At 43.7% G+C, this 118299-nt stretch overlaps 5 protein-coding genes across 5 annotated transcripts in view; 2 read left to right on the forward strand and 3 right to left on the reverse strand.

The window, feature by feature from the left end:
* The window catches only part of LOC134445389 (lysyl oxidase homolog 4-like), a 34501-nt gene extending 3509 nt beyond the window's left edge, over positions 1 to 30992 (reverse strand). Inside the window, exons 1-13 of the mRNA XM_063194476.1 lie at positions 30902 to 30992; positions 29419 to 29732; positions 23964 to 24655; positions 22702 to 22916; positions 15721 to 15759; positions 15033 to 15243; positions 14085 to 14265; positions 10374 to 10528; positions 9521 to 9691; positions 7697 to 7850; positions 5233 to 5476; positions 2792 to 2907; positions 1955 to 2091 (exon numbers count right to left, since the gene is read on the reverse strand). Of these exons, the coding sequence (XP_063050546.1) occupies positions 1955 to 2091; positions 2792 to 2907; positions 5233 to 5476; positions 7697 to 7850; positions 9521 to 9691; positions 10374 to 10528; positions 14085 to 14265; positions 15033 to 15243; positions 15721 to 15759; positions 22702 to 22916; positions 23964 to 24655; positions 29419 to 29695 (2592 nt within the window). The 5' untranslated portion in view covers positions 29696 to 29732; positions 30902 to 30992. The remainder of the gene's footprint in view (positions 1 to 1954; positions 2092 to 2791; positions 2908 to 5232; positions 5477 to 7696; positions 7851 to 9520; positions 9692 to 10373; positions 10529 to 14084; positions 14266 to 15032; positions 15244 to 15720; positions 15760 to 22701; positions 22917 to 23963; positions 24656 to 29418; positions 29733 to 30901) is intronic.
* Positions 30993 to 39021: 8029 nt separating this feature from the next.
* Positions 39022 to 54173, reverse strand: LOC134446039 (uromodulin-like). Its single transcript, XM_063195271.1, has 12 exons — positions 54097 to 54173; positions 52190 to 52276; positions 47510 to 48292; positions 47145 to 47231; positions 43691 to 43999; positions 42623 to 42828; positions 41496 to 41650; positions 40730 to 40978; positions 40327 to 40486; positions 39695 to 39764; positions 39426 to 39471; positions 39022 to 39263 (listed from the first exon to the last, which is right to left on the reverse strand). Exons 2-11 carry the CDS (start codon positions 52248 to 52250, stop codon positions 39464 to 39466), a joined length of 2088 nt encoding a protein of 695 aa, XP_063051341.1. The 5' UTR covers positions 52251 to 52276; positions 54097 to 54173; the 3' UTR covers positions 39022 to 39263; positions 39426 to 39463.
* A 4774-nt stretch (positions 54174 to 58947) lies between these two features.
* Positions 58948 to 85503, reverse strand: slc26a11 (solute carrier family 26 member 11). The gene is made up of 17 exons (XM_063198609.1): positions 84822 to 85503; positions 82665 to 82782; positions 82208 to 82282; positions 81471 to 81556; positions 81238 to 81317; positions 80193 to 80335; positions 76471 to 76649; positions 74039 to 74111; positions 73738 to 73788; positions 73558 to 73618; positions 72571 to 72626; positions 72064 to 72204; positions 66023 to 66101; positions 64921 to 64969; positions 63534 to 63633; positions 61517 to 61650; positions 58948 to 59470 (listed from the first exon to the last, which is right to left on the reverse strand). Exons 1-17 carry the CDS (start codon positions 85056 to 85058, stop codon positions 59366 to 59368), a joined length of 1767 nt encoding a protein of 588 aa, XP_063054679.1. The 5' UTR covers positions 85059 to 85503; the 3' UTR covers positions 58948 to 59365.
* A 3523-nt stretch (positions 85504 to 89026) lies between these two features.
* sgsh (N-sulfoglucosamine sulfohydrolase (sulfamidase)) lies at positions 89027 to 100831 on the forward strand. Its single transcript, XM_063194488.1, has 8 exons — positions 89027 to 89117; positions 89236 to 89396; positions 91832 to 91937; positions 92653 to 92984; positions 93463 to 93544; positions 96300 to 96503; positions 97745 to 97931; positions 99421 to 100831. Exons 1-8 carry the CDS (start codon positions 89027 to 89029, stop codon positions 99797 to 99799), a joined length of 1542 nt encoding a protein of 513 aa, XP_063050558.1. The 3' UTR covers positions 99800 to 100831.
* Positions 100832 to 101637: 806 nt separating this feature from the next.
* On the forward strand, positions 101638 to 102495 carry LOC134449439 (neuropeptide B-like). The gene is made up of 2 exons (XM_063199774.1): positions 101638 to 102029; positions 102200 to 102495. Exons 1-2 carry the CDS (start codon positions 101769 to 101771, stop codon positions 102323 to 102325), a joined length of 387 nt encoding a protein of 128 aa, XP_063055844.1. The 5' UTR covers positions 101638 to 101768; the 3' UTR covers positions 102326 to 102495.
* Positions 102496 to 118299: the final 15804 nt, after the last annotated feature.

The raw sequence follows: 118299 nt of genomic DNA on the forward strand, positions 1-118299 counted from the left end.
TCTACCATGTGTCATGACACAGTTATAAACATTATGTCAATGTTAGGGTTGTCTCTACCATGTGTCATGACACAGTTATAAACATTATGTCAATGTTAGGGTTGTCTCTACCATGACACAGTTATAAACATTATGTCAATGTTAGGGTTGTGTCTACCATGTGTCATGACACAGTTATAAACATTATGTCAATGTTAGGGTTGTATCTACCATGTGTCATGACACAGTTATAAACATCATGTCAATGTTAGGGTTGTCTCTACCATGTGTCATGACACAGTTATAAACATTATGTCAATGTTAGGGTTGTCTCTACCATGACACAGTTATAAACATTATGTCAATGTTAGGGTTGTATCTACCATGTGTCATGACACAGTTATAACCATTATGTCAATGTTAGGGTTGTCTCTACCATGTGTCATGACACAGTTATAACCATTATGTCAATGTTAGGGTTGTCTCTACCATGTGTCATGACACAGTTATAAACATTATGTCAATGTTAGGGTTGTCTCTACCATGTGTCATGACACAGTTATAAACATTATGTCAATGTTAGGGTTGTCTTTACCTTGTGTCATGACACAGTCATAAACATTATGTCAATGTTAGGGTTGTCTTTACCTTGTGTCATGACACAGTCATAAACATTATGTCANTGTTAGGGTTATCTCTACCATGTGTCATGACACAGTTATAAACATCATGTCAATGTTATGGTTGTCTCTACCATGACGGAATGTCACTCAATGGCAAGTCATAAATTGTTTATGATATTGACATAATGTTTTATGGTCATGAAAAGTTGACAGTGATAGGGTTGTCTTTACCATGACCTGAATGTTTATGACATTGACATAATGTTTTATGACATGTCTATGACTGTGTTACGACACTGTAATGACACTATTATGACACTATTATAATTATGTGTTGCCTATGACACCAGCGTCACATGAAGTGTTACCAAGTATATGGTATTTGGTTATTACTGGAAGGGTTAGGGTTACCAAGTATCTGGTATTTGGTTATTACTGGAAGGGTTAGGGTTACCAAGTATATTGTATTTGGTTATTACTGGAAGGGTTAGTGTTACCAAGTATATGGTATTTGGTTATTACTGGAAGGGTTAGTGTTACCAAGTATATGGTATTTGGTTATTACTGGAAGGGTTAGTGTTACCAAGTATATTGTATTTGGTTTTTACTGGAAGGGTTAGGGTTACCAAGTATATGGTATTTGGTTATTACTGGAAGGGTTAGTGTTACCAAGTATATGGTATTTGGTTATTACTGGAAGGGTTAGGGTTACCAAGTATATGGTATTTGGTTATTACTGGAAGGGTTAGGGTTACCAAGTATATGGTATTTGGTTATTACTGGAAGGGTTAGTGTTACCAAGTATCTGGTATTTGGTTATTACTGGAAGGGTTAGTGTTACCAAGTATATTGTATTTGGTTTTTACTGGAAGGGTTAGGGTTACCAAGTATATGGTATTTGGTTATTACTGGAAGGGTTAGTGTTACCAAGTATATGGTATTTGGTTATTACTGGAAGGGTTAGTGTTACCAAGTATATTGTATTTGGTTATTACTGGAAGGGTTAGTGTTACCAAGTATATTGTATTTGGTTATTACTGGAAGGGTTAGTGTTACCAAGTATATTGTATTTGGTTATTACTGGAAGGGTTAGTGTTACCAAGTATATGGTATTTGGTTATTACTGGAAGGGTTAGGGTTACCAAGTATATTGTATTTGGTTATTACTGGAAGGGTTAGGGTTACCAAGTATATGGTATTTGGTTATTACTGGAAGGGTTAGGGTTACCAAGTATATTGTATTTGGTTATTACTGGAAGGGTTAGGGTTACCAAGTATATTGTATTTGGTTATTACTGGAAGGGTTAGGGTTACCAAGTATCTGGTATTTGGTTATTACTGGAAGTCCAAACCTGCAGCACGTAGTCCCCAGGCCGGATGTCGGTGATGTCGACCCACTGGCAGTCGATGTCGTGGCGATACGTATCCCAGCAACCCACAGAGATGCCCTGCTCGCCCATGTTCCAGCAGGAGAAACGCTTGTGGAGACCTGCAGGCCAACAGGAGAGTAGAGTAGAGTATCATATATCTACCATAATACCAGAGCGTTAAGATAACATAACAACACAGAGATGCCCTGCTCATTAAGATAACACTGCAGGCCAACAGGAGAGTAGAGTAGAGTATCATATATCTACCATAATACCAGAGCGTTAAGATAACATAACAACACAGAGATGCCCTGCTCATTAAGATAACACGCAGTCCCCCCCATGTTCCAGCAGGAGAAGCGCTTGTGGAGACCTGGAGGCATGACAACATGACATGATATATACCATAATACCAGAATATTAAGATGACATAACAACATGGCATCGTACTAGATCATTAAAACAACATGTAGACTTGTGTACGCCTAGAGATGATTAACATAACAGAGCAGTAAGATAACACGCAGACTATATTTGAAAAACATCTTAGTCTATATGGGCGATTATGCAAATTGCAGTTCAAAAATATTATTCAAATGAAAGCCGGAAGCGTTGATGACGGGCCCTCACACCTACAGTGCAATGCAGCGGTATGCTGCCCATGCCCCATTTAAATTTAAATGTCTTATCTTAGTTAAAATTGCACATTGGGACAGGTCAAATTAAATTTCAATCTTCTGTGTTAATCCTGTTACATACATTGTTGACAATAAAGTACTTCAAACTTGAACTTTCAACTAATGTCTTTAAGAGGCAAACCTTCAGGGCAGTACGTGTCCTCCAAGCAGAAGCTGGCCTTGTGACCTTCAGCGACCTTCGTACCGTTCAAGGTCATCAGGTCATAGTGTGTAAACACCTCAATGCTGTGGTAATGCCTGGAAGACAAGATGATGCACATTGAGATTATTGTTGTTATTATTTTGTTACTCAAAATGGACCCAAAAGTGATTTGTAATTAGATTGTGTAGGCCAGAGGTGGGTAAGTGTCGATGCCAAATGATGTATAAGCATTTTGGAACATTTTAAGAAATGAATAATCTTTGCATCTCTGAACATTAATACTATCACCAAGTTCTGATTTTATATATCCCAGAGGGGCACTGACTAACAGACCTAGGCTGTGGTTGTGAAAGGGGACGTACAGAACAATTGTGTGGTAGGGCTGCACAATTATGAAAAAAATAATAATCACGATTATTTTGGTCAAAATCATAATCACGATTATTGATTTTTGCAGATTTTTTAAAAATTATAACAAGATGAAATATAACCAAGAATGAATTACATACGGGATGAGCAAAATAAAATGAATTGTAATAATTATGTAAAAGGCAATAGCATGAAACTTAGGTGGACAGATTTCTGGCCAGAAACACCAGCCTGTCAGTATGTTCTGGCTTCAAGGACGCTCTCAAAAGTAGGTCACTATTGCCACGATTAAATCACGATTAAAATCATGAGTTCGATTTCACTATTTTATCACGATTTTGATTATTTTTCGATTAATTGTGCAGCCCTATTGTGTGGCATGCACAACCCATGTAAGAGGGCCTTGGCTGGAATCTACCGATATACTTCCGATGGTAAAGTTTGGGGACGCCTGCTCTAAGCCACCACTCAATCCCATCCCAGAAGTCTCTAAGGTGCTGTTTCCACGTAGCAGGATATTTTTTTAGCAGGGTATTTTTTTCTCCTGTTGAGGTGTAAACGCAACATGTGGATAAAAAGAAATCCTCCATTGTAACAAATGCGTTTCAGTCCCCTAAACAGGATATTTTTTTCTCCTGCTTTTTATACCTGGATTTTAAATATCTGCTACGTGGAAACGGAAGGCCAAATCCAATGCAACACCAATGCAACCAGGAGAAAAATATCCACATATAACAATATCCATCTACGTGGAAACGGCACCTAAAAGCACAGAACATTCTCTTCACTGTCAGCCCTAAAATAGCACATTCCTTAACTGCAGGCCAGGAGGCCAAGAAACTCACCCAGGGGCGGAGCTATAGAGGGGGCAAGCAGGGCATTTGCCACTGGGCCCAGGGCCCTCCTGTATTGGTGGTGGGGGCCCCATTGTGAGCTTGGCAGGCCGCATGGGGGCCCTATAAGTGTTTTGCTCTGGGGCCCTGTGTGCAATTGTTCCATGACTGAATTCACCATATACTATAGCCTAAGTAGACAATGAACGGTTGCACAGGGTCAGAGAGCACCATATACTCAAGTCTAACACAGTTTACTGTTAAGGGGAACGGAAGTGGCTTTTCCGAGTCATACAGCATCATATTCACACATTTTCCACTGATGTCACTCTGTGGAACATTGCCAACTACCATCATCACCTGCAACTCACAGTAACGTCCTGGTACGGCTTCGTCACAAATACAAGCAAAAACATACTGAAAAGGCTGGGCAAGCAAGGACGCTAATAGGCATTGATCAGAGAGAGCTAAAGGATCTGTATATCCAGGCAGTGGAAAGGAAGACCAACTCCACCCCCACCCACTCCGTCTTGTTTTGAGCTGCTCCCCTCTGGCAGAGGGTAGAGAGTGCCTTTGGCCCCGGAAAGCAATATAACGGTACAATTCTCCATCCCCCCTTAATTTCTCAAATTACTCATTGGGCACCCAAATCTTTGCTTACCACTGTATTTGAATATGATGAAGGTACGATGCTTTATATCACACATTTAAATAATAGTTATCAAGAGGGTGACTGATCACTGTGATGACCTATAAAAAACAGCAAGGCGGGTCGGGAGTTGAACTGGCAACCTTTGGGATGCAAGTCTGACGCCCTAACCGCTTACCCAAGACTAGCAGAAAGACTACACGTCTAGGGGTGACTCTCTAAAACCACTAGCCACAGTGGTTGGTGAACGTCAAGTTTGGTCAAATATTTGGAGTAGGTCTATGCTAACCCATTGTGTCCTGGAGAGACATATACGCTGAATTCAGTTTCTTGAGATTTGAGCTGTTTTATTACAAATGTGGGTATGTTAGAGCTGAATGAACACACTCTAGTACAAAATTAAGGTTGTAGCTTTCAAATGCAACTTATCTCACGTTTATATGTGCTTTGGAGGCTGAGATATTTAGGTTTTAAAAGGAAGAGGGCATCTTCTCTCAAAAAGGGCTTAGGCTAAAATGGGTTAAGAAAGTTTTGAATGTAAACAAAATAAAGCGAGTCCTGTGTCTTACCTGTGGCACTGGTGCCATACCCAGGACTCCCGCGGGGCTCGAGGCCTGAAATCTGCGACTCCGAGATTCATGATGCGCGAGGAGAAACGTAGGAGGCGTCGGTGTCCGTAGGGCCAGTGCATGCGGGCGGCGGAGGAGGAGAGGCAGTTCTCCTCGTGGGCGCAGGTGAGGAGGTGAAGGGGGCGGTCCTCCAGGTACGCTGACTCCTGAACCAGCTGGGCGTCGATCACCAGGTCAGGAGCCGCTAGTGGAGGACAAACAAACAAACACACACACAAACAAACAAACAAACAAACACACACACTTGGCATCACCAGCTGAGGTCAGCTCTGATTTGCCATCACCAGCTGAGGTCAGCTCTGATTTGGCATCACCTGCTGAGTTCAGCACTGATTTGGCATCACCTGCTGAGGTCAGCACTGATTTGGCATCACCTGCTGAGGTCAGCACTGATTTGCCATCACCAGCTGAGGTCAGCTCTGATTTGGCATCACCTGCTGAGTTCAGCACTGATTTGCCATCACCAGCTGAGGTCAGCTCTGATTTGCCATCACCAGCTGAGGTCAGCTCTGATTTGGCATCACCTGCTGAGTTCAGCTCTTTTGGTAACAACTTGTAAGTGACGAGGGCGCCCTCTAGAGGTTCCAAAATATCATGAACATCTTCAGGAAATATGGTCTCTGGTTCTTCAGCCATTGCCTAGTACAGTGTTCCTCAAACTTTTTCAGGCCAAGGACCACTTTGCCTCCCCAGAAATGTTCAGGGACCACCTGTCAACTTAATCGACAGTTGACGGGTGCTAATTCGACACTGCTGATTTCGATGCAGATCACTTACTTTTAATTCACATTTACAAGCCTGTGTTGTTGTGGTGGAAATATGACAGCTATGCATGGCTTTGAAATAATGTCACAAATATAGCCTACTGCTAGCTTGTCTTAGAAAAGGGAAAAATCCCCTCGCGGACCACCTGAGCTCTGTTGCGGACCACCAGTGGTCCCCGGACCACACTTTGAGAATCACTGGCCTAGTATAATAGGTCTGACAACGCTTCTGCTCTGTAGGATACTGCAATGATGAAGACAGACTTTTATTGTGTAATATCTTTAAAGTCTTTTGTTATAGAGGGATTCAACAGTCTATTCTAGCTATTGACCAGTTAATTAAAAAAAAAATGTTTTGCCACAGTCAGTTTAAAATGGACTATTATGAATACATGTATACTTTCTACTTTCTCGTATCATGGACAATGTCTCAGAGTTGTTATTGAATGATACCTAGTTTTTACCAATATTTCTTTGTTGGGGAATGGTGTCTGTCAAGTTGACTTCTGTATTGCCAAACAAAGTCAGAACTATGCCAGGCAAGCTCAACATGTGTTTTATTGGGAATTTCACCTCTTTTGTACGATACATATTCAAATAATATGCTTTTATTCTGATACGACGTTGACATTTTCACCATCACACTCTCAGCATTCTCTCAAAATTGTTGAAATACTAAAGAAAACCATAGGAATGGCGTCATGTCATTTAGCCTCAAGTCACGAGCCCACATCAAACATTCCTCAAAATAGACAACACAATTCAACACAATCCACATTCTTTCAACAACGGAGGATACGCATTGTAACATATAAAGGGAGTGGTGGCAACAACATTTTAGTCGTCTTCTTCAAAACACACCTTTTGATGTAATGCACCTGGTTTTGTGATTAATAATGTAGCCTATTTAATGTTGTACGTGTGTGTATTGTGTGTTTTCTCTTGTGTTATTTTAAGGTGCACTGTGTACTATTTTTTTAGCAGCCTTTCTAGAATTCATGCTGCCCATTCACAAATGTTATCTTTTTAAATGAAAATGTCCCACCACCATCAAATTATTCAAGTATTCATTGTGATTGGTAAAATTGCACTTTTCATACATGAAAAGGTGGATCTCTTCCATGTCCGCCATTTTGAATTTCCAGAAATACAGTAGGCCTACCAACTCTGACCACCATCCTAGTGCAACTTCAAAGACTGTATGAGACCATGGTCGTAAATACCATTGAGGACACAGAGGTCATGTCCTCTGTATTTTTTTTTCAGTAATGTCAAATTGAAAATCGATATATGATAAACAATGATAAATTCAGTCTGTATATGCCACCCCCATTTATCCTCAAGGCAGTGATTAATGAAAACTAACATAAGAGTTTGACTGAAGTGTTTGAAGCATTCTAAATGTACAGCATGCAATACAGCACCCAATATTTGACCTCGGTATTTGAAAATGTCTGGTTACGGCTCTATGTGAAACTGCACTTACTGTCTGCGAAGGTGACTCTGGCAGCCTTGCCACTATTTTATGTTCATGTATTATGTTGTGTGTCTGTCTATTGGGCCCAGAGTCTGTAATAAAGTTGATATCCTTACTGTCTGCGCACTGTAATACTGTAATAAAGTTCATATAGACTGCTTACTGTCTGCGCAGGTGACTCCGGCTGCCTTGCCGCTGGGACAGTAGACGTTGCCGTTGCTGCGACAGTGTTGTAGAGAGAGCTCCGTGCCGATGCAGAGGGACCCGCTCAGGACGACCGCCTCAGCACCTGGGGTGCCCGACCAGTACCAGATCTCCTGCAAATACACACACACACATATAACACACACAGGCACAGGCACACGCACGCACGCACACACACACACACACACACACACACACACAAACAGGTACACACACGCACGCACGCCCACACACACAGGTACACGCACACACACGCGCACACACACACACACACACACACACACACACACACACACACACACACACACACACACACACACACACACACACACACACACACACACACACACACACACATACACACACACACACACATACACACACACGATCGGTGACTGAAACTGAAATATGGAGATTAAAAGACAAAATCAAGAAAAAAAACATAACTGCAGTAGTGCCCACAAGCTCTGACTCTCCCCATTGTGTGTTTTCCATTCTAATTCTTCATGGGCTATTTAGTGCCCTGAACTCCTGTGAAAATTAGCCCTTTTACGTGCAAAACGGAGAGCAGAGCAGACTGCTATTTAACATCCAACAGCCCAAACGCTGTGAGATTTATTTTTAAGTTTGTTTTCTCTCTCTCTCCAAATTCCTCCTCTTTTCTCTTTGGACCTCTTTAGCTTTTTCCTCAGCAGCAGCATGGTAATTATCCCTCTGCATGGGAAGAGACTCTGAGAAGAAAAACAAACTCAAACTCCGTTAGTCAGGACACGACACAAACACACACCAGAAGGACTGACTGAAAAAATACACAGCTCGAAAAAGACTAAAGAGAGGAAAAGCTAAATTATCCGCGATAACATCATGTGTATTTTTTTTTCCAGCTCCTGTTTCATTTTTGTTGTTGTAAGTTTCATGTCTCAGAGTCATCAATATCAATTCTATTTGACCGGTGTCCTTCACACTGGAATAAAAGCCCATGAGGAATCAAAACCCATTGGCAAGGCCAATCAGAGTTCTGACATTAAATGACAGGGAGGGGCAGCCAGTGTTACTGAGGTGTGACTGAGGTGTGAGTCGGCCTTTCTGGGGCTCGAACTCGCCCCCTACGACTCAAGTCTCCAGTTGGGGTATGGGAGGCACAGCACGAGACCGCTGAGCTAAAGGACCAGGCCGATAGCTCAGCGCCACTGATACTTGTATAACCGGGCGAATACACCGGCTGAGACAAGATTTAAGCGACAGAGAATCGGTTCTGTGCAGCAAGAGCAATACGAGTGACGAGGGTATGTCCTTTAAAAGCAGAACACAAGCATTCCAACATTCCCATTGGCTGTGGTCACTGACCTCTATACAGTCATTGGCTGTGGCGGCTTGTCGCCGAACCGCGTCATAGCTCATTTGCATAATATTCCCGGGGTTCAGCTACAAACTGTCGCTCTCCTCACGCAAATCCCCTCTAGTCTCCATAATCGCTTTTGGCGCGCGACTCAATACAAAGTCAATTATTTTCGTCGCTCGCCTCACTCTTGTTGCGCTAGGTGTATTCGTGCGGTAAGGCTTCTAAATGGAGGTTTACTGTACTAACGTTCCACGCCACACTGTGCTACAAATAGTTGGCCTCAGTTTCACCAGGCACGCACGCACACACACACACACACACACACACACACACACACACACACACACACACACACACACACACACACACACACACACACACACACACACACACACACACACACACACACACACACACACACACACACAGCAGTGTAATTACCTGATGTGCTCTGGAGGCAAATCCGAATCCCAGTTGTTTGCAGACCACCATGGCCTCCCGTATGCCCCAGTTCTCGCTGCACACGGCCCCCCACCTCTGCTGTCCTCCCCCCACATCCAGCAACACCTCCACACGACCCTCCCCAGCCTCACGGCCACCTGCCAACCTCACCTGGGGGACAAGACACAAGATTCACAAAGCTTTATTGTCTGATGTGTTGCCATATTTTTTTTTAAATGTCTGGGTGTCAGGTACAGTATAGCCCAAAGGTTTGGACACATCTTCTCATTCAATGCCTTTTCTTTATTTTCATGACTGTTTACAGTTAAACCGTCTTAAAGCATCAAGTTCTACAATTCTAGTGAGTTATTCAATGACTTTGTGTTCAATGAAGATTGACTTGAAAATAGACAAAAAAGCTTGTTAAAATGTGTCAGGCATCAGTTGTGCTGTGTTGACATCAGGTGGACTATCTGTTTTTGTTAAGCACATAATTCTACATATGGTCATGCACAGTTTTGATGCCCTCTGCGAGAATCTATACATAGGTTCACAGTGTTTGTAAACACGATGTTGTGAGGAGGGGCAAGACACTGGCAGCCAACCACGTGAGCTAATATTTTTGACCGACAGCTGTTTCCAATAATCAGAGGTTAAGTTGTGTGCAGCTAGTTTAGCGCAGTCAGGAGAAAATGAAAATTCAGAACCCATTCATAATCTGGGCTGTAAATAGCCACACAAATGAATCAAATGCATTGGATGAGAAGGTGTGTCCAAATATTTTGTCCTATACTGTAGTTTCGGATGCATGCACACTGTATGTACGTTTGCAGAGAGAAGGAATGATCCCTACTGTTGAGTCTAAGCCCATGGCGGGGACATGGCAGCGAACGGAGACGTCCTCGGTGTGCTTGCAGCTCCGTAGCGGCACCTCGCGGTATCCACACTGTTTAATGGAGGATTCCCTACCGCTGCACTGGACCATATTCATGTGAATAGGACCCGTACCTGCAACAACATTTACGTGACCTTGCATTACATTGCACATAGCTGATGCTTTCATTTATTCAAAGCGACTAACAGTTAATTTACAGGGTTACAGTCCTTGGAGCAATGTGGGGTTAGGTGCCTTGCTCAAGGGCACTTCAGCCATGACTGGAGGTGTAGGGAAAGGTAAGGGTGGGATTCTAACCTGCAACCCTCTGATTGAAAGACCAACTCTCTAACCACTAGGCCACGGCAGCCCACGTCATCATGGCATTATGGTGTTGTGTTGGCAGAGGTGGAAAGAGTACTAAAATATTGTACTCAAGTACAAGTACTGTTACTCTGTTGAAAATGTACTCAAGTACGAGTAAATTTACCAGTCAAAAAATCTACTCAAGTAAAAGTAAAAAATAAATAATTTAAAATTTACTTTGAGTAAAAGTAAAAAGTTATTTTTTAACAATCAGCATTTTCTGCCTCTAGAAGTGCAAGGGGTGCACTGGGTTAGAGGAGGAACACCTAATGTTGATCTCCTCTGAGTTAAGTGAATCTTCATAGTCAGCCTCCATGTCAGCCATCATCGTTTGAGTGAGAGACAGGTCGCACGCGCCAACTCTTTATAAACTAGGCTAGAATTCCAGAGGGTTTTTTTTTGTTTTTACTCAGTAACGCTTGTGCTGTAAAATGTACCGAAGTACATTACTCGAAAGAAAATGTACTCAAGTAAAAGTAAAATTAAAAATGTTAAAAAGTAGTTTAAAAAGTACAAGTACACAAAAAAGCTACTCAATTACAGTAACGCGAGTAAAGTAATTAGTTACTTTCCACCTCTGTGTATTGGACCATGTTCATGTGGATAGGACCCGTACCTGAAACAACACCAGGACATTACAGTGTTATACTGTATACTAAACCAACATCATGGCATTACAGTGTAATACTGTAAACAACATCGTGCCATTACAGTGTAATACTGTTTACCTGAAACAACATCATGACATTACAGTGTTATGGGTGCGCTCAGGTAAATTGGGCAGGATAAGCATTGGGTGTCTCATTTCTTTTAATTCTACAGACCAACCACCACAAATGTGCTGAGAGTGTTGCAACATCACTGCTCTATCTGTTTAGCGTCATTTGAGTAGCATAACACTTTGTTGATGGGCAGGGGGAACCCTCATATGGAGAGTGACAGAAGAAAGTACACTTTAAGTCTTGCCAAAATAAGAAATCGTCTACATAAAATAAGAATGATACTGTTTTCAGATGTGATAAAAATTGGAAAAAGGGATATGTTATTTGTTTGAATATGTGCCTTTAATCTGGAAAAACATGGTTGTGGCAACATTGTGATGTTTAAATACCTAAAAATGTAAAAAAAAAAAAAAAAAAACATCGGCCCATTTTGGCTGAACATGTTAAAACAACATCATGGCATTATGGTGTTATACATGTTAAACAACATCATGGCATTATGGTGTTACATGTTTTTAATGGGCAGAGCAAGCATGTGCAACAAATCACACACACACACACACACACACACACACACACACACACACACACACACACACACACACACACACACACACACACACACACACACACACACACACACACACACACACACACACACACACACAGCCATTTTAGTGATTCCTAATGAACAGGTGGAGCTATAAATGCTAAAATGGCTATAAATGCCACTAAGTGCCCCGTCATCAGGAGAGGAGAGAGAGAGTGAATCAGAATAATCCCAAATGATGAGGTGCGGATCTGAATAATCCCAAATGATGAGGTGCGGATCTGAATAATCCCAAATGATGAGGTGCGGATCTGAATAATCCCAAATGATGAGGTGCGGAGTGGAAGGTTTCTGTTTTAGGCTCTTTTGAGCATCACAGCTGCAGTTTAAACAGCATTGTGGATTTACCATCTGTAATTATCCTGGTAGCTACGGAAACACACCACCACCCGCTCAGCTGACAGCTAGGTCTGCGTTCCAATATGCGACCTTGCGTCCACCACAAGCAGCTCAGCTGACAGTTAGCGTAGGTGGCTTTCTAACATGCTAACTGCTAACATGCTAACTGATGGCCTCTTATATGACGTCGTTACAAATCCTGTTTGTACCTTTATTTTTCTCTTTTCGTAGTGTGTTCCATTCCACAGCACAGGTAAACAAAATTCACTTGAAAGTCTACACACAGGGAGCAATCTGTCACATCTCATTAGTCGATCACAATTAAGTTGATGATCTGGTGTTAGGTAATGACTTACATTGTTAAAAAAAAAAATTACAGCTTTTTACTAGCCTGTTAAGATCAGATATATTTCTTCAGATCTATTTCTTTCTACTGAGCTAGTAATCCACAACGTGAAACTTTCCGAGAATGTCAGCATGACTAATCTTAACAGGGCCGCTCACAGCTTTAGCCGGGCCGGGGACAATACCATCTGGGAGGCCCCCAAACTCAATACATGCAACGTAATGAGGACCCAACTCTGGGCCCCCCCCCTCTCTTCCTGGGCCCGGGACAACTGCTCCGTTTGCAGCAGCACAACACACACACACACACACACACACACCTCCCTGGTCGACTTCCCTGAATCTTGACCATTTCCTGCTGGGCAGAAGTAAAGTAGTACCTTGGCCATGTGGTGTGTGTGTGTGTGTGTGTGTGTGTGTGTGTGTGTGTGTGTGTGTGTGTGTGTGTGTGTGTGTGTGTGTGTGTGTGTGTGTGTGTGTGTGTGTGTGTGTGTGTGTGTGTGTGTGTGTAGTACCTTGGCCATGTGGTGTGTGTGTGTGTGTGCGTGTGTGTGTGTGTGTGTGTGTGTGTGTGTGTGTGTGTGTGTGTGTGTGTGTGTGTGTGTGTGTGTGTGTGTGTGTGTCTGTGTGTGTGTGTGTGTGTGTGTGTGTGTGTGTGTGTGTGTGTGTGTGTGTGTGTGTGTGTGTGTGTGTGTGTGTGTGTGTAGTATCTTGGCCATGTGGCCTCGTCTCAAGGCCTCTTTGGCGATCACACGTGACCTGAGGAAGGCAGACAGCCCGAAACTTTGTCACACTAAAACCTGTTCTGTGCAACTCGGGACTAAACCCTGTTCTCCTCAACTCGGGACTAAACCCTGTTCTCCTCAACTCGGGACTAAACCCTGTTCTCCTCAACTCGGGACTAAACCCTGTTCTCCTCAACTCAGGAGTGTGCGGCACAGTGTGTGTGTATTGTGTGTGTGTAGTAGGTTACCTTGTCCCATGTGCGCTCCTCTCATGGCTATGTACCTGTATTGTGTGTGTGTGTGTGTGTGTGTGTGTGTGTGTGTGTGTGTGTGTGTGTGTGTGTGTGTGTGTGTGTGTGTGTGTGTGTGTGTTAGTGTGTGTGTGTGTGTGTGTGTGCGTGTGTTAGTGTGTGTTAGTGTGTGTGTGTGTGTGTGTGCGTGTGTGTATGTGTGTGTGTGTGTGTGTGTGTGTGTGTGTGTGTGTGTGTGTGTGTGTGTGTGTGTGTGTGTGTGTGTGTGTGTGTGTGTGTGTTAGGGTGCTACCTTGTCCCATGTGGTGTGTGTGTATATGTGTGTGTGTTACCTTGTCCCATGTGCGCCCCCCGCAGGGCTTCCTTGGCGCTGCCGTACCCCAGCTCTCTGCACACCACGCTGGCAGCCCTGTTGTCCCACACGTGGTCACACACCGTCCCCCACTTCCCCTCCCGCAGCACCTCCACACGCCCCTCCCCCACACGAGGCCCCGCCTTCAGCCGCACCTCCGGCTGCAAACAGGAAATGGACATTTCATGAGTTTGTAGTCGTTTTGGTCTTATTTGGTGATACCATGTGGGGAATTCAGGTAAATTGGTCTTATTTGGTGATACCATATGGGGAATTCAGGTAAATTGGGCGACTTTTTAGATGCGTCCGTCCGTCGGTCGGTTGGTGTTTCCGTCCGAAACGCTTTTTCAATTGTTATTGTGCCTCCTGTCCCTCCTGCGGCAGTGCATTGTGGGACTTGTTTGCATGTAAGCGAATGGCCCAAAGTGGCCCAAAGTGGCCCAATTTACTAGCCTGGGAGTACCCATGCTGCCTTGCGCATTCTTTTCGAATTGCTGGACACTTGTGATTTTGGCTGCCGTTTGCCGGCAGACAACCAATTTACCTGAATTCAACCCGGCACATCGTAATATATTTTTGCTTGCAAAGAGTGTTAAATATACATTTACTTGTAGTAGAAATTCTTGAAAATACTTGAATTACGGATATATAATGAAGACCTTTCATTCAGCATTACACCACAGTAATGTTCACAATGGGCCTTTCCCCTTCACCTCTTCAGTGAAGTATGTGGTGTGGTGCACTGGAAACTAAAACATGTATTTGCTTTTATTCAACAATTGAGATTGTCAAATAAAATCAATCAATCAATCAATCCATCCATCCATCCATCCATCCATCCATCCATCCATCCATCCATCCATCCATCCATCCATCCATCCATCCATCCATCCATCCATCCATCCATCCATCCATCAATCAATCTCACCTTTGCAGCAGGTCTTGGTACGGTCCGTCCTGCAGCCTGGGCGAACTGGTGCCCGGGTACACAGCGTGCGACGGCGGGCATGCCCCCAGCACAGGGCACGTCGCTATGGGGCAGAGACAGCTGCGTACGACACTCGGCCACCGTCGGCTCCGTGCCCTCACACCGCACCTCCTCCACCCAGAAGCCCTTCTTGGTCACCATGGAGCTCAACCTACACAAGCAGGGACACACAGGAGCTTTACTCAACATACACAAGACCGACACAAACGTTTTAGATTCAAGATTTCACATCACATTATACAGTAGGTGTATAAGAGAGTAAAATTCTTTGTGTTTTGTCTCCTCAAAGAGAGAGAGAGAGAGAGAGAGAGAGAGAGAGAGAGAGAGAGAGAAAGAAAGAAAGAGAGAGAGAGAGAGAGAGAGAGAGAGAGAGAGAGAGAGAGAGAGAGAGAGAGAGAGAGCAGCAGGACCAAAGATGCCTTGGCTTTCCTCAGCATGTGCTGAACAATCTATAACACTGGTGTTAGAGATGTATTTGTCTACATAGAAATACTAAAAGTAAAAAACATGCCGTGAATTTAGAGTGTACACCCAGGCAGAGGTTAACGTTCTGTATTTCTCAATGGTATGTAGTAATAGACTATAAAATAATTACCAAATGACAATGAAACATGAAGCCATACTGTACCTGGTGGAGGGGTCTGCCACTTTGCTGTCCCAGTGTTTCCTGTGATGGAAAAGACCCAAAGAAGACACAAGTTTAAGAACCCTGAAATACAGCACCATACTTACACAGCCTACATCAGGTGTCACCATTCTTACACAGCCTACATGTGCCATGTAATGTAGAGTTATGTACGGTAACATAATCGCGACAAAATCAATTTATCAAAGATGATTCCTGTGTGATTTTCCACATTTCAGTGTCCACAGTGCTGTCCAGTAAAGGGTGCCAATACCAGTGGCACTACAAACTTAACTCTTTTTCCTCTCATAGTTTATTTCTTAATGTTGTTGATCATTTGCTACTTTGTATAAGCCACAAGCTATCTATAGTAAAATCTTGCTTGACCTTATTATTCATTTGTTATCATTTGTTGTCTGGAGATATTTCCCATTATGGACTTAAACTTCAAGGCTGCCAATACTGCTGGGTGGGGCTGTATATTAGAAAACACACACACGCACACACGCGCACACACGCATACACACACACGCACATACACACACACCACACACACACACACGCACACGCACACGCACACGCACACGCACACGCAAACACGCACACACATGCACACGCACAGAAGCATGCACGCACGCAGACACATACACACGCAGGCACGTGCACGCACACACACACACACACACGCAAACACACATATACATACGCACACACGCACACACGCACACGCACGCACACACACCTACTGTAGACCTACTCAAAAGCTTACGCCGTAGTGTGAAGGCTATTTCTATACAAATAAATATACACTGTCGTCTGTTGGCAGCTGGTATGTAAACATAATCAGGAAGTGTTGCCGAGGGAAAATAAACGGACGTAATGCGGTCTTAATAGAAGGATCTGTCTGCCAATTTATGTGGAAATGTGACATGCGCCATTTGGTAACATTATGACCAAATTTAAAGGACCAGTTCAGCCAATTTCAACATGCTGTTGTATTGCTCACGCTACCCTTGACTTGTCAGTACCCGGTGACGCTGCAGTTTTTGGCTCAGCCCTTTCCGAGATCTGAGCTATTCTTATGGGGGCATATTTTGTTTACATTAAAAACTTTCTTAACATAGGCATTGAGCATTACCACTGCATGTTGAAATTGGCAGAACTTCTCCTTTAAATTCAACTTTTGACTCAAACTTAAGGTGCAGCAATGGCAGCAACTGCACTGGTGGTGCAAAGGCAAACCTCACTGACACTCACTCCTGTTTCTTTCTTTATGTCTTTTTTCAAAGATTTTTGTTTTTGTCTTTTTCGTTTTCTTGTCTCTGCCCCCTGTAGAGACCACACGCTTGGTGATCAATGGTCACAAACAGACAAACAGACAGACAAACAAACAAACAAACAAACAATGCTAAATCTGCAGCACAGTTGCCAGACAAAGACTGAAAAAAAAGTTTCTTCACATAAAAGAAGCTCAAAAACTGAACAGAAGACATTGCCAAACGATAATACCATCTGCCCTGCCTCAGTCTGGTCTGGAGTCCGGACGACAGTTTAAACAAATCAAATCTATATATAACCGCCTGCCTGCCTGCCTGCCTATGCACCCCACTGCCACTTGTGAATGGAGCACAAGAGCAAGTCACCAGTGAAGTTAGCCAACCACAGACCAGAAGACTTTATAGGCTCCCCAGAGCAGGTCAGGAGCCGACCCAATAGCCTGCTGTTACAAATACAGCAGCCGACCCAATAGCTACTGTTACAAATACAGGAGCCGACCCAATAGCTACTGTTACAAATACAGCAGCCAACAGCCGACCCAATAGCTACTGTTACAAATACAGCAGCCAACAGCCGACCCAATAGCTACTGTTACACATACAGGAGCCGACCCAATAGCTACTGTTACAAATACAGGAGCCGACAGCCGACCCAATAGCTACTGTTACACATACAGGAGCCGACCCAATAGCTACTGTTACACATACAGGAGCCGACCCAATAGCTACTGTTACACATACAGGAGCCGACAGCCGACCCAATAGCTACTGTTACAAATACAGGAGCCGACCCAATAGCTACTGTTACAAATACAGGAGCCGACCCAATAGCTACTGTTACACATACAGGAGCCGACAGCCGACCCAATAGCTACTGTTACACATACAGCAGCCAACAGCCGACCCAATAGCTACTGTTACACATACAGGAGCCGACCCAATAGCTACTGTAACAAATACAGGACAAGCAGAATAGAGAGTGGCTAGATAGAGGCTGTTGGGGAAGCTGAATTGACCTAAATATTCTGTCATTGTAGCATTATAGAATAAAACACCTTACTAATGTGAAACAAGGACAGAGACTGAAGCATAAAGCACCTTACTAATGCGAAACAAGGACAGAGACTGAAGCATAAAGCACCTTACGAAACAAGGAGAGGGACTCTGGACAGGACACTGGATCCAGAGAAGATCCAGCCCTAGCCTGTAATTCATGTGATTTAATTTCCGCTTACATAAGCTCGGCCGTTACCCTCCTCTCTAACTACTGCCACTTAGGCACGGCCTAGAAGTCATCTAACTACTGCCACTTAGTAGGCACTAGAAGTCATCTACCTACTGCCACTTAGTAGGCACTAGAAGTCATCTACCTACTGCCACTTAGTAGGCACTAGAAGTCATCTACCTACTGCCACTTAGTAGGCACTAGAAGTCATCTACCTACTGCCACTTAGTAGGCACGGCCTACGTGTCGTGGTCAGCACATGAGTTGGCAACCAGAGTTTAGGAAGTCGGTTGGTGATATGATTCACGTAGATTCAAATAATTCTAGGCAGCGGCAGTCTTTTTTTGCTAGACAGAACCACTACTTGACAAGCACAGATGACAATTTACTTTCTGTGTTTGACGCTCACTACCTGGAACTTTTTTGGAACTATGTCAATGGCGTTCTGTGTGTAAAATGCTCCATCAGCCGCCATTGTTGTGTTAGTTAGTAGGTAGAAGAGCCATAGAATTGTGACTAGCCTGATTATCATCGACGTTCAAATCTCTTCAAGACTTGGTCTGACCAAGAGCATAATAATTAACATTTCCCAAACGGCATGGTTGACCTGACTCCCTTGGTTTGCCTATGGTTGTTTGCTTCCCGTATTTGCGGGAACTCAGAAAGTACTTGCATTGCTCTTGATCTGACTAGTTGCAACGCCGAAGGTGTTGCGTCACTAGGAGGGCGCGGCCTGGCTAGGTTGTGACAACCGGGGTACTCCAAAGTAGATTTGCCACTTCAACGTAGATTGAATAAGTTCCAGGGATCGACTTCCTTTCCGCAGACTAACTCAGAACTAACTACATAACAAGCCAAAATTAAGGAGAAACAAACTAGAACTACATTTCTGGGTAATTACCAACACATATGCACTAGCAATTTGATTATTAATTATGAATTATAATTATGAATTAATATTCATTACAATTCACTGACATTGTGTAAATCTGTAAAATAAGAGCCATTTCAGGATCTGGGCAGCTATAGCCTACAACACCCCGCTGTGGAGGCCAGAGCGGCAGAGCAGGAAGTGAGCACCATTGAGCAGGAAGTGAGCCCCATTGAGCAGGAAGTGAGCCCCATTGAGCAGGAAGTGAGCCCCATTGAGCAGGAAGTGAGCCCCATTGAGCACCAGGAGCCGTAAAGGAAAACTGGAACAGCGCGGTCAAGGGGATAAACTTAACTCTCCTGTTGGATGGTTCTGGAAGGTGGAACAGTTTTGATTTCACAACCAGCTGAATGTTATCTGAACCTTCTTTCCTTTGTCATTCACTTGCATACTGCGCAATCATGGCTAAAATATTAACCCATGTACTACTACTACTACGACAACCACTACTACTACTACTACTACTACTACTACTACTACTACTACTACTACTACTACTACTACTACTACTACCACTAGGACTACTACTACTACGACAACCACTAGTACTACTACTACTACCACTACTACTACTACTACTACTACTACTACTACTACTACTACCACTACTACAACCACCACTAGGCCTACTACTACTACTACTACTACTACTACTACTACTACCACTAGGACTACTACTACTACGACAACCACTAGTACTACTACTACTACCACTACTACTACTACTACTACTACTACTACTACCACTACTACTACTACTACTACTACTACTACTACTACTACTACTACTACCACTACTACAACCACCACTAGGCCTACTACTACTACTAATAATAATAATAATCAAATTAGGAAGTCACTCATAGAGTGCATAGCTCTGTCAGAGCCAATCAGATCATCAGCAAAAAAATAATTAACTTGAGTCATTGTGCATACAAACACATCATGATGAGAGCTCCTTTGATGGCATTGTTATAGGCTGTCAAGGTAAAATGATTGTGACAGAAATTGTGAGAGGAGAAGCATTGTTTCAACAAGGATTATGGGGATACCCAGGTTTTCAAAATCAGATGCGTGGTGCAAAAGTTACATGTTCATTGTTCTTTAAACAGATGAATTAGTTCAATTGTAAAGGTTGAAGCTATCTAAATCGAAAACAACAAATCTCCCAAACACATTTCACATCCTTCCTTTCAGTGAAGTGAGCTCTCACCTCGCTCTCTCCAAACACATTTCACATCCTTCCCCAGTGAAGTGAGCTCTCACCTCGCTCTCTCCAAACACATTTCACATCCTTCCCCAGTGAAGTGAGCTCTCACCTCGCTCTCTCCAAACGCTCAGATGGCACAGAGCCAACACGCAGGAGGAAAGCTAAAATTACAGCAGCAATCTTTAAAGAAAAAAAAACACAGCTGAAATTGCACTGTGTAGCTAATAGCAGTCTGACTAATCTGCTGTGATCTGCGCGAGTTTAAAGCCGTGAGCGCAGAGACACACAGCAGTGCAGTTCAGACATACTGTGTAGCGTCTATTAAAAGACGGCAGCGTGGTTAGTGCTTCAGACAGAGGAGGTCTGTCTCCGCTGGTTTCCATGAATATGTTTAGCCCGATGGTCAGACGTATGGTCTGGGCTCACCCCGACATCTTACGTCCCCGCAGCACCAAGAGAGCCAGAGCCTCTATTTGGGGCTTTACCTTTGATGGACACGACACACGACGACGCATTTCACTACAACAAACACACAACAAACAAAGCTGGTTTTGGAAAAATAAAATATTGCCAGAAGCAGGACTTCAGGACTTCAGGACGAGGGCCGTTTCAGTGGAGGGCAGAAATACCCCATACCATGAAACCACAAGACATTAAAGTTTCCACACAAACTCTGGAAATCCCACAAGACTATTCGGTCACACAGCATAGAATGTGCATAAAGAAGCAGGAAGAAGCAGGAAGAAGCGTGACACGTTTGCAGACTGAAAAATGGAGGAGCAGAAAGACAAGAGGTGTCTAGTCAGGGAGACAGATAGGAGGAGGTGTATAGTATAGTGAGGGAGACAGGAGGAGGTGATTCAGGAGGAGGAAAATGGAGGAGCAGAAAGACAGGAGGTGTATAGTCAGGGAGACAGACAGGAGGAGACAGACAGGAGGAGGAGGTGAGTCAGGAGGAGTATAGTCAGGGAGACAGACAGGAGGTGAGACAGGAGGAGGTGGAGAGACAGGAGGAGGTGAGACAGGATGAGGTGAGTCAGGAGGAGGTGGTGTATAGTCAGGGAGACAGGAAGAGGAGAGACAGGAGGAGGAGGAGAGACAGGAGGAGGTGAGACAGGATGAGGAGAGACGGGAGGAGGTGTCTAGTCAGCGAGACGGGAGGAGGTGTCTAGTCAGCGAGACAGGAGGTGCATCTCAGGTTTGCTGACTGAAAATGGAGGATCAGAAAGACAGGAGGTGTCTACTATACTCAGGAGGTGTGTACTCACTCTGGCTGGATGTAAATTACAGACAGGTAACAACACAACACTGATGCCAGTCATTCCTCTAAACTCCCATAATTATGCAGACAGGTAGAGAAAGCACTTTAGGGAGACCATAATTAAGCAGCCTGAGTGTGTGTGTGTGTGTGTGTGTGTGTGTGTGTGTGTGTGTGTGTGTGTGTGTGTGTGTGTGTGCGTGCGTGCGTGCGTGCGTGCGTGCGTGCGTGCGTGCGTGTGCGCGTGCGTGCGTGCGTGCGTGCGTGTGCGTGTGCGTGTGCGTGTGTGTGTGTGTGTGTGTGTGTGCGTGCGTGCGTGCGTGCGTGCGTGTGTGTGTGTGTGTGTGTGTGTGAGGCCTGAGGAGAACTCTTGGCTCTCCCCCTCTGGGCCTCCTTCCATAATTACCAAACCCTTCGCTGTTTGCCACGCGCTGCGCTCGCTATTATATGGCAGCACTGGCTTTTGGCTTTTGGGTCACACAGTTCACACTCTCATACGGGCATGACTGTAAGCACGTATATGAAAAATGTACACGTATCCTACCAGGAAATACACCAGGAAAAGAAACAGGAATTTCAATCTATTCCAAATAGTGCAGCTAATAATAATAATAATGATTATCATCATTATTATAATTGCAATAGTAATTATAATAACAATAATAATAATAATAATAATAATACATTGGCCACTGTGACACTGGGCTGGAATAGTCGTTAATATGCAGCCCTACAAAGGCAAAGTACAGTAACTTCATATTTTGTCGTAATTGAGTTAAGACTGAAAGTGGTCGTCCTTATCTTGTGAAAAAGCCTTATGGTCATAATGTGTCCTGTTTTAGAGATACGGCTATGTCAAACTTTCAGAAACTGCAGTATCCAACCTACTACCAAGGCTTTGAGGGCATTTTTCTCGGTTTCAATGCTGGCGTACTTACTGCACATTACAGTATAGTATAGTATAGTATAGAGTATAATAATATGGACTGCCTAGTGCCTATTCATGGTTACCCTTTCACCTGTACACCACTTCATTGGGCTGCTCTGTAGTATAGTATAGTAATATAATGGCTGCCCTCTCACCTGTACACCACTTCATCGGGCTGCTCTGCCGCTGGGAATCCCAGCATGCCGCACACCACGTTGCTGTTGTCTAGCGTCCAGCCCACGCCGCACACGTGACGCCACCTCCCATCCGCCTTCACCTCCACGATGCCCTCCGTTACCATGGAGCTCCTCCTCGTGCTGGCCAACACGGGGCGCAGACGAGCCTCCTCAATCCTCATCGAACTGGAGCCCTGACATCAGGAAATACACACAATGGAAGACATTAGAAATAGAAATAGAATAGAAAACAGAAATAGAAAGTCTTTTATTGTCATTATACTCAGTACAATGAGCCAGTATAGATTAACATATTACTTCACTAATAGAGCTACCAACAACGTCTTTGGTGAAGGCAGTCCTTGATAGATGAACGTGCTGCTTAGTGCAAGTTCAGAATTGTAACCGCTTAATCTCACTGTATACAGGACACGAAAATGGACGGCCAAAGAAGAGGTTTACTCCAAACAGAGTGAACAAGCAGGGTCTTAATATGTAGACAAACCATTTATCAGTCGACAGGTGAGAGCAGAGAGGGAGGGAGGGGGGCCTCCATCTTAGTGGGACGGTTGCCAGATGAGGCGGCTCTTCTCCTGTCAAGCTGTTCTCTTCTGTTTGATTTATGAAGATCCAAAGATTTTTTACCCAGTAAATCATTTTAACGGTTACCTTCTCATCTGTTCCTATTGTGTCATTGTTTTGAGCCAGGCTGTGACACTAGAAACTCTCCGGTTACAGTTTACTTGATGCCAGGGTCATGCGGGTGACATAACAGTGTCACAACAGTGTCATTCCACAGTCATGGACGAGTCATGAATATCACGTCAATGGCATAAACGTTTTATGGGTTACACTTTCACTTGACGCCGGCGTCAACAAATACATATGACACGACAATGTCACAACAGTGTCAAAGCATTGTCATGACAGTCATGGACATAGTCATAAACATTATGTGAAATACCTTTAACGTTTTCTGGTCATGAAAAGTTGTTTGGGTTGTCTGTACCATAACCGAATTTCACTTAATGGCAACAGTCATAACATATTTATGACATTGGCATAATGTTTGTGACATGTCAGTTGCTGCAATATGACACTATTATGACACACCCATGACACACTTGTGTTACCAAGTCTTCAAACACCAAAAATTACCAACTCTATAAGAACAGAAAATACAATACATGTGGTCAGTTCTTCAACAAACAAAATACAAAACACATTACAAAATCCATTACCTGGCTGTAGTTGTCTGTGAAATCGAAGTTCATGTTATTCTCCTCCGGCTGGTTGGCGTGCTGCGCCATCTGTCGGGGTGGTGCTGGCCTCTCATTGGTCCGCTGTGCCGGCCTGTCATTGGTTGGGGACGCTGCAGAGGGGGTTTGGCCTCCATAGGCAGGTGTGTTGGGCGTCCGCTGTGCCGTCTGGGAGGTGGGCGAGGCAGGCCTCCCTCGTAATCCTCGACTCGCTTGAGCTTGTTGCCTGTAGGCTCCGGCGTTCCGCAGGCGGTCCGGCAGCTGATGTCCGCGCGGCACTGACGCCTCTTGGTTGCGGGCGCGGTTGTTGTTGTACGGCCGCAGCTGGATCTGGTGGCCGTGCGATCGAGCGCCGGGGACCTGGCGAGGGCCGGAGCGATGGATGGCCAGCTCGTGACCTCTGAGCTCGTGACCTCGTCTCCTCGGGGGCTCGGGGATGGAGATCTGAGGGGAGGGCGGAGCTTGAGGTGAGGAGGAGGGAGGAGGGCGCGCCGGGGAGGAGCCGGAGGGAGGAGGAGGAGGAGGAGGGCGCGCCTCCTGCTGTCTCTCGGGACTACACACCACCCCCAGGTCCTCCGCATGGCTGCAGTCGTTAACGCCCCAACCGTTAGACTGGCAGTCTGCTAGAGAGGCCTCCGTACCCGTACACAGCACATTATCCAGCCAGATGGGACCTGTGGAGGGACACACACACACACACACACACACACACACACACACACACACACACACACACACACACACACACACACACACACACACACACACACACACACACACACACACACACACACACACACACACACAGCCGTTAGACTGGCAGTCTGCTAGAGAGGCCTCAGCACCGCTACACAGCACATACAGGTAACAATAAAATAAGATAATATTATAATATATATAAATAATAACAATATTAGCTTGGACATTATCCAGCCAGATGGGGCCTGTGGAGGGGGGGGACACAACCAGATGATTACTCCAAACAGATAACAATAAAAATATTATAATATAATATAATATATATATATATAATATAACAATACAAATATTATAATATAATATTATTGGGGGCAGGAGCACAGCAGATGATTACTCCAAACAGATACATAAACAACAATATTGGCTTGGACTACATTAGAAAGTGGTTACCTTCTAGTCAGGGTGGCTAAGACTGCTACGTATTCTTGGCTATTTGTTTGGCCAAGAACAAGGGAGCCAGTTGTAGCGAAGGGGAGTAGAGTTGCCCAGCCGGGACTCGAACCCAGACCTTCTGGGGTAGTAAACTGGGGCTCTGACCGCTACACCAAAGAGCCAGGCTCTTGGCATGACAGTCAGAACACACGCACAGCCCTAGTGATGGTCACTCCACTCCACACCCACAGCCCTAGTGATGGTCACTCCACTCCACACCCACAGCCCTAGTGATGGTCACTCCACACCCACAGCCCTAGTGATGGTCACTCCACACCCACAGCCCTAGTGATGGTCACTCCACTCCACACCCACAGCCCTAGTGATGGTCACTCCACTCCACACCCACAGCCCTAGTGATGGTCACTCCACTCCACACCCACAGCCCTAGTGATGGTCACTCCACTCCACACCCACAACCCTAGTGATGGTCACTCCACTCCACACCCACAGCCCTAGTGATGGTCACTCCACTCCACACCCACAGCCCTAGTGATGGTCACTCCACACCCACAGCCCTAGTGATGGTCACTCCACTCCACACCCACAGCCCTAGTGATGGTCACTCCACTCCACACCCACAACCCTAGTGATGGTCACTCCACACCCACAGCCCTAGTGATGGTCACTCCACACCCACAGCCCTAGTGATGGTCACTCCACACCCACAGCCCTAGTGATGGTCACTCCACTCCACACCCACAGCCCTAGTGATGGTCACTCCACACCCACAGCCCTAGTGATGGTCACTCCACTCCACACCCACAGCCCTAGTGATGGTCACTCCACTCCACACCCACCACAGCCCTAGTGATGGTCACTCCACACCCACAGCCCTAGTGATGGTCACTCCACACCCACAGCCCTAGTGATGGTCACTCCACTCCACACCCACAGCCCTAGTGATGGTCACTCCACTCCACACCCACAACTCTAGTGATGGTCACTCCACTCCACACCCACAACCCTAGTGATGGTCACTCCACTCCACACCCACAGCCCTAGTGATGGTCACTCCACTCCACACCCACAGCCCTAGTGATGGTCACTCCACTCCACACCCACAGCCCTAGTGATGGTCACTCCACACCCACAGCCCTAGTGATGGTCACTCCATCACACTAGTATAACATGAATCCTACATGTAATCTTTGGAATCAATGGGCATGATCACTTGCAGCCTCAGTAGCATAAAGAGCTATCATATCTGTATTTGATGCATTTGACGGATGGCAGTTCATCCGGTTTTAAATGAACTCTGTTAATGACTATTCTGTTTACCAGACAAAACAATGTCTACCAGCTTGGTGCAACAGCCAGGTTAGTTCCTCATTCATTTCTTGGTTGAATCAGATGGAAAGCAGAGAAAAAAAGTTCAAAAAGTGATGGGGGTGTTGGGTTGCTTTGTACTGTTTCAGGAATTCATTGGTTTAATGCTGTAACATTATGCATCAGCCACTCAGGGGTGAGTTTCTCAGAAGAGAAGTTGTTAGCCTGTTAGCAACTTCGGTAGTTGCCAATGGGAAAATGCATTGAAAACAACAAAGTAGCTAATGTAGTAAGCAACTTTGGTTTTGAGAAATTCACCCCAGCATTTGGTTAAAATCAATCAATTTCTTCACATACACAGTAAAAACTGCAGTGTTAATGCAACCCTAACAGAGTCGATTTAACACCTTCTAGAGTTCATTTGTTCCCAAAGAACTCTCTGTAAGTGTTGAATTAACACTGCATTTTTTACTGTGTAGATGGATGCTTTGTCATGTTAATGTGAGTAGGCTGGCTGGAAAACTAAGCAAAAATGGTCTCTCAGTGACCTTCAAGAGACTCAACTTTCAAGTATAGTAACTTAAATTCAGTTGAACACATACATATCCCTATACTGCACACATTATTATCCCATCATGGAAAAAAATCTTACTGTGGTTTTTGTCATATAAAATGAACTTCTTAAGACATTTTTGAAATTTTTTTCAAAAAAAAAGTTTTTTGGGGGGGTACTTTTAGGTTTGTTGCCATATGGCAACATTGTGCAGTTACGGAAAGGATCCAGTGTACATTTTCCCACCAAGACCAAACAAGGGTCATACAACATTATGGATTATTTTATAGAAATATAATTGTTTTTATCTCAGAAAAACATTGAAAGTTTACCCACAAGTTCAAGGGAGTTATTTAACACATTTTTGCCACTGAGAGAACAAGTGAATACTGTTTATTATATCCCCGAAAAACAGTATTTCAGTGGTATTACTTTGACCAACCACCAATGAATATATTAGGCATTAACACAATATCTGTGCAGAGATTTGCACAAAAATGTGTATGGTAACTGTCTATAATATGTACATGAACTGATTTAATTTTGGAAGCCAACACTTTCAAGATGGCCGACATTCAAGATGGCCGATTTGCGGGCCAGGCATCTTTCAACATAACCGACAGTTTATTTGTCATAACTTTTGAAAGGATGCTTGGATTTACACTAAACCTTGTGTGATAACACTCTATAATGAGTAAATAAGTCATGTAAAATTGTGAGGCCAGTGCTTTCAAGATAGCTGAATTTCAAGATGGCTGACTTTGAAGTTGGCAATCTTTCGAGACGGCCTACCTTTTGTTTACGCCACAACTTTTCAATGGGTGCTTGGATTTGCAGTAATTTTTGTGTGTTAATAATATAATTGGTTTATGAGCTGTTTGAAATTTCGAGATTATGCTTTTAAAATGGCTGACTTTCAAAATGGTTGACTTTGTACAATAATTTTTGATCGGGTTGACAGATTTGCACAAACGTTGTGTGCTAATTAGCCTAATTATAACATACACATGAAGTCAAAACATTTTGGAGTCTTCAAATGGTCAAGATGACAGTAGTTTTATGCTCTAATCTGGGGTTTGGGGATTTTTGTGGTATACCTCTGGCAGTCTGGGGAGGCTGCATAGGCCTTGTTCGCTTTTCTGCATGTACTCAGAGTGAAAGCTCATAAAACAGTTCTGTACACCTATTATAACATTTTTAATGTTCATTACAGACTGCCATTTACACTAATTATAATATTATCAGTTATCAATCATTCAATCAATAAATAAATCAATTAATCAATCAATTAGAATTGGGTATTTGTATCAATACACTTTCCCTATTGACCGTCTTGTTCCATTACCGCACAATGTTGCCGTATGGCAACATACCTATTTTTCAACATAAAAAGGAAATCATTTTAGTTGAAAACAAAACAAAATGGTGAAAACAGATCATGACTAACTATAGTTAATCCCAATATTTTTTTTAAATTTAGTAAATATTGCAAAAAGTGTGAAAAATCTTGGCCAATGCCAGAGTAATCTGTCAAGGACACACGCTCATGTACAGTGAGGGAAAGAGCGAGCCTGGGGCAGTGTGTGGTGTCATGTGATGTCAAGAAACCACATAATTGGATAAAACAAGGCCACAGTTTCAATATGAAAACCAATCAGTGTCTATTATTTATATTTAAATACCAGGAAATGCCAAAAGAATGGTATGTTGCCATATGGCAACACCGTGCAGTATAGGGATATGGCACATTGTGAGAGGCCTGTGTCAATATATTACTCTGCTATATCCGATGCTCATTACACTGCCCAAAATTAAGCACACAGTTCAGTAAAACCAATTGTAATCCAATATCTATAAATTATAGTGTGGTGTCACCATGTTGTGGTCTCAGAACACTTCACAAGTTACTGCTTAGCACATAAAATATGGCTGAAAAGATATAAACATGAATTACATGAACAGAAAATAGATGTACTTCAGAGATGGGACCAAGTCATTAATTTGCAAGTCACAAGTAAGTCTCAAGTCCTTCCAATCAGGTCCGAGTCAAGTCACAAGTTGAGTCCAAGTCCAAGTCCAAGTCATGCCAAAGCCAAGTCAAGTCCAAGTCCAAGTCCTCCATACCTTGTCCTTGTCCGTAGTCGGCGCTGTGTGCCCAGGGTTAGGGTTAGGGTAAACTACATAAAGAGTAAATGGTAATAGATAGTAGTCCTTCCTGCAGTACCTTGTCCTTGCCCGTAGTCGGCGCTGTGTGCCCAGGGTTAGGGTTAGGGTAAACTACATAAAGAGTAAATGGTAATAGATAGTAGTCCTTCCTGCAGTACCTTGTCCTTGTCCCTAGTCGGCGCTGTGGGCCCAGGTGGATAAAAAGACAATAGTAAACATAATAACATAAACAGATAATAGCGGGTAGTCCTGCAGTACCTTGTCCCTGCCCGTAGTCGGCGCTGTGGGCCCAGGTGACGGCGCTCCGGAAGCCCAGCTCTCTGCACACCACGTGGGCCAGCTGGATGTTGACCTCGTCGTCACACACGGTGCCCCACGTGCCGCTGTACAGCACCTCCAGACGACCCCGGCTGGCCGTCGAGGCGTTGCCGGCCAGGCGCACCCGGAACCCAGGAGGGGCGCCGTGGCAACGGTGGAAGAGGAGGAGGAGGGTTAACGACAGCAAGTAGCCCAGGCCCAGCATCCTCATCCTCATCCTCAACTCAGATCAGATGAAGAGCAACCTCAATCATCTGGAATGGCAATTCACACAGGTGTTACATTACATTACATTACATTACATTACATTACACTTAGCTGACAAGTATTATATTACATTACATTACATGACACTTAGCTGACAGGTATTACATTATATTACATTACATTTAAGCCACACCTTTATCCAAAGCAAAGTATAGTTAGTGCTCAGTAGAATCCTACAACAATAGAATTCTATGGAATCTCAACTCGCCGGCAGGTTTTGACAGTTAAGTGGTACAGGGTATTGGTTACAGTCCCTGGAGCAGTGTGGGGTTATGTGCCTTGGTACAGGGTATTGGTTACAGTCCCTGGAGCAGTGTGGGGTTATGTGCCTTGGTACAGGGTATTGGTTACAGTCCCTGGAGCAGTGTGGGGTTAGGTGCCTTGGTACAGGGTATTGGTTACAGTCCCTGGAGCAGTGTGGGGTTATGTGCCTTGGTACAGGGTATTGGTTACAGTCCCTGGAGCAGTGTGGGGTTAGGTGCCTTGCTCAGGGGCACCTCAGCCATGGAGAGACTGGAGGGGTGGGATTCGAACTGGCAACCCTCTGATCTAAAGCCCATCTCCTTAACCTCTAGACCACGGCAACGACAACATGCCAAGAACCAACAGAAAACCTTCCGCTCTGAAGGCAGGATCTAAAAAAAGCCCTTATTGTTGTTGGGACATAATTGCCACATCACAGTACTGAGGGGAAAACAAAATGATACTGTAAAGATATGTCTGGAAAATAGAAGTATGATTTTTTGCCATCTGTGGGCTTTGACTATTTCTGTTCTTTTAATATTCTGTTTTTTTTTTTGTTTTTTTTCGTGTGCTACAAAATGCCGACAGTGAGAAGAGATTCATACAGTGTGCGCCCTTTCTTCTTCAAGTATTACCAACAGCCCTACAGGAGTGAGGGAACTAATCTAAACTAAAAGAGATAAAAAAAATACTTTTATTTGAAATGGAAAGCAATTGTTACATTCAAAATGTTCAACAAGTCCATTTCACAGCCAGATATCATTTGACCAACTCTTGTCTAACGCAATCTCATTTTTAAAATACATGCTATTTATATCTTCAAAATGGATATTAACCAAGTGAAATGGAAAATGAAAAAACAAAAGAAATAATAATAATAATAAAAACCAAAGAGAGTGAAGAGTAGACTCACCAAATGCCTGGTGCTCTGGGACGGCTCTGGTAGGCTTGTTGAAATTGAGCAGAAAGAAAATCTTCCCCAGCGCTCTCTCTCTCTCTCTCTCTCTCTCTCTCTCTTCACTTAGCGCTTGCTTGCGTTTCTCTCCACCTTCCCCAACGCTTTCTCTCCACTAACCCCTTGCACTTTTCTCCCTCCTCTTTACCACCGTCATCATGCTCAGCCCCAGGCTTACAAAACGTTATCTTGGGACACTTACACAACTTTCCTCTCCATCATATGCATATGTATAGCCTGCTGCTGCATAGCATTAGAAAGTGAACTAGTCAGAAATTTGACATTTTTTTTAGGCCTACTTGAAAGGGTGATTGTTTGGCACAAAGTAAATAATGCTCTCACTTTTGGCACAAACACTTTATTTGATCCGAAACTTCTTTGGTTTGCTTTTGCCACAAAGTGAAATCCCATTTGGGTGTGATTGTCTGGCTGTTCCACGTGAGCAGGATTCACAGTAGATTGTGTGCTGTGCTGTGTGACATTCACTTCTTATGTTTGTTTTTTTTCCCAGTTCAGCCTCCTTCTTTTCTTTTTCTTTTTTTCTGTAATTGCACAGTGGCTGCCATGATGGAAACGCACACCCCACATTAGTGGTCAACTGGAATAAATACATGTGCTCTATAAAAGAAAAGCAAAGACATCCACATCCACATCCACACGGACTCGACTCTTCTCTAGAACTAGCCCTAAATCTTATGGAAGCTTTAAACCAGGCATGGATATAGCAGCAGCTTTAAACCAGGCTTGGATATAGCAGCCGATGGGCGTCTTCTATACTGTAGCAACGGAAGCCACAGCAGCCTGGGGTTAGAGAGAGAGAGAGAGAGAGAGAGAGAGAGAGAGATAGAGAGAGAGAGAGAGAGAGAGAGAGAGAGAGAGAGAGAGGTAGAGAGAGAGGTAGAGAGAGAGAGAGAGATAGGTAGAGAGAGAGAGAGAAAGAGAGAGACAGAGAGAGAGAGAGGTAGAGAGAGAGAGAGGGAGGTAGAGAGAGAGAGACAGAAAGAGAGAGAGAAAGAGAGAGAGAGAGAGAGAGAGAGAGAGAGAGAGAGAGAGAGAGAGAGAGAGAGAGAGAGAGAGAGAGAGAGAGAGAGAGAGAGAGAGAGAGAGAGAGGGAGAGAAGAGAGAGAGAAGAGAGAGAAAAGAGAGAGAAAAGAGAGAGAGAAGAGAGAGAGAGAAGAGAGAGACACAGAGAGAGAGAGAGACAGAGAGAGAGAGAGAGAGAGAGAGAGAGAGAGAGAGAGAGAGAGAGAGAGAGAGAGAGAGAAGAGAGAGAGAGAGAGAGAGAGAGGAGAAGAGAGAGAGAGAGAGAGAGAGAGAGAGAGAGACGGACAGAGAGAGAGAGAGACATAGAGAGACGGACAGAGAGAGACAGACAGAGAGAGAGAGACATAGAGAGAGAGAGAGAGAGAGATAGAGAGATAGAGAGAGAGAGAGAGAGAGAGAAAGAGAGAGACACAGAGAGAGAGACAGAGCGAGAGAGAAAGAGAGAGAAAGAGAGAGAGAGACAGAGAGAGAGAGAGAGAGAGAGAGAGAGAGAGAGACACACAGAGAGAGACAGAGCGAAAGAGAAAGAGAGAGAAAGAGAGAGAGAGAGAGAGAGAGAGACAGAGAGAGAGAGGTAGAGAGAGGTAAAGAGAGAGAGAGACAGAGAGAGAGACAGAGAGACAGCAACAAAGATGTCACCATGACAATAATATAGCATTCCGACTACTGTTCACTATACTCCCCTGCAGACATCGAATACAGCAGCAGGAAGTCAAGTCAAGTCAAGTCAAGTCAAGTCAAGTCAAGTCAAGTCAAGTCAAGTCAAGTCGAATACAGCAAGTCAAGTCAAGTCAAGTCAAGTCAATACAGCAGCAAGACAAGTCAAGTCAAGTCAAGTCAAGTCAAGGCAAGTCGAATACAGCAGCAGGAAGTCAAGTCAAGTCAAGTCAAGTCAAGTCAAGTCAAGTCAAGTCAAGTCAAGTCAAGTCAAGTCAAGTCAAGTCGAATACAGCAGCAGGAAGTCAAGTCAAGTCAAGTCAAGTCAAGTCAAGTCAAGTCAAGTCAAGTCAAGTCAAGTCAGCTTCTATCGTCAGTTTTGTCATTTGCACACACAGGCCATACAAGGAAATGAAGCTCTGGTCGTACAATTGGTGCTTTTGTTTGGAAGGAATCCTTTAAGAGGTGTTTGTGTGTGTGTGTGTTTTGAAGGTGTGCTTTAAGAGGTGTGTGTGTGTGTGTGTGTGTGTTTTGAAGGTGTGCTTTTTAGAGGTGTGTGTGTGTGTGTGTGTGTGTGTGTGTGTGTGTGTGTGTGTGTGTGTGTGTGTGTGTGTGTGTGTGTGTGTGTGTTTTGAAGGTGTGCTTTTAGAAGTGTGCGTATGGGAAGGCGTCATTTTAGGAGGTGAATGTTTGGAAAGGCCGTCCTTTAGAGGTGTGTGTGTGTGTGGAAAAGCATCCTTGAGAGGTGTGTGTGTGTTGTGTGTGTGTGTGTGTGTGTGTGTGTGTGTGTGTGTGTGTGTGTGTGTGTGTGTGTGTTGTGTGTGTGTGTGTGTGTGTGTGTGTGTGTGTGTGTGTGTTTTGAAGGTGTGCTTTTTAGAGGTGTGCGTGTGGGAAGGCGTCATTTTAGGAGGTGTATGTTTGGAAAGACCTCCCTTTAGAGGTGTGTGTCTGTGTGGAAAGGCATCATTGAGAGGTGTGTGTGTGAGTGTGTGTGTGTGTGTGTGTGTGTGTGTGTGTGTGTGTGTGTGTGTGTGTGTGTGTGGTGTGTGTGTGTGTGTGTGTGTGTGTGTGAGTGTGTGTGTGTGGAAAGGTGTGCTTTTAGAAGTGTGCGTGTGGGTAGGCGTCATTTTAGGAGGTGAATGTTTGGAAAGGCCGTCCTTTAGAGGTGTGTGTGTGTGTGTGTGGAAAAGCATCCTTGAGAGGTGTGTGTGTGTGTGTGGAAAGGCGTGCTTTTAGAAGTGTGTGTGTGGGTAGGCATCATTTAAGGAGGTGTATGTTTGGAAGGCGTCCTTTTAAGAGGTATGTGTGTGTGTGTGTGTGTGTGTGTGGGGGGGGGGGGGGGCTTTTAGAAGTGTGCGTCTGTGTGTGTGTGTGTGGAGGAAGGGGGGGGGGTCTTTTAGAAGTGTGCGTCTGTGTGGGCGGGGCGGTCATGGGCAGGTCTTTGAAGAGGTGAAGAGCTGTTGTCTTGGTCACGCTACCCTTGTCTTGTCAGTACCCGGTGATGCACCATTTTTTGGCTCAGCCCTTTGTAAAGTTGAAAGAAAAATGTCTGCACAGTTAAATCCCCTTTGTGTTCTTTTTAATGACAGGCCTATAAGAACACAAAGGGGATTTAAGTGCGCAGACATTTTTCTTTCAATTTTACACAGGTTTTGTTTATGTTTGGCACCTTTTAATCGAGAGTGCGGTGGGATCCGGTTATACACAGATTGGCTCAGCCCTTTCCCAGATATGAGCTATTCTAAAAGAAATCTTAACATAGGTCTACTCCAAATATTTTCCCAAAAGGTATCGCTGTTTGCTAGTTGTCTGCTGATGTTGCATATCCTTTTGGATGTTTTTAGATGTAAACATACTATGACCTGTATCACATTACAATGACCAGTATCTCGGAAAGCCTGAAGAAAAAAAACAAAAAACCTCAGGTACTGACAAGTCCAGGGTAGTGTGATCATTGCAACTGCATGTTGAAATTGGCTGGAGTTATCCTTTAAGAGTTCCCTTGCCACGGCAAATGTATTTGATTGTTAAAGGCTAACTTCTGCCAATTTCGACATGCAGTTGTAATGCTCACACTATCCTGGACTTGTCAGTACCTGAGAATGTTTTTTTTTCTTCAGCCTTTTCCGAGATCTTGGTCATTGTAATGGGGGTAGGTGTTTGCTTACATAAAAAAAAAAAACATCTTGATTCATTCCCAAAAACATCCAAAAGGTTATGCAACATCAGCAGACAGCTAGCAAACAGCGATACCTTCTGGGAAATATTTGGGGCAGGCCTATGTTAAGAACGTTTTAAATGTAAACAAAGTCTTCCCGCATTAGAATAGCTCATATCTCAGGAAGGGCTGAGCCGAGAAATGCAGCATCACCGGGTACTGACAAGTCAAGGGTAGCGTGAACATAGCGTGAACATATTTTGTGATTTTATTTTATTATTATTCTCACTTAATGTATCCTCAGTTGTTGATTAAATTCCCCTATTATTTTATTGCATTATTTTAAATGTGTTTTGAGACCATGGTGTATAACAAAAATGATTACTATAATAATTTCAGTGCAGGTACCGTGAGCATGGTACTGTCCTCTTTCATTAAACCTTCTGTTGTATTGTCCAGACCCATCGCAGCAGAAGAGACATAACTGTGTGGTGATGTGCTGCGTGTCAAAATCTAAAAAAATGGCACTTTCACTTAAATAGCAGCCAGATTACATTACACGGCAGCATGTGTTGTCATACATCATCCGCATCCATCAAACTATGCCACATGTAAAGTCATGATCTGTCTCCGTCTAGTGGGGACTGCAGGAATTGCAGTTTTACTCAAGTCAAGTCAAGTCAAGTCAAGTCAAGTTTATTGTCAATTTCTTTACATGCACTGGTCATACAAAGAATTTGAAATTGCGTTTCTTGCTCTCCCATGCAGACATAGACTAATCTAGGTAAGGACATAGACAGTATAGACATAGACAGTACTCATACATGGACATAGACAGTATGGACGTAGACATTGCTCATACAGACATTTAAAGTGCAAGACTGGACAACAGAAGACTTGTAGAGAACATACATTAAGAGGAGGTATTTTGTTGTTCTTTTTCCTAAAAGTCCTTTATAGCGTTCTGACATAGTAATAGTAGCATTTGAAGAAATAAATAATTAAAAAAGGTTTTTATTTAAATACACCAGCAGCAGTATGTGTGTGTGTGTGTTTGTATGTGTTTTGTGTGCGTGTGTGTGTGTGTGTGTGTGTGTGTGTGTGTGTGTGTGTGTGTGTGTGTGTGTGTGTGTGTGTGTGTGTGTGTGTGTTTAGTGCAGGTAGAAAGTGCGGTGTGCGTCTGTGTGTGTGTACCTGTGTATGTGTGTGTGTGTGTGTGTGTGTGTGTATGTGTGTGAGTATGAGTTGTGTGTCAGTGTGTGTATGTTTGGGTTTAGTGCAGAAAGTGCAGTGTGCTTGTGTGTGTGTGGTGTGTGTGTGTGTGTGTGTGTCTGTGTGTGTGTGTGTGTGTGTGTGTGTGTGTGTGTGTGTGTGTGTGTGTGTGTGTGTGTGTGTGTGTGTGTGTGTGTGTGTGTGTGTGTGCATGTGTATGTTTTGAGTTAGTGCAGGTTGAAAGTTCAGTCACAGATGTAGTAGTGCAGGTGGAGTGTTCAGTCGCAGATATGGTGGTGGGGATGAGGGGGGGGAGCGTTGTCAGTGGCCTGGCTGGCTAGAGGCTGACAGTGAAGGGAGAGTGGGTTGAGTGTTCAGTATCTTGATTGCTTGATGCATCGTGCTGCTTGTAAGCCTGGTGGTACGGGAACGGAGGCGCCTGTACCTCTTTCCAGAGGGCAGGAGGCTGAACAGTTTGTGTGCAGGGTGGCTTGTGTCTTTGATGATCATCAGTGCTTTTCGGGTGAGGCGTGCGGTGTAAATGTCCTGCAGGGAGGGGAGTGGTACTCCAATGATCTTCTTCGCTGTGTTCACAACACGCTGGAGTGTCTTCCTGTTTTTCTCCGTGCAGCTTCCTCCCCACACTGTGATGCAGCTGGACACGACGCTCTCTATGGTTCCTCTGTAGAATGTTGTCATGATGGAGGGTGTAGCACTTGCCTTCTTTAGTTTGCGCAAGAAGTAGAGACGCTGATGGGCCTTCTTCGCCAGTGATGTAGTGTTGGTGGTCCAAGAGAGGTCGTCGCTGATGTGCACTCCAAGGAACTTGGTGCTGCTCACTCTCTCCACAGCATCACCGTCGATGGTCAGTGGTGGCAGTTGTTTTTGGACCCTCTGAAAGTTGACAACAATCTCCTTGGTCTTGTCGACATTCAGCAGGAGGTTGTTGTCTTTGCACCATCTGGCCAGCAGGTCTACTTCTTCTCTGTAGTGGGTCTCATCGCCCTTAGTGATGAGGCCCACCAGTGTTGTATCATCCGCAAACTTCACTAGATGGTTAGTGCTGTGGGTCGTTGTGCAGTCATGTGTCAGCAGCGTGAACAGCAGGGGGCTGAGAACACAACCTTGCGGAGCCCCCGTGCTCAGGGTCAGGTTGCTTGAGGTGTTATTCCCTACCCGTACTGCTTGTGGTCTCTGCATCAGGAAGTCCAGCAGCCAGTTGCAGAGGGAGGTGCTGAAACCTAGTTTGTCCAGTTTTCTGATGAGTTGTTGTGGTATTATGGTATTGAATGCTGAGCTGAAGTCAATGAACAGCATTCTCACATATGAGTCTTTATTGTCCAAGTGGGTGAGGGCTGGATGGAGGGCAGAGCAGATTGCATCCTCCGTGGATCGCTTGGCTCGGTATGCGAACTGGTAGGGGTCCAGGGTGGGGGGTAGGGTGGCTTTGATGTGTGACAGGACTAGCCGTTCGAAGCACTTCATGATTATGGGCGTCAGTGCTACAGGACGGTAGTCATTGAAGCATGATGGTGATGATTTCTTCGGCACGGGTATGATGGTAGCAGCTTTGAAAAGTGATGGGATGACTGCTTGCTCCAGAGAGATGTTAAAGATGTCTGTGAAGACATCCTTCAGCTCTTCTGCACAATCCTTCAACACTCGGCCAGGTATGTTGTCTGGGCCAGCTGCTTTGCGTGGGTTGATGGTGGCCAGTGTCCTCTTCACACTGGCAGAGGACAGGTACAGGGGTTGATCATGGGGGGGAGGGGGAGTTTTCTGTGGATGAGTGTCATTTTGTGCTTCAAAACGGGCAAAGAAACTGTTCAGGTCGTTTAGCAGAGAGGTGTTGTTGTCACAGCTTCGTGGTGCGGGCTTATAGTCCGTGATGGCCTGTATGCCCTGCCACAGGCTCTGTGCATCTCTGCTGTCTTTGAAGTGTGTTGTTATTTTGTCCGAGTATTCCTTTTTTGCTTTCCTGATGCCCTGGGACAGGTTTGCTCTTGCTGCTTTTAGGCCAGCTACGTCTCCTGCTCTGAAGGCTTTGTCTCTGGCCCTCAGCAGTCTGTGAACGTCTCCTGTGAACCATGGCTTCTGGTTGGCCCTGGTGGTGATGCGTTTTATTTCTGTAACATCATCAATGCATTTTGTGATGTAGGAGTACTCATGACCCCCCCCCCTCACCAGAACCCCCTGGACATTTTTAAAAGCTTAATGAGTTAAACAATATCATATGAATTCCTATAGCTGTTATATTTAAGTTAATGTATATTATAGTAATGTAAATGCAGGAAGTTAGTATAATATAGTTGTTATATTGAATTTAAAGGTGGAAGTGCAGGTTAACTACCACTAATAATTAACAGGTACTTAAACACTCAGTATACCATTTGAAAAAACAAATGTTGTTTGAGTCCATGTTTTGACATACAATTTTAAACAGAATGAAGTGATGATGTCATCGGGGAGGCTGTCTCAGAGACGGTCTATTATGAATTTAAAAACATCTTTGGCTGTAGGATCTTGGGTCTCCAGTCCCCAACGTGATGTCATGCACTGCTTTATGGGGAAAGAGTAACGAACACTTTTTCAGATAATGTGTTTTGTGGTACCAAACCAAGTCAAATATGATGTATACTACTGTAGTTTAAATGGGTACTAGTAACAAGGAAATTGTGAAAATCTTTTTAAATCTTAACCTGCACCACCTTTAACTAATTTTAGCCTGATGACTCGTATATGTTGTTTGGAGCGACATATACACTGCATTCAGGCACTTGAGATTTTAGCTTTTTAAATAACATTCTATTGCAAGATGAGGGTCTTAGGGTTTAAATTCAATCATGTTTCATGTTTTTTATGTGCTTCAGAGGCTTTTATAGGCTGAGGGCAACTTTCCCAACAGGGGTATTTTTTGCAGGTGCTTTAGGCATCAATGGGCTAAATGAAGTGAACACAACTGTATGAAGAGTCAAAGGAGCGACACAAGCTGTACCCAACATTCCACACAAATACACACGACTTCAAAATAAGAGCAAGAAAATAGAATATTTATTTAATAATAATAAAGATCGAAGAGTCCAGATTTATTTTTATTACATCTCATTATATGGTGATAAGAGAGTAAAATGCTTTGTTTTTGTTTTTCTCGAAAGATAAATTAATGAAAAGTGTGTGTGTGTGTTTCCAGAGAGTTATTGGCAGAGAGTCATGTGAGCTTTTCCTCGAAGTCTGTATTCATGTGGAAACCTGCAAACATAAGAAACGAAAAGCGGAAAAAGTCAAAATCAAGTCATCAAAACTGCGCCTGTGACATTCAATGTCTATATCTGCAATAATTATGCAGGTCTGAAATAACAATAACAAAACATCATGAAATCAAGATGTGTGAAAATGTGGCGTTTTACTTACCTGTGAATTACAACACTATTCCAGTTTACTGTAGCTGATCAAACCCCTACAAACAACAAAATAGAGACCCTTAAATTTCGGATACTGGTACTTGGTACTTTCATCATAATTATACTACAACACAGAATGAATACTCTTTAACGTTTTTAATGTTAACTGTTTATGCAATATTAACACTCTTTAATGTTTAATGTTAACTGTTTATGCAGTATTAATACTCTTTAACGTTTTTAATATTAACTGTTGATGTAATTTCATTGTTGACTCACAGGTGACGGGTCCAACAGTGAGGGTGCCCATATTTGAAACGGAGCGTTTTCTTCTGGTCTTCATACACGCCTGGCAACAAAAAAAGACGTTTGAAGTGATTACGGGAATTTACTGTAAAACAAATAGTAACTTTACGGGAACTTACTGTAAAACAAATAGCAACTTTACGGGAACTTAAAGGTGGGGTTGCAGGTATGACATCACGTTGGGGGAACTCCCCCAGGATTCTAAGGTTCTACATAGACTCCCATGAGCCTGCGGAACCCCCAACGTGATGTCATAATAGTATATATTCTTAAAATGGTTAACCTGCAACCCCACCTTTACGTAAAACATACAGTAACTTTACCATTTCACTATTTGTCTTGTTTGGCAACATAATAACGCAATAACACAAGGTAATACACCCATATACAATATGGTGAACAGCCTGCTGAAACAGAGAAGTGTTCACCATCAAGCATAATACTGTCCTCCACTGGTCTAATTCAGAACTATGTAGCTATATTATGCTGCGAATAATTTTTTAAAATTGCGTCAATTAATTAATCGAATCGCGTGATTAATTAATCGAAATGAATGCATTAATGTCCCAGCCCTAAATATAATCATACAATACTTAAACGCTTACGGAGGAGCAGGCGGAGGTTGACTTGTCACACAGGCTGAGGCGGCAGTGTACGAACATGTCCCTGTAGTCTCCCAGGTAGAGGAAGAGGAGAGCGGTGAAGCGAGCCTTCAGGGAGGAGCCGCTCTCATGCACCGTCACGTGCAGAGGGTCAGTGGGGCACCTGAGGGTTGAAGATAACACATGGTTGACTGGAAGTGGACACATGGTTGACTGGAAGTGGACACATGGTTAATGAATCATTGCGAGCACAGAGAGCACTGATGATGGCAACAGCCTGAAAAGACTGCTCTACCCTGCTCTGACTAAAATAAAAAGATCTCCTTGTGCTTGACATTTGTGTCTTGTTTAGTGTGCGAACCTGCTCCAACCTTTCACTCTCTTGATCACAAGAACGTATACACACCTGCTCTTGATGAAGTGGTGTTTGATGGGGTCGGCGGAGCTGGAGCTGTTGGTGGCGAAGCAGTCTTCCAGAATCACCACGAAGGTTCCTTCCTCCACGCCCTCCGTGTGGATACCCACGTTGAGGGCGGAGCCTACGGGCAGGACGACGTCTCCCGCCGCGTACGGCTCCGTGAAGGTCGAGTTGGGGTACAGAGACATGACGGCCCGGGCACCGGGACCGAAGCCCACCAGGCCCATCTCCTGCATTCTATAGAGAAGGAGAACAGGGATTAGCAGATTAGGGATTAGCAGATTAAAGATTAGCAGATATTACATCTCCTGCATGGACATTAGGGATTAGCAGATTAAAGATTATATCTCCTGCATGGACATTAGGGATTAGCAGATTATTGATGCAGATTAGAGATTACATCTCCTGCATGTGCAGATTAGAGATTAGGGGTGCAGAGCAGATTAGGGATTACATCTCCTGCAGGCTACAGGGATTAGTATTAGGGTAGAAGAACAGGGATGATGCAAATTAACAATTCATTCTCATTAATTGTTAGTTGAGTGACCTTACTGATCGATTTGCGATCAATTGATAAGATGAAAACCAAAATCTCAAACCAAATCAACAAAACCTACAACAAAATCCAACATTTTCAATGAAACGTGAGATAAAATAATACATACGTACATGCAGACAATTCAGAAAAGGGGCTAAATGTTCAAAATAGTGCACTTGTCCTTTAATTGTGCAGCTTGGTGGAGTAAATACTTACGAGAGATAAGGCTTGACGACGACATCCAGCGAAGTCTCCATGCCCAGAGGGTAGGCGCAGGAGAAGGGGTATCCCACCGGCAGAGTGAAGTTATTCTCCTTATTGGTCGGGTAGATGAAGAGCGTGTTGGAGAACACCACATGGGTCTCATTGGTCTAGAAATGGAAATGACAGCGTTACGGAGGCTCATACACCACATGCGTCTCATTGGTCTAGAAATGGAAATGACAGCGTTACGGAGGCTCGTACACCACATGCGTCTCATTGGTCTAGAAGATCACAAAGACGAGGTAGAAATGACAGCGTTACGGAGGCTCGTATATTCATGTACACCTTCCAGTAGAGACGGATTCAAGGAGAACTTCTGCCAATTTCAATACGCTGCTGTGTTGGTCACGCTACCCTTGACTTGTCAGTACTTGTCAGTGCCAGGTGATGCTGCATTTAGCCCTTTCAGAGATCTGAGCTATTCTAATGGGGGCAGATTTAGTTTACATTAAAAACTTTCTTAACATCTAGCCTACTCCAAATATTATCCCAAAAGGTATCGCTGTTTGTTTGATGTTAATGGGAATAAATCAAGATGTTTATTTGAAATGTAAACAAACGTCTGCCCCCATTACAATGACCAGGATCTCGGAAAGGCTGAAGAAAAAAAAAAATCTCAGGTCCTGACAAGTCCAGGGTAGTGTGAGCATTACAAAAGCATGTTGAAATTGGCAGAAGTTCTCCTTTAAGACGGCCCATGGCCCCTAGGGTACAGGTTGCAGTGTCCCACCCCAGAAGGCAAATCTTTCCAATAAAATTACATTGGTAACCAAGAATGTGTTGCTACGGTAACCAAGACAGTGTTGCTACGCTACCTTCATGAGGTTGGTAACCAAGAGAGTGTTGCTACGGTAACCAAGACAGTGTTGCTATGGTAACCGAGAGAGTGTTGCTATGGTAACCAAGACAATGTTGCTACGGTAACCAAGAGAGTGTTGCTACGGTAACCAAGACAGTGTTGCTACGCTACCTTCATGACGTTGGTAACCAAGACAGTGTTGCTACGGTAACCAAGACAGTGTTGCTATGGTAACCAAGACAGTGTTGCTACGGTAACCAAGACAGTGTTGCTACGCTACCTTCATGACGTTTCCACAGATGCCGTCCAGTCTCTGCACTTGGTACCACAGAGTTCCGTTGACTTCCATGCGAGTCGTACACTCCGGATCAGCCATGTGACCTGACATGGTGTCCAATGGCGTGCTGGCCTGGAGGTCTTTGGGGATACCGATTTTCATCAGCTTGCCATCGCACACGAGCTTGGGGTTAGGAATAACCACAGGTTCTGGACAAAACAAGATAACGCCATTAAAGACCAAAACAAGATAACGCCATTAAAGACCAAAACAAGATAACGCCATTAAAGACCAAAACAAGATAACACCATTAAAGACCAGTGTTGGAGACATTATAACACCATTAAAGACCAGTGTTGGAGACATTATAACACCATTAAAGACCAGTGTTGGAGACATTATAACACCATTAAAGACCAGTGTTGGAGACATTATAACACCATTAAAGACCAGTGTTGGAGACATTATAACACCATTAAAGACCAGTGTTGGAGACATTATAACACCATTAAAGACCAGTGTTGGAGACATTTAGATAACGCCATTAAAGACCAGTGTTGGAGACATTATAACACCATTAAAGACCAGTGTTGGAGACATTTAGATAACGCCATTAAAGACCAGTGTTGGAGACATTTCTCAAAACAAGATAACACCATTAAAGACCAGTGTTGGAGACATTTCTCATTCCCTTCAACATACTGAGTCTTACCTTCACAAACAACAATGGCGACAGAGTCTTACAGGCAGAGTGAAAAAAAATCCTGAGCCTGAACTTTTTCCCCTGCTCTAACGACAACGACAAGATACTGCATAGTGACGTAACGTAGGCCTATTTTCACACATTATTCAAACATTTAATAGCCTGTGTATGACCATTATTCAAGCCTGATAGTAGAAGAAAACCCTGAACCTGTAACACCTTCTGAGCTAAAAACAGCCTAATGGCTAATTATTATCAATGTTTTTATTTTTGCAAACTTTGTCAAGCCTGAAATCAGGCATGGAGCTTGAATACTATCAGCCCTGGTCTTACCTTCACAAACAACACCAGCGTCAGTGTCTTCTTACCTTCACAGATAACGCTGGCGTCCTCGTTGTGGGCGCAGTTGTGGACTTCGTATCCCTGGTTTCTGCAGCGGGAGAGGTACTGCTCACTGCCGTCGCAGTTCACGTTGTCCAGCCAGATGGGCCCGCTTCCGGAGCCGAAGTGGGCGTTAGCGAGCGCCTGTTTGGCCGGGCCGCAGCCCAGCTGGCGGCACACCACCTCCGCGTTGTCCATGTCCCAGTCGTCATCGCACACGGTGCCCCAGCTGCCCTCGTGGAACAGCTCTACGCGGCCCTCGCAGCGGTGCGCGCCATTGGCCAGCCGCACAGGAGCTGAAGTGGAGAGAGAAGAAAGAAGAAGGAAGAAGGAAGAAGGAAGCACAGTGTTAGTTTGTCAATTGTATGTTGGGAGGGAAGAAAGGAGCACAATGTTAAGTCAACGGTTATCGCCATTGGCCAGCCGCACAGGAGCTGATGTAGAGAGGAAAGAAAGAAACACAATGTTAAATCAATTGTAACATAATAAAGATTGAGTTTGGCAAGCAATTTCATCAGAGATTTTGATTTTGAAGCCATTTCCTGTGAGGGCTCTTTAAACTCAGATATTGTCCTTTTCTGGTCCCTCTCCTTGCCTACCTTCCATTACATTACATTACATTGCACTTAGCTGACGCTTTCATTTATTCAAAGCGACTATTATTTTTTCAGGGTATTAGATGTGTTAGGAGCAGGCCGAAGGAGAGAGAGAGATGTTGGGAGCAGGCCGTAGGAGAGAGAGAGATGTTGGGAGCAGGCCGTAGGAGAGAGAGAGAGATGTTGGGAGCAGGCCGTAGGAGAGAGAGAGAGATGTTGGGAGCAGGCCGTAGGAGAGAGAGAGAGATGTTGGGAGCAGGCCGTAGGAGAGAGAGAGATGTTGGGAGCAGGCCGAAGGAGAGAGAGAGATGTTGGGAGCAGGCCGTAGGAGAGAGAGAGATGTTGGGAGCAGGCCGTAGGAGAGAGAGAGATGTTGGGAGCAGGCCGTAGGAGAGAGAGAGAGAGATGTTGGGAGCAGGCCGTAGGAGAGAGAGAGATGTTGGGAGCAGGCCGTAGGAGAGAGAGAGAGATGTTGGGAGCAGGCCGTAGGGCCTTCGCCTCTGAATTCCAACTGCTGAACCGGAGTTTCCCAGTTGGGTTTTCATTACATTGCATTTGGCAGACACTTTTTTTGTTAACCAAAGCGACTTAAAATCGAATACATAATCATAGCCGACATCACTAAGCCTGGTAAACCAGAGCCACCCGCTGGATACTGAACATTTTTCAGCTGCGAGTGGGTCTAGCCTCGGATCTGAGAACGTTTTGAACACTGTGCCCTGAGTCTGGCAAAACCAATCACAACACAGAGATTTAATTTTGAATCAAAAGGGTGGAGATTTGAGGGAGTGACGATGAAGCTCACAACACCGTTGAGAAAGCTCATCAACGGCAAAGATCACAGATTGGTCAGAGCACCGGCACGGTTTGAAAAAACAACAGCTTGTTCTCATCAACAATCTTCGGAGGTATCGTTCATCGGGGCCAGACTAAATGACTCCGCTCTCACATTTAGGCTGGTTTATCAGGCTACGACATCACTAGTACTTGTAGAAACAAAGTGCACAGGAAACAGAACTTTCACTTCACTTTATTATCACATTATATCATTATATAGTATTATAACAGTATCATTATCATTATAACTTTTAATGGACAAGGATTTCTAATTGATAATGTCAACAACATGGACCACAGCACATTGTGACAACAAAAAAAAAAACTTCTAAAGAAGGAACTTTCAAAAAGGCATTTATGTCCAGTAGGACAAAGGGGCACCACCTCGTCCCTATCTGTGCACGCCTATGTCAAAGGTCATACAGTACTGTATGCAAACAGCAAATCAACAGGAAATTGAACAGGAAAACTACATTTACCAGCCACCACAGGAGCGGTAACAGGAAAACTACATTAAAAAGCCACCACAGGAGCGGTAACAGGAAAACTACATTATATTAACAAGCCACCACAGGAGCGGTAACAGGAAAACTACATTTACCAGCCACCACTGGAGCAATAACAGGAAAACTACATTAAAAAGCCACCACAGGAAGTAGAACAGGAAAACTAGATTATATTAACAAGCCACCACAGGAGCGGTAACAGGAAAACTACATTTACCAGCCACCACTGGAGCGGTAACAAGAAAACTACATTTACCAGCCACCACAGGAGCGGTAACAGGAAAACTACATTATATTAACAAGCCACCACAGGAACTAGGCCTATAACAAGAAAACTAGATTAGCAAGCCAATACAGGAACGGTAACAGGAAAACTACATTTACCAGAAGCCACCGCAGGAGCTGTAGGGTCAAAGACGTTCAAAATGAAATTGTCATTCAAGGTAACGGATACCTTCTGCTGACTGTAATTGTAAAAAACATGATTTTTAAATTGTTTCAAGTGAATGGATGACAGCCGAGGCTTTCATTAATTCACTGGAAAAAAATAGAATAAAAAGAGTCATGTTTTTTACAATTACAGTCAGCCGAAGGTATCCTTTACACTGAAGGACAATTTCATTTTGAACGCCTTTGAACCTGTAACAGGAAAACTACATTTACCAGCCACCAGAGGAGCGGTAACAGGAAAACTACATTTACCAGCCACCACAGGAGCGGTAACAGGAAAACTACATTTACCAGCCACCACAGGAGCGGTAACAGGAAAACTACATTTACCAGCCACCACAGGAGCGGTAACAGGAAAACTACATTAAAAAGCCACCACAGGAGCGGTAACAGGAAAACTACATTAAAAAGCCACCACAGGAGCGGTAACAGGAAAACTAGATTAACAAGCCACCACAGGAGCGGTAACAGGAAAACTACATTTACCAGCCACCACTGGAGCGGTAACAGGAAAACTACATTATATTAACAAGCCACCACAGGAGCGGTAACAAGAAAACTACATTATATTAACAAGCCACCACAGGAGCGGTAACAGGAAAACTACATTAAAAAGCCACCACAGGAGCGGTAACAGGAAAACTACATTTACCAGCCACCAGAGGAGCGGTAACAGGAAAACTACATTAATAAGCCACCACATGGAGAAAAAGTAATGCAACACTGACATCCTTTTGTACTTAAAATATTCTGGCAATCTGTTACTAGAGCCATCTACTTTTAGAAGGAAAAAATAAATCTTAGCCAAATCAATATAATATGCAAGCCTTAACGGATTAAAAAAAAATCGGGTACCACTTTACTTGACGCCGGTGTCATAAGCATGTCATTACAGTGTCATAATAGTGTCATGGCACAGTCATAGATACGTCATAAACATCATGTCCATGTCATGAGGCCAACAGTCATAAAATGTTCATGACATGGACATGATGTTTATGCCACCTGCATGACTGTGCTATGACGCTGTTATAACGTATAGTGTTCCTTACTTCTCTCTTCACATCTCCAGTGGATCTTGTCCTCCGTGACGCAGCTCTCGCCCTCTTTACACGTGCCACACACCTTCGTATTGACATCTAAACCAAACAAAAAAAAAGACATATCATGCAAAATTGTAGCAGCTATTAGTTCTAAAATATTTCATTATAGTTTATCATTTGGTAGAGGTGAATTCAGGTAAATTGGGCCACTTTAGGCCACTCATTTGCTTATATGAAAAACAAGTGGTCCAATTTACCTGAATTCACCGTATATTAAAAAAAGCTCCTTACCAGCTCCATAAGCCAGGAAGCTATTACTTCTAAAATATGTAATTATAGTTTATCATTTGGTATAATAAAAAACCCGTCCTTACCAGCTCCATAAGCCAGGAAGCACAGTGGCGGCTTAACGAACTTGTAGACGTAATAGTTCCCGGGGCAGGCCTTGACGTGGATGGGAAATTCGAAGTTGCAGCACCCCTCCGTCCAGCTGCCGCACACGTTGCCCTGCACCACGCCGTCCGACTCCACGGGGTGGCCGCTCTTCAGCCAGAGCGGCGCGTGCGTGCCGCACGTCCACGTCTTCAGGCAGCTCTCGGACATCTGCACGCTGGCGTCGCCCAGGAACATGCGGTACCAGCCCTGCCAGTTCGTCTGCATGTCGCACCGGGCGTTCGTGGTGGTCTCGTGGTCCGAGGCGCGCCAGGCGTCGTCGAGCGCCGTGTAGTGCTGGCACGGGTCCAGGCAGCGCGCGTTGCCGTTGACGATCAGGCAGTCCTGGCCCACGTTGCAGACCATGGAGCCGCAGCTGAACTGCACGGTGCGCGCCGTGCTGAGCTGGTTGTCGTTGACGGGCGGCAGCAGGCAGCTGTAGGAGCCGGCCGTGTTCTCACACATCAGCGGCGGCAGACAGGGAGACGGCGAGTCGGCCGCACACTCGTCCACGTCCACGCAGCCGAGCGCAGAGGACCAGGTGTAGCCCTCGCTGCAGCACGGCGAGTTGGAGGCGGAGCCGGCGGCGTTGGCCACGTGGCACTGCGTGTGGTTGTAGCAGGCGAGGCCGCTGCCCACGTGACCGGCGCGGCACGAGCAGCTGACCAGCGGGCCGTTAGTTATACAGTCGGCGTGCGCATGGCAAGCCTCGCAGCTCGTGACCTCTGGAAGACGAATCGTATTCATTCATACAGGGTTTATACTTAAATAAAACAGCACCAGATGCCCTAATACCCTATGCCTCACAGCTGGGCACCTCTGGAAGACGAATTGTATTCATTCATACAGGGTTTATACTTTCATAACGGCACCAGAATAAATATGATGAAGCAAGGCACCTAAACCCACACTGCTCCAGGGACCTCTGGAATAGGAATCGCATTCATACATTCATACAGGGTTTATACTTTAATAACGGCACCAGAGTAACCCCACCTAACCCCACACTGCTCCGGGGACTATAACCAATACCCTGTACCTAAATAACTGGCAGGCATCACAGCTGGTCACCTCTGGAACAGGAATGGGATTCAGACAGTAGAGTAGAGTAGAGTAGAGTAGAGTAGAGTAGAGTAGAGTAGAGTAGAGTAGAGTAGAGTAGAGTAGAGTAGAGTAGAGTAGAGTAGAGTAAAATAGAGCAGGAGTAGAGTAGTGTAGAGTACGTACAGTAGAGTACAGTAGAGTAGTGTAGAGTAGAGTAGAGTAGAGTAGAGTAGAGTAGAGTAGAGTAGAGTAGAGTAGAGTAGTGGAGTAAATTAGAGTAGATTAGAGTAGAGTAGAGTAGAGTATTGTAGTAGTAGAGTAGAGTACAGTAGAGTAGAGTAGAGTAGTAGTAGTAGTAGAGTAGAGTAGAGTAGAGTAGAGTAGAGTACAGTAGAGTAGAGTAGAGTAGTAGAGTAGAGTAGAGTAGAGTAGAGTAGTAGAGTAGAGTAGAGTAGAGTAGAGTAGAGTAGAGTAGAGTAGAGTAGAGTAGAGGAGTAGAGTAGAGTATAGTAGAGTAGAGTGGAGTAGAGTGGAGTAGTGTAGAGTGGAGTAGTGTAGAGTAGTAGAGTAGAGTAGAGTAGAGTAGAGTAGAGTAGAGTGGAGTAGAGTAGAGTAGAGTAGAGTAGAGTAGAGTGGAGTAGAGTAGAGTGGAGTAGTGTAGAGTAGAGTGCAATAGAGTAGAGTAGAGNCGAGTGGAGTAGTGTAGAGTAGAGTAGTAGTAGAGTAGAGTAGAGTAGTGTAGAGTAGAGTAGAGTGGAGTAGAGTAGAGTAGAGTACTTGTATTAATCCTGAGGGAAATTAAGGTAATTATTAGGAAGGTAATATAGGTGATATGAAGGTAATAGTGTTTATACTTCAATAGCGTCACCAGAATAAATGTGATGAAGCACAATTGAACAATTGGCAGCCGTGGCCTAGTGGTTAAGGAGATGGACTTTAGATCAGAGGGTTGCAGGTTCAAATCCCACCCTTGCACTCCCCATCATAGTTAGGGGGCAGCCGTGGCTCATTTCATAAGGCTGCAGGTTCAAATCCCACCCTTACCAACACCTTCATCCATGGCTGAAGAGCCCTTGAGCAAGGCACCTAACCCCACACTGCTCCAGGGACTGTAACCAATACCCTGTAGCAAGGCTCCTAACCCCATGCTGCTCTGAGGCCTGTAACCAATACCCTGTACCAATGCCCCTATCCCCACACTGCTCCAGGGACTGTAACCAATACCCTGTACCAAGGCACCTAACCCCACACTGCTCCAGGGACTGTAACCAATACCCTGTACCAAGGCACCTAACCCCACACTGCTCCAGGGACTATAACCAATACCCTGTACCAAGGCACCTAACCCCACACTGCTCCAGGGACTGTAGCCAATACCCTGTACCATGGCACCTAACCTCACACTGCTCCAGGCCCTGTAACCAATACCCTGTACCAAGGCACCTAGCCCCACACTGCTCCAGGGACTGTAACCAATACCCTGTACCAAGGCACCTAACCCCACACTGCTCCAGGGACTATAACCAATACCCTGTACCAAGGCACCTACCCCACACTGCTCCTGGGGCTGTAACTAATAACCCTGTACCAAGGCCCTTAACCCCACACTGCTCCAGGGACTGTAACCAATACCCTGTACCAAGGCACCTAACCCCACACTGCTCCAGGGACTGTAACCAATACCCTGTAGCAAGGCCCCTAACCCCCAGACTGCTTCAGGGGCTGTACCCAACACCCTGTACCAAGGCACCTAACCCCACACTGCTCCAGGGACTGTAACCAATACCCTGTACCAAGGCCCTTAACCCCCAGACTGCTTCAGGGGCTGTAACCAATACCCTGTGCCTAAATAACTTTGTCAGTCGCTTTGGATAATAGCGTCAGCTAAGTGTAATGGAATGTAATGTGATCATCAGGGCTTGACATTAACTTTTTCACCCACCGGTCACTAGCCATTCAGGTATTCCACTCGCCACAAATTTTATATATATTTTTTTTCTTGGTGGTGTACGTCTAACCTCAGAAGATGATGTGCTAAAACAAGATGAGTGTATAGCATTCTACATGGAAGTATATCAAGCAAATAGAAACTTTTAGCTTTTTCTTTAACTTAAATGCAAATAGTTGATACACAAGGGGTAAACAACAGAATATAGGCTACTATGATGCGTATGTCATGCCAAGGAATAAGCTGCCAGTCAAATTGGCTAGTGACCCTGCAAGTATTACTAGCCACAGCCCAGTTTTACCAGCACTTGGCCGGTTGGCAGGTGCCAGTTGCAATATGATCATACTCTACGGCGGAGGCAGAGATTCTTTAAGTATATAGAGATATGCCAATGTAATAGGTTGCTATGGGCACCTAACATGACCAGGTTCCGGTCTGCCTAGAAGGGCGTGTCATAATACTCCTAGCATGGAATAGAACAGTCCTTAGGTCTGCCTTGCAATAATAGAATCCGGAAACAATGGGCCAATCGGACCTCTCTCTCTCTACTCTCTCTGGCGGAGGTGCCCTTGAGAAAGGCACTTAATTCCATACTGCTCCAGGATTTAAACAGGAATTATACTTCAATAGCTGCACCAGAATAGCTGGATGGTCTTAAGAATAAACATCATGGAGCACAAGCTGAAAGATTGAAACGCAATTAATGAAAAGAATTAAAGTAAAACAAAATACACATAAAGAACTAAAGAACTGCTTATCAGGCATCCGGTCAGACGTTGACTACCGGTATACTGCCAAAATTATTTCATTTCTTTGCATCACATTCTGATTAGAGTTAATCGTTGTGATAAATCCTCACTAATGCTCACACTACCTTGGACTTTTTTTTTTATTCAGCCTTTTCCGAGATCCTGGTCATTGTAATGGGGGCAGGTGTTTGTTTACATTAAAAAAAAAAAACATCATATTGATTTATTCCCAATAACGTCCAACAGGTTATGCAACATCAGCAGACAACTAGCAAACAGCGATACCTTTTGGGATAATATTTCAAGGCCTGCATTTGGAGTAGGCCTATGTTAAGAAAGCTTTTAATGTAAACAAGATCTGCACCCATTAGAATAGCTCAGATCTCGGAAAGGGATGAGTTGAAAAATGCAGCATCACTGGTTACTGACAAGTCAAGGGTAGCGTGGGCAATACAACGGCATATTGAAATTGGCAGAAGTTGTCCTTTAATGTATTCGTCTCATTGTGGTGTTCATATATAGGCATGAACGGCCATCCGGGTACTTTGCTCGTAAATGTGCGTTACGCCCCTTTATGGGTGAAAACAAACCGAATGTCTCATCAACTTACATGCTACATCGGCTTGTCTAAATGAACACAGTCCATGCTTCAGCCACGGCTGTTTGGCTCTATTATTTGAACAGCCGGCAACACAACACGTTTTCGGCATGTTGCGCGTGAACAACGCTAGTCTACAGGTCTGTATCTTTCGTTTATTAAACCCCAACATCACCAATTGACTTGCATGGGTTGTTTTCCCCCACAAATGGGCGTAACGCACATGGAAAACGTCACGCCGTTCATGATTATAGTGTAGATATTCAAAAGACTGTGGCTGTACCTGTAGCAGCGCAGAGGGCTGGTAGCAGCACGTGGAGAATCAAAAGGCTTTTTCCAAACATCTCAGCAGGTTACTGAGGGGGGAATCCTGTTGGAAACATCACACAGAGAATAACATTTAACGGCACTGTGCAATAATGTGCAGTAGGTCTACAGAGAATAACATGTAACTACCATGTGCAATAATGTGCATTAGGTCTACAGAGAATAACATTTAACGGCACTGTGCAATAATGTGCATTAGGTCTACAGAGAATAACATGTACCTGCAATGTGCAATAATGTGCATTAGGTCTACAGAGAATAACATTTAACGGCACTGTGCAATAATGTGCATTAGGTCTACAGAGAATAACATGTACCTGCAATGTGCAATAATGTGCATTAGGTCTACAGAGAATAACATTTACAGTAACTACCATGTGCCATAATGTGCATTAGGTCTACAGAGAATAACATGTAACGGCACGGTGCAATAATGTGCATTAGGTCTTTGTCTATGTCTTGTATCTACAGTATTTCTTGTATCTACAGTATGTCTTGTATCTGTGTGTAAGCTGTCAGACTACCATGTGTTGCCATAATGTTTATTAGGTCTACAGAGAATAACATTTAACGGCAATGTGCAATAATGTGTATTAGGTCTTTGTGTATGTCTTTATCTACAGTATGTCTTGTATCTGTGTGTAAGTTGTCAGACATTTCCCTCGGGATTAATAAAAGCACTCTGCTCTACTTCTCTATTTCTGGACACACCAATTTCAACAAACTATCTCACCGTAAACATTTGTTGTCAATTCACAAAATTCACAATTCAGAAAATAAAACACGACAGTAGTCATGCTTTGCTACTAAACTTGTTCTGGAATACATGTGAACAGAACACCACCTAACACTTGGTGAGTGGCACATACTTGAAAACAAGTGTTTGGGGTGAAAACAAAGGAGATACGCACTCCGCGTTTCAAAATTGTCAATCCGGTGCAACCAGAGCAGGACTAAATAATAAGTGCAAAGGGAACAAAAAAAATCTGGTGCCACATGGATGTCTATGTTCTGTTATTTATTTTTTCAGTTCAGTAAGACTAACGTTTCGACATGCGTCCTCATAAGAGTCCTCAGAGAAATGGTTTGCCAACGCCCAGATTGATTGTTGATTTAACAACATGGACATGCCCATAGACGGCCATTCCAAAGCCAGTTGAGACTAAATCCAAATGAGCCAAATAACGGAGATAGCAGCAAACATAAAACCATTGGTGAGTAGGCTACCAATCTACTTACTGTAATTGTAGACGATTCAGAAAATGGGCTAAATGTTCAAAAAAGTGCAGTTGTCCTTTAATGTTTAAGAGTCATCACGCCGGTGTTCAGGCAGTGAAATTTCTATAGAATTCTGGGCGCCATACAATACAATTTTGGAATTTTAGAATCTTGCATTGTTATAAAAACACATTCTTTTTCTAGAATGTTCAAAAACCCACACTCTCGAAGGTTAACCAGAGACGATTTAAATGCAGAATAGATAATCTTTGGGTTAACCCTTTGAGGAGTACCATCACAAATATGTGATTAGAATTTTGCCAAAATTTTGAGTTCTCATTATGATGTCATAAGGACTTTGCAAGATTGTTTAACACAGACTTCTATGGGAGCTGTAGAGTGTTCAAGTAAAATTCTAGAAGAATCTGGGGAAAGTCCTTACTCCTCAAAGGTGAAGTGCAGTTGTCCTTTAAAGTTTTTAGAGTGTATCCTCACAACGGTGTTCGGGCAGTAAAATTTCTACACAATTCTGAGCGCCAATACAATACAATTTTGGAATTTTAGAATCTTGCACTGTTATAAAACACATTCTTTTTATAGAATGTTCAAAAACCCACACTCTCAAAGGTTAAGGAGTCTACTTACCAGATATTGTGCCTGGGTCTGGGTCTTGTGACAGCTTGAGAGTGGCGTCTTGTGAATTTATACTCTCTCCACAGCAGGGTGAGGTCCCCATGACAATAGAGACTCCAACAGGAGCGGCTCTTTACCAATTATATAAACAATCATTTGAAAAGGACACATCGCACGCTCCTCCAAACCAAAGAAAAGTTAATGATGCACATTCCCTGTGTCAATATGCACAATGTGTTTCATAGTTGACAATGTGAATGAAAAGCGTCGATTGAAGCCCACACAATAACCTGCTCAGCCCTCTTGGGACCAGTGTTGCCAGATGGGTCTGACCAAATCCCGCCCAAAAGGTTCTCAAAAACCGCCAAAATGCGCTAAATTCCGCCCAAATTCAACAAATTACATTGACTTCTATGGGCCCAAAACGGCTTAAAAAACCGCCAAATGGCCATTTTTTCCCGTTTTTGCCCGCCGACGCTCATCCCAAGTAGCCCAATTGGGCGGGCACCCGCCCAATCTGGCAACACTGCTTGGGACACATTTATCTCAAATTATGTCACTAGACAAAAAAATATTTACCGGGAACACAATATCTTGACATTGGTATGAACCAAAGTTTGGCCCGACACAAACCTTAGGTCAACAATGATACTCGTATTAAACGGCATTAGATGAATCGTTGGTCTTTTGAATGAATCACAGGTTATTATATTGCTGTGATGTCAATTCTCATTCAAAGTACTTTTTAGCCGAGTCATTGACATCGAAATTAATTGCTGTTTATATTGAAAAAAAAAAGAGACATGACTAAAATACAAAATTATAGAGGAAGGTTTGCTGTAGCAACATATTTAGATGACAAGGAAAGATATCCAATGTCAATCATTACAAATCAAATATTTCACTCAACTTCATTACATCCTATATTGATAAAACAGACAGCTATTTAATTTCCCTGATTTAAAGGTAGATTGGTATGTACATTTATTGTCTATTAATGTCATTAAATGTTACGGTTGGGACTTTCTGTTTGGATCATTCAGTGGATGTACATGTTTTGAAACCTATAATGCACTATATATACAGTGCCCTCCATAATTATTGGCACCCCTGGTTGAGATGTGTTAAAAGCCTTAAAATAAATTCAGTGTTTATTGCAGAAGAATACTGTCACACTGAAAATTGTAGGAAAATGTAGCCTTCAACTCAAATGAATTGTAAGAAAATAAAAAACTCCCTGACTGAAAAATAGTTATTTTTCATTAAATCACCTGTTCCACAATTATTGGCACCCTTAACAATTCCCAGGAAATAAATATAATTGAAGCATTTCTGTCATTTCTACAGTAGTTTACAAAGTTTACCAGAGTATGTAGGAACATTTAATTAGTAATTCATCACTTCCTGTTTCCCTGGGGTATAAATATGACGTGACACCGAGGCCATTTCTCTTATCCACTCTTAAACATGGGAAAGACAAAGGACCACAGCATACAAGTGAGGCAGATGTGCGTCGACCTTCACAGGTCAGGCAGAGGCTACAAGAAGATTGCCACTCAACTGCAGCTGCCCATATCCACTGTGAGAGGAATAATTAAGAAGTTCAAAACAACTGGAACAGTGGTAAACAAGCCTGGACGAGGACCCAAGTTTATTTTGCCACCACGCACAGTGAGGAGGATGGTAAGAGAAATCAAAAGATCTCCAAAGCTCACTGTTACAGAATTACACCAAATGGTAGCATCCTGGGGTCACAAAGTCTCCAAATCAACCATCAGGCGCTGTCTACACGCCAACAAACTGTTTGGGAGGCATGCACGGAGAAAACCTTTCTTCACTCACAATCATAAATGCAAGTGTCTGGAGTTCGCCAAGCGGTATTGGGGCTTCAACTGGGACCGTGTGCTTTGGTCAGATGAGACCAAGATTGAGCTTTTTGGCAACAAACACTCTAAGTGGGTCTGGCGTACCACGAAAGATGCGCATGCTGAAAAGCACCTCATACCCACTGTGAAGTATGGGGGTGGGTCAGTGATGCTGTGGGGCTGTTTCGCTTCCAAAGGCCCTGGGAACCTTGTTAGGGTGCATGGCATCATGAATGCTTTGAAATACCAGGACATTTTAAATCAAAATCTGTTGCCCTCTGCCCGAAAGCTGAAGCTGGGTCGTCACTGGGTCTTTCAGCAAGACAATGACCCTAAACATATAGCCAAATCTACACAGAAATGGTTCACCAGACACAAAATCAAGCTCCTCCCATGGCCATCTCAGTCCCCTGACCTCAACCCCATTGAGAACCTGTGGGGTGAGCTGAAGAGGAGAGTACAGAGGAGAGGACCCAGGTCTCTGGATGATTTAGAGAGATTCTGCAAAGAGGAATGGCTGAAGATCCCTCTTTCTGTCTTTTCCCATCTTGTGAAACATTATAGGAGAAGATTAGGTGCTGTTTTGTTGGCAAAAGGGGGTTGTACAAAATATTAACACCAGGGGTGCTAATAATTGTGACACACATTATTTGATGTCAAATAATTATTTCTTTATGTGGGATTTTTTCCCCACTGAATAAATGCACTTGTATTGAAGGTTGGATTTTTCTCTTTTTTTCCATTAAGGTCCCATATTATTTAGAAAAAAAATAAAATAATTGGAAGCTAAAAAACACATCTCAACCAGGGGTGCCAATAATTATGGAGGGCACTGTATATATATATATAATTCAGGTGAATAATTTGGCTGGAAATAGCTTGGTGGAAAAAAGGGGCTCAGAGTTGTGTGGCCCCAAACATCTAGAGAACATTTCCAAGTGGGAAAAGGGATCAGAGGTGTGTGGCCCCAAACATCTAGAGAACATTTCCAAGTGGGAAAAGGTTGGGAAGCCGTGAAGTAGAGAACCAATAGAGCCCCACCCAGTGTTGCCAGATTGGGCTGTTTCCCGCCCAATTGGGCTGCTTAGGGTGGCCGTGTGTGGGTAAAAATGGCATTTTGCAGAAAAACCCGCCCAATTTTTGCCATAGAAATCAATAGAATTGGGCGGGATTTTGAGCTTCTAGGCGGGTTTTGAGCATTTTTGGGCTGGAAATCATCAGCCTCATCTGGCAACCCTGGCCCCACCCAGACTCCGCTGGTCTGCATTTAGTCTTCTTGAAAGTCTTCTTATCAACTTCATGGAAGAACTACTATCCACATGCAGCACCACTTTGGCTGAAAATATGGGGAGTTACACACACATAAACAAGTTACAAAGAGGAAAGGAGAGGTGACATAAACAACTTACAAAGAGGAAAGGAGAGGTGACATATAAACCAGTTTGAAAGAGGAAAGGAGAGATGACATAAAATAATCACTTTTTGAATTTCACAATTTCTTTCATGTTCACTTTTAGCCTTCTGCCAATAACAGATAGTGACCGTACTACGGAGAGCTTTGAAAAACGGAAGATGTCAGTTGAAAATCAATCAATCCAATTTATTAGATTTGAGAGAGAGAGAGAGAGAGAGAGAGAGAGAGAGAGAGAGAGATGGTTTGGTCTGCTTCTCTCCCTCTGCTCTTCTCATAGTGTTACATCATTCAGTGAACAAATATTTTAAAATGACTGTAAAAGTACTTACACACAGTAACTTCAATAATATGGGCTCTAAAATGCCGAAACACCTCCCCTCCCAAATCAGATATTGCCAAATACAGTATATATTACGCTCATCCCATTTCCCTGAGTAGAGTTCAACCATTCAGTACCCTTTATGCTGAGAGACAGAGAGAGAAATGGCAGATTATTAGAGTACATTACATTACATTACATTACATTTAGCGTACACTTTTATCCAAAGTGATTTAGAGTTTATTAGGTACAGTCCAGGGATGCATTTCTCAAAAGAGAAGTTGCTTACTACATTAGCTACTTTGTTGTTTTCAATGCATTTTCCCATTGGCAACTACCGAAGTTGCTAATAAGCTAACAACTTCCATTTTGAGAAATGCACCCTAGAGCCATGGCAGTGCTGTAAGAGTTAGGCTAAACCTTGCTAATCCCATTGACCTCTGTATTCCATTTCTACACAATTACGGCAGCTCCCAGATTAGCTGACTCTTGCCCTCTGGTATGGATGTGTGAGGAAAGAGAACGCCCCCGCCCAGCGTGACGTTACTTACTGAACGCAACCAGGTGATGTAAATCTAGGGTTAGCTCACAGAGCCTTTGACACACCAATTGCTATTGACATACCTTTCGCCAAGGAGGTTATGTTTTCGGTTGTTACCTCCGCCAAGGAGGCTAGGTTTTCGGTTGCGTTGGATTGTTACCCATGCCGTTACCTTGGCGGAGGTCTGTACTCTCTGAGTGCTTCTAGTTCCAAAATAGGTCCAGGACGTGAGTAGAACACAGTAAGTGCAGTAAAGGTAAATCTAATTCATCTTCATTTGCGTCATCTTTTCTTGTTATGTAGGCTAGTTGTTCTGTGTATGTCTCTAGCGAAAAGACAGCAGCTGTCTGGAACTATTTGAATCTGTACGTGAATCATGTCAGCAACTGACTTCCTGTACCCCGGTTGTCACGACTCTGAATTCCGTGGCGCTGCATTCCACTAGTTAGCTTCCATTCAGTGTCAATGGGAGGCTAGGTGTCATCATGCACCCACATGCCCCCTACTGGTACTACAGGGCATTGAATGTAAGGTAGCTAGTTGAATATCCAATTCATTTGAAATTGTAATTTCTACAATTAAGTTATATTTTCAGGGGACCTAGTGAAGGTGGGGTCTGTCGTAAAAGGTGGCCACCGTCAATATAGGCCTAAAGTGCAGGGAGAGGAAAAATCTTGGTTTGTGTTCATACTATGGCCCTTAGGGGGCTTTGTACAATTCTGGACTACGGCAACATCTTGAACTTCTCAAAGTGTACTGGATGAAAACAAACCATTTTCATAGACAGTCCTGACTGGGTGGGTGGTGGATGGTAAATCTTGTTCAGTCTTTAGAAAAAAAAAGAAGTATCGTACACCAATAAAGTCTTTCTTGAGGTGCTGGCTTCTTGTGCATACAAATTGGGGTTGATGTAAAGGCACTGTGGATGTGGATGGGCGTGTTTTGTAAGTTTGAAGAAGGCCAGACGGCCGAAACGTCACTTCACCAATGAAACATGGAGCAGCAGAGTGTGCGGCATTCCTTAAATCGTCTTCAGTCATCATCAGTGTTGTATCTGGGTGGTGGATGTTGTATCTTCTTCAGTCATCACTTAACCAATACAACATGGAGCAGTAGAGTGGGTGGCATTCTTTAAATCGTCTTCAGTCATCATGAGTGTCCAACAGGCTCTGGAGAGCAGCCTCCACGTTGTCCTCGTATTGAAGTCCAGGTAGATCTGCTGCGTTCAACACCTCCAGGAGGCCGCTCTGGAAGAGGACACTAGACTTCAATAACGACACATTTACTCAGTAGAGCACAGTACACCACTTGATTCTGTCTGTAATACCGGTATTCGTATACAATTCAACAGGATGAATAATAATTTTTAAAAAGTCTTTCGGAACTTTTATAATTTTCTTTCAACATTCTGAGCCTTAGGTCATAATGGCGAATTCAAATGGTTGCTGCCACACTGCACTGCCAGACTAAAACTCATTGTGATGGAGTGACCATCACTAGGGCTGTGGGTGTGGAGTGGAGTGACCATCACTAGGGCTGTGGTGGGTGGAGTGGAGTGACCATCACTAGGGCTGTGGGTGTGGAGTGGAGTGACCATCACTAGGGCTGTGGAGTGGAGTGACCATCACTAGGGCTGTGGAGTGGAGTGGAGTGACCATCACTAGGGCTGTGGGAGTGGAGTGACCATCACTAGGGCTGTGGGTGTGGAGTGGAGTGACCATCACTAGGGCTGTGGGTGTGGAGTGGAGTGACCATCACTAGGGCTGTGGAGTGGAGTGGAGTGACCATCACTAGGGCTGTGGGTGTGGAGTGACCATCACTAGGGCTGTGGGTGTGGAGTGGAGTGACCATCACTAGGGCTGTGGGTGTGGAGTGACCATCACTAGGGCTGTGGGTGTGGAGTGGAGTGACCATCACTAGGGCTGTGGTGGGTGTGGAGTGGAGTGACCATGACTAGGGTTGTGGTGGGTGTGGAGTGGAGTGACCATCACTAGGGTTGTGGGTGTGGAGTGACCATCACTAGGGTTGTGGGTGTGGAGTGACCATCACTAGGGCTGTGGGTGTGGAGTGGAGTGACCATCACTAGGGCTGTGGGTGTGGAGTGGAGTGACCATCACTAGGGCTGTGGTGGGTGTGGAGTGGAGTGACCATCACTAGGGCTGTGGGTGTGGAGTGGAGTGACCATCACTAGGGTGGTGGGTGTGGAGTGGAGTGGCCATCACTAGGGTGGTGGGTGTGGAGTGGAGTGACCATCACTAGGGTTGTGGGTGTGGGTGTGGAGTGACCATCACTAGGGCTGTGGGTGTGGTGTGGAGTGACCATCACTAGGGTTGTGGGTGTGGAGTGGAGTGACCATTACTAGGGTTGTGGGTGTGGAGTGGAGTGACCATCACTAGGGTGGTGGGTGTGGGTGTGGAGTGGAGTGACCATCACTAGGGTTGTGGGTGTGGGTGTGGAGTGGAGTGACCATTACTAGGGTGGTGGGTGTGGGTGTGGAGTGGAGTGACCATCACTAGGGTGGTGGCTGTGGGTGTGGAGTGGAGTGACCATCACTAGGGTTGTGGGTGTTCTGACTAGTGGAGTGACCATCACTAGGGTGGTGGGTGTGGAGTGGAGTGGCCATCACTAGGGTGGTGGGNGTGGAGTGACCATCACTAGAGTTGTGGGTGTGGAGTGGAGTGACCATCACTAGGGCTGTGGAGTGGAGTGACCATCACTAGGGCTGTGGGTGTGGAGTGACCATCACTAGGGTTGTGGGTGTGGAGTGACCATCACTAGAGTTGTGGTGGGTGGAGTGGAGTGACCATCACTAGGGCTGTGGGTGTGGAGTGACCATCACTAGGGCTGTGGGTGTGTTCTGACTGTCTCGCCAACGAGCCTGGCTCTTTGGTGTAGTGGTCAGAGACCAAGTTTACTCCCCCAGAAGGTCTGTGTTCGAGTCCCGGCTGCGCAACTCTACTCCCCTTCGCTACACTTATCAAGATGCTAGATGGCTTAATAATATGTCATATTGGCTGGGCGGGTGTAGCTGTGGCTGGTAGTTGCAGTCTCCAAAAGCTTTGGAACAGCAGCAAGGCACATTTCCTTGTTTTTGTTATTCACTGAAGACGTTTGGTTTTAAGACTAAAAGATGAATATGAGGAAAGGGTTCAGAATGTCCATCTTTGATTTCTTGCAACTGGTCAATAAGACACGTTATATACAGTAGTTTGTTTTTTGATGATCCCCGTCCCCCTTTCACCGTATACAGCACTAACTGCACCAGGTTTATGTTTTGAGGTACCGTAGCCTACCTTCAATCCAGAGAAGACCAAACGGACGTTTTGGAGTTTGAACTGCCGGAGAAGGACTCCGAGTTCGTTCACCACAGTGAAGTCAATCCTGCTGACATGATGACAGTCCAACACCACCGAACGAGGAGGTGACACTAGGACAAGACGAGACAACACGAGGGAAACATTACAAGACACATACAGTGAAATACACAGCGGTGCAACAACAAAAAAAAGGTCACACACAGTAACATGCTATTGGACAGCCTTTTGCCATAATTGCACCGTACATTTGGTATTGTATTATATTGTTTAAATACACTTCTGCTGTGTCTGGATTCATTTCGTTGAAGTGCTGCATTAAGTTTTCACCAAGATCTTGTATAGATGGTCGTCAATAAACTTGTCTGTATTTACTAACTTGTAAAACTTCCAGTGATGCATTACGTTTTCACCCATATCTACTATTGATGATGGTAGAGTATAAATGCTGTGTTAGGCTTTCTCCAGCATATCCCAAAGATTCTAACAATTCTGCTCGGTTTTATCAACTGATGTTGATGTATGCTCTTACTAGCAGATTGCATGTTGTAGAGAGAGGGTGATGAAAGGCATACGAAGAGTTAAACTGCTTGTATAAAGCACATATAGAAAAGGGACAATGTGAATATGTGACAAGGTGCCAAACAGACATAAGATTAAGGCAGGTGTAAAAGTACTGAGCATACTTTACACATTGTAGGGCTACGTGCTCGCAGACAAGAACATTTCCCCTGGCAAGCTACACCCCAGACCGCAGGTCACGTAGCTAACTGGCTAGCACACAATCAGACACACATTTGTACACGTTTTCAAACTAAGATTCTGTGAAAAACAAGACCCCTTGGTTCGCGAAGATTTGTACATCTGGCAAAGCGGCGTTAATAGACATGATAAAAAAAAAAAAAAACACATCGCAAGAAGTGGGCGCAGAGTGCCTAATGAAACCATAACGCAGCAGCTGTCTGCATTGTTAGACTCGAGGAAATGTCATGACAAAGTTTAGTTTAGATTAATGATTATTTGATAAGTAAACTCAAAGATCAATGGCTACAAGTGTCCACAGTGGTACTCGGTTTTGGCCGTCTCTAATGTAAAGGACCACTGCGTGAGATAAAGATACAATGCAGTTCTCACCAACACTGCTGCTACTAAAGTTGGTCTTTCTAAACTTGTTGCCCCTACGTACTATACAGAGGGAAAGCTGGAGAAATGAAGGCCCTACAATAATTTCTAAATAAAAAAGGGATTCAAATAAGCAAGATAATTATATTGTTTAATAATATAGACCAGAGCCATGATTGAAAAGTGTCTACGTCGTCATGAAGGACGCTAATTGGCTGACAGGGGAAAGGGAAATGATTCCTAAGTGAGAGGACTTGACACAATCATGACAAATGATACGGTAAGAGGGCACATGTACTGGGTAAGAACTGGTTTTGGGAGGTCTACTAAGACTTCCCTCAGGGCACTTTCTCGGATTGATCAATTCAGTGTGTTGCGTGACTGTTTGCTGAGACTTTGCATCAAGGCTTGTGCATTGACTGTATCACAGTATCTAGATGTACTGTCTTTTGTGCATCTTGAGCAGATACATCTTCATCAACAACAAGTAGATCTGTTTGGACACCTTGTGTTCTGGTTTGATATGACTGGAGCTGATTGACTGAGTTCACCCTCTGAGGGGACAATTCACCAAGAAAAAGTCTTCCACAATGTTTTGAGAATATGGCTTGTAATATATCCCATCTAATACATACTTCAAACTGATGCTCATAACTGCATAACCCTTATAATGATGCTGATGGAGTAGTTTTTAAGGTCTTAAAGTGCATTGAAGGTATTCTAGGGAGAGACCAGCCTAACCTGTAAAAGTGTGTACTATATGTACTGCACAGTGTGTAAGCTGATGTTATGTTTGAAGATGACATTTCCCAGTTCTTCTGAGACATCTAGTGCTATTGCCATTGTAACGTGACAGAAAATATTGAAATCTCACCTCGAAGAGCGTGGCTGTAGATCGTATCGCTCAAGTATTCTGCTGCGGGAAAGCTGAGGCCACTGTCCAGCTCCATCACCAGCGGCCCATGATCAGAAACCTTAGAAGGAGGAGGAGGAAGAGGGGGGCACGATCAGAAACCTTAGAAGGAGGAAGAGGAAGAGGGGGGCACGATCAGAAACCTTAGAAGGAGGAAGAGGAAGAGGCAGGAAGTGAGTGGATAGAGAGAGATGGGAAAGGATTGGGAAATGACCACGAGTCGATATAAAATTCATCTAATTCATTATTTTTTGCTTCATGGAGAGACACTCCTACGATAACAATATTGTCGTGCTGTGGGTTTCTTGACGTGGGTAATGACTTCACACGACAAAAGTAAATAAAGTGTCCTTCAGCAAACGTTATAGAAGACCGATGCAGCATACAAATACAGTAAACACTTTGTCTAAGGTATTGGCGGCTCAAGCTCTAGCTCAGACAGGAATTGGTCCTCTGTCCAAGCTAAGGGAGCGACGAGCCACAACAATAATAAAACCACAGACTAACTGATATCGAACGTCAACATTACTTATAACACAGGACTGCGGGATGCAGCCAATCGGAACGCTGGAATCGTCTCGTAGGGGGAGAGAGGGGGGACAAACAGAGCGATTCTACAATAAAGTACCTTGATTCTTGGCCTGGCTTGATGGTAGAGCAGCACAGCTCCAGACAGGAGAGCTCCTCCCTACTATAACCCTGCTGCCTAACCATATAGTACAGTGTTTCTCAACGGGGGAGCTACAGCCCCCCAGGGAGCGTTGGGGAGCCCCAGGGGGGCGTTGAGAAGGATACAGCTGAAAGGGGCTTGGCTTATTTTCCATTGGGGGACATTAGTCTTATGTATTTTTCAATACTAAGGGGTTGGGAGGCTTATGATGAGGCTGAGGGGGCGTTTGTTCAAAAAAGGTTGAGAACCACTGATATAGTACCTTCATGCGAAGTCGATGCCATACTGAATACCATATATTACCTTGATGCGTGGCCTGGCTTGATGGTACAGCAGCACGGCTCCGGACAGAAGTGACCCTCCTACGATAACCCTGTTGCCTATGCCTAACCATATAGTACTGAGTACAATATATTACCGTGATTCTTGGCCTGGCTTGATGGTACATCAGCACGGCTTCTGATAGGAGAGCTCCTGTTGCCTAACCATATAGGTATATTACCTTGATGTGTGGCCTGGCTTGATGGTAGAGCAGCACAGCTCCAGACAGCCTGCTGCCTAACCACATAGTAATGAATACCATATATTACCTTGATGTGTGGCCTGGCTTGGTGGTAGAGCAGCACAGCTCCAGACAGCCTGCTGCCTAACCACATAGTAATGAATACTATATATTACCTTGATGCGTGGCCTGGCTTGATGGTACAGCAGCACAGCTCCCGACAGCCTGCTGCCTAACCATATAGTACTGAATACCATATATTACCTTGATGTGTGGCCTGGCTTGATGGTAGAGCAGCACAGCTCCCGACAGCCTGCTGCCTAACCATATAGTACTGAATACTATATATTACCTTGATGTGTGGTCTGGCTTGATGGTACAGCAGCACAGCTCCCGACAGCCTGCTGCCTAACCACATAGTAATGAATACTATATATTACCTTGATGTGTGGTCTGGCTTGATGGTAGAGCAGCACGCCTCCCGACAGCCTGCTGCCTAACCACATAGTAATGAATACTATATATTACCTTGATGTGTGGCAGTGGCGGAACAATTGCACACAGGGCCCCAGGGCAAGACACTTATAGGGCCCCCTATACAGCTTGCCACGCTCACAATAGGGCCCCCACCACCAATACAGGAGGGCCCTGGGCCCACGGGCAAGTGCCCTGCTCGCCCTCCCTAGAGCTCCGCCCCTGATGTGTGGTCTGGCTTGATGGTAGAGCAGCACAGCTCCCGACAGCCTGCTGCCTAACCACATAGTAATGAATACTATATATTACCTTGATGTGTGGTCTGGCTTGATGGTAGAGCAGCACAGCTCCCGACAGCCTGCTGCCTAACCACATAGTAATGAATACTATATATTACCTTGATGTGTGGTCTGGCTTGATGGTAGAGCAGCACGCCTCCCGACAGCCTGCTGCCTAACCACATAGTAATGAATACTATATATTACCTTGATGTGTGGCCTGGCTTGATGGTAGAGCAGCACAGCTCCAGACAGCCTGCTGCCTAACCACATAGTAATGAATACTATATATTACCTTGATGTGTGACCTGGTTGATGGTAGAGCAGCACGGCTCCTGACAGCCTGCTGCCTAACCACATAGTAATGAATACTATATATTACCTTGATGCGTGGCCTGGTTGATGGTTTATATATCGGGTGGTGTATTACCTTGATGCGTGGCCTGGTTGATGGTTTATATATCGGGTGGTGTATTACCTTGATGCGTGGCCTGGTTGATGGTAGAGCAGCACGGCTCCTGACAGCAGAGCTCCTCCCACGATGCCGTACTGGATCTCCCAGAGGCACAGCAGGAAGGTCAGCAGGAACGCCAGCAGGTCCACCTCTTAACAATGAGCAATATGATATATTATATGCAGCAGGTCCACCTTTAGCAATGAGCAATATGATATATTATATGCAGCAGGTCCACCTCTTAACAATGAGCAATATGATATATTATATGCAGCAGGTCCACCTCTTAACAATGAGCAATATGATATATTATATGCAGCAGGTCCACCTCTTAACAATGAGCAATATGATATATTATATGCAGCAGGTCCACCTCTTAACAATGAGCAATATGATATATTATATGCAGCAGGTCCACCTCTTAACAATGAGCAATATGATATATTATATGCAGCAGGTCCACCTCTTAACAATGAGCAATATGATATATTATATGCAGCAGGTCCACCTCTTAACAATGAGCAATATGATATATTATATGCAGCAGGTCCACCTCTTAACAATGAGCAATATGATATATTATATGCAGCAGGTCCACCTCTTAACAATGAGCAATATGATATATTATATGCAGCAGGTCCACCTCTTAACAATGAGCAATATGATATATTATATGCAGCAGGTCCACCTCTTAACAATGAGCAATATGATATATTATATGCAGCAGGTCCACCTCTTAGCAGTGGCGGCTGGTAGTCTGTCAAACAGGGGAGGCTGTTCAATTACAATATGTCCAAAACGCAAAAATAAAGGTGGGGGGGGAATTTTGACACACATCTTACATTGGTCCTGAGCCACATATGGCCTCACACACTAAAGGACTCTTGTTGAAACAAATTTGTTAATCATTAATCATTATCCCCCTTGTAGCCTATTCATAGGGAAATGTTTTTATTATTATTATTATTATTATTATCATTAGGCCTACCTCCGCCACATAATGATGTGATTTAGTTTGCCTTCGTTGTCTTTGTTCATCACTGGGTGCACGGCTTAATTTACCACTAGAGGTCGCAAAATCTTTAATTATTTACCAGACATTGCCAACACAGTAGGAAACAAGGACTCGCCACTCACGGGACTTGGCAGTTAACCAGTTGATAAGACACCACGAAAGCTCAAAAGAAACGGTTGTTCTTCCCTACCTTTTTCACCAATTCAATATTAGGCAGTGCTCTGCTCTGCTCCTTGATATTCATTTCCTCCTCATAAGGACGACTGGAATTCGCCAGAATTTAATCCACAATGCTTGGCATTTTGCATAGCTCTAGCTTTCTTGCAAGCTAGCCCTAACGAAAAGTAGGCAACTTCAACTTTTGAATTGGGAGATTAAAAAGGATAAGGACATGCCACTATTAAGACTTTATTCGCAACACTAGTGTCACTAGGTTTACAAGAATATGTACACAAAACTGGAGTACACCGCAATGAATAGCTTCCCCACTGGTTACCACGACGAAACTTCTCAGTCAAATTAATAACATATCCACATTTCGAAATGAAATCAACTACTGTAGCCTACTGACACGGGGTTCACCCAATCACAAGTCGGAGCTCCAGTCTCCGGTCCCTCCCCCCTCCTCTCTCTTCTCCATTCACTCCCAGTGAGGCTCAGTCTCAAAATCAAAAAAATTTCACGGCAATAGCCAATGACCGTTTAGCATTTTGCCATTGAAAAATCGTACAATCCCACATGCCATTGAAGTCCATTGAGACTCGACTCGCTTGCGTTGTCATGAGCGGAAAAAAAACTCGTGCGAGCCTCGGGATCTTATAACAGATTGGTTTCATCTCTAAGTTGAGCACATGCATTTTCTATGGAGCTGGGTCTGAAATAGCAATGTTATTAAGTTGTGTAAAGCATTAGTTTACATACTATTCTCCGTGATTTTGGACAGGAGGCGGCGCCTCCCTTGTACTCAAAGAGGAATCGCCTCTGCCTCTTAGCAATGAGCAATATGATATATTATATGCAGCAGGTCCACCTCTTAACAATGAGCAATATGATATATTATATGCAGCAGGTCCACCTCTTAACAATGAGCAATATGATATATTATATGCAGCAGGTCCACCTCTTAACAATGAGCAATATGATATATTATATGCAGCAGGTCCACCTCTTAACAATGAGCAATATGATATATTATATGCAGCAGGTCCACCTCTTAACAATGAGCAATATGATATATTATATGCAGCAGGTCCACCTCTTAACAATGAGCAATATGATATATTATATGCAGCAGGTCCACCTCTTAACAATGAGCAATATGATATATTATATGCAGCAGGTCCACCTCTTAACAATGAGCAATATGATATATTATATGCAGCAGGTCCACCTCTTAACAATGAGCAATATGATATATTATATGCAGCAGGTCCACCTCTTAACAATGAGCAATATGATATATTATATGCAGCAGGTCCACCTCTTAACAATGAGCAATATGATATATTATATGCAGCAGGTCCACCTCTTAACAATGAGCAATATGATATATTATATGCAGCAGGTCCACCTCTTAACAATGAGCAATATGATATATTATATGCAGCAGGTCCACCTCTTAACAATGAGCAATATGATATATTATATGCAGCAGGTCCACCTCTTAACAATGAGCAATATGATATATTATATGCAGCAGGTCCACCTCTTAACAATGAGCAATATGATATATTATATGCAGCAGGTCCACCTCTTAACAATGAGCAATATGATATATTATATGCAGCAGGTCCACCTTTAGCAATGAGCAATATGATATATTATATGCAGCAGGTCCACCTTTAGCAATGAGCAATATGATATATTATATGCAGCAGGTCCACCTCTTAACAATGAGCAATATGATATATTATATGCAGCAGGTCCACCTCTTACTCTTAGCAATGAGCAATATGATATATTATATGCAGCAGGTCCACCTCTTAACAATGAGCAATATGATATATTATATGCAGCAGGTCCACCTCTTAACAATGAGCAATATGATATATTATATGCAGCAGGTCCACCTCTTAACAATGAGCAATATGATATATTATATGCAGCAGGTCCACCTCTTAACAATGAGCAATATGATATATTATATGCAGCAGGTCCACCTCTTAACAATGAGCAATATGATATATTATATGCAGCAGGTCCACCTCTTAACAATGAGCAATATGATATATTATATGCAGCAGGTCCACCTCTTAACAATGAGCAATATGATATATTATATGCAGCAGGTCCACCTCTTAACAATGAGCAATATGATATATTATATGCAGCAGGTCCACCTCTTAACAATGAGCAATATGATATATTATATGCAGCAGGTCCACCTCTTAACAATGAGCAATATGATATATTATATGCAGCAGGTCCACCTCTTAACAATGAGCAATATGATATATTATATGCAGCAGGTCCATCTCTTAACAATGAGCAATATGATATATTATATGCAGCAGGTCCACCTCTTAACAATGAGCAATATGATATATTATATGCAGCAGGTCCACCTCTTAACAATGAGCAATATGATATATTATATGCAGCAGGTCCACCTCTTAACAATGAGCAATATGATATATTATATGCAGCAGGTCCACCTCTTAACAATGAGCAATATGATATATTATATGCAGCAGGTCCACCTCTTAACAATGAGCAATATGATATATTATATGCAGCAGGTCCACCTCTTAACAATGAGCAATATGATATATTATATGCAGCAGGTCCACCTCTTAACAATGAGCAATATGATATATTATATGCAGCAGGTCCACCTCTTAACAATGAGCAATATGATATATTATATGCAGCAGGTCCACCTCTTAACAATGAGCAATATGATATATTATATGCAGCAGGTCCACCTCTTAACAATGAGCAATATGATATATTATATGCAGCAGGTCCACCTCTTAACAATGAGCAATATGATATATTATATGCAGCAGGTCCACCTTTAGCAATGAGCAATATGATATATTATATGCAGCAGGTCCACCTCTTAGCAATCACAATGTTACATGGAGAAATGTGGGTAAAGGGCGGGTTATGCTTCCTACTTGTGCCACAGAGTGAGCTTGTCGCAGCCATGATGCAGTTAATTTTGGTTTATGCCCTGTTTTGAAGCACGGTCAGCGCGATGTCATTCCACGCTGAAACTGCCTTCAATACAAAGAGTAAACTAGACGTGTCGGTTGTTTTTTAGCATCACAGACTCGACGAGAATGAAAATGAAACATTAAATCTTTATATCACGTGCATGTTTGATCGCACTGGCAGCCACAGTGGTAGTTTGGAACAAAGAAGTGGCTCATTTGTCGAGGACGAAGCGGAATGTTTCCTCGACCTCGGAACCACTGTTCAACTGTCCAAATAACTTCAGCGTCGTAACTTGCAAGCGCATGTGTTGTCTTTGGTTCGTGTAAATAAATCAAACAACAAAGCACGGGCAACTTATTTAATGAAGAGCTCACAGTCCGTAGACCGACGAAGGTTAGAACAAGGAAGTAGCGCTTGTTCTCGACTCGAGGACAGAGCAGGCTGGTCGAGAGGACCAATCAGAGACCTATTTTCGCCCTTTCACGCCGTCGCTCCCTGCGTCGAGACACAATTTCGGGGAGGTGCCCCAGAGTACCTGCGTGATGGGGGGGGGCTTCACTCCGTTAACTGCGCGGCTCACTGCATCATGATGCAGTGACGCTGATCTCGAGGCATAAACCACACTTAAGGGTGTGTGCAATGTCTCATGTGACGACGTTTCGGACTCAATGTCCTTCATCAAAGTGCAACACCACTTGTTGCACTTTGATGAAGGACATTGAGTCCGAAACGTCGTGCCAATAAATCTTCTGGGAGCATTTACAGTGTTGCGGACCTTTATTTTCTTTTCAGTTATCTTACGTTTGGTCCAGCACCTGTGCCACTGATGTGCGCGCATTCTTTGACTTTCCAATGTCTCATGTGTCATGTCTTCTGTATGTATACATGCAGGTCCACCTCTTAACAAACACAATTGGCCAATTAATGAATAAATGAAGTTTCAAAACCTGTACCACAGCCGGTTTACATACAGCCTCCCCACTCACTAGTCACCCCATGCCTGCAGTTCACCTAGGGGGCGCTGTCGAGAGGACGCACATATATGCCTACATAATTGTTGGGTAAAAACAATGAATTCATTCTGAATAAAGCATGCACTCCTCCGTTGGCTCCCCTAGAGTGCAGTACCACGCAGAAAAGTGGCGAGTGGAGTCTCTCGTAATGCCTTTAGAACCTCTCTGCCTGTAATCTGAAACCTGTCCCAACAGTGACCTCTAGTGGTATCTCTGTGCTAATGTAAAAAAAAATGCAAAATGATTTGTCTGCAACTATAAGACAAGATCAAACACGTTGGCATAATAGGCGGTGCAAGTATTTTACTTCATCAATACTAACCGTCAGGATAAGGCTACTCCATCTAATTTGAATATAAATTCTAATACGCAGTCTGCCCTCGTGGAGTGTAATCACGGGTATCTTAGGTCAGTGGTGCTCAAACTGTGGTACGCGTACCACTGGTGGTTGAGACATCTCTGGTGGTACCTGGAAGAATTCATTTTTTGTGCATTGTTTTGAAGGCTGATTTATTTTGTCTTAATTTGAAAACATAATGCAGAATAATACTAGGCAAGCAAGACATTTAAAAACAAACTGGAAGGCCTTTACTGCGATATTCTCATGTTGGTTGTCAAGGTGGTGGTACTCGGAGAGCTCAATATTTTCTAGAGTGGTACTTCACACAAAAACTTTGAGAAGCACTGGCCTAGGTAATATGCAACTGAGTTTCCTTTCATCTACTATACGTCCTGTTTTGCTGTTTCGAGACAAGGTTTCTAGATCTCGACAGTGATTCAAAAACGCCTGTTTTGTTTTGGCCATTTCTAATACACATACTGTTCACTCCCATAAGAAATAACACAGGATGGCCTTTCGTACTCTCGTTACGGCTTATATGCAAGACTTGACTTAAAAAAAAACCCAAAACAAAACATGAACTTACTTTTGACCTTCCACAGTTGTATGGCGTGTTTGTAGTCGAATAAGGGGGCGACTGCACAGATGATGACAGCGGCCAGAGACGCCTTCGGAATGTAATGGAACACTGGCATGACATACGCCAGAGACAGCAACACAAGCACACCTGGCAACGAGAAAAAAAAGACAAATCAAACATAATAATACAGATAATACAGATAATACAGATATATGCCATTAAAGAAAGCTCCCTCCAACACATCAAGGGAATACCATTTCTGACAAAACAGGCTATCCATATTTTTGTGATCTTACACTTTATGTGCACATCCCCACACTGTATTTAAGTGCTCTGAAAGGGAGATTGAAAATGATTTTCCAGATTTGAGAGGTCCATGATGACATTTCTACTATGATGCGTTACTTTCATAATCATCACCTGTAATAAGGCTATTTCATAATCAATTTCATATCCACCTGTGATAATGCTATTTCATAATCACCTGTAATAATGCTATTTTACAATCAATACCTGTAATGATGCCTCCCGCTGGTGTACACACTCCTGTCTGAGAGTTCACTGCAGTTCTGCAAAGAAGAAGAAGAAATATTGAATTCAGAATTAAATGAATAGACTCCCTACATGTACGTTGTTTATATCACACACCCATACACATAACCTGTGTGGAAACAATTAACTTGACGCCGGCGTCATAGGTATGGAATGTCATAACAGTGTCGTAACACAATCATGGACATGTCAAATATGTTGCCATTAAGTGTCATTCTGTTATGGTACAGACAACCCAAACAATGCCAACTTTTCATTATCATAAAACATTGAAATGACATTAACATGATATTTATAACTCATCCATGAATGTGATATGACAGTGTTATGACACTATTATGACACTGCCATGATGCCGGCATCAAGCAAAGTGTAACCAAACGTGCATCAATTCGATTCCATCATAAAAGTTGCAACTCTACCAGTACCTGTATGTGGCCTTCTATGCCATACTTTGAAGTGATCACAGCAAACCATCATTTTCCCAGAGAGACACAGATGTGTAAAGGACAGGTGCACTATTTTTAATAATTTATCCCCTTGGTGCACTTGACTGGACACCATGAGAAATAATATCTTATTGTCTGAAATATAGATTGTATATGGATTGGTTTTAAACACTTACATTGAACAGGTGTATGGATTTTGACCAAATCTTGTGTGTTCATACTGTGGTTAAGGATATGGACTATAGATCAGAGCATTGCAAGTTCGTATCCCACCCTCCATTCCCTACCACACTCCATGGCTGCAGTGCCCTTGAGCAAAGGACCTAACCCCACACTGCTCCAGGGAATATAACCAATACCCTGTAATGATAACCGCAAGTCGCTTTGGATAAAAGCGTAAGCTAAGTGTAATGTAATGTAATGTAATATGACCCCTTCTATACTAGTGATGATCATAATTTCTGTCAATCTGCGTACGTCAATAAATGTCTCCACTTACCTTCCGAAACTCCCCGTGACGGGATACGCAGACACGAAGGACCCCATGATGTTAGTGATCCCTGTTGAAGACGTTTATGTAAAATGGATTCATGAATATACATTAGCTATATTATATAGATTCATGGCTTTATATCTGTGTATCAGCAATGACAATAGTGGTTGTAAATAAGTGACATACCAATAGCAAAAAGTTCCTGATTCGGATCAATACGATAATTATTTTCATTTCCTAAAAAACATATAAAAAGAGTTAGTGAGAAGAAGAGCTTGCACAATGAGGAATTCACAAATGTTTCAATACATTACTCTGAAAGTTTCCATTAGCTTTGCAAAAATCTGTATTATTGTATTTTTGTAGGTTTCATGCATATTGAAAATATATGTATCTTTTTTGTAAAAGGAAAGGCCCATAAAAATGTTGACACATGCACATGCACGCACACACAGTTTTTTATCATGAGAGTAATACAGACACTTACCGAAGGCTTTAGCTATTGCAAGACTTTCCAGAAGTCCCATAAGAGGTATAATGGCCAATCCTCCACCAAGATCCTGTCTCAGAGAAATGAGAGATAATAATGAGCATTAATAGATAAGTGAAAGCGTGAAGTGAAAGTGAAAGCCCATTGGGAAACTCCAACTCCCATTGTCATCGTGACACAGCACTCCACAGCACACAAGTGAACACTGCACACTGCACACAACGAAATTGCATTTATGCCTCACCTGTGCAGGAGGCAGCCCTCAGTGGCGCCCCATGGGGAGCAGTGCAGTGGGACGGTACCATGCTCAGGGTACCTCAGTCATGGAGGAGGATGGGGGAGAGCACTGGTTGATTACTCCCCCCACCAACCTGGCGGGTCGGGAGTCGAACCGGCAACCGCTGGGATGCAAGTCTGACGCCCTAACCGCTCACCCATGACTGCCCTGATCCATAAAGAGTGAGCTGCTGCAGCTCACATCATTTCAATTCAAATGTGAAGAGAAGAACCATAAAGCAAAGAAAGCTTCCGCACACTGTTCCCATTTGCATGGTTTACTGCGACGTTTCTGTCTACTCCGAATAAACCATGCAAATGTGAACAGTGTGCGGGAGCTTTCTTTGCTTCAACGTTGGTAACCCAGGGGATCCACTCCTACGCACCTGACCAAGGAGGTGTGCAAGGATTCTTCACGTACTAAACAGATGTGAAGAACTGCCACAGCAAGCGGTGAGCAGTATGTATCCTCATGGAAAGAAAGCAAGTCTACTTCAACCAGGATTATACTGCTCCCACTTTTTTTTCCTGTGCTGTTTGGGCTGTCAAGTCTAAAGTTATGCCCAGATTTTGATGAGATTTTGTGGAGTTGTTGGTAATGACAAAAGGGAGTGGGAGGGGATGAACAAGGGAGTCCATTGTGGGGAATTTGGGGGAAATTGAACTCCTTGAAAACAAAGAAAAAACAATGTCGAAACTATTCAGTAATGACAATTCATGTTGAATACAATTGTGCACATTAACACAATCCTCTTAAATGCCCAATGCTTTTTGTCATCATTTACTAGAGTGTTTACTTTATTTATAGATTTTCTTCAAAGCAATTATATGCATCACTGCTTGAAAGGATAAACTGGGCGAGGGTTGGCTGGTTTATGACTTCATGTTGGCTTGTCTGTGCAGCGTCTGGGAGGTCAAATGGCCTATCATGGGCATGGCTGGCTTGGAGTTGCTATTGGCTACTTTAATCCATTGACGCCTAAGGCACCTGCAAAAAAGCGGTTGAATGCCTAAGCCCTTTTTAAGAAAAGCTGCCCTCAGCCTATAAAAATCTAAATATCTCGGCTTCTGAAGCATATAAAAATATGCACTAAGTTAGACACTAAGACCCTCATCTTTCATTAGAATGTGTTCATTCATCTCAAACAAACAGAGATTTTTAATAAAGTTGTCTCAAATCTCATGAGCCTGAATGTTAATGTAGCTCCAGGCGGCAGGGCCAATGTTGCTCAATGCCACATCAGGCATCAATGGGTTAATCCATTCCACAGTGCTCTCATTGAGAACGTGCGCGTTGTGTTTCCATGCATTATAGATACAGTCACACAGTAGCTGTAACAAAGTGGGAAGAGAAAACACCTGGTTGAGGCATACTGCACTCTTTTCTTTCTATCTAGGTTTAGATGTGCAGGCTTATCTACTCCTCCAAGCAGCCAAGTTGATCAGGTTAACCATAATGGTACTATAGCTTCCACTCCACATACAAGTTCAGAATAGCTCATAGTATTACAGGATTGCACAGGGGGAAATATAGTGATCTGCCTTAAGGCATCCAGCCAGAACATGTTGACAGGCTGTATACAGTATAATGTATTTCATCACTAAGAATATGGTCTTCAAAATAATCAAAGGTTCACGTTCATGACTATTGTTATAAAAAATGGGGCTCCAAAACATGGAACATGACCAGACCATTACTGAGTTTGAACCTCAAACATTGCAAATCTTAGGAAGTGTACATTGAGCCCGTTTATATGGCCACAATAATCAGGTTATTGGAATAAACAGGTTATTGGAGTAAATGGTTTATTGCTGTTTATATGCAGTCCGTCGGTTGCCTGTGTTCCACTAAAGTGTGTGACACGAAGCTAGCATTTAAGGCTTGTGATTGGCTACGTATCTTTCTAGAATGTCAATAGCCTGATAATAACCCCATTATGCTGGTTACATGTCTTCAGAAATCAGTTTATTAGCCAAAAACCTACCTGTGCAAATCGGATTTCTCATAAACCGATAACGGCAATAAACCGATTATGAAAACTGTTTATTCAGTTTACATGAGCTCTCGAATAAACCGGTAACTCCAAAAACCTGATCATAAACGGTTTATTGATGCGCATACTGTAAACGGGCTCATTGACAATAAGACTCACCAGCACCATGTCTTGGAAGGTGGTGACCGTCCCGTTTGGGGTGATTTCTGAGAAGGGTGGCGGTGTGAAAGGAGGGAGGCCGGTGGAGGTCTTGCCAGTCAGGGTGAAGACGTGGTGACCCGACACCTCCAGGGAGAAGGCCATGAGCGTGGCACCAACGACAACCAACGCGTTACGCACTGGGAAGAAATGCAGCAGAAGATGAAAACAAAAGTAATGAATAAAAGCACGTGTTAAACCAGAGATGTCAAACATGAAGCCCAGGGGCTAGATGCGGCCCACCAGAAATCTGTTTGTTAGAACATTTGACTATGCACCAACGACGACCAATGCGTTTCGTACTAGGAAGAAATGCAACAGAAGGACAGAAGAAGAAAACAGAAGGTAAAAAGACAAAATTAAACTAGAAATGCACTCAGAGAGTGCAGACCTCCTCCTTTCTCTGTGTGTATCCGAGAGTAGCAAACAGCTGACAGCTAATTGTTTTCGTTCCACCAGCCAGCACTTGCTTTAAAAACTTGTGAAAAAAAAATGACTCAACATGTTTTTAGAAAAACAGCATATCTATGGGCAAGCATAAACACAAGGGGGAAACGTCTTTTTTCAAATTGACGTAAAGTGTAGTATAGGCTCTTCCTATGATTCCCTCCTGATTCTGCATTGTTTATGTCAATTTGGAAACACACTGTAGGCATTATTACCCTAAAGTTTAATTCATTTCCCCTCATTTTACAAATGCCCACCATTTTGTAAAATACAGACACCATTTTGTTTTCTACTGTACCTGGTTTCTTATTACATACGTGGCTCAGCCCCGCCCCTGTACCTATAAAACCCCAGGTCAAGGTAGGAATCCCCGCTATCACCTCACCCCGACTTCCTCCATCGAGATGTGAAACGTGCCGGGACACGTCTCCTTGGAGAGACGTCTATTTTAGAAATTATTGAAACTGTAAGTTATCTTGGCCAGGTTAACACTACAGTCGATATATTTCTTCCTTCAACCGGTTTTCGTTTGTATTGCATTTGACTTTTGCGAACCCTACTAGGAGAGCAGTGAGTCAGGACCCACGAGGAACTCACGCGCTATAGGATAACTTTTGTACGGACAATTGTTAATCTTTTTACTGGTACCGAAATCAAGGACCTCGCCTAGAGTCTACGAAGACTCGGCTGAGCCTGATTGTCTGTCCCCCCCAAGAGAGTGGACAGCCGGTATAGTGACTACGCGTGGAACGGACCTACGTGCACCCGCCTTTCACTGGACCTTCGCAGGACGGCACCGCAAAGACAATCGGATTACACAACGAAATACCCTAACTTTCCCCGTTCAACGAAGCAAGACCTTTTTTGGACATATTGCAGCCTCGCGCCGGAACCGCGTGGTATAGCTTGGAGAACAAAAGGACCTCGTGCGCACGAAGACGCACACACCCACCTCGCCGGAGAGATCAAAGGATCTCTCTCTCTCTTCCTACCAAGGATAACGCAGTAAGCACTGAAATTGGGCATATGCAGTTAGAACTGTTACATAGCTTTGAGGAGTTGTGTTTAAATATCCACACTTGTAGAGTGTGATATATTTTATTTTGGGTTATTTTGTTCTATCTGTTCTTTCTTTCCTTTCTCCCTTTCTCCCCTCTCAGCACCACAAATAGCCACACGCTATTCTTAGTTTACTGTAGTGCAGGATTGGCATACTTGCACCCACATGTAAATTATCCACTCACAGAGATACACGTACCCGTGTTTTAACCCATAGAGTCACTGAGTCGAGGACGTAAGCTATTGTCGGAAAAGAGCGCCAAACGCTCCCCTTTCCCTCCCCCCACACATACTGTAAAGCCTTAAGACAAAGGACAGTATTCTCTGATTAGCTTGAATCCTATCTTGAAGATAAGTTCCCGCTTCATCAGCCGAAAGCTTAACGCCCCTCCTCATGTCTCATATTTCGGTCCTGCGCGTCGCGCTGCGCAGAATCATTTGAGCCATAGTTCATAGAACATACATCTCTCACTCTCTCTCTCCTCCCACCGCTCCGCACACGCGGTAATAGAGGTGCGCGGCGGTAACAGAGGTGCGCGGCGCTCACAGAAAGCGCTCGCCACTCGCCCCTCCTCTCTCTCTCTCTTTCTCTCTCTCGCATAGCGTACACACACACACACACACACACACACACACACATGCATAGCGCATCCCCTCATACCCCGTGTATATATTGTATATTTTACCTAAGTTCTTATGCCCTGCAAGTCACATTGACTGTATCAGTGTTATGACCGGATGATGCTTTTACAATAAATGTACATTGTGGTGAACCGTGTTTGTCTTATTTGAACAATTTCTACGAAGTCAACCAGAAAAGAATTCACACAAAACCTTCAGATTATTAGTCAATAATGGTCATGATTTTATGAGACGGTCATGAACCGTGTTTTATGCAATCATTAATTAGACAATTGACGATTCCATAAGTACACACCTACACATTATTGATACCCAGCGCGAAGAGTTTAATACACTCTTCATGCATCATTTCTTATACTCTTATTCCTCACATATAGTAATAACACATTACATATTTGGAACTGTATAAGAATTGTATACTTATTAATGTAATTATAATTACATTACTGTACTTCCCTTACATTTAACGTCGTACCCATTAATTGTAGTTGACCCTACATATTTTGGTGCCCTTGCGTGAGGAAGAATATTCCTCACGTCCAATAACTGGGATTACCCCTACAACAGCATGTGGATGTGAGGCACCACTTGGAAAAGCAACATCTGGAGAGAGTGTTACGCAGAGCCTCCAGAATCACTGACCTTCCTACCTCCTTTGTTACTTTGCACAATGTTACTACTGTTCTTTACATACAATGCACTTTACATATTCCATTGCACTTTTCTTTGTCTCCAATGTTTTTGTATGACATTCCCTATTTATTTATTTATGTACCCCCCTGTTTTCTTTCATACCCCCCCCCCTCCTAGTTTAGTGTATTTTGTTGTGTTGTTGTGTGAGCACACCAAGTAACATTCCTAACAACTGTATTTTATACTGTTGATATGGCTAAATAAACTTGAACTCGAACTTGAAGCGTAGCAAGTGTACCGGTATGTAACAAGGGGTGATCCTCCCCTTTTCAAAAGGAACGAGTAAAACCAGTTTTTAGTGGAAGTTGATCTTTAAACAATAGGGATGCTTATTTCTTTTGGTGTAGCAGTACGTTGCCATTCATCTACAACAGCCGATGCTGACACCTTTACAGTGTTTTCCAACCACATTATACAAACTGTACAAGCCATGATGCCATCATGTATCTCGGTGCACAAAAAAGTGGACCAAACTTGTTGTTACTTCAAGTGATCTATGCCCAAACAGCCAAAAAAAACCCATCATGTGTGTCTTTTGGCATTTGGCTGCTGTAACAGGTTGTCATGCAAAAATGAAGCCTGGGATGATGTCACAACCAGTCAACACGCTGCTGGAGACATCATAACGGAACAAAGGATAGAAACTAGAAATATTATTTGGACGAGACAATTTCTTGACCTCTCCATTATTGACCGAATCAGACAAATTGAGTCAAAACATTATTTTTGGTGCTATTTTGTCTAGAATGTAAGACAACCTCCCTTTTTAAAGGGCAAACAAAAACAACCTCCTCTATTCTGGCCAATATGGTAACACCATCTGCAATGATGTACAGTCATACCTGTAGCGGCCCCCCAAACTAGCCTGTGGGTCATGCGGACACATGTGGGCTGAGCCTCCGTCAGGGGGGGTAGCGTCTTTTTCATCCAGAAAAAAACGTTCAGAAGAAGCAAACAGCAGACGCCCAGAAGTACGTCACCTAACCTGAAGGACAAGCAAGTTACACTTTCATTAGCAAATAAAGTATTGTGTAGGACACGACAATGATGAGTGGTCTTCATTGCTGGGATTATATTTATTGCTGTTATGCGTATTACATTACATTACATTACATTTCATTTAGCTGACACTTTTTATGCAGAGCGACTTACATTTACTATTTTTCAGGGTATTGGTTACAGTCCCTGGAGCAGAGTGGGGTTAGGTGCCTTGCTCAAGGGCACTTCAGCCATGGATGTAGGTGTAGGGAGAGGTCAGGTGGGATTCAAACCTATATCCCCCAGATTGAAAGACCAACTCCTTAACCGTTAGGCCACGGCTGCCCCCGTATATGTGAAGCACACCGAACTGTCTCTACAGTGTATGAATGGAATGTACGGTAATGCTTTACTTTACGGTACAGTTACCATATGTAATTACTGTGTACTTTCTGGGTAACAACAGGGTAACAGAGAGAAGTTACATGGTATCTAAAGGGTAAAAAGGGGGCAATTACAAAGTAAATACCATTAATTGGGTAACAACAGGGTAACAGAGGTAAGTTTGATGATTAGATAGTTAGAAGATATGCAGTAGTTTCATAGTAATTCTTGAGATATGTGTATAACATAGTATTTACTTTGTAATTACCCCTTTTTTACCCGTTAGATACCATGAAACTTCTCTCTGTTACCCTGTTGTTACGCAGAAAGTACACAGTAATTACTATGAAACTACTGCATATCTTCTAACTATCTAATCATGAAACTTCTCTCTGTTACCCTGTTGTTACGCAGAAAGTACACAGTAATTACTTTACCGTAAAGTAAAGTGTTACCAAATGTAGTACTATAGATGACAAACGATGTCTTGCCTATGCTAGTGATGCATAAAATATGTCGGCTCACCTTGTTTCAGGAATCTTTTGGAATGTGTAAAAAACCTCCAAGAAGAACTGACGAGGGATATTCGTAAGTCCCAGTATATTCTGCAAAAAAAAAGGTAGAAAATGAAATAGGGGACATTAAAAGAGCGTATTGAACAATTATGTTTGCCATTAATCGTACATTTCCCCTTTTCTCTTTTTGTATCGTATTCTCGTATTTGTCAAATTGCTCGTATTGTTGATCGTATTGCGTACCTTAATTTGTCCAAATCCGATGGTGACCGCTGCAGCCGAGGTGAAGCCCTTGATGACGGGATACGAGATCAACTCTAGAAGGAAACCTGTAGTGCACACACACACACACACACACACACACACACACACACACACACACACACACACACACACACACACACACACACACACACACACACACACACACACACACACACACACACACACACACACACACACACATTAAAGACATGAGATCAACTCTAGTAGAAAGCCTGCACACATTAAAAACAAGATCAAGAAAGAAATATAAAAGGTCAGTGATGGCTTATTGCACAGCTCATCTTAATTCTGTCAAATGTGCGGTCCAAATTTTCCCCCAAACATGACATTGTATGTTCCCCTAAACAATTCAACTTTGGCTTCAACTACCGAGTATTTAGCAGTAGTTCTGAGAAGCATATAAAATGTTTTTTTTCTGCAAGCCTCAAAAGCAATATTTTTGGCAGAAATCCCTTCTTTGGCAGAATGAATCCCCTTCCTCGGATTTTAACAACAAATGGTGTTATCCTTTAAAAATAGAGACAATTGAAAAAAAAGATGAAAAGACATTTTGAGTAGCTGCTTGGTCATTAGGAGAAGAGTGTCATTATCTTCACCTGAGTGCATATGTGTGTGTGTGTGTGTGTGTGTGTGTGTGTGAGAGTACTTGTATACTTAATTACAAAATGAAAATACATCTCCTCAGTCCCTCTTACCTAATCTGAAGAGCGCCATTGCAGCCTGGATTACGCCGCAGAGGAACGTCAGCAGTACAGCATACACGGGGTCGCCTTCGATGTAATAGGAACACAAAAAATGTAGTCTTTTATCCCATTGAAACCCATTATAAGATGTGAGTATGGAACTACAATTACCTCCGATGCAATAGGAACACAGCAGATACATTATAGCAGTCTTTTATCCCATTGAAACCCATTATAAGATGTGAGTATGGAACTACAATTACCTCCGATGCAATAGGAACACAAAAACTGTAGTCTTTTATCCCATTGAAATCCATTATAAAATGTGACCGTGAAACTACAATTAGTGGTCTGTAATTGTACAGTGGCTGCCATGATGGAGAGACATTATAGCCGTCGGAACACAAACATTGTAGTCTTTTATCCCATTGAAACCCATTATAAGATGTGACTATTGAACTACAATTACCTCCGATGTAATAGGAGCACAGGAGAGACATTATAGCCGTCGGCCCCAGAGTCACGTCCTTCGAGGTCCCCAAGACACAGTAGATGAAACAGCCCATGAAGGCAGAGTACAGTCCATACTGTAAAGTCAAGAGAACCAAATTAGATACACATGAGCCAATATTATTATTTTCATTTTATTTTGTATTTTATAATATTTTTGGGGGGTTTTTATTGCCCTCATTTGACAGGACAGTGAAGGTAGTGACAGGAAGTGAGTGGTCAGAGAGAGATGGGGAAGGGTCGGCAAAGGACTAGGGCCGAGAGTCGAACCCAGGTCAGCCGCATAGCAAACGAGTGCCCTACCATTTGCAGGGCCCATATGATCCACTATTAACAGGGCAGGTGTTTTGGGCAACGTTACTGGGCAACAATGACATAATTAGCTCTTAATTTTCCAATAAAATGGAATAAAAGGAAATGTGTCTACTTCTGATCCAATTTCTCTTGATAACAGTATTGTAGTGATAAATTATCTAAATAACATCTCATAGTAAGGTTGCCAGATTAGATACACATGAGATACTATTAACAGGGCAACTGTTTTGGGCAACATGACTGGGTAATGACATCATTAGCTCTTAATTTTCCAGTAAAATGACTAAGGACATGTGTCTACTCCTGATCCAATTTCTCTCGATAAAAGTAAGTGTTGCCAAAAGGCGTTGCTCAAAAAGTTGCCTGGTGTATCATCACGTTATCAGTCTCTGTGAGTGCAGTGCACTGTGCTGCTTGAAAGTATGTGAACCCTGTGAGCAGGTCAGATGCTTCTGTCATGACTTTACATGTTAACAGATGCTCCACAACGCCCTGTGAAAGCGTATGATGTTCATTATGTCTTAAGTTATATCAAGTCTTCAAATTTCTTTTGTTTCAAAAAATGTGGGAGGAAATGTGACAGGAAGGTCTCACCTCCACTTCACAACATCAGCTGTTTTAAAGCACGACACACTTCAACATCCATGTGGCCCTCTGATGAAGACGGAAGTTTCACCACCGAAACAGATCAGGTAAAAGACAAAAACTTTTAATTAAAAAAAATCAATAAAACTCAGGGGAAATGGACAAAACTTACTTTTTTGGGCAAAAAAATGCACAAAGGCAATCTTACAACACTATCAAAACTGGCATGTACCTGCACAGGTAAGCCTGCCACCTCATTTACCTGCACAGGTAACCCTGCCACTTCACCTCATTTACCTGCACAGGTAAGCCTGCCACCTCATTTACCTGCACAGGTAACCCTGCCACTTCATTTACCTGAACAGGTAAGTCTGCCACCTCATTTACCTGCAATCTTACAACACTATCAAAACTGGCATGTACCTGCACAGGTAAGCCTGCCACCTCATTTACCTGCACAGGTAAGCCTGCCACCTCATTTACCTGCACAGGTAACCCTGCCACTTCTGCGTAGGCCAGGGCCTGAGGTACGGTGGTGAGTGCGATGGTGATGCCAACTCATTTACCTGCACAGGTAACCCTGCCACCTCGGCGTAGGCCAGAGCCTGAGGGACGGTGGTGAGTGCCAAATCATTTACCTGCACAGGTAAGCCTGCCACCTCGGCGTAGGCCAGAGCCTGAGGGACGGTGGTGAGTGCCAACTCATTTACCTGCACAGGTAAGCCTGCCACCTCGGCGTAGGCCAGAGCCTGAGGGACGGTGGTGAGTGCCAACTCATTTACCTGCACAGGTAAGCCCGCCACCTCGGCGTAGGCCAGGGCCTGAGGGACGGTGGTGAGTGCGACGGTGATGCCAACTCATTTACCTGCACAGGTAAGCCTGCCACCTCGGCGTAGGCCAGAGCCTGAGGGACGGTGGTGAGTGCGACGGTGATGCCACCTTGTTTACCTGAACAGGTAGGCCCGCCACCTCTGCGTAGGCCAGGGCCTGAGGGACGGTGGTGAGTGCGACCTCATTTACCTGCACAGGTAACCTTACCACCTCATTTACCTGCACAGGTAAGCCCGCCACCTCGGCGTAGGCCAGAGCCTGAGGTACGGTGGTGAGTGCGACGGTGATGCCACCTCATTTACCTGAACAGGTAGGCCTGCCACTTCGGCGTAGGCCAGAGCCTGAGGTACGGTGGTGAGTGCGACGGTGATGCCACCTCATTTACCTGAACAGGTAGGCCCGCCACCTCGGCGTAGGCCAGGGCCTGAGGGACGGTGGTGAGTGCGACGGTGATGCCGGCCAGGACGTCCATCAGCAGCCATTGGAAGTTGTATTTGGGGAGCCAGCTGAGGATCGGGATCCACCTGTGAAGCGTCCGCACAGAGAGGCAGGACTTGCACCAATCCTGCGCTGCGGAGTTTCTGGCTTCGGGAAAGCCACCGTTGATGAGCAGCTCCGTCATTTTCAAAACGTTTCTGGTTCCAGTAGCAGTTTGGTTCTCGTTCTTTGGTTTCTGGTTCCAGTAGCAGTTTGCAGTAACTATAGAGTAGTGTTTCTCAACGGGGGCGGTACAGCCCCCCAGGGGGTGTTAGGGAGCCCTAGGGGGCGTTGAGAAGGATACAGTTGAGTGGGGCGCGGTGCTTAGTAACCATTGAGTTACATTAGTCCATTTTATTTTTCAATTCTAAGGGGGGCATTGGGAGGCTTATGATGAGGCTGAGGGGGCGTTGGGAGGCTTATGTTGAGCTCAAGGAGGCGTTTGTTCAAAAAAGGTTGAGAACCACTGCTATAGAACTAAGGATGTAATTGTCTTCTCCTCACCAACCCACATCTAACTTTCCATCTGGGCTCTCCTTCAAACGGGATACTTTGCATCTTCAGTTCTCTTCATCGTGCGAGCTGGATGGTTTTCTGGCCATCTCGAAATACCCTACAAGAAATCCACAGAAATAGATCAGGGGAGACAGTGGAGTACATTTTTTTTCTTTTTCATTTTCCACACACGCAGATAAGACCATGGAAAAAACATAGGGCCTAGGCCAGTGGTTCTCAAACTTTTTGTGTGAAGTACCACTCTAGAAAATATTGAGCTCTCCGAGTACCACCACCTTGACAACCAACATGAGAACATCGCAGTAAAGGCCTTCCAGTTTGTTTTTTAATTTCTTGCTTGCCTAGTATTATTCTGCATTATGTTTTCAGATTAATACAAATCAGCCTTCAAATCAATGCACAAAATGAATTCTTCCAAGTACCAACAGAGATGTCTCAAGTACCACCAGTGGCTGAGGGCCAGAGACAAAGCCTTCAGAGCAGGAGACGTAGCTGGCCTAAAAGCAGCAAGAGCAAACCTGTCCCAGGGCATCAGGAAAGCAAAAAAGGAATACTCGGACTACCAGTTCGCATACCGAGCCAAGCGATCCACGGAGGATGCAATCTGCTCTGCCCTCCATCCAGCCCTCACCCACTTGGACAATAAAGACTCATATGTGAGAATGCTGTTCATTGACTTCAGCTCAGCATTCAATACCATAATACCACAACAACTCATCAGAAAACTGGACAAACTAGGTTTCAGCACCTCCCTCTGCAACTGGCTGCTGGACTTCCTGATGCAGAGACCACAAGCAGTACGGGTAGGGAATAACACCTCAAGCACCCTGACCCTGAGCACGGGGGCTCCGCAAGGTTGTGTTCTCAGCCCCCTGCTGTTCACGCTGCTGACACATGACTGCACAACGACCCACAGCACTAACCATCTAGTGAAGTTTGCGGATGATACAACACTGGTGGGCCTCATCACTAAGGGCGATGAGACCCACTACAGAGAAGAAGTAGACCTGCTGGCCAGATGGTGCAAAGACAACAACCTCCTGCTGAATGTCAACAAGACCAAGGAGATTGTTGTCAACTTTCAGAGGGTCCAAAAACAACTGCCACCACTGACCATCGACGGTGATGCTGTGGAGAGAGTGAGCAGCACCAAGTTCCTTGGAGTGCACATCAGCGACGACCTCTCTTGGACCACCAACACTACATCACTGGCGAAGAAGGCCCATCAGCGTCTCTACTTCTTGCGCAAACTAAAGAAGGCAAGTGCTACACCCTCCATCATGACAACATTCTACAGAGGAACCATAGAGAGCGTCGTGTCCAGCTGCATCACAGTGTGGGGAGGAAGCTGCACGGAGAAAAACAGGAAGACACTCCAGCGTGTTGTGAACACAGCGAAGAAGATCATTGGAGTACCACTCCCCTCCCTGCAGGACATTTACACCGCACGCCTCACCCGAAAAGCACTGATGATCATCAAAGACACAAGCCACCCTGCACACAAACTGTTCAGCCTCCTGCCCTCTGGAAAGAGGTACAGGCGCCTCCGTTCCCGTACCACCAGGCTTGCAAGCAGCACGATGCATCAAGCAATCAAGATACTGAACACTCAACCCACTCTCCCTTCACTGTCAGCCTCTAGCCAGCCAGGCCACTGACAACGCTCCCCCCCCTCATCCCCACCACCATATCTGCGACTGAACATTCCACCTGCACTACTACATCTGTGACTGAACTTTCAACCTGCACTAACTCAAAACATACACATGCACACACACACACCACACACACACACACACACACACACACACACACACACACACACACACACACACACACACACACACACACACACACACACACACACACACAAGCACACTGCACTTTCTGCACTAAACCCAAACATACACACACTGACACACAACTCATACTCACACACATACACACACACACACACACACACACACACACATACACAGGTACACACACACAGACGCACACCGCACTTTCTACCTGCACTAAACACACACACACACACACACACACACACACACACACACACACACACACACACACACACACACACACACACACACACACACACACACACGCACACACGCACACAAAACACATACAAACACACACACACACATACTGCTGCTGGTGTATTTAATAAAAACCTTTTTTTAATTATTTATTTCTTCAAATGCTACTATTACTATGTCAGAACGCTATAAAGGACTTTTAGAAAAAAGAACAACAAAATACCTCCTCTTAATGTATGTTCTCTACAAGTCTTCTGTTGTCCAGTCTTGCACTTTAAATGTCTGTATGAGCAATGTCTACGTCCATACTGTCTATGTCCATGTATGAGTACTGTCTATGTCTATACTGTCTATGTCCTTACCTAGATTAGTCTATGTCTGCATGGGAGAGCAAGAAACGCAATTTCAAATTCTTTGTATGACCAGTGCATGTAAAGAAATTGACAATAAACTTGACTTGACTTGACTTGACTGGTACACGTACCACAGTTTGAGCACCACTGACCTAGGCTATAGGCCTGATAATGTTAACATAACATACTGTACATTTATAATGATAATACTAATATTCATGTTTCTGTAGTTCTATAATGAACTGAGTCAGTGTCGCTGTAGGCTAATTGAAAAGTTAACTAGGCCTAACTAACAGTGTACACTACACTACTATGATATAACACAGGGAGGGTGCACTACAACTTGGCCATTGCCATTCTGGTAACAGCACATTTATAACACCCGCCGTCTCTTAACGGTTTAATCTCCAAACCTGGGTGTCCCATATCATGTCCCTCTGAAACATTCATTGTTGTCACCCGACCCGACCTACCCTGGTCACCCAAATGGATGTAGGCTCTAAGTCCATCAAATTGTTGCACGGGGGAAAATTGCTGACTCTTGACAAACGCAGTGACGTTATGCGGGCAAGTCAGTTGCTTTCTAAAGACCAGGCAATTGCAGAAAACAAGGCGTAAAGGAAACTATTGAAAAAACAAAGAAAGAAAGAAAAACGCTTGCTCTATCTCCTCCAGAACCAAGCCAATCGGAGTTCCAAGATCCTCTTGCGTTTAGTTAGTGGTGGAATAACTCCAGCTTCTCTTAGTTTCAACACATTGCCCCCTCTGCAAACAGTCTGATGATATTTATCGTATACTTTATATTTACAATAGTTAGCAGTGAAACTGTCAAGTGAAGTAAGCCTACTGGACTTCCTTAAGTCCTATTGGATACAAAATGCTTGCCTACCTTTTTCGCCATGCCATCTGGATGCAGCACGCGCAAATAAATCGGTCTTTACAATGGCCAGTTGTCCATCTCGTGTACTCATGAAAGAACACAATCTCAGTTCATTTAGAGCAGTTTTGGTTCCTCTTTTTGACGGCTGCTGCGGTCCTCTGCATGACCATTGTGGTGAAGAAGGATGCGTGTGACGCAAGTCATGTGATGTTGTCATATGACAACCAAGGCGGAAGTTGTTGGGAGAAGCAGGGAAAGTGCCCAATGCAGTTCGGCAAGTCGAGAGGAAAGCTGCGGTTTCCTCTCAGAATCGTGTAAAATGCATAGCGCTGAAAGACTAAGCCCAGTTCTTTTCACTGTTTTGTTTTATACATGGACTGTACAATCCCGAAACGTCCTGTTAATCATTGGTAAGAAGATGTGATCTGTAGTCTGCGCTCATTGATTTGACAGTTATCATTCTCTGCAGAAGTTGTGTGTGTGTTGATAACAGCCTCTCTCTGTCTGTCTCCTTGCCTTTATCCAAAGCCGATGATGCTGGCTTCGAGACGGAGGTTTACAACAACAGCGTGGTCCGCACTCCCCACCTCACCGCTCTGTCACAGCGCAGTGTAATATTCAAACACGCATTCACCTCCGTCAGCAGCTGCTCCCCGAGCCGATCAACCATCCTCACCGGCCTGCCGCAGGTAAATTGTACACACACACACACACACACACACACACACACACACACACACACACACACACACACACACACACACACACACACACACACACACACACACACACACACACACACACACACACACACATTGCATTTGGCAGATGCTTTATAAGCAAAGCGACTTTCAAAAGAGGACATAATCAAAGCCAACATCACAAGCAAATACAAAGTGCACAGGAGATATACAGAACAACAAGTGCAGTTGCAAAGAGGGGTTAGTTGTTTTTTTTTTGTTTTTTTTGTTTTTTTTTAATATAAAGAGTAAATAACGAGTACACACACTCACAAACTAAACTAAACTAAACATCATGTCAGAAGTCTGCCCTGGGGCAAGGCCAGTTCAAGCATTAGTCTAGTAGATTCTCTCGAAAGAGGAATGTCTTTAGTTGTTTCTTGAAAGCTGCAAGAGATGTGCTCAGTCTTGCTGCCTCTGGGAGACCGTGCCACACACACACACACACACACACACACACACACACACACACACACACACACACACACACACACACACACACACACACACACAGCGTCCACCTCACGCGCCTCGCAGGCATGAACTCTGGTCAGTTTTCATGAGGTCACCAAACGCAAACGCAGTAACGAACTCAACTCAAGATTCGGATCGTATCACGACCTTTGACATGGTGCAAGCACACAGGGCCACTGGTTCCACAGATAATTTACCTGAAGGGTAGGCCTATTGGAAGGAATGCTAGTGGGTTTTTTTTTGTTTTTAACTTTACTTTTACTGCAAAGCTGGTTCAGGACAAGTTAAGAGGTAAATCATGTAATACAAGAGCTTGTCTTAAGAAAACGAGGACTCCAGCTTCTTCTATTAGATGATTTACCTCTTAACTTAACCATGCTGCGAACCAGCTTTAGGCCCCTGTTGACAGCTATTGATTTCTCATATCTGAAGTGTTTTACATAACGCCACTTGTGGCCCCATGACAAGTTCAGTGGTTCTCACACACTGCTGACAGACTGACACCTCTGTAATGTATTTAGTTTCAGGTCACCTCGTGACCAGCAGATCGCAGCAGAGGCCCAGTGAGGGACGTTTATGGTTATTGTCTGGTATAAACAAACACTGTGTGTAGTTTATAGACTCCTGTTTCTCAACGGGGGGCTCAAGACAACACGTCCAAATTCCTTTTGACAATTATTGGTGGAAATCTGATTAAGTCAGTTATTCAGTAGGCCTACGTGTTAACACTATGAATAAAGTACAGTAGAGAAAACTTACTTAATCCAGAAGGAAATTAAAGGAGCACTTCTGGCAATTTCAATATGCTGTTGTATTGTTCATGCTACCCTTGACTTGTCAGTAGCCTACCTTTTGGATGTTTTTGGGAATAAATCAAGGTGATTAAAAAAAAAAAAAGTAAACAATCTCTAACCCCATTACAATGACCAGGATCTCGGAAGAGGCTAAAAAAAAACAGTCCAGGGTAGTGTGAGCATTACAACTGCATGTTGAAATTGGCCGAAGTTATCTTTTAAGACTGCACTGCTGCACTGCACTGGAAGGAGTAGCCTACATGGTGAAAATAACAGATGGAACCTACTCATGGAATGACAAAACGTGGTTTAGGGGATTATTCATAACAAAAAGGTTTGGGAATAGGCCTACTGTGATTAGCCACTTCAGGAAACAGTAACTGAGGTGATTGATGCCTGAGGAAGGCTATAAACCCAGTTATTAAATACAAAGGTTCACACGCCCATCTTCTCCACCCTGCATTGTGAATGTTTACACATTGTGTTAAACAAATAAAAACACACACTGTGTTTAGCATTTTAAATTTAAGCAGAATATACATTTGTTGTATATTGCTGTTACTTAGATGAAGATCTGATCACACTTAATGCAGAATTCACACAGAAATCCAAATAATCCCCCACATTTCACATACTTTTCCTGCGACTGTGTGTTGTGTTACTGTAACTAACTATATAATCTCCTGCCCTCCACAGCATCAGAATGGCATGTAACTAACTCTATAATGTCCTGCCCTCCACAGCATCAGAATGGCATATACTGTAACTAACTATATAATCTCCTGCCCTCCACAGCATCAGAATGGCATGTACGGCCTGCATCAGAGCTAACTATATAATCTCCTGCCCTCCACAGCATCAGAATGGCATGTACGGCCTGCATCAGAGCTAACTATATAATCTCCTGCCCTCCACAGCATCAGAATGGCATGTACGGCCTGCATCAGAGCTAACTATATAATCTCCTGCCCCCCCCCCACCCACAGCATCAGAATGGCATGTACGGCCTGCATCAGAGCTAACTATATAATCTCCTGCCCCCCCCCCATCCACAGCATCAGAATGGCATGTACGGCCTGCATCAGAGCTAACTCTATAATGTCCTGCCCTCCACAGCATCAGAATGGCATGTACGGCCTGCATCAGAGTGTCCACCATTTCAACTCGTTTGATGGTGTGCAGAGTTTGCCCCTGCTCCTGAAACAGGCAAACATCCGCACAGGTAAAAATACAGTTGCTTAAATCCAAACATCCGCACAGGTAAAAATAGAGTTGCTTAAATCCAAACATCCGCACAGGTAAAAATACAGTTGCTTAAATCCAAACATCCGCACAGGTAAAAATACAGTTGCTTAAATCCAAACATCCGCACAGGTAAAAATACAGTTGCTTAAATCCAAACATCCGCACAGGTAAAAATAGAGTTGCTTAAATCCAAACATCCGCACAGGTAAAAATACAGTTGCTTAAATCCAAACATCCGCACAGGTAAAAATACAGTTGCTTAAATCCAAACATCCGCACAGGTAAAAATAGAGTTGCTTAACTCCAGTCTGCCAGCCTTCCTGTTAGTTCTTGTTGGTTTAACTCAGTGGTTCTTAGACTTTTTTGAACAAACGCCCCCTTGGCCTTATCACAAGCCTCCTAACCTCATCATAGGCATCCCCCCCCCACCCCCCATATTAAAAAATGAAATAGACTAATACCCCCCAATTGCAACTAAGCACCGCCCCCTCTCAGCTGTATGCTTCTCAACGCCCCCCTAGAGACCCCAACACCCCCTGGGGGGTTGTACCGCCCCCGTTGAGAAACACTATTTTAACTGATGACATGCCACTGAGTTAAGTTCCTGGATGCAATGATTAATTGATTTGTGTTTGGTTAACATTGTGTTGCTAATCTTGTGTTTGGTTAACATTGTGTTGCTAATCTTGCAGGTATTATCGGTAAGAAGCATGTTGGTCCGGGGCCCGTCTACCCGTTCGACGTCGCCCACACTGAAGAGAACGGTTCCGTGCTGCAGGTGGGGCGGAACATCACCAAGATCAAGCTGCTGGTGCGAGACTTCCTCCGGAGCCACAAGGAGACGGAGAAGCAGCAGGATGAGAAGCTTCCCTTCTTCCTCTACGTGGCGTTCCACGACCCGCACCGCTGTGGCCATTCGCAGCCGCAGTACGGAGCCTTCTGTGAGAAGTTTGGGAACGGCGATCCGGGGATGGGGTTCATTCCAGACTGGCAGCCGGAGTACTACAGCCCAGATCAAGTCAAGGTGATATTAATATTAATAATAATAATAATAATAATAATAATAATAATAATATTATACAGTTATTATCAAGTGAAGGTGAGGAATGACAGGATGTTGTTTAGAAGGTTCAGCCTGTGTTGAAGTGAGATTAAAGGAACAGTCTGCCGTGTTTCAGGAAACTACATATCTGTAGTTATACTTTGGGTAAATATGACAACACATAGTTATTTTTTACTTTACAAATTTCATAAAGTTCTCCAAAGGCCGTACTATGAACACAAACCAGTATTTCCCCCTGCATCTGAGGCCTAAATTGAAGGCGGCCATCTTTACAAAAGACCACATGCACAAGATGTAAACCTTCACAGTGCAAAGTGGAAAAAAGTGAGCCCCTTTGCTAATGATTTCTCCTAGAGTAGAGTTGATTGGAGCCAGGAGTCAAACAATATGGTTGTGTCAAGGTCATGTGATTAACAGCAAATTTCTCTCCAATGTGAAGGTTCCTGCTTTCATTCCGGATACTCCTGTAGCACGAGCAGACTTGGCTGCCCAGTACACGACAGTCAGCAGGCTGGATCAGGGTAAGATGGCAAACACTTTGGAAAGATTTACTTACGGTATTTAGAACATGTTATTTCCAAATGCATGCCAGAATTTTTTCCAAATCCAAGAATAATGAGATGGAGAATTTTTTATGAATGTGTTGAAGTGTTTTCAGGGAAGTCAAAGGTTTACATACACGTCATTAGAATTTGATCTAAAGACCTTCGCACTTAATCAATTGGCTCAAAAGTGTTGGATATCCTTCTTCAAGCTCTCATGGATGTTTGGCAGGTATGTTGGCCCATTCCTCCAGACAGAGCTGGCATAGCTGGGCCCTTTATGTTTGGCACGTCTGACATGTACATGTGTAATACCTTCAGGGATCCTGTAGAGGGCAGCATTGTCAATGGGTTTTCATTGTGGTGATCAGCTTAGTAGAAACTAGTCCACATGCCAGTCCATAGAGCCCCGTTGTGAACCTGGAAGTAGCCCCATACGACTTTATTGCTGTCAATCAACATTGACGAAGGGCGTGAGCGAGAACTTGTTGTCACGACGTGGGTGTTATTAAATACAGCGCATTTACAGTCGGCCACAAATATGAACGAGACTATGAGCTCGCACCGATTTGCTCTACTAACACACCACGTGTGAGGAGTGGGGGGACAGGCAGTGAGGAGGAGCTGAAGTGGGGACCTGCGCAAACTTGTGTAGAGGTGTGAGACAAGACCCATATACACACGTGAGTGAGTTGTTGACCAACCAGTTCATGGGCGCGTGACCTCGGAGGCAGTCCGCAGACGAGCATTGAAGGGGATAAGCAACTGCAGAGGTTGCAAGATCTGACTGCAGTCGCATTCATCCCGCGATAGTTTGACACCATGTGACATGTCACCTCGTCAACGCAACGTCGATGAAATTTCGAAGTTTGACAGGAAATCTAACCGTCATGCAGCATTTTCATCCAGGGTGCATTGCTGTCTAAATGCGCATGCATGCATTGACGACATCTCGATCGCACCTAATGTTGGCTACACCAGTTTTAAAGGTGTAGTGTGTAGGATTGTGGCCAGAGTAGGTATTGCTACTATGCTGCTCATTGAAACCAATTAACTAATACTTACTAGTATGACCACAGTACAGCAGGTTTTGCAGCTACAAATGTCTATTTCTGGAAATTCACAATGGGGGACATGTATGAAAAGTGCAATTTTCCCCTGTCATAAAGAATACTTCGAATTTGATGGTGGTGGTAAGTGTCCATGAAAAAGGGGGTTGGGGTTGAGGTTGGGGTTGAGGTTGGGGTTGACCTACGCCAGGTGTCACCAACATGGTACCCGTCGGCGCCACGTAGCCCTCTAGGAATCTGAGGTGTCCACCAAGGATGTTAATAAACTGTGACGACTACCAGATTTTAGTCACAGTTCATGCTTTTCTTAATTTAAATTATGTGATACATTTATTCTTTATGACCTATAAACAAATTACCATTCAATCATACTGTTATTTGGGAATGATATCAGGATTTTGAACAAACATAGCCCTCGGGTAGCCCTTGGTAGCCCTCAGACCCAGAAAGGTTGGGGACCCCTGATCTACACTGTACATGGAGTGTGGGGGCGTTGAGAGGGAGGATTAGTGATGCTTGAAGACCAGATGATTAATTCATCCCTGTGTGGGAAACACCAGTGAGATGTGGTCTGGGGACCACCTACGTACGTAATATCTCTAAGGGGAGGTGTGGTTTTACGACTGCCCGTGACCATGTATTTGGCGCTGCGTTACAAATGTATCATTTGGTTGGCTGGTTTCACACCAAACCGTATAACATCACAAGTGAGATATGATCTGAAGACCGCCTACTGAATTTGTCGTAGGGGGAGGTGTTCTGTTGTACAACGTACATCATCATCATCATGATCTTTCCACTACACCCCTCGCTGCTTTCCCATTGGCTCCCTACCTCAGGCTCGGACCTGCTCTGGGTCTTTCAGATCGAAATGATTGTGCAATGCAGTATGGGATTTCCTTGGCTAAAATGGAGGGGGGTGCCTGTGGTGGGGGTTAGAGGAGGGGCTTTGGACTGTGCATCTTTTTTGTGCTGTGTGTGTGTGTGTGTGTGTGTGTGTGTGTGTGTGTGTGTGTGTGTGTGTTAGGTGATTAGTGTTGTGTTCATTTCATGAGTGAGTGTGTAAAGTACGAGGGCTTGTGATTATGGTTGTTGAGCCATATTACCTTGGGAGAGGTTACTGTATATGGCCAAATAGGTATGGCTCATTTTAATGCTTACAATAATGAACTTGAGTGTAATCAGTTTTAATGGTGACTAAACTATACACCAAAATAGCATTTAGTCATGTTAATGGTCCCTTCGATAGTAACGGTTGTCCATGCTGAGCAGGGGAGCTAGCCAAGGCTTCCCTGCAGTCTGGCAAATTGACTCGAGAAAAATGCTATTCAGTTTTCTGATCTTGAGACATTATTTTTTTATTGTGAAATTACTTAATTGAGAAATAGATTGACTGTGGTGTGTGTGTGTGTGTGTGTGTGTGTGTGTGTGTGTGTGTGTACGCGCTCAATTTCTGCCATAATTGGGAGCCTGTCTATCTGGAGACGGAGATGTCACATCTATCCATAGAGACTGGACTTATTATCTGCTTATCATCAATCTTGTCAATCTACAGGACTTTTCCAATACTGTTTGGATCTGTAATCCTTCCCTTTGTGACGATCCAAATAAAAGTACTAAACTTTGTGTGTGCGTGCGTGCGTGCGTGCATGTTTATTTTGCAGGTATCGGCCTGGTTCTGCAGGAACTGAGCAGCGCTGGGTTTGAAGAGGACACTCTGGTGATCTACAGCTCTGATAACGGGATCCCGTTCCCCAACGGCCGGACTAATCTCTACACGAGCGGCGTTAGCGAGCCCATGCTCATCTCCTCTCCCGTGCACAGGCAGCGCTGGGGACAAGTCAGCGACGCCTACGTTAGCCTTCTGGGTGAGTTGCACAGACATCACAGCGCTGGGGACAAAAAAGCTCCCGTTCATTGTTGTTCACATTTGATTTTGCTTGGCAATTGCTTGAAGAAGGTCATTAGACCGAAACGTCGCCAGTAAAAACTCTGAAAATGTGAACAGTGTGCGGGAGCTTTTTTTTTTCTCTACGTACTAGAGACCAACGGCTACCAAAGTCTGTGCAAGTTCCTCCGTTTGGCGACGCCTCAGGGCAGCTATTTCTCTATATTTTTCAACTGTACATGAGCAGCAGTTGCTTGCAAGATGATTGGATCAATTACAGCGCAGTTCAGTAGGTAATTGGCTCTTTTGCCGAAAAAGGTGGGAGATGTGCAAGCACACGCCATATTAGCGTTACGAAATGCCCCCGTTCATTTCTATGGACCCTTTGTTAAGTGTTCCGTCTCATGTACATTGCATTTGGCAGCCGCTTTATAACCAAAGCGACTAACAAACGAGGACATAAACATAGCCAGCATCACTATACAAAGTGCACAGGAAATATACAGAAGAAGTGCAGAGGCAAAGAAGGGTTAGTTTTTTTATTTTTTATTTTATCTTTTGTAAACTAATAGGCACCAGGGTATACTGCGATCAGGAAACCACAGGAATGCACAGTAGTGTTAACCATGTGATGGGTCAGCGGGTCTGCCGACTTGTATGCAGGGCTCTAAATTAACACCAGCCAACCGGGCAACTGCAGGTGAACTTTCAGTTTGGCTGGTAGTAAAGACCAACTTATTTAGCCGTTTTCACCCATTAGTCAGTGTGTGTTTGACAACATCATTAACATCTGCTACCCTTTTGGCTGGTGATAAAAAAGTTAATTTAGAGCCCTGCTTGTATGCTAAAGCTAAAATTACTTCTAAACATGATACAATCACTGCATGTTATTTATTAACCCATTGATGCCTGATGTTGCATTGCGCAACATTGGCCCTGGCGCCTGGAGCTGCATTATGCAAAATTCAGGCTCATGAGATTTGAGACAACTTTATTAAAAAATCTCTTTGGTTTGTTTGAGATGAATGAACACATTCTAATGAATGATGAGGGATTTACATGCAACTTAGTGCATATTTATATGTGCTTCAGAAGCTGAGATATTTCGTTTTTTATAGGCTGAGGGCAGCTTTTCTTAAAAAGGGCTCAGGTGTTCAGCACCCTATTTGCAGGTGCCTTAGGCGTCAATGGGTTAAGGGCTGTGTTCACTTTCCCCCCCAGACGTGACTCCCACCATCCTGGACTGGTTCTCCGTCCCCTATCCCTCCTACAGCATTGAGAGAGGCGGGCCACTGGTGCAGCTGACGGGTCGTTCCCTGATGCCCGCCCTCAGCACCGAGCCCTCCTCCTGGGCCACCGTCTACTTCAGCCAGAGTCTCCACGAGGCCACCATGTACTATCCCATGAGGTATACACTACATTACCCAGAAGACACTGGGCTACACTACATTACCCAGAATACACTGGGCTACACTACATTACCCATAATACACTGGGCTACACTACATTACCCAGAATACACTGGGCTACACTACATTACCCATAAGCCTACACTACATTACCCAGAATACACTGGGCTACACTACATTACCCAGAATACACTGGGCTACATTACAATAGCCCCGTACGACTTTGTTGCTGTCGACCAACGTTGACGGAAGCACGTGAGCGAGAACTTGTTGTCACGATGTGGGTGTTATTAAATACAGCGCATCTAAAGTCGGCCACAAATATGAACGAGACGATGAGCTCGCACTGGTTTGCTCTACTAACACACCACGTGTGAGGAGTGGGGGGACAGGCAGTGAGGAGGAGCTGAAGTGGGGACCTGCGCAAACTTGTGTAGAGGTGTGAGACAAGACCCATGTACACACGTGAGTGAGTTGTTGACCAACCAGTTCATGGGCGCGTGACCTCGGAGGCAGTCCGCCGACGAGCGTTGAAGGGGATAAGCAACTGCAGAGGTAGCAAGATCTGACTGCAGCCGCATTCATCCCGCGATAGTTTGACACCATGTGACATGTCACCTCGTCAACGCAACGTCGACGAAATTTCGAAGTTTGACAGGAAATCTAACAGTCATGCAGCATTTTCATCCAGGGTGCATTGCTGTCTAAATGCGCATGCATGCGTTGATGTGAAATCGAATGCACTTATTATCCATAGCACACTGGGCTACACTGCTTTACCCATAAGCCTACACTACATTACCCAGAATACACTGGGCTACACTACATTACCCAGAATACACTGGGCTACACTACATTACCCAGAATACACTGGGCTACACTACATTACCCAGAATACACTGGGCTACACTACATTACCCAGAATACACTGGGCTACACTACATTACCCAGAATACACTGGGCTACAGGACACTACATTACCCAGAATACACTGGGCTGCAGGACACTACATTACCCATAACACACTGGGCTACACTACATTACCCAGAATACACTGGGCTACACTACACTACATTACCCAAAATACACCGAGCCGTCCTGGTCCACGGTCTTCTTCAGCCAGAGTCTTCACGAGGCCACTATGTACTATCCCATGAGGTATACGTTTCTAAAACATATTTAAAAACTCCTTTGTCCCTAATGGAATAAGGGCGATAAATAAGACGGAATCCCCACTTAGTCCACCCACAGAGTACTGTAGAGGAAACTCACTTATTTATTTATTTATTGTACACACACACACACACATTATTCTTAACTTAGTATTTTATTTTTTAATAACTGATGTTCTCCTCTTTCTGGTTTGTGCAGATGCAGTGTCTGACATGTCTGATGTGTGTATTGTGAGATGAATGCTTAATTGTTTGTATGTGGTGAAACGGAAGAAAAATTTCCACATTGTGGACATTAAAGTATTCGTATTTGTAGGTCTGTGTACCAGGGCCCGTTCCACCTGGTCCACAACCTCCACTACCGCATGCCGTTCCCCATCGACCAGGACCTGTACGTGTCTCCCACCTTCACGGACCTCCTGAACCGCACACAGGCGGGCCGGCCCACGGGCTGGATCAAGACGCTCCGGGACTACTACTATCGACACCGCTGGGAGCTGTACGACACGCGCTCCGATCCCACGGAGACTAGAAACCTGGCGTCCGATCCTGCTTACGGGGACGTCCTGGAGGCGCTCAGAGACCTGCTGCTGAAGTGGCAGTGGAGCACGGGGGACCCCTGGGTGTGCAGCCCAGACGCCGTGCTGGAGGCCAAGATGCAGCCGCAGTGTAGGACGCTGCATAATGAGCTGTGACTGTAGCGCAGGGACGAGCCTGATAAACCAGCCTAAATGTGAGATTGGATGTGTAATTTAGTCTGGCCCCGATGAATAGTACATCCAAAGATTGTTGATGAGAGCAACCCGTTGTGTTTCAAACTGTGCCTGTGCCTATAGGCCAACGCTCTGACCAATCAGCGATATCTTTCTCATTGATGTGCTTTCCCAGCGTTGCAAGCTTCGCTGTCACTCCCTCAAAACCCTTCCCGCTTCGATTCAAAACAAATCTCTGCGTTGTGATTGGTTTGCCAGATTCAGGGCAATATGTTCAAAATGTTCGACCGATCCGAGGCCAGACACACTCGCAGGCAAAAAAAAGCGGGTGGCGCTGGTTTACGAGGCTAGGTAGGGCCCTAAATTAAGGTTTTTGACCACCAGCCAACATGGCTAGTAGATATTAATCTTACTAGCCAAGCACACGCTCACTAATGGTTCAAAGTGGCTAGCAAGTTGGTCTTTTTTAACAGTGAAACTGAAATTTCACCAGCATTTGTCCGGTTGGCTGGTGTTCATTTAGTGCTCTGACTGTAGATCAGACGGCAGGTGTTGGAAGAGCTAAAATGCTGCTGAGTCTCGCCTGGAAATCACACAACAGAGGCGACGAACGCCGTGAAACATTCAACCTTAAACATTCAATAAGGGAGAGTGACCAACCAAAGCTCACGTTTATATAAAAGTGAACATTCCATTGGCTTCCGCCAGACGGCATCATAGCTCATTGCATATTTCTAGCTGAAATTCAACTCTTTTAAACAGTTCATCAAATTAAATAATGCTTTGGACGCGCTCTGCGCTAGAAATGCCTTTGCAGCTCTCGCATCTTCTGCTGCTTGCTCTTCCATACGTCAATTACTTCCACCTCTTGCCACGCCTTCACCCAGGGCTGTGTGTTATTCCCGAGGTATCTGCTGCTGTCTGTCCTGGGGGAGATTATTTTAAATGCAGTCATGTAATATTCATATTGTATATTTTAAACATTGCCTCATTGCCTTTTTGTGTGTGTGTGTGTGTGTGTGTGCGTGCGTGCGTGCGTGCGTGCGTGCGTGCGTGCGTGCGTGCGTGCATGCGTGCGTGCGTGCGTGCGTGCGTGTGCGTGAGCATGTGTGTGCGTGTGTCTGACCACTTTGTCATGTCAACCCCGGACAATTGGTGTCCCCCAGAGCTGGTGTGACGATGTGAGAATGTGTGTGTGTATTTGAAAACACTTTGGGTCAACTGTATAGTTTTGATATTGTGCTATATAAATACATTTTGATTAATTAATTGATTGGTGTGGTGTATATTCTGCGCGTTCTATAGGTCATGTTGTAATGAAAAAAAATATAAGCCTACTTTGTAGGTTCTGTCCAAAACTTCCTCTAAATAATTAAAGCCGTTTCACAATTATGGTAGATAGCCTGATGCTGTATTTGGGTATCAGTTTCAACCCATATTTAGGAGCTATTATGACCTAAAGTCTAAAAAATATCCCCTGGATTTAAAAAAAAAGTGTCCCTGGCCTTCAATTAGCCAAAACAGTAGTCTGGAAAAAATATTGTGAATAAACTTGATTATAAATGCCCAATACAGTTTTATTTCCCAAAAGGGATATAGGATACCTCATTTTGCAATGATGCTCCATTTGACTTGTGGGTGTAGACTAATCCTTATATATTAAAAATATGTTTGTTCAATCATGTCTTCAACACGCACACAAAAACTGTATGAACCTCTCACAAATAGCCCAATAATAGGGGTATGCCAACTGCAATATTTTGGACATGGAAATTGCCTACGATTTGCCTGGAATGGCCCATGTTTTATAACAAATGAAAACTGAGCAGCAGCTTGTGTTGTTTTTTAAGATGAAAATGTGACGTTGACATTGACAACCTCTGGCGTAGGGTCGGCTATATAAAGAACGGGAAGCTTTGGGAATGTTCAGTTGAGTCGACTTTTACGCAGCATGGAGAGATCTGTGCGCAGTGTCGTCGTGTTCGTGGCAGTGTCCACACTCATCGCGTGCCACTCAACGGAGGCGTGGTACAAGCAGCCAACCGGCCCGAGCTACTACTCCGTGGGCAGAGCTTCAGGTTTGCTCTCCGGGATCCGCAGGTCGTATGTCCGCAGGTCTCAGGAGCAAGCTCTCGGCCAAGAGACGACAGATCCGACCGGGAATAGCGTTCCAGACTTGCTCGGGCAGCAGACACCTGTCCTGAAAAATATGGTAGGCTACGGTTTTTACCCTTATGGTTTACTGCTCTACATAGATTGTCACCGTTGTGTTCATTTCATAACAATAATAATAATAAACAAACCGATTTCAGATTAAGTAGCCTAGTAGCCTATTTTACGCACGTATACTGTATTAAATGGTTGTCTTCAATTGTTCTCCAGGCTGTTTGTGTGAAAGACATAAGTCCGTCTTTACGGAGTTGTGAACTTGTCGCGGACGGCTCGTCAGTATTGAGGTGCAAAGCGGATGTTTTCATCTCCCTAAACGCACTGGATTGCCTGGACTGAGGACTAGCTGCGCGCTTCAGCACCGTTTCGTTTCTTGCATCCCTTTTAACGCCGTTTCCCCCACGCAACACCAAGCAACAGGACTTGAACTGTGTGCAAGGTATCAAACACACTATGTGATTACTGACTATGTGATTACAGCATCACAAATGTGAATTTATTTTGTCTGATTGAATCGCCTATTAAAGATTCAAGTTGATACCAAGGTGTGTGGTTCTTCGATCAACAGCAGAGCTTGAAAATTCAATGTTGCATGTGGAGTTTTTTTATTATTATTATTATTATTTATTTATTTGTTTTTAAACATTTATTCACCAGTCTTTACCAAATTTATTCTAAATATTTACACATACATAGGCTATAACCAGGCTACTAAAAATGTATTGCAAGATAATCATGTTTAAAAAGTGTGTAGGCTTGCCTAGGTCTAATGAACTGTCTCCAAGACTCGACATTGGTCCCATTTGGCTGTCATAATTTCAAGTAAACATTTAGCAAGATGAAGACCGTGAATGTTACCTGTATAATGTGAAACTGTAGCCTACTGTAGTCTCCTGGATAACTATAATGTGTACTGTAGTTTACTGGATAACTCGAATAGCAACCCCTTGTACTACAGTAGGCTATAAACCTTGATCATGTTTACTTTAAAGTCTTGATCAGATGGCATCTTGTAGTAGTCCTCAGCCTACGGGAAAACATGCAGAACAATCATCAGGAGCCCAATATATTATTATTATTATTATTATTATTATTATTATTATTATTATTATTATTAGGCCTATTATTATTATTATTATTATTATTATTATTATTATTATTAGGCCTATTATTATTATTATTATTATTATTATTATTATTATTATTATTATTATTGATATAATTTCCAGTAAACATGTCTTAATGTGTGATGTACCAACCCCAACCACACCACCAAGTCCAGACCCCAGCCAGCCGCCACACCGTGGAAATGGTGAGAGAGGTGTGCGGTGTCTAACACACACATGCACATACTCTTTCACACACACACACTGCAAGCCCCCAACAATTTTATGTAGACTTTAACAAAACTTGTGCATATGGACACCCCAAAGAAGGTGTAACCCACCATTAATGTGAAGAGCTGACCTTTACTGATCTTATGGCTTGTGGATATTTGCCATATAAGCAGTTATGTCCCAACAGTCTGGTATAGGCTACTACTGAATAGTTTCCAATTATTCTATCCAGAACACATCTAATTCTGTCAGGTTACTTAGCCTATCTGTCTTGTATAGACACCCTTATTCAAGTAGCCTAAATTCATAGGCCTCAGAATGAAGTCCAGTTGGAGTGCTTCCTGGAACTGTCTAGTTTTCTAAGATGGTGCTCTTTGGTGACAGGCTTGGTTGATTTCAAAAAAGTTTGAAAATAGGCCTATGAATTTCAAAAAAGTTTTAGAAATACCAAGGCACTCATCTTCTTTGTAATTAAAATGGCTTTATTTTGTTGGGCATAGCATGATTAAAATACTTCGAAATATTTTAATCATGCTATGCCCAACAAAATAAAGCCATTTTAATTACAAAGAAGATGAGTGCCTTGATATTTCTAAAACTTTTTTGAAATTCATAGGCCTATTTTCAATGACAGATCTCATGATTGCCTGCTACACCTTGAGATGGCCATAGCAGAGTAAAGTCCAGATAAAAGTGCAGGTGTTGGGGTGAGATTTGGCGGATTAGCAGCTTCCAGAGAGGAGACGTGTAAAGATTAGTGTGTATTGATGCAGAGTTGATTTATGCGGTCCAGTCGCCTATGACAAGCTCATGTGTGTGTAGCTCTGTGTGGTGTTAAATAGCTGCCACTCTGCAAGACAGAGCTTAGAACAGGCATAGTGTGGTATTAAGATAAATAACATGTTTACGGCCGCCTGACAAAGTCATAAAAACACGTTTGTGCTGCAAAAGTGAGCTCTATTTCATATTAATGGTATACCTTCTTTGGGGTGCCCATATCTCTGCACATGCTTATTTTTCTTTAAATACCAGAGATAAACTGATTTCATGGTTTTCCGACAGGGTGCCCAAACTTTCTCATAGGCCTACCACTGTAAATGCACATCTATACCACAGATATTGTCTTCTTGTCCACAGACACAACGCCTGCAATCCAATCACTTTGGATGACACTCACTGGCACTTGAGCTTGTAGTTACAAAAATAAATAAACTATTAACCCTCAAGCGACCGGCCTGTTTTTGAGACTAATCTGACCGAGCGGGGTCATTTATGACCCCAAGGAGTTTATATGGAAATACCACTATATAAATTATTTTTTGGGGTTCATTCAAATTTATTTACATCTTGTACATACTTGTCCCTCATCTAAAGCAAAAAAATGTGAATTTGAACATTTTATTGTTTTGCTAAAAAATAGTCAAACTTACATACGTATATGCTAAATATGATGTATGCCCTCATTTGCATATGTAAACATCAAAATACAAAAAACATCCAATACATTTTTTTTCTTCTCTCATCATCAGTAATCAACTGAGAAAGTTTCATGGTGATATCTATCATTTAAATTTTTTAGCCTATTCACTTGTAGTAGTCTCACCATAATAATACAGTATATTTATGCTAATTATGGAAATTGCTCAAAGTGAAACTTTGAGAAACCAAGCTAAATTCTATCCATTAGGCCCATAGATTACATTTCTGCAATAAAACTTTATGGTACTCAACATTTCTGGGTTCATGAAATCACAAGATCAGAGAATATGGTAATTTACATAGAAAAAAACATGTCTCAAACATATAACCTTATGAACATTCAAAATTTATCTGAAAATTTTTCTGGACATTGTAGCTGTGAAAAGGTGTCTTCCACATATATTAGAGCAAAGAAATGATTCAACTGATGCTTCAGCCTTTGTATAGCCATAAAATAAGGAAAATTCTAAAAACGCCATTGATTTCTACACTGATGACTTGTTTCCTCCCTCTTTGTTCATCAGGATGACTTCCATTTCATATTCTCATCATGTGTCTAGGACCACTGTGCCATGATATCAACAAATATGGAGCAATAACAGAGGAAATGCTACCTGGGTGCCCTCACAATATCCTTCGTTGGCTATCGCAGGGGTGCCCTAATTATTCATATAATATATTATATTTTAATACTATAAATGTTTATATTGTGAATATTTTAGGTCTGCTGACCATGGCCTGCCCAAAGACACAAAATACAAAAATCAGAGTTTTAAAATTACAACAACAATGGACATTATAATGTTGAGTATCTCATGGATCCTCTCGGGGTCATAAATGACCCCAGAGGTGTTTTGATTATAAATCCTACATAGATGGTCCAAATCTCACAAAAATCATTCACAACATGCACAACATATGTATCGACAAACTCCTAGAAGGACAAGTTTTTCTGATGAAAATTGCCGGAATGGTGTATGAAAATATGTGCCCGGGGTCATAAATGACCCCAGTCGGTCGCTTTAGGGTTAATGCAGTTAGAGAGTGTAGACCTCCACCAAGGAAGCAGTTTGATAGAACATTTGACTATGGTACACCCCATTTTTTTTCAAGTCTTTCTGCCTTCTTTTTGTGGAGTTAGAAACTTGAAAGTCAAAATTCACCCTACCCCGCAATGGGGAAGAATCTTTAAAAAGTCCTGGTTCTGGTTTGTGATCCGGATCACCATCAAAATTTAATCACTTGTTCCTTTGTCAATTACAACAACTTTTTGAGCCATCCTGACAGACAGACAAACAAACAAAAACAGACAGACAGACAAACTGACACAGACCAAAACATAACCTCCTTTGGCGGAGGTAAACATTTAATTTATCTTACGTAATAGCACGCTATGCTTGTGCTAAGTTCTGTCTATTTATTTTTTTAATGAGTTTGTGTCAATGCAGTTTTTCAAATTTCCCCCAGTAAAGGGGCCGAACTATACGTATACATTATGGTTGCCGACTGTCAATGAAAAAAATATGGGAGACTTCACTGAAGTGGAGGGGGGTCAGGGGGTCCTCCCCCAGAAAGTTTTGCATTTCTTAGATGTAATTTCCTGCATTTTAACGTCCCGTGTCCCGTTTCAGCTCGATACGGAACCCATACTTTTATCTCTAAATTCCGAAAAACGATTCTGTATTTCAAGGGGCTTGTGGGGGGCCAGAGCCTTGCTGTCCAAGGGCCGCATCTGGCCCCAGGGCCGCCATTTGGGGGGCCAGAGCCTTGCTGTCCAAGGGCCGCATCTGGCCCCAGGGCCGCCATTTGAAAAGCCCTGGACTAGAACATGTGCAGGGCTGTACATGTCAAGTGTTTTTTTTCCATCAACAGTCCTCAAAGTCATAAGTAGTAGGCACACGCTGTGAATCCTCAATCAAATAATTGTCAAATTGGAAAGGATTTCATTATATTCCACTGCATGGTGTTGAAAAGGATTTCATTATATTCCACTGCATGGTGTTGTCAGGCCGCATGACCACTCTGCTGCTTAGAACAGACAACACGTTTTAGTGGTGACACTTTACTTACTGACACCAGCCTCAAACATTTCATTACTGTTGTCATGAGGTGACAATTTTTGTTCTTGGTAAAGACAGTCCAAACAATGTCACATTTTCATGACCATAAAACATTTATGACATATATTTATGATATTCACATAATGTTTATAAGTCATCTATGTCATGACACTGATTTGACACTCTTATGACACAGTGTTTTCATGCATATCATGCTGGTGTCAAGTGAAAGTGTTTCCGTTTTAGTTTTGCCAGACCACTGGATGTTTCCAAAAAGTAAGGGTTCCCCTGTGGCCGTTTGCTAGAATAATCTAACTTTTACAGTGTTTTTTTCCCCACCAAATATTTGTATTAGATTCTAACATTCATATAATTACAAATTAAACACACAAATAGAAGGACTCTAAAGTTTAAAAAAAATAAAATAATATAACAAGTGTCACAGTACTGCTTTGCTGCAGGAGGCATTTGTGGAGGCTGCAAAATGTTTGTAAAACATTCTGGAAGTAAACCTGTGGAGTGATTGACAGGTTGGTATTGTCAAAAGAGCTGCCATTCGTGTTACAGCAGAGTTTTAAATGCTACTCTGCGTATAGCCGCTTTTGAGGAAATACACTTTCATGATAATTCACATACAATTAAATCAGAGGTCAGATGAGGAAATTCAACATTGAATGCTGCCTGTGTTTTTACTTGAGAGACTCGGCTACTGAAACCCCACGGCACACGCTTGATGATGCGTGACTCCTGTCATTCCGGCAGGGCAATGGTAACACACTTATTAGATCATAATGACATTGTTTAATAATGACATTGTTTCCCAAGGCAAGCGGATCTGACCAGAGGTGTGACCCGGTGGCTTAATTAATGGCTGCACCCTACAGTATAATGGCAGCCAGTAATCAGGTGGGTTATCACAGGGCAGGGGGTTGGGAAATACGATCACAGAGGAACGGGGGAGGAGGAGAGAAACATGCTCATCAGGGGTGGATCTAGCCATTTTAGGGCCCTAGGCAAAATATAAACATGGGGCCCTCAAAAGTCATTATATAGACATAAAATTCTGTGTTTTGGTGCTATTTTAGTGTTTTGTCTCATATATATCTTCGATTACTTTACATAAGTGACAAATTAAGATCAAGCCTACTTTTTTGTGTGTTTACCACGACTGGTGTGACAGTTGGGGCCCCTATGGAGGACAGATTTGGTTGGGGCCCTAGGCAATTGCCTAGGTTTGCCTAATGGAAAATCCACCTCTGGCGCTCATAGAGGAACAGGGGGGGATGACTAATGAACCCTGAACATGATGAAACGAGGCCAATTAAACGCGCTTGTTAAACTAAAACTAAACTCGGTTTCATGATTGACGTTCTGTAAGGTCACAAGGTAACAGGCGGCGTCACCTAATGACTCACATGGATTATTATCACACGCACACGCACACACACACACACACACAGACACACACACACACACACACACACACACACCAGGGCTTGACACTGGTACTAACCAACCCACCAAATGCTGGTAAAACTTGGCTGTGGCTAGTAATGCTTTCATTGTCACTAGCCAATTTGGCTGGCAGCGTATTCCTTGGTGTGACATACACATCATAGCCTATATTCTATTGTTCAACCCTTCTGTATCAATTGCTTGCATTTAAGTTCACGAAAAAGCTCAGTAACTCAGTTTCCATTCGCATTTGTTACACCTCCATGTAGAAAGCTATACACTCATCTTGCTTTAGCACCTCTTCTGAGGTTAGACGTACACTATCATGATTTTAAAAAATAAATAAATAAAAAAAACGATATAAAATCGGTGGTTAGTGGAATATCTGAATGGCTAGTGCCTCGGGAAATCCACCAGCCACAGAGGCCGGTGGGTGAAAAAGTCAATGTCAAGCCCTGGCACACACACACACACACACACACACACACACACACACACACACACACACACACACACACACACACACACACACACACACACACACACACACACACACACACACACACACACACAGTCCAGCCCTGTCACCCCCCATGGTTTAATTACTGGTGGGGACAGGGGTGAGAGAGAATGGACTTGATGTGTACAGTTCAGGACGATATTATTAGCCCCCACCTGAAATTTGACGTCTCTCTTTGATTTCTCAGTGCCAATCAGCAAACAGTTGAGAGTGGTGACGCAGAACTCACCCACGGAGTCCTTTACTGATTGGTTAAGGAAACACTATTCACACTTTTGTCTTGTTATTATTTGTATGCTTTTGCAACACCATATCGTAACAGTCATGCTAATAAAGCACAATTTGAATTTTGATTTGAATTCGGAACTCCAATGAATTTAAATGGCACAGGAAGCTCAGACCATCTCCCACCCTCCATGGAAACGGATTCCTTTTAGTTTTTGCCAGACTGTTTGACGGAGTCAACAGTCGGCTTTCGCCCAGGCTACCTCCAGGGGTGGGTTACTGGCAAAATGCACATGAGATGCACCGGATCCTGATTTTTTTACCGGATCCACTGCTTAAGATCCTGCCGGATCCGGAACCGGATCCTACTAAAGGGTTGAAACACATAGCTAACTCGCACACGAGGGCCCTTTTTATTACGTTGGCTCAAACTATTTTTAAGACTCATTTGCTTACTGCCACACTGCCTTCAACGGCCGCTTCCAAAGGGCTTTCACTCCATGCTGCGATTGGGGTTGTGAAAGACTGACTGAAAAGTCTAGGCTAGGTAAAAAACATAGAGATGCCCCAGATCCTGATTTTTAGGTAACTGCCGGATACCGGATCCACTGCTTAAGATCCTGCCGGATCCGGATAGTCGGAAAAACTCTATTATCCTGCCGGATCTGGAACCGGATCTTGGATCCTGTACATCTCTACATGTGAACAAAACAGGATGAAAAAAGAGAGAAATGGTCTGTGACCACATGTCAGATTCTACCCAGAGTTACCCTGCATTAGGGTATTTTGGTGTCCCCTCTCTTGCTTGGAGCAGTGTGGATCAAAATAATGTAAAACACCATTAACCGTAGGCCTAGGCTACTGTGTTGCAGTCGAAATGATCCGTTCCTTGTTATGAATCCGCCCTCTAAAATGTATGCAGAACAGGTTTTAAAACGTCAATACATCCGTAGCATGATTGACACTATCAGCAGCAAGAAGTTCTAACCAGCAGATTATGTCTCCCAATACACGTCTAAACGTCAGATGTCCCGGCTAATCTTCAAATAGATGTGGCATTTATGACGATGGATGGTTATCAACAGTGTGCCAGTTTTATGCAGCATTTAGACAAGGAAGTGTTTTGTTTGAATGCATATAGTGAATTCTATGGTATACCCAAATATTCAAGAAGTATGATCTGTTAGGGGTAGGCACATTGTCTACATTTTAATTACATTATTAACACATTATGCACACAATTGTTATATTTACATGATCTAATATCTGACATCTTACTACATTGGCAGACTGTGAATCGATTTCATGGCCGTCCACAGACACTCTTGTCATGAAAAGCCACTGCGTCTGGCAGGCCTGGATCGGTCATCTGGCATTCAGGCATTTTCCCGGTGGGCCAATAGTCCTCAGGGGCTGCTGGCTGCTTTTATTTTTTGTTTGTGTCAACTTTTCACTTAGAGTCCGGCCCACAACTTAGATGGGGCAGCCTAATATGCAGTGAGCCCATCATCAACTCAATTCAATTCTTTCTTTTATTTCAGACCCAGAGGGATCCATATCACATTAAAAACAAGACATCACAACACAGTACAAAAGTTGAAAAAAAAAACCCACAGCAAAGTACAAAGAAAAAAGAAGGGGGAAAAAAAGACTCAGATATAGCAGAATTCTCAATTCATTGTCACACGTACAGGAATGCCAGTGATTCCACATGATTGAGAAGAGTCTCAATCTCAATCTCAATCTTAAGTATCATCATTGTAGTACATTGTAATATTGTAGGTGAGTGGCTGGTCTATGGCAATTTACAGTATGTGGACCTAGTCCAGCCCTGTCGTCTGGCTGCATGTAGCAGATTGTTTTTTTTGGCTTGTGAATGTTCTGGGAAGGTTGGAAAAGTATCTTCTGACACCACAGCTTTTTATTCATCATTAGTTGTCTCCTAGTATATGATAACCAGTCGTGAAGATAGACACTTCATCATTTCCCCAGTAGGCCTGCCGTCATAAAGCACTCTTATATGTTATATGTTGACATCTTTTTATTATTATTCTGCTTCATTAGAGTGATCTCGCTAGACAGGTTTTCCATAACGTGCTCTTCAGCCGGCTCCTCTGCAGACAGGAGGGGATGCTCTTTAGCATAATGGCCGCATAATAATAAAGTTGAAAAGACCACATGGCACACACACATGGCAGCAATCATTACCAGGAAAGAAGAAATCCCATTGGTGGAAAATGGAGATTAACAGAAACATTCCATAAACTATAAATCCTGGAGGATTATTGTGGAAAAGACTGGACACTCAATTCTTACAAACAAACACCTTTGAAACGATTTCCATTTCCTTTTTTAAAAAAAAGAAAAGAAAAGAAATACAAGGCATTTTTTTTTAAAGAAATATAATGCCATTTAGCACTTAATATGTTATACACGTATGTGCTAGTTTGCACATACACACGCCGGCCATTTTATTAGGTACATCTGGGGGTTCTCCCTGACTTACCCCACACTGCTCCCATGAGCAAGGCACCTTACCCAGTCTCTCTGACCTAACCCCACACTGCTCCATGGACTGTAACCCTGAAAAATAAGTTGCCTTGGATAAAAGCTCAGCTAAATGTACAGTAATGTAATGTAATGCAATGTACAGTAATGTAATGTAATGTATTGTAATGTTTGGCCAAATGATCTCATAACAATGTAATGTATAAGCCAAACCAATGGAAATAAAACGGTAGAGGATGCACTACGTGCTCAAGAGCAAGACACGGCTTTTGGACAGATGGCATTTCAAGTCTTTAAATAGTTATAAGGTGTCCCAAAGTCACTCGTGTTCTTGTGTTCAGCGTTTTCAATTATTCAAGTGACCAAATGTTCTTGACTTCAATAAACTGGTGTGATTTCACAGCGTTATAGACTCACTACTGAGCCCACTAAGCCCTCTGAGCAGCAGACTTCCCCGCCCTCACTGGAAGACAGACGGGTACCGGAGGAGGAGGAGGAGGAGGAGGAGGAAGAGGAGGAGGAGGAGGAGGAAGAGGAGGAGGAGGAAGAGGTGGAGGAGAGGAGAGAAGGAGGGGGGGAAGAGGAGGAGGAGGAGGAGGAGGAAGAGGAGGAGGAGTAGAAGGAGGAGGAAGAGGAGGAGGAGGAAGAGGAGAGAGGAGAGAGAAGGAGGAGGAAGAGGAGGCAGAGGAGCAGTAGGAGGAGGAGGAGGAAGATGAGAGGAGGAGGAGGAGGAGAAAGAGGAGGAGGAGGAAGAAGAGGAGGAGGAGGAGGAGAAGGAGGAGGTGGAGGAGGAGGGGGAAGAAAAGGAGGAGGAAGAAGAGGAGGAGGAGAAGGAGGAAGAGGAGGAGGAGGAGGAGGGAGGAGGATGAAGAGGGGGAGGGAGGAGGAGGAAGAGGAGGAGAGGGAGGAAGAGGAGGAGGGGGAGGAAGAGGAGGGAGGAGGAGGAGGAGGAGGGGGAGGAGGAGGAGGAGAAGGAGGAGGCAGAGGAGGAGGAGGAGAGATATGGATACACAGGAGGAGGAGAGGAGGAGGAGGAACATACTGAACAACTGAACATATGTCAGTTCTTCCCAATCCAGCGCATGCTTCTGTCTCCCAAATTTGTTGGTGTTTCTGAGGACCGTTTGTAAAACTTCCTCAGAGATGAATTGGCAGAAGAGATCCAAGATGCTATAATTTCCCCCAGTAATAACTTGCGGACCAGGCCTACGAGTCCCCCCCCCCTCTTCCTTGAGGCCTTCCATGGGGCCGGCCTACTCCTCTTCCTCTGCCTCTACCCCTGCCACGGCCGGGGGGCCTACTTCGAGGCTTGCCTACTCCACTCCCACCAATCCTGTGTGTATTCATCTCTGTAATAGAAACAAAGCACAGAAACCTTTCAAAAAATGTTACTCTTAACGCTCTTAACGTCCATGGTGTGGTCACTTACCCTGTATTGGTCAGGATTTGCCTCCCCTTACGAAAATCGACCATGGTTTTACTGTAATAGCCATGGTTCCTCTAAGTACACTGAACAATCCATAGTATTAAGCTACTTTGGCTCATCCATGTTTTTTGGGTAACCATGAAAACCGTGGTTCATGGCTAACCATGGATCATAATGGTTATTCATGGTTTGTGTCTATGGCAGTCACAAGCAATGTGCAAAAAACCATGGTTAAATGTGGGTTTCATGGTCACCCAATAAAAACCATGTTCACAGCGGTGGTGTAATGGTTTGGGAGTTGGGCAGAAGATCACAGAGTTGAAGGTTCAAATCCCACCCTTACCTCCATCCATGACTGAAGTGCTCTAATCCCACATTGCTCAGAGGATTATCACCAATATGTGCGTTGGATAAAACAGTGGCAGCTAAGTGTTATTACATAATTATAAACTGTGGTAAAACCATGGTTAGTTTTCAGAATAAAACCATGGTTAATTTGAGTTAAACCATAGTCAAACCAAAACCGTGCCGAACCTTGCTAAAAAAAACATGAAATCATGGTTTACCATGGTCGATTTTCGTATGGACCTGCTTTGCATCTCCAATAGAAAGGAGATATTCTGCAAATTCATGATTTACAGGTACGGTCATAGAAATCAATTCTGCTTAGTTTGATTTTTCCAATGTTTCAAATAGTTCTCTCCGCAGTGTATAAAAGGCCACAGGGCACAAAGGGAAGTGCCTTTATGAAGAGTGGGCAAGTCGGAACAGAACAGAACAGAACAGGGCCAGCTCAACTTTGAAGATTTAATTAATAGTGAAGAGAACACACACACACACACACACACACACACACACACACACACACACACACACACACACACACACACACACACACACACACACACACACACACACACACACACACTACTCCTCCAACCCAACTCAGCCTGACTTCACCTTAATGCATTCATAAACCTCCAAAGTGTTTTCCTCACAGTTCAGCCACTGTAGCTGTTCAGACTGAGTAATGAATAGATTTGTTTTGTGTCGGGGTCACTTTAAACTTTAGTTTCCTCGGTTTTGTTGTTGTTGTTTAGGAACTCGGTGACTACAGCAAAAATGAAAAAAAAAAAAGACGAGCAATGGTCAGAGGGCAAGAGGGAATGTTGAGAGAGAGACGAAAAGATAGACGTGTTGAGGTGGCGTGATGACGTCATGTAGAAACCACAGTGTTCCGTAATAAAGGCCCCAGCGCGCTAGGGAAGTCCTCTTTTGGCAACGGCGGCGCTGACAGAATCCAAATGGCTTCTCAATCCAATGCCAAGGTAAAAAAAAAAACCTTACTCGTGTTCAAACCCGTGTGTTGACTTCCTGTTGGCTACCTTCCCTTGTGTTCGTGTCGGTTTCGACCTGTCTTAAATCAGTCTAATAGGTCATAAAATAAACAATTATGTAGCTCAAAATTTGCTTCTCGTCTCTTTGATGTATTGCTAGGCTTCCTTTTATATGAATATGGGTGTATTTCTCGAAACCATAGTTGCTAACTACGTTAGCTATTTTGTCGATTTGCAATGCAATTTCCCATTACCAACTACCCAAGTTGCTAACTAGCTAACAACTACACTTTCGAGAGACACAGCCCATATTTGCTGAAATGTATTTGATGGGCCTGAGATCCTTTTATATCAACCCCCCGATTAACCTGCTTATCCACATCATAATGCAATTGTATGTGGTTTTGCTGCTAAACCTGTTTTACAGGGGCATGTGCCTGAGTAATTCATCTGTTGTGCCCCAGTACGAGTCTCACAAAAAAAAAAAAAGCGCCTTGCTACCTTGGAATTTAGCTCAAGTTTAGCTTACGGAGTAATCTACAGAATGTGCACAAAACAGCACACTTGCACTACCTGGAAAAATACTATAGGCTAATTAATTTGCCTATTCAGTTACCATAATTCCACATGGCTACTTAATACTGTTATGATATATTAAGGCATTTATATTTCACTATTTGCTATTTGTTATGGGCTTTTTTTTGCTCACACGCTTCGTGGGCTCCTATTATATTTCGGTGCCCTCCTGTGCCCCTCTATAGTATTAGGTTACTGATGCCCCTGGTTTTATTACTCATACCCAATGTAAATTTAAAAAGATGACAGACCTGGGAAACAAGCCAAAATATGAACAAAACAGCTCTGAGGACAAGAGGGTAATTTCACGTGAAATCAGACACTTTTGAGACCCAACCGACACGGATTTCAATCATACTTGCTGTGCCTGTTTAGTAGCAAGGTAGCACCCCAGAACTGCATTTGTGTAAATCTGACGCCAATATTAAGGGAGAAACAGACTAGCAAAGGTTTACATATGAGGGTAGGACACTATGCATTCAGCCTTGATTATATCAGTCAGTGTAAGTCACAAAAGGATGTCTGAGGTGTTGTTTGAAAGCTGTTTTCTGGCCCTACAAATTACACACACAGCATGGAATACAACAACTTTCAGAATATGAATGATGATACATTTAAAAATTAAAAATTGAATATCAAAAAAACATATATTTTAAAATGGCCGGTTTCTTATTGTATTCCATGCTGCTTGTGTAATTTGTAGGGCCAGAAAATAGCTTTCAAATAACACCACGGACATCTTTTTGTGACTTACTCTGACTGATGTAATCAAGGCTGCATGCAGTATCCTACCCTTAAACCTTTGTTTCTCCCTTAATATTGATGTCAGATTCACACAAATGCAGTTCTGGGGTGCTACCTTGCTACTGAACAGGCACAGCAAGTATGATTGAAATCTGTGTCGGTCGAGTCCCAAAGTGTCTGATTTCACGTGAAATGACCCAAGAGGATTGTTCAGAAATAGGCCTAAGTGATGTAGAATGTAATAAAATGAAATGCATAACCACTAATGTGTAACATTTCCCTTGACAGATTAGACATCGAAAGAATGCAAGAGGCATGACTGAATACGCTGTCAGTGCTAGACATGTGCCACTGGAGGAGCTGAAGAAGGAGCTGCAGGAGCAGCAGAACCAGTATGCCTGTAAAAGAGTAGCTGCACCTGATGACCTTGCTGGGAACTGGCGGACTACAGTTCCACATTACCCCTCACCGGTGGAGTTCAGATTATCCAAAGTAGCTCATGTGACCACTGACGTGGGCATGAATGGTATTCTGAAGAGCAGAGGGTTTATGGGGCGGAAGCGGGATCAGGAGGGGCCCTTTTTATGGTTTGGCTTTAAAATTGGTCCAGAGGACATCACTGGGGCGGAGAAGAGGTACGTGATAGTGAGGAGTTGGAGGTGTCAGAAGGAGGAAAGGAGGTGTGAAGGGAAAGGCCAGAAGAGGAAAAGAGAGGAGTCAGAAGAGCAGGAAGGCAAAGAGAACAAAGAGGAGGGAGAGGAGGAGGAGGAAGATGATAAGGAAGATAAGGAGGAGTTTTGGATTCCTGCACGTTTTCTGTGCCGGTTCACCACTTCCCCTCCATTCCAGGATGGGTCTCGCTATGGAAATTTCCACTTCACCTTATCTCTGAATGAGGTTCTGCAAGCGTACAGCACTCAGTTCTGTGGCGGTAAGGAGCCCATTCTTAAAATCTGGGAAACTGTTGCATACCAGCAAGAGGTCATGTACAGTGTGATGGTCCACAGTCCTGATCTTGACGGCTATCATGGTTTCCCCATACTGGAGAAAAAGAAAGGCGTGTGTGCTTACCGCAATGGAGAGATTATCTGGCATGCTCAGGCCATCTCAGAAACTCATAAATTTAGGCTAAGAATCATATATGAGATAAAACAGGTCAGTGTGGAGCCCGTCAAAGACAAAGTGTTTTACCTGTGGGACCACGTAACCCTGGCTTTCCACATTCCAGAGGGTAGGCGGCTGTCTTTCCCTCGGGAGAAGCTCATTGGCTGCCTGACTGCGTGCCCTAATGGGGACAAGGAACTGAATCCGCTCATTGGTATTGACCGTGCAAAGAATATAGTGGCTAAGTTGAAAGCAGAGATGGTATAGAAAAGACAGCTCACTGGTGCCATGAGAGTGTAGTGCGGCCAAAGATTTCCTTAGTTCACCCACAATGCAATTCCGGAGTGATTTCATTATTTAATTTAATTCATTATTTAATTTAATTTATGTTATTTTATTTAATATTGTTGTGCTTAAATCTTGAGTGGACTGTGTACGTGTGTAATAAAGGACAAATTGTATCTGCTGCCTCCCGTCATCCTTGTTGAAGTGGCTATCGATTGGCGCTACAATATTGATACACAAATGCATTATCTCCACTGTTTTAAATAATTGTTATTATTATTATTTTCTTTGATGGTCTATGGCCTACTCCTGCTGTAAATTGGAAATTAGGATTTCAGTTTGTTTTGTTTTGTTTCATTAGGCTAACTGTATTACCGTCTTCTCAGGTTACACCACTCTGTTGAAGTCTTGTCTAACCAACTCCATAAATTAGTTTGTTTGCAGTGCTGCAGCGTATAGTGCCCTTGTGGCACCAGTGTGGTCACCTGTTCCCGCACTTCCTGTGTCTGTCCTTACGAACCTGTGAGTACGTTCCAATATGCGACCTTGCCTCCTCCGCTTGTCTCCTCGCCCCGCCTCCTCGCCCCTCCTCCGTGGAGAAAACGATAAAGTTTCCCAGCTGTCAGCCTAGTCACAACAACTTTTGAGGGACTGTTTTTCATTCACCATCCCAATTGCAAATGAGAAAAAGACTCTACAATTGAGCTTTTGCAAGATATTGAAATATAATGCTGTTGTCAGTGATGTCATCATGACATATTACTTCCTGGTACGAGGAGACAAGCACAAGTGGAGGAGGCAAGGTCGCATATTGCAACGCACCCTGTGTGCCTTGAGCATTAAATTATCTAGAGGGGGAGACACCCCCCTCTAGTGGCGTAGTTGTACATTTCAATATTTAAAAAAAAGGTAATTATCTTGAGTAATTAAACCGAAATCTCCACTTTGTTACAAATAGATCAAACAATAGTTTACCGTTACTGTACAGCACGTTTTAGTAAGTGAGTTAAGGCAGAAGCTGATATACCCATTTTAAAAACACAAGGGTTAAGATCAATGATGTTTTGTAGTGATATATGTGGATTGTTTTCATCAGCGCAGGCAAATTAAGTCCTCTTATGACACTGACTTGTCATTACACATTTAGAAATAAAGTTATGTGTTTTTATTTCACAAGGCCACTTGATCAATAAAGGATACTCAAAAAAACAAGACATAGGCTGGACATAGTTTATACATGTAGCAGAGTGGGACTTA

Source organism: Engraulis encrasicolus, chromosome 1 (genome assembly GCF_034702125.1).
Source record: "Engraulis encrasicolus isolate BLACKSEA-1 chromosome 1, IST_EnEncr_1.0, whole genome shotgun sequence".
NCBI lineage: Eukaryota > Metazoa > Chordata > Actinopteri > Clupeiformes > Engraulidae > Engraulis > Engraulis encrasicolus.

What these genes read in the sequence shown, in the direction of transcription:
- LOC134446039 (XM_063195271.1), bottom strand. Translation starts at nt 52,250, where the DNA reads ATGTTTGGAAAAAGCCTTTTGATTCTCCACGTGCTGCTACCAGCCCTC. An exon ending in AGCCCTCTGCGCTGCTACAG is followed by an intron (nt 48,293 to 52,189) that starts GTACAGCCACAG and finishes TTCGTCTTCCAG; the next exon opens with AGGTCACGAGCTGCGAGGCT. An exon ending in GTCGTCAAGCCTTATCTCTC is followed by an intron (nt 40,979 to 41,495) that starts GTAAGTATTTAC and finishes CCTTCTCTATAG; the next exon opens with AATGCAGGAGATGGGCCTGG.
- slc26a11 (XM_063198609.1), bottom strand. Translation starts at nt 85,058, where the DNA reads ATGACGGAGCTGCTCATCAACGGTGGCTTTCCCGAAGCCAGAAACTCC. An exon ending in GTCACGGGGAGTTTCGGAAG is followed by an intron (nt 72,627 to 73,557) that starts GTAAGTGGAGAC and finishes TCTTCTTTGCAG; the next exon opens with AACTGCAGTGAACTCTCAGA. An exon ending in ACAACTGTGGAAGGTCAAAA is followed by an intron (nt 66,102 to 72,063) that starts GTAAGTTCATGT and finishes CTCATTGTTAAG; the next exon opens with AGGTGGACCTGCTGGCGTTC.
- sgsh (XM_063194488.1), top strand. Translation starts at nt 89,027, where the DNA reads ATGCATAGCGCTGAAAGACTAAGCCCAGTTCTTTTCACTGTTTTGTTT. An exon ending in CGCCTACGTTAGCCTTCTGG is followed by an intron (nt 96,504 to 97,744) that starts GTGAGTTGCACA and finishes TTTCCCCCCCAG; the next exon opens with ACGTGACTCCCACCATCCTG. An exon ending in ACCATGTACTATCCCATGAG is followed by an intron (nt 97,932 to 99,420) that starts GTATACACTACA and finishes TCGTATTTGTAG; the next exon opens with GTCTGTGTACCAGGGCCCGT.
- LOC134449439 (XM_063199774.1), top strand. Translation starts at nt 101,769, where the DNA reads ATGGAGAGATCTGTGCGCAGTGTCGTCGTGTTCGTGGCAGTGTCCACA. An exon ending in CACCTGTCCTGAAAAATATG is followed by an intron (nt 102,030 to 102,199) that starts GTAGGCTACGGT and finishes ATTGTTCTCCAG; the next exon opens with GCTGTTTGTGTGAAAGACAT.